At 41.7% G+C, this 118828-nt stretch overlaps 3 protein-coding genes, 1 long non-coding RNA gene, 1 other non-coding gene and 1 pseudogene across 13 annotated transcripts; 3 read left to right on the top strand and 3 right to left on the bottom strand.

Moving 5' to 3' along the window:
• Positions 1-4522: 4522 nt before the first annotated feature.
• ST13 (ST13 Hsp70 interacting protein) lies at positions 4523-38602 on the bottom strand. 2 transcript variants are annotated; one of them, XM_003905590.4, is made up of 12 exons: positions 38133-38602; positions 31290-31347; positions 28739-28814; positions 24587-24657; positions 20009-20075; positions 15929-16013; positions 15688-15798; positions 12358-12460; positions 10636-10752; positions 9427-9475; positions 7000-7133; positions 4523-6577 (listed from the first exon to the last, which is right to left on the bottom strand). In XM_003905590.4, the coding sequence occupies exons 1-12, from the start codon at positions 38240-38242 to the stop codon at positions 6449-6451; spliced, it is 1110 nt and encodes a 369-aa protein (XP_003905639.1). In that variant the 5' UTR covers positions 38243-38602; the 3' UTR covers positions 4523-6448. The 2 variants fall into 2 exon arrangements, with proteins under 2 accessions (XP_003905639.1, XP_009215639.1); XM_009217375.3 differs by lacking the exon at positions 9427-9475 and having other exon boundaries at positions 38133-38384.
• Positions 32489-33077, top strand: LOC101024720 (annotated as a pseudogene). Its single transcript, XR_652876.3, has one exon. The product of XR_652876.3 is annotated as an interferon-induced transmembrane protein 3 pseudogene (transcript).
• A 47-nt stretch (positions 38603-38649) lies between the features above and the next one.
• XPNPEP3 (X-prolyl aminopeptidase 3) lies at positions 38650-109249 on the top strand. Of its 7 annotated transcripts, XM_003905594.3 has the most exons (11): positions 38767-38913; positions 50850-50966; positions 51899-51990; positions 65866-66273; positions 70374-70576; positions 91499-91561; positions 93043-93156; positions 96257-96342; positions 104358-104538; positions 106371-106491; positions 108941-109249. In XM_003905594.3, exons 4-11 carry the CDS (start codon positions 65922-65924, stop codon positions 109105-109107), a joined length of 1287 nt encoding a protein of 428 aa, XP_003905643.1. In that variant the 5' UTR covers positions 38767-38913; positions 50850-50966; positions 51899-51990; positions 65866-65921; the 3' UTR covers positions 109108-109249. The 7 variants fall into 7 exon arrangements, with proteins under 7 accessions (XP_009215637.1, XP_003905642.1, XP_009215636.1 ...); XM_003905593.5 differs by lacking the exon at positions 51899-51990 and having other exon boundaries at positions 38754-38913; XM_031656264.1 differs by lacking the exons at positions 38767-38913; positions 51899-51990 and adding an exon at positions 42301-42323.
• Positions 42915-44164, bottom strand: DNAJB7 (DnaJ heat shock protein family (Hsp40) member B7). Its single transcript, XM_009217374.3, has one exon. It carries the CDS (start codon positions 43953-43955, stop codon positions 43026-43028), a length of 930 nt encoding a protein of 309 aa, XP_009215638.1. The 5' UTR covers positions 43956-44164; the 3' UTR covers positions 42915-43025.
• LOC103888384 lies at positions 49122-59818 on the bottom strand. Its single transcript, XR_652875.4, has 2 exons — positions 59445-59818; positions 49122-49270 (listed from the first exon to the last, which is right to left on the bottom strand). It is a non-coding gene; the product is annotated as an uncharacterized LOC103888384 (long non-coding RNA).
• LOC116270842 lies at positions 99358-99461 on the top strand. The gene has a single exon (XR_004179151.1). It is a non-coding gene; the product is annotated as a U6 spliceosomal RNA (small nuclear RNA).
• Positions 109250-118828: the final 9579 nt, after the last annotated feature.

Genomic DNA, 118828 nt, shown 5'->3' with positions numbered 1-118828 from the left:
AAGTTTAACTCGGCCGTTTTCACAAAATTTGCAGAAGATACTGCTTCCAGGAAAATTCCCATCACGCCATAGAATCATGACGTGAACGTGCAGGACCAAAAGTGAAGCGAAGATGATTTTGGGCTGGGCGCAGCGGCTCAGGCCTGTAATCCTAGCACTTTGGGAGGTTGTGGCGGGCAGATCACTTGAGGTCAGAAGTTTGAGACCAGTCTGGCCCATATGGCAAAACCTTGTCTCTATTAAATATAGAAAAAATTAGCCGGACATGGTGGCACGTGCCTTGTAGAAATTACAAAGTAGAAACTGCAGCTACTAGGGAGGCTGAGGCAGGCGAATCGCTTGAACCCAGGAGGCAAAGGTTGCAGTGAGCCAAGACTGCGCCACTGCACTCCAGCCTGGGACAGAGCAAGACTCCTAAAAAAAAAAAAAAAAAAAAAAAAAGAGGGATTTTGGCACGGGAACGTAGACAGAAACTGGTTGGTTGTAAAACTTGAGAACTCAGTTCTCACTGACTCCTGATCAAATTGGGAGCTTGCTGTCAAGAATATACTAGATTATGCATCATAGTTATGAAAACATTAATACTTCGTTTTGACGTTTTTATATCTTAGCTACCAAACACAGTTTGATCAGTTTTTTTTTTTTTTTTTTTTAAACCTGAGACAGGGTTTCCCGTCTTGAACTCCTGGGCTCAAGTGATCCACCTGCCTCAGCCACCCAAAGTGCTGGTATTACAGGCATGAGCCACTGTACTGGGCCTTGCAACTTTTTGTTGTTGTTGAGATGGGAGTTTCACTCTTGTGGCCCAGGAAGGAGTGCAATGGCGCAATCTCGGCTCACTGCAACCACCACCTCCGGGGTTGAAGTGATTTTCCTACCTCAGCCTCCCGAGTAGCCAGGATTATAGGCACGCGCTACCACACCCAGCTAATTTTTGTATTTTTAGTAGAGACGGGGTTTCATCATGTTGGTCAGGATGGTCTCAATTTCTTGACCTCGTGATCCGCCCGCCTCGGCCTCCCAAAGTGCTGGGATTACAGGTATGAGCCACCACCCCCGGCCTGATCAACTAAAGACTGACATACTGAGAACAGTACAGTCACTTTTTTTTTTTTTTTTTTTTTGAGACAGAGTATCGCTCTGTCGCCCACGCTGGAGTGCAGTGACGCGACCTCGACTCACCTTAGCCTCCATCTCCCGGGTTCAAGTGATTCTCCTGCCTCCACCTCCCAAGTAGCTGGGACTACAGGTGCACGCCCCCATACCTGGCTCATTTTTGTATTTTTAGTAGAGAAAGGGTTTCACCATGTTGGCCAGGCTGGTCTCGAACTCCTGACCTCAGGTGATCCACGCATCTTGGCCTCCCGTAGTGCTGGAATTACAGGTATGAGCCACTGCACCCAGCCAGTGTCATTTTCACATAATCAGAGTATGCACTGAAAAATGTAGACATTGCATAGCTACATCAGTTATTAAATGGAACTATGAAGTTGTGACGTTTGAGGCATAATTTTATTCATATATATGTTTTTTTTTTTTTTTGAGACAGTTTCGCTCTTGTCGCCCAGGCTGGAGTGCAGTGGCGCAACTTCAGCTCACTGCAACCTCTGCCTCCCAAGTAGCTGGGACTATAGGCATGCACCACCACCCCCAGCTAATTTTTGTATTTTTTTGTAGAGACGGGGTTTCACCATGTTGGCCAGGCTGGTCTCGAACTCCTGACCTCAAGTGATCCGCCCTGCCTTGGCCTCCCAAAGTGTTGGGATTACAGGCATGAGCCACTGTGCCCAGCTGAGACATAATTTTAAAAAATTGTAACTTAGTTGAGCACAGTGGCTCACGTCTGTAATCCCAGTACTTTGGGAGGCCAAGGCAGGAGGATTATTTGAAACCAGGAGTTCCAGACTAGCCTAGACAACAAAGTTAAGACCCCATTGCTGTTAAAAACAAAAACAGATGGTCATGGTGGTGCATGCCTGCAGTCACATTTACTTGGGAGGCTGAGGTAGGAGGATTGCTTGAGCCCAGGTCAGGGCTGTAGTGAGCTGTGATTCCATCACAGCACTCCGGTGTGGGTGACAGAGAAAGATTCTGTTTCAAAAAACCTAAGGAATTTTTGGCTGCTTTTTTCATTCTAAACAAATATCCACTTGTGTGTCCAATTTGTTGTTCATAATTATTCTTTTCCTTAAAGAGGGTCCTGTGAATTATATAAGCATCATATCCCTTGACACTACATAAAGTATATAAAAAATTTAGGGCCATTCTGTATACACCCATGCTATGAGAATTAAAGGAACCTAGCTAGTACTTGCCATTTCATGTATGTTGCTTTTACACTGGCTTAAGTATGGTCAGGTTACTTACCCTGCAATCTAAAAATGTCCCAGTGATGTGTGTGAGTGAACTACTTAATTATGTATGAGTCCTAGATTTTCAGAGCACCATAGACATTTCTATTAGTTCTACTTACCTCCTGGCTTCTTAGAGCCGTAATTTTAAAATCAGGATTTCACCAAACATAATTTTTAGTTTACTGCTAAACAACTTTATAGAAAACCATACACTTCCACTTCCACCAGCACTATACAAAAGGTCTCACGGAAAAACTGCCAACTTGACGGGCATACTATTTACATTTGCTTTTTAAAGCTCAACAGTTATTCACTGTTGTTGCCTATTTACCTTAGGCTATTTTCCTCCCCAAACTGCATGAGCTCTATTAAGTACATTATATACTGGTTGTAAATACTGGCACATAATGACCTTTTTAGAATTACTGTGCTATAATTCTTTTATTTATTCTTGCCCTTATTTGGGGGCTTGTCATGTACTTCAATTATGCTGTGTCCCTTACTATTAGGAAGAAACCCCCTGGATGTACACATCAGCACATCAAGCGTGTGACATTCCTTATTTAACCAACCTTATTCAAATGTACATTTTAGTTGTTTTCAGTTCCTTAAACAATTCTGCAAGAATCAACCTTGTACACAGGCAGCACAGTATAGAGTTTGGGAGGAAGCCCTTTGAAGCCACAAACATCTGTATTCAAGAATTTCAGCTTTACAAATAATCAGCCGTGTTATCCTTGGCAATTTACTTATTAAGTGCTTCAGTTTCCTTATCTATAAAATTGTAAAGGGGTGCTAACAGTATCTACCCTTATGGTCATTATCAGAATTGATCCAATACTTGCAAACGGGTAACAGACTTACCTGTGCCTACTCAAGTGCATTCACTTTAGTCATGAGCAAATCTCTGAAATTGTTTCTCCTTTATCTTATCATACTAGTATTTCCTAGTATGGTAGACTGTTAGGTGTCACCCCAAGTCTTTCCTGTTTCCACTATAAGTTTTTTCTTGAGCACGTGACCACACAGTTATGGATGACAAACTGGCTTTCGCTGCAGCTAAACATAGCCTCAACACACAAACTGACCAATGGGATATTAGAAGTAATAAAATGTTAACTTCATATATTAGCTTCAGTATCTCAGCATGTTTCCCAGACTCCCCTTCTCCTATTTCCTCAATTGGAGGATGAGCACCAGAGCAAGCAACTTTGGACCTAGAAATGGAAGCTACCTTCTATGTATGGCAGAATGCCTGCCTCTGAACAGCTACTCAAAATAAAGTACCTGTTTTTTAGGGTTTCTTGTTTGCAGCACTTAATAGTCTGCAGCCTAATATACCTAGTAAATAACTTGAGTACCAGAGACATAAATAGAACATATGCTACAAAAAGGCAGGGGCGGGGGGTGGGGGAATCAATATCTAGTTTTTGTTTTTTGAGGCAGTGTTTTATGATCTCAGCTCACTGCAACCTCCGCCTCCCAGGTTCAAGTGATTCTCCTGCCTCAGCCTCCCAAGTAGCTGGGATTACAGGTGCCCAACACCATGACTGGCTAAATTTTGTGGGTTTTTTTTTTGAGACAGAGTCTTGCTATGTCACCCAGGCTGGAGTGCAGTGGCACAATCTCGGCTCACTGCAAGCTCTGCTTCCTGGGTTCATGCCCTTCTCCTGCCTCAGCCTCCCAAGTAGCTGGGACTACGGGCGCCCACCACCACGCCTGGCTAGTTTTTTTTTGTATTTTTTAGTAGAGACAGGGTTTCACCATATTGGCCAGGATGGTCTTGATCTCTTGACCTCGTGATCTGCCCACCTTGGCCTCCCAAAGTGCTGGGATTACAGGAGTGAGCCACCACACCCAGCAATTTTTGTATTTTTTAGTAGAGACAGGATTTCGCCATGTTGGCCAGGCTGGTCTCAAACTCCTGATCTAACTGCCTCGGCCTCCCAAAGTGTTGGTATTACAGGCGTGAGCCACTGCACCTGCCCAATATCCAGCTTGAAACCGTATTTTTTAACATAGCTAGAAACATAACTATATTTTTAAGCAGAAAAAAACTTCCTTCTGATAGCATCATTAGTACAAGAAAACATTTCTAGTTTAGAATATTGAGTTGAAAATTAAGAATGTATATTATCGAATTTAAAAATCTAAAAGCACAGGACACATTTTCAGAAGAGGAATTTTACTTTTACCCACTTATGGTAATATTTGCAATATTAGAATATAATTAGGTTAAATAAATCAAATAAGGAATCCAGAAGAAACTGTTCTTGAGTTAAGCCAAGTACGCACTGGCAATTTTGAGAAAGGAGAACTCTACACGTTAAGAAAAAGAACACACAACCTCAAATGCAAGTTTATATGGTGAGTGTTTTTAAAGGATTTAAGCAGCATGCTCCATCAGCATAATAGCTTTTTCTCATTTATGTAACAGATGCATTTCTGTCTGCTTGTGTACAGCAAAGGGTTAGAACCTGAATAAACTTATTTATGATTTTAGAAATGTACTCCATAGAATTTACTTCACTGCTCCTACCACTGATTCTTCAAATAAGCAAAATACAGAAGGTCTTATCCCTTGAAAATGTTTTTAAACACTAGCACTTTAAATTGAAACACTGGTAGAAACGTAGCAATGTCAGGTACAATGCCTATACTTAGTCTTATTTAAAATAAGAATTGAATGCACAACAGAAAATTTATCATTTTCTTTATCATCGGAGGGGAGGGAAAGAAAGCAAGCAGAGGTGGGGGTATGGTTACACTATTTAAGAGCTGAATACAAAGACAATGAGTCTTTCATAGTCTCAACAACTCCACAATGAATAACTGTGGATTATCTCATTTATAATTCACATTGGATCAAAAAAATTGGTTCCCCTCTGTGTATATCAATTTAATTCAAACCATATTATCTTCAGAATATAAAGATGAATACTACAAGATAAACTCTAACTGCAATAAGTATTTTCTAAGTAGAAGACCAAACACCAAAGGGAATCCCTCTTTCCAATGTCTTCTGATATGGCAAGATTTTGCCAGAACGGAAGTCTAACACTTACATAAGCATTCTCTTGGCCAAGTAAGAAACTATAGTTGTTGTGGGTATTACCCTACAATTACCATATGTATTACATATTAAATTAAACTCAGCATTAAATATGCTTGTATAATTATGCTGTTAATGATGATAGCAGTGATGATGCTGGTGGAAAAAGCCTGTCTTTAGCCCAAGAAAAGTAAGGGAGAAAAACATAACAAGCAGAAAACAAACACAGAGTTGGGCAATTTTTGACTAGGAAAGAGAATTTTAAGCGTAGAAATATAAAAAGAAAAGTACTCCCTTATTTCCCTTATGTGGAAATAATATGAAACACTTATTAGATATACTGGACAAGAAGAGAACTCCAACTCTACTGCAGCATTACAAAAAAAATCATCCCTTCACCACAGTGTAAGATTTAAGGGCAACCTGCCCAAGGATGCATGTTATATAAAACACAGCAAGATTGCTGCTGCCCTGCTAAGTACTTCCAATCCCTACCCAGGTCCTACTGAAATACGGGTGGTCCCAATTAGTTTTATTGAAATAAATCTTTAAAGAAAAAGATAAAGCATTTAAAAAGACAAGTAAAAATGCATCAGGAACCACATATCCAACACAAATTTTATCCTCAAATGAGTTATGTTTGCCTCGCACTAGTAACTTTTATTTCACTCAAATTAGAGCAATAATCTTCCATACATATCTTCCCTGCCCAATTCAAAGAAAAAAAATCCAAAATGATTAGTAAAGAAAAATATAAGAATTAACAGACCCTTTAAATTTGTTTTAAATATTTTGAATATTTAAAAAGTGTTTAAAGTTTGTAATTCCTAGTAGGAAAACATTATCTGAATGAATACCCTAATGGCAAACCACTGTAAAATGCTTCAGCTGAATTTGGGGGAGAGGGGTAGGGATTATCTTCAAAGCACCCCAGCTCTCTTGATGAGAAGGTCAGAGGTACACTGGTTTGTATTATTGCGACATCCATAAGGTGATCTAGGTTGCTTTTCCTTCAGCAAGGGCTTTATTTATCAGAAGGGCATTACGCTTGACCTCCAAATTTGGCTGACAATTTACTGATGAGATTCATAACCTTTGGGTTGCTCTGGTATTTTGACATATTTGCTGGGTTCTGAGCCACATCCTGGAAGGCCACCATAACTTCTGGATCCTGAAAATAAAGGGTTTGTTAGTATTTAAAAAGTATCCTACTGGGTCAATAAGTTTATTATCCTAAATTCCATCTCTTATTTAGACCTATAATTTGGTCATAGTTAAATGGCATTTAGACAAGTGCTTGAAGTATCAAAATCAAGCTGAATTATGTCATTTGAACTATATGATGAAAAAAGCACAATTGTGATACAAAGAAAAGGACAACTGGATATAACTGCCAATCATTACTAAGTATTTCCTAGTTTTAAAAATTTACTCACTCTGCATAAAGAACATAAATGTTACTCCTGCATAATTAGCTATTTGATAACTGTGATAAATAAAAAATAGCTACAAGAGTAACCTTTGTCTCCACACAGAATTATGAAATAATTGCCTTAATGATACAAAGTCCAAAGTTCTTCTTCCAAGTCTTACCTGCATGGCTGCAAGAACCTCTGGATCACTAAGAATTTCATTGAGTCCAGGCATTCCAGCCATTCCAGGCATGGCCCCTCCCATTCCAGGCATTCCTCCGGGAAAACTACCAGGCATTCCCCCAGGAAAGCCACCTGTAATAAAAAATGAATAGACACTAATCATACTCCCAAATATTCTGTCACAGTACTTCATCCAAAAAAGCACAGGTTCAACGAATAAGGGTGCCACTAAGCACAAAGTAGTCTGAAGAGTCGGGAAATTCTAATCAGACTGACACAAGACACAAGTTATAGCTTCTAATTATCTCTTAAAAAACAAGGCTGTAAATTCCACTTTGCTACCTCCTGGATCAGCATTTTTCTAGTAATAACAGTTTTTTATTTTTGTTTGTCTTAAGACAGAGTCCTGTTCTGTCACCCAGGCTAGAGTGCACTGGTGCCATCTTGGCTGACTGCAACCTCTGCCTCCCGGGTTTAAGCAATTCTCCTGCCTCAGTCTCCCAAGTAGATGAGACTACAGGCACGCACCACTACATCTAAGTTTTTTATTTTTAGTAGAGACGGGGTTTCATCACGTTGGCCGGGCCACTCTCGAACTCCTGACCCCAGGTGATCTGCCTGCTTCAACTTCCCAAAGTGCTGGGATTACCAGTGTGAGCCACCGTGCTCAGCAACTGTTTTCTAGTAATAATACTGTTAAAAAAAAGACTAATTTCACCTTAAAAACAAAGAGTCATCTAACAGTTCCTTAGATTATAGTCATTTTGATCATCTTTCAACTTTCCATTCTTGAATATTTGTCTGTTTCAATTTAAAATTGATTCATATGAGTTTAGGTTTTTGTTTCAATTATACTCATCTAGCACAGATCTTCCTTCAGTTAAGGACTACTTTAAAGGCTTGTTTATCTGTTGATTTTTCATTTCCATCTCCAATAAAATAAAAATTATCTGAAAGTTAAACTGGAAACCTGCATTTTTAACAAGAAATCCTGGTGCTTCTTTACAGAGAATAATGCTCCAGCAAAAAGGATTTTATCCTCCCAGTATAATTTGTTAGATTATAAACCCAAATAATCTACTCTGTTCTTCAATATCACAAACCTGTATGTCTACTGGAGATACTCTAAAATTATAATTAATAATATAGAGAAAGATAACAATGTATTCTACAAAGGGTCACTGTAAGTAAAGCCGTTTTAAAGAAGGAAACACATGATAAAGTCATTTCTACCTGCCTCAACAGTAATTAAAACATGGCCATTAATAACTAACAACCACAGATGAAGAAATCTAAGGGGACCATAAAACAACTTCTAGCTTCTCTTGCTGTCCCTACTTACCCCAATGCTTTGAAAAATTAGTGCCTACCCATAACACAATTACTGACCCAAGGCTTGTCAATCTAAATAAAATGTACATAACAGAAAATTATCTCTAGTACTAGCCCAACATTAGCAGTCACTTTCTAAAACAAAGGTATCTGACAATAAGATTATTTATATTTTAAACAGGAAGCAAACTATGAGCTAAATTTAATTTCTTGCTTTTTCTTCAAACATCAGGTCATCCTCAGTATTTGTTCTAGGTTTGAATTCTGTTGCTGTGCACTAGATTTTCTAGTCTCAGATCATGCAGCTAAGTTCTAACCAGTGACATTTAAGCATAAACAGCCTCTAAAAACTTTCCTTAAGAGAAAGCTAGTTACCGTCGAACAACTGGAGACAGCTGTTTAAAAAACAAAAAATTAAGTCTTGTCCTAGTCTTTATATAAATTCCACACTGTCGTAATCAGGAAGTACTCAATAAATCTTCTGCGTGCCTTTTCCATCTCTTCTATCTCCGTGTTAGTCCTGTCCTCTGGTATTCAAAGATTTGCCTCACTAGCAATTTCTGATCACATTTGAAAGAAAAAGAAAATATGCTATTTTTACACTGGACTCAAAACATCATTTTTATGCCTAATAATTCCATCATTTCTTTTACCTAAGTTCTTCATGAATATCACTGTATAAGAGAACAAAATTGGCCGGGCGCGGTGGCTCAAGCCTGTAATCCCAGCACTTTGGGAGGCCGAGACGGGCGGATCACGAGGTCAGGAGATCGAGACCATTCTGGCTAACACGGTGAAACCCCGTCTCTATTAAGAAATACAAAAAACTAGCCGGGCGAGGTGGCAGGCGCCTGTAGTCCCAGCTACTCGGGAGGCTGAGGCCGGAGAATGGCGTGAACCCGGGAGGCGGAGCTTGCAGTGAGCTGAGATCCGGCCACTGCACGCCAGCCTGCGCAACGGAGCGAGACTCCGTCTCAAAAAAAAAAAAAAAAAAAGAGAACAAAATTAGAACATCACGTTATAATAAATATTGAGTATTATATTAGAATATCACTGTATAATAGAACAAATTTCAACTTTTCTTTAAATATACCTGGAAAAGAGCCATACTGAGCTCCTGACTGTCGTCTGGCTTCTTCCTCCTTTGACACAAAAGGAAATAAATTATATAATAAAAGAAGAAATAAGTGCTGTCCATTCAACTTGTCCATGCAAGACCATGAAAAAATTGTGAAATAACCTAGTAGATGGCAATACTGAACTAAAGGATATACCCCATACCCCCTTCCAACATTTTTTCCAACTGGATTCTCAGTGGGCATTATTCTCTGTAATAATTTCAGGTGTTTTACTTCTACTCTGGAAACAAACCTGGAAAACAATTTACAGTATTAATATGAAAACTCTAAATTCATCCTGGTTTTAAAACACCTACAGGGAAGGACGTGGCTAGATTACCAAGACTACCATGACTTTTGTTTCCTAGGTACATCTTTTCCATACTCTCCCTATATAATACAAATGTAGATTTACTGATTTGTTTTTGCTGCTTTTTAAAAGAGAAAATGAACGAAAAATAAATTTCCCTCACATGTAGTTGTAAAATTATCAAGGAGATATATTGCTTTTAAATATCAAGGAAATAAATTACTTTTAAAAATTATAAACTATAACCTTAAAATCAAGTATTGATGCTTAATATTAAATGGACAAAAAATTAGAATGTAATGAGTTATATAATACGGCCTTACGTTCCTTCATTCAACGTTAGAAATAAGTAGATGAATTATTGCTATTTTTTAAAGAGACAGCATCACACGATGTTGCCCAGGCTAGTCTCGAACTCCTGGGCTCAAGTGAACCTCCCACCTCAGCCTCCCAAACAGCTGGGACTACAGGCACTTGCCACCTTACCCTGCTAGAATCAATTGTAAATAGCAACGCATCCACTGTTGGAAGAGAGGAGGAATCATAAACTGAATTAATCTGGCCAAGCATCCTCAAAAGATCAAACAATAATACTGCCACGTTTCAATTACCTGACCTGGAAAAACTCCTGATTTTATAAAAACACAAACAAGAATATAAAATGGTGAAATAAAAGCTCACTGAAGAATTTAAGACTAAAAAATGCCCCCAAAATTAGACACAGTGAAAGGAGACTCCTTATACATAATATCATTACTCTACAGAACTGTAGCCAGCATTAAATAAAAGAGCCAGCAATTAGAATTTTAGTGTCCTAAAACCTCTATATAATTTGCTGTATTTTCCTTTCATGGCTTTGCTATAGGAAATTTACCCTCTGGGCTCTCTCATGCTCTTCTCGAGCCTTTTTAACTCGTTCTATTCTTTCTTTGATCTCTCGCTCTTCACGTTTTCGCTCATACTTTCTCCGATGTTCCGCAATTTTCTGTGCCTAGAAAAAAAGAGCCATAGCAAAATAAGCCTGCTCCAAAAGCTGAATAACATCAACACAAATATTTTTTGTGGAGAGATGTTTAATTCAACATGCAGTTCAGAAAAATGACAGATTTGTCTTGTAGAAAAAGACCTAACACAAGCTCAGGCTTTAACAAAACCAACCTCAACTGCAGGAGGCACTGTAAAACAGAGTAAAGGGGCCTGGGATTTGAAGTTAGAAATGTTACAATCTCAAACAATTAAGCTCAAAGATTAACAAATAGGTTTCTAAGTGCATGACAATTCTTGCCTGCTAGTTTCTACCAGATACAGTGTTTAGGTTTCAGAAGGACAGCTGAGATCAGTGGAAAGAGTATCATTACGGATGTCAACCCTGGGAAGGCAAAGACTGGGAACACATACACCAAGTATATGTCACAGTATATTTAAGTTTCTGTATCCATAAAATAGGAAAGGAAGAAATATTTAGTCTTATCAAATTGCTATAGGGATTAAGAGGGGAAAATGTAAATATGTGTACCAGACACTAGTTAGTAGTATCAAATAAATGCTCTGGATCTGTTATTTCCTCAGAGAATAAAGTAAATTTAAGAGATTCATATTCAACTGTCACTTTAGCTTGTTTATACTTTGCTGACAAAGTTACAACTTTGCCCTATTTTAAGAAGAAAACAGAAAACCAAATGAATTCTCTGGCAGTAAATAATTAAATTCAATACAATTTCCACTATCTTAAAATCTCAGAGTAAATTCCTGACAGTTGAACTTCCCATAGAATGAAAGATTTACCATGTAAACACATTAATATCATCTTAACCAACAATTTCAGAGAAAAATCATCCTTAAAAGCTGGAATGTTCTACCTTTGGGATTCAATATTATTATTTTTTTAAAGATTGAAAATTCTTTGTTTTATTAAGACAGCTTCGCTCTGTCACCCAGGCTGGAGTGCAGTGGCGTGATCTTGGCTCACTGCAACCTTCCACCTCCCAGGTTCAAGTGATTCTCCTGCCTCAGCCTCCCAAGTAGCTGGGACTACAGGCGCGTGCCACCACACCCGGCTAATTTTTTGTGTTTAGGAGACACAGGGTTTCACTATGTTGGCCAGGCTGGTCTTGAACTTCTGACCTCATGATCCACCCGCCTTGGCCTCCCAAAGTGTTGGGATTACAGGCGTGAGGCACTGCGCCCGGCCGGAAGACTGAAACTTCTTAACTTCCACAAGGCCTTCTTGCTTTATAAAGTGGCTGTATACACCTATGATATCTAAGGACACATCAGATTCAATCTTGGGTAATGCTAATTATAGATTTTCTATTCGTTTCCTTGTTGTAAACCTGATACCCTCTTTTCTAATTTTCTGGTTATAATTCCACTGCAAGCTCCCAAAGTAACAGAGTTTGCTCTAATAATGCATGAGAAATGAAAGCATGAAAACCTAATGAGATCTCCAGAGTTGAGCACAAACTTCAGCAATTACAGATTATATCTTCCAATAGTTTCTTTGCCTATTTTTCAGATGAATTACAGCTGTCAGGGGCTAAGCACTTGAGCGATGGAGTATTAAACTAATGACTTTCCTTTCTCTACTTTAACATACCCTAGGTTGAACTTCTTTCAGCATTGCACTAGCATCTTCATCATAATCCAATTTACAGGCAAGGGCAAGATCATGGGCTGCTTCTTCCCAGTGGCCTAGAAGTCTGAAACAGATTTACACTCATTTTAGGAGCCTTTTATACATATTCACCTATGTGGCATGGTATCCTTTTTTCCTTAAAAAAAAAAAAAGATTGTTCTAAAACAGGCTTAAGTTAAATATTAACTATAAACTTTCACCAACCAATTCAATTACTATATCCCACTTTAGTTAACTCTATAAAAACATTTAAATTTCCTCTATTTAAAGCTGATCTCCTACTAAAAGCTAAAAAACAAAATTTTTCTTAATTCAGAGTATCATAAAATTTTCTAAAAAGTATATAGAGCAGTAACTTTCAACTCACCCAAACCAGGACTAACATAATGTGTTAGCTTTTAGCTACCTTCTATGTAAGACAGAAGAGAAAATAATACACGTGTACAGGCTTTATGAAAAACACAGAACAGGTAAGCCAGAAACTAAAGATTGGTGGGGGTAGGTGAGAATGGGGTAGAGGAGACAGCAATGGAAATTGACAATTCTCTGGGTATACCTTTTAACTCAGGTGCAACTCTTCAAACATTTAAATACTTTACATACTCAAAAAATAAAATCAGAAAAATGGAAATAAAGCAAATCCTAAACCTCAATACAAATAAGCTGTGTGGCTGGGTGCGGTGGCTCATGTCTGTAATCCCAGCACTTTGGGAAGCTGAGGCGGACAGATCGCGAGGTCAGGAGATCAAGACCATCCTGGCTAACATGGTGAAACCTTGTCTCTACTAAAAATACAAAAAATTAGCCAGCCGTGGTGGCAGACACCTGTAGTCCTCGCTACTCGGAAGGCTGAGGCAGGAGAATGGCATGAACCCGGGAGGCGGAGCTTGCAGTAAGCCAAGATCACACCACTGCACTCTATCCTGGGTGACAGAGGAAGACTCCATCTCAAAAAAAAAAAAAAAAAAAAAGAAATAAGCTATGGCTAGGCGCAATGGCTCATGCCTGTTATCCTAGCACTCTGGGAGGCTGAGGCTGGTGAATCATCTGAGGTCAGGAGTTCAAGACCAGCCTGGCCAACGTGGCAAAACCCCATCTCCAAAATAAAAAATTTGCCAGACATGGGAGTGCACACCTGTAATCCCAGCTACTAGCGAGGCTGAGGCAGGAGAACCGCTTGAGCCCGGGGCGGGGTGAAGGGGGTGCAGTGAGCCGAGATTGCACCACTTTACTCCAGCCTGGGTGAAAGAGCAAAACTCCTCAAAACAAAAAACAAAAAACTGTGTATTTTATTTTATTTTATTTTTTTTTAATTTTTTTTTTTGAGACGGAGTTTCGCTCTGTCACCCAGGCTGGAGTGCAGTGGCCAGATCTCAGCTCACTACAAGCTCCGCCTCCCGGGTTCACGCCATTCTCCTGCCTCAGCCTCCCAAGTAGCTGGGACTACAGGCGCCCGCCACCTCGCCCGGCTAGTTTTTGTATTTTTTAGTAGAGACGGGGTTTCACCGTGTTCGCCAGGATGGTCTCGATCTCCTGACCTCGTGATCCGCCCGTCTGGGCCTCCCAAAGTGCTGGGATTACAGGCTTGAGCCACTGCGCCCGGCCTAAAACTGTGTATTTTATTAACAACATAAGCTACACAGAAAAAACAAACTCAAGTAACTTTTCATACCGTTATCTTGACTGTGTATTTCAAGTGGGATATATATTCTAAGAATAAGAACATCCTTGGGTCATGCCTGTAATCCCAATGCTTTGGGAGGGAAAGGAGGGCAGATCACTTGAGGCCAGGAGTTTGAGAATATCCTGGCCAATGGGCTAAACCCCCTTTCTACCAAAAATACAAAACATTAGCTGGGCATGGTGGGGCACGACTGTGTAATCCCAGCTACTCAGGAGGCTGGCTGAGGCAGGAGAATCACTTGAACCTGGGAGGCGAAAGTTGCAGTGAGCCAAGATCGCACCACTGCACTCTAGCCTGGGTGACAGAGTGAGACTCTGTCTAAAAACAAAAGACAAAGCAAAACAAAAACTTCCAAAAAAACCTTCAAACTTTACTTAGGGCGTATACTGTTTCTAAGGTATTATAATTCTGAAACAGTTTTATGTATATCATAGCACCGTAGTAAGTAAATGTAAAACTAGGACAAAAATTTTTACCACGTTAAGTGTCAAAAATACAAACTAAAAGGTAAAACAAAACATTTAATGTTAAATTTTAATAGAAAATATCAGTATAAACTCATAATTTCAAGCATTTTTTCCTTAAATTCATGGTTTTTAAAATGTCTTTTTCTAGCTGTTCACTGAAATGACAGTACATACCAGAAGCAATGAACACGCATAGTGATCAAATCTTAGTTTCCACTATAATGAACCATGATTTCCCACAGAAATGGCTTATTTTCAGTCTGAGACAACCAAAGCACAAGATGAGCCAACGCTGTCTTGTATTAGAAGGGAAAGAAATACTTGGACTAATGGGATTTCAAAAGGGATCAACAGCAATGCATGCGCTTTTCCTGTGTTGACACAGCATTAATAAATTTTATTTCAACTTTTAATGTTTATCTTTAATGCGTCATAAAATCCACTAGAGCTACTCTGAGTTAGCTAATACAGTTGTCCTAAACATATCCGTCTTTACTTCTATCCACATTTGAGGTATAAGACCTTTCAACCCATGTAACATGTGAAAGTCACTGAACGCTTCATCCCCAAGATACAAATATTCGTAAGTTTTGCTGCAAGGTATAATTACTAATCTGGGTTAAATTCACCTCTTTATGCCCCCCCTCCTTTTCCTAATTTTTCAGGTGGCCTAGCAGTGACTGAAGTAGTTTCAGGCTGGCATACTCCTTCTTCTATAATACATTGGTAATTCAATGCTAACTTACAGAGTCTGAAAGTAAGAGAAAATTTGTAAGGACACTGATAAAAGATCATTCTTTCTTTTCCTGGAATTAATTTTAAGGAAAAATCCTTACCTTATATTTGGCCATATGTAGTCAAAAACTGGTAAAAGTAGCTTCATTTGAATGAAAAAAATGAAAAGAATTTTTATTTTATTTCTTCCTTCCTATATTCTCACTTCCTTTTTAAAAAAATTTCCTTTTTTTCTTTTGCCTTTTAAGTAGCTGTCTACAAGCTATCTCATTTCTTGACACTAAGTACATACTAATTTGAAAATTAAGTCATTAGGAACTTCTGTATTTTTGTTTAAACAAAGCATCTTAAAACATCAGATTTAAATGTAAAGAGTTCTGAAAATAATTAAATTCAATTATTTACCTGTGTGCTTTCCCTCGCCACTTGTAAGGCTGAGCTGAATCAGGATTTATCTCAATGGCTCTGTCACAGTCTCGGATAGCAGCATTTGGCTTCTGTAATTTGACGAAGACACTGAAAAATAAGTGTTATTAAAAAGTATTCATTTCAGTAAAACTTTTGGGATCAACACAGAAGCAACTCTATTTAAACAAATGTGCAGAAATTATTTGCCAGGGGATGCTTTTCTGTTTAGAGTTCTCACCTGGCCCTCTTGGCATACAAAATGGCCAAGCGAGGATTCAGCTTGATGGCATCTGTGAATAAGTCAATGGCTTTCTGGAGTTCACCTAAAGTGAAACAAAAGTTATCGAAATATTGAGAGGATAAAAATATTAATAAAAAGTTTTTATCTCTTATCCAGTTAAGTCTTCTACATTTTTCTTTTAATCAAGTAAAAATAAAAAAGACACCTAAGTTATACAAAAACTGGCTCTTGAAAGCAAATCTTAGCATATCTATACTGTAACTCATGAGGTAAGACAATTTCTGGGTACATAAGCCCCTAACTAACAATAGAATAGCACATTCTTAGTATGACTCATATTCATTATGTTTAAGAAAACAGTAGCCGGGCACGGTGGTTCACGCCTGTAATCCCAGCACTTCGGTAGGCCAAAGTGGGCGGATCGCGAGGTCCAGAAATTGAGACCACCCTGGCTAACACAGTGAAACCCCGTCTCTACTTAAAAATACAAAAAATTAGCTGGGCGTGTGGGTGGGTGCCTGTAGTGCCAGCTACTCGGGAGGCTGAGGCAGGAGAACTGCGTGAACCTGGGAGGCGGAGCTTGCAGTGAGCCGAGATTGCGCCACTGCACTTCAGCCTGGGCGACAGAGCGTGACTCCATCTCAAAATATAATAATAATAAAAATAAAATAAAATAAAGTAAAAAGATAAAATCAATTTAAAAGATAAATTAATTTTATTCCATTGATTTTCTTTTATCCATTAAATTAAAAAGATAAAATTAAGTTTAGGAAAAGGAACCCATGCTAACTTCACAGGGCTGATTTTAAAAGAAAACAACAATATGCTCATTATTTGAATTCAAAGAAATGGTATAAAAGTTCAAGAAAACTAGAATTCATAAAAGACTATAACCTATAATTCATTGTGTCCTATTCTCATAGTTTCTTTACTAATCCCTTAAGTAATATAACACATAAAACACCCTATAGAATCAGAACAGTTCTTTGCACAAAGTCTAAATCTTGGGGAAGCAAGACAAATACAGAATTTTTTTTTTTTAAAGAGACAGGGTCTGTCACACAGGCTAGAGTACAGTGGCAAGATCACAGCTTATAGACTGAAGTGATCATCCCACCTCAGCTCCTGAGTAGCTGCGAATACAGGCCCACACCAGTAAACCTGGCTAATTAAAAAATTTTTTTAGAGACTGGGCCTCACTGTGTCACCTAGGCTGCTCTCGATACTCCTGGACTCCAGTGATCCCCTCTGCCGGCTCAGCCTTCTGAGTAGCTGGGAGTACCACTGTGCCAGGCCGAACACAGAAATTTTAAAATAAATGTCACAATTCACTATGAAAGATACTTAGCCAGTTAGCAAATGAGTAAACGACTTGAAAGGAACTCACGAAAACAACACAGAAAAATGCTCAGTCTTATTAATTACTATCACAGGTATCTATTATAGGTAATTACACATGGATGTCTAATAAGCAACTCAGACCTACCATGTTCAAAACCTAAATTTTTTTATGACAGGGTCTTGGCCGGGCGCAGTGGCTGACGCCTGTAACCTCAGCACTTTGGGAGGCCGAGGCAGGTGGATCACATGAGGTCGGGGGGTTCAAGACCAGTCTGACCAACATGGAGAAATCCCTCTGACCAAAAAGGAGAAACCCCATCTCTATTAAAAATACAAAATTAGCCATGCATGGTGGCGCATGCCTGTAATCCCAGCTACTTGGGAGGCTGAGGCAGGAGAACTGCTTGAACCCGAGAGGCGGAGGTTGCGGTGAGCCAAGGTTGCGCCATTGCACTCCATCCAGTCTGGGCAACAAGAACGAAACTCCATATCAAAAAAAAAAAGTCTTGCTCTGTCACCCAGGTTGGAGTGCAGTGGCACAATCACAGCTCACTGCACCCTCAACTTCCTGGGCTCAAAGGATCCTCCCAGCCTCAAGGGAACCTCCATCTCAGCCTGTCAAGTAGCTTGGATTACAGAAACATGCTACCACATCCAACTAATTCTTTGTGTTTTTTTAAGAGATGGAGTCTCACTGTGTTGAACAGGCTGATCTTAGACTCCTGGACTCAAGAGATCCTTTTCACTTTGGCCCCTCGAAGTGTTGGGATTATAAGTGTGAACCATAACGCTCAGCCAAAACTGAAAAACTGAATTCCTATTTCCCACCCCATTTCCAAATCTATTCCCAATCTGAATCTTCCCAACTAAATAAATGGCTCCTCCATACATTTGGTTCAGGAGTTGGTAAACGTTTTCTGCAAAGGGCCAAATGAGAATTATTTTAATCTCTGCAGACCATACAATCTGTCATAACTACTCAGTGATGCTGTTGTAGTGGGAAAGCAGCCACAGTTAAGTGCCAGACCTGGGATTCAAAGCATAGCACTCTGGCTCCAAACTCCAGGTTTTAACTACATTCTCCAAACAAAACTGCCTTCACCAACCCTTGGTGGGGCTTGGATTCACAATCCCTGCTTTAGAATACTAATCTTTTATCCTTTAGAATATACTAGAAAATTGCATAAATTCTAAAATCAGAACTAGATTAAATTTACAAAGGCACATGAACAGAGAGTTCAGAAAAAAACAAGAAAACAAAAACATGATTAGGTGATAGCCTCATTTTCCTTTTGTTATATATTACCGAGACGGTAAATTTTAAAATGGGCTGGGCACAATGCCTCACATCTGTAATCCTAGCACTTTTGGAGGCTGAGCTGGGAGGCCTGCTTGAGGCCAGGAGTTCAAGACGAGCCTGGACAACAGGGTGAAACCCTATCTCTACCAAAAAAAAAGATAATAATTAGCCAGGCATGGTGGCATGCACCTGTATTCCCAGCTACTCAGGAGGATTGCTTGAGCCTAGGAAACTTGAGGTTGCAGTGAGCCATGACCATGCCACTGCACTCCAGCCTGAGTGGCAGAGTGAGACTCTGTCTCTTAAAACTTAGGTGGTATGGAAATCAGCAAAACTTTCGTGTGAAGAAAAGGAATGGTATAGAAGAGCAATGGCTGGGAACAACTGATAGGTATAAATTAAAGGTTGAAATATGTGAAGAAAAGCTTTCCAGAAAAACAGTATAGCACAAGTAAAAAAACATTCTAGAACAGTAAAGTCTGACTGGAGAAAACAAGGCTGGAGAAGTAAAATAAGGGGTCTGAGTCTGGCACGTCTCTACTAAAAAAGCAAAAAAAAAAAATTAGCCAGGCGTGGTGGCAGACACCTGTAGTCCCAGCTGAGATGGCCTCACTGCACTCCAGCCTGGGTGACAGAGCAAGACTCTGTCTCAAAAAAAAAAAAGAGGCCAGGCACAGTGCCTCATGCCTGTTATCCCAGCACTTTGGGAGGCTAAAGCGGGCACATCACCAGGTCAGGAGTTTGAGACCAGACTGGCCAGCACGGTGAAACCCCATCTCTAATAAAAATACAAAAAATTAGTTGGGCATGGTGGCACATGCTTGTAATCCCAGCTACTTGGGAGGCTGAGGCAGAAGGATTGCTTGAACCCGGGAGGCAGAGGTTGCAGTGAGCTGAGATCGCGCCACTGCATTCCAGCCTGGGTGACAGAGCGAGAATCCGTCTCAAAAACAAAACAAAACAAAAACAAAAAAACAAAACCGAATACTATCAGCACTTTCTCACTCTGAGGGGATTTTCTGAAGAGAATCTAACATGCTCTGACTAGGAATAAGATTGTTATGCCTATGAACATCATCATCTGTCAAGGGTATTAGCATGTAAAAAGTTAAGGGTCACTGTTCTAATACTACTATTTTTTTTTTCTTTAAACTCTTTCACCCCTTTAAAGCCTCTTCTCAGTAGAAAAACACCATAATAGGGTCAGGAAATCAGAGGCACTGAATCAAATCAGAATCTGTCCTTGCAGAGAGAAGGTAATACATACTGAGTGATTTCAGCCTCTTTATCAATGAGGAAGGAGTGACTGGATAATAGGACACTATCTTCTCCAGTACAGGACAGGTACATGTAACTTCTCTTCTACTTTACCACGATTTAAGTTACTGCAATAAATATTCTGACTACCATAGAAATGTAGCAAAAAGATTACTCACCATCATTAAGAGCTTCAATAGCAGCCACTTTTTTATCATTTGCCTGATCCATCATCTCCTCTGTTATCTAGGAAGAAAATAAAAGTCCTCTTAGAATTGGTAGAGAGAGAGAGAAGGAAGCAATTTGTACTTTCTTAGGGATGAGGTGCAGTCACAATACCCATTTTCATTCATTCTTCTCTAGTCTCCAGAGAACAGAGAGACAATTATGATAACTCATTAGTGAGAAACTACATATGAGTTTTAACCTTTTATACAAAACAAATTTTACTCCTACACTCTGCCCGAGATATAACCTTTGCTTAACCTTCCCGCCCAACCAAAGCATACCATCTCCTTCCCAGCTATCCATAAACATTAAACCCAATCTCCTCACAGAGATAACTAACTCCTTTTAGGTTTGAATTCTCAAAAGAGAAAGGTCTCATTCCTTTGTTCCCACAAACAACTACTGAGCACCTATACTATATAGATAGACCAAACACTGTACAAGATGCTGACAGTATAAAGATTAGTTAAGAACAACATGTGCATCTAGGCAACAGAGGGAGATCCCATCTCTCCAAAAAAAAAAAAAAGAAAAAAAACCAAGCTGGGCATGGTGGCACATGCATCTGGTCCCAGCTACTCAGGAGGTTGACTTAGGAGGATCACTTGAGCTCAGGAAGTCAAGGCTGTAGTGAGTTGTGATTGTGTCACTGCACTCCAGCCTGGGTGACACAGAGCAAGACCATGTCTCACCCTACCCCTGCAAAAAAAAAAAAAACAACAACAACAAAGACTTACAGCAAACGTCCTCCTAAAATGGAAAGCTCAGGAGATCTTTAACCACAGGAAAAAAATACAACTCATGCCTGTAATCTCAGCACCCTGGGAGGCCGAGGCAGGTGGATCCCTTGAGCCCAGGAATTCAAGACCAACCTGGGCAACATGGCAAAACCTCGTCTCTACAAAAAATAAACAAAAAATAAATATTAAATATAAAAATTATTTTTTCTTTATTTAAAGACAGGGTCTACCTCTGTCACCCAAGCTCCAGTGCAGTGGTGCAATCACGGCTCACTGCAACCTCCATCTCCTGGGCTCAGCCTCCCCTCACATGTAGCTGGAACTACAGGCTCGCACCTAGCTAAATGTTTTGCATTTTTTTTATAGAGACAGGTTTTCGTCATGCTGCCCAGGCTGGTCTGGAACTCTTGGACTCAAGTCATTTGCCTGCCTCAACCTCCCAAAGTGCTGGAATTAGAAGCATGAGCTGCCACTCCTGGCTGCAATTTTATTTTGAAGGTAATGCAGGACATAGGATACAAAGTCTATATTCAGAGGAAAAGAATGTATGTGGTCTAACCAGACACTTTCCAAAATAAATCTGAAACTCCAAATGCCAACACTGGCAAGCATAATGGTATAAACCTGTCCTACAGAAACGGACAGTTGAGTAGTGAGATTAAAAGAACTTCCCCTAAAAATTCAGAGCCACCGGCCAGCCTTTCATCTGGAATTCATCCAACTACCAAAGTAACTGGAACAAACAAAAAAAACACCATGCTGAGAATTTCAAGGGGGCCTTGAGTTGGTAGCACCAATTCAGTGACTTGATGGAAGCCATCACCTTCTTAACTAGGCCTCAAAAATTTTCTACAGGTTAAGTTCCAAAGAACACATTTTCAAAATATCACACACAACACACATCATAAAGTAAACAAGGTACCTTAATGAACAAGAGCCATGAATAACAGAGTAAGACCAGCAAAGAGTTCAACAAGGAATTTAATGTGTTTAATAAAATTCTGAAAATGAGTAATGAGCAAAAGACTTCTAAATAACCAAGTAGACTTCGAAAAGATTTGAAGTACCAAAATGAAGAACACAAGCACTCCAATTCAAACATCAATGGAACAGAGAAAGTACAGACTGCTTTTCAGCAGACAGTGATAAAGAAATGAAACTTAATAATGAAAAAGTCTAACATAACCAGGGATTCAGAATTAAGAGCATAAAGTAAACAGGAAGGAGGCAATATTTGAATGAAATAACAGCTGAAGATATTCTAGAGCTAAAGAAAGTTAACCCTAGAATTTGATGCTCAATGAATCCCAAGCAGGATAAATAAAAAATTATAAACCTAGATACATCATGAAAGAAGCAATACCATCAATAAACGTAGTATTTAACCTTTAAAGTTTCCTTTGACAAATGGTGACAGAAAGTACTTACATTTGTTCTTAACAAAAATGCACAAGACTTAGGTCTGGTGCAGCGACTCATACCTGTAATCCCAGCACTTTGGAAGGCCAGGAGTTTGAGACTTTGTCTCTACTAAAAATTTTAAAAATAAAAATAAAAAACTAGCTGGGCATGGTGGTGCATGACTATAGTCCCAGCTGGTCAGGAGGCTGAGGCAGGAGGATCACTTGAGCCCAGGGGGTCAAGGGTGCAGTGAGCTATGATTGTACCACTACACTCCAGCCTGGATGGAAGAGTGAGACCCTGTCTCAAAAAAAAAAAAAAAAAAAAAAAAGCACAAGACTTACGGGGAACATGTTAGTAAGTTATTAAAACATTTTAAAAACACCTAAAAATTAGGCAGATAACATTATTTATGGATACTTTATCTCAATGGTGAGGAGATATATCTTTTCCTGAACTTGATTTAGATTTAAGACAATTCTAACAAAGGGGAAAAAAAACAATGGAACGGGGAGACTTGATCAACCTATTTCTAAAATTTACTTGGAAAAACAAAAAGAACAGCTAAAAGACTAAAAAGTTTTGGGGATCCTTGTTCTACAAAATAACAAGACAGTATCAAACGATGTGGCATTAGTGAACAGAAAAAAAATAGACAAGCAGAACAACAGAGTCCTCAGACAGACCCACAATATTCGGAAACGGTGTATTTCAGTACTGGCGGGACCGGCAGACTAAAGGTGAAAGGTGAGTGTATAAAGTGTTCAGAAAAGAAAAAACAATGCACTACAGTGATTATAACCATAAAGTAATAAAGCAGAAAATATCTGCATTAAAAGATGCTATTTTTGAAACAACATGAAGATGAGCGAAGATGAGTCACAAACTAGTAGAAAATATATGCAGGTCGGGCGCGGTGGCTCAAGCCTGTAATCCCAGCACTTTGGGAGGCCGAGACGGGCGGATCACGAGGTCAGGAGATCGAGACCATCCTGGTTAATACGCTGAAACCCCGTCTCTACTAAAAAGTACAAAAAACTAGCCGGGCGAGGTGGCGGGCGCCTGTAGTCCCAGCTACTTGGGAGGCTGAGGCAGGAGAATGGCGTGAACCCGGGAGGCGGAGCTTGCAGTGAGCTGAGATCCGGCCACTGCACTCCAGCCTGGGCGACAGAGCGAGACTCCGTCTCAAAAAAAAAAAAAAAAAAGAAAATATATGCAGCACCAGCAACAAATTATTAGCATCCAGAATATTGAAACGAAATACAAAGTAGTAAGAAAAAGATTCAGCAAAAAGAGGAAAAAGAGTTTAAACAGGACTTCGCAAATGCCGGTGAATGGCCAATAAACATTTAAATATGCTTGGCCTCAGTACGAATCAGAAAAATGCAATTTTTCTTTCTTTTTTTTTTTTAAAAAAAATACAGAGTTTTGCTCTGTCACCTAGGCTGAAGTGGAGGGGTGCGATCTCGGCTCACTGCAATCTTTGCCTCCTGGGTTCAAGTGATTCTCCTGCCTCAGCCTCCCGAGTAGCTGGGATTACAGGCATGCACCACCACGCCCGGCTAATTTTTGTATTATTAGTAGAGACGGGGCTTCACCATGTTGGCCAGGCTGGTCTCAAACTCCTAACCTCAGATATCCACCCAGCTCAGTCTCCCAAAGTGCTGGGATTACAGGTGTGAGTCACCGTGTCTGGCCAGGAAAATGCAAACTAAAAGCCAAAAAAAGATACCATTTCCCACAATACTGGCAAAGATGAAATTTGATAATATCAAGTTTTGAGGATAAAAACCAATCTTTTAAAACTATTACTATATTAGAGTTTCTCAACTGTTTTATCAGACACCAAGGAGCCTTTTTAGACATCTTTTCCTCATTTCCACATCCCAATTCTAATACCACAGATACACTACATATTAATATTCTATGAGTCTTTGGAGGACCACTAACCATTATAATACGTAGAATTTTTTTTCAAGCCCTCCTCCCAAGAACCAATTTTTACTCCCTTGAGGGCCCGTTATGACAAAACCATTTTGGAATACAATTTGGCATTAGATATTCCATTAAGAGCAACTCCACTAGTAAATGTGTATTTTAAGTGAATTCTAGTAGATATGTATTTTAAGTGAATTCTGCGTTACAGTGCAAGCAAGCAGTCACACCAGACGCAAACTTAAAAAACAGATAAAACAGAAAGTAACAGTATTTATTTTCACAAGTATCTTAAGTAGTAAAATACAATGCTTGCCTAAATGCCTGAAGTCAGAGAAAGATTTACTACGCACGTTTCCTGGAAGAATCGTGTCATAAAATAATTTCAACAAGAGGACCTTTCACGTTTCTTAGAATAAGCAGGAAAGCAGGAAATCAAGTCACCGAACTTACCTCTACATTTTCATCTCCCATTTCTTGAGGAGAATCAGTGTCTGGTTCAATCACACCTTCTTTATCAATTTCTGCCAAAGTTGAGAAAATGACAATAATACCTGCACTGTGCAATATAGTAGCCACTCCCAAGATTATTAAAAACTGATGTACTATGTCTAGTACAATTAATTGAATATTTTGTTTTAATTAATTTTGATTTAAATATTGATGCATTTTAAAATATGTTCCCATTAAACATTTCATTGCTTTGGTAAGACTACAAGTACGTTAGGCCGGGCGCGGTGGCTCACGCCTGTAATCCCTGCACTTTGGGAGGCCGAGGCGGGCGGATCACGAGGTCAGGAGATCGAGACCATCCTGGCTAACACGGTGAAACCCCGTCTCTACTAAAACACAAAAAAAAAATTAGCCGGGTGCGGTGGCGGGCGCCTGTAGACCCAGCTACTTGGGAGGCTGAGGCAGGAGAATGGCGCGGACCCGGGAGGCGGAGCTTGCAGTGAGCCGAGATCGCGCCACTGCACTCCAGCCTGGGAGACAAAGAGAAAACACCGCCTCAAAAACAAAAAAAAAAAAAAAAAAAAAAAAAAAAAAAGACTACAAGTACGTTAACTCTCACATCATGTAAGATATTTATCATCAGGTTGTAGGGGGGTTGTTGGCACGTGCAGTTTCTAGTATTACACATAAATACACCACTGATTTAGTCTTTGTATATAAATACAGCATCAATTTAGTCATTATCAACAAACTGATTTAGTTCAAATAATTTTCTTCTACACACTGATGTACTATACGTTTTTCAAAAACACTTTATGTAGGTAACACAAGCTACAGTGATACTTTAATGTAAATCAAAATATTTTAATATAATCATCTTCATTACTTTCCTTTTTTAAAATTAAAATATTTTGGGGGGCACAGGATCTTACTATGTTGTCCAAGAAATGCTCCCACCTCAGCCTCCCAAAGCACTAGGATTCCAGGCACGAGCCACTGTAGCTGGTCCCTAATTACTTTCATTTTTAAAAGTAGCAGGCCGGGCGCGGTGGCTCAAGCCTGTAATCCCAGCACTTTGGGAGGCCGAGACGGGCGGATCACGAGGTCAAGAGATCGAGACCATCCTGGCTAACCCGGTGAAACCCCGTCTCTGCTAAAAAAAAAATACAAAAAAAACTAGCCGGGCAAGGTGGCGGGCGCCTGTAGTCCCAGCTACTCCGGAGGCTGAGGTAGGAGAATGGCGTAAACCCGGGAGGTGGAGCTTGCAGTGAGCTGAGATCCGGCCACTGCACTCCAGCCTGGGCAACAGAGTGAGACTCCGTCTCAAAAAAAAAAAAAAAAAAAAAGTAGCATGGACAAATTTTAATTTTAAAATAAAGGCTTACTGCTGATGCAGCATCAAGTACCAAGGCTAGATTTAAAAACATATTTAGTTTCCATATATACAGTAGTGACCAAGGCTAGTATTTACAACCAAAACAGTAAAGATTGAAAAACAGTATCTTGCAAGTTTCATGTTAAATGACAACTGTAATTTGTTGCAAGAGGAAAACATGAGTTTTATATATTTATATATATACACACATACCATTTAAAAATATTTGCAAATAGTTAATTTGCTAAGAAGTTTCCTTAGTTAAAAAAAAAAAAGGACTTAAAATCACCCACCTAAAATCAGAATTAGTGTCCACCAACAAAACTTCTGCGCATGACTGACAAACTATATTGTATATATATAGTATACAACGTGATGTTTTAACATACAGGCATATCTCTCTCTTTTTAAGATGGAGTTTCGCTTTTGTTGCCCAGGTTGGATGGAGTGCAGTGGCACAATCTTGGTTGACCGCAACCTCTGCCTCCCAGGTTCAAGCGATTCTTCTGCCTCAGTCTCCCAAGCAGCTGGGATTACAGGCATGTGCCACCACGCCCGGCTAATTTTGTATTTTTAGTAGAGATGGGGTTTCTCCATGTTGGTCAGGCTGGTCTCGAACTCCCGACCTCAGGTGGTCCACTCGCCTCAGTCTCCCGAAGTGCTGGGATTACAGGTGTGAGCTACCGCCTGGCCTCAGGCATACCTCATTTTATTGTGTTTCACTTTACTGCACCCCACATAATGAAATGATTCTCACCCCATCATATTAATAACCTATGCATCTCACATATTTATTTATTTTTGGTTAGAAAACTGAAGATATAGTATCCTAACAAATTTCAAGTATACAGTATTATAGTCATGCTGTATACTGGATCTCTGGAATTCATTCAGATTATAGCTGGAAGTTTATGCCCTTTAACAGGGTAAAAAAAATTTAATCAATTTTTAACAGGAACTAAGCTTGTCTAACGGTCAAAGTTTGATTTGTACACAAAAAGGAAAACACTTTTGGGTGGAGATTTGGTTAAAAACTTTATTGTAGTTTTAGAAACTGCTAGAAACTAAGACTAAAAAGGCATTTTATAAAAAGTAAAAGATCTTCAATTTAGCATTCGAACAACTGCCAATACAATATAAGACCTCTAATGATATCAAAGATCATTTGATTCATGTCAGGTGTGGTGGCTCACGCCTGTAATCCCAGAACTCTGGGAGGCCAACGTGGGCAGATCACCTGAGGTCAGGAGTTTAAGACCAGCCTGCCCAACATGGTGAAACCCTGTCTCTCCTGAAAACACAAAAAAATTAGCCAGACATGGTGGCACACACCTATAGTCCCAGCTACTCGGGAGGCTGAGGCAGGAGAATCGCTTGAACCCAGGAGGGAGGGGTTGCAGTGAGCTGAAATTATGCCACCACACTCCAGCCTGGGTGGCAGACCAAGACTCAGTCTCAAAAAAAAAAAAAAAAAAAAAAAAAGTTTGAAACATTTCAAGTACTTTTCTTTAGGTTCTGTGATATAAGAGATTTCTCAATTGATAAACTGGGGAATACTTACACCCCAAAGGACTTTCAAATTCATGAAGAAATTTTGTCAACTTGTGGCAAAAAAACAACCAAACTCATAGCACAGATAACAATTCCTCTAAATACGAACCAGTTTTATCAACATAGTTGTAAGTACTAAACGAATACTATTTTTTGGTACTCAATTCAGTTACGGGAAAACTTTTGGCTGGGCGTCGTGGCTCACATCTGTAATCCCAACACTTTGGGAAGCCAAGGCAGGTGGATCACCTGAGATCAGGAATTCAAGACCAGCCTGATCGACACGGCGAAACCGTCTCTACCAAAAAAAAAAAAAAAATCAGCCGTGCCTGGTGGCAAACGCCTGTAGTCCCAGCTATCAGGGCACCTGAGGCATGAGAATTGATTGAACCTGGGAGGTGGAGGCTGCAGTGACCTGAGATCATGCCACTGCACTCCAGCCTCGGCGACACAGTGAGACTCTATCTCAAAAACAGAAAAAAAAAAAAAAAAAAAAAAGATAACTTTTAAAGTATGCTTAGAACAACTTTAATACGTAACCCAACTTTTTCTAATACAAACATTACGAAGTCTGATTTATTATCAGTGAAAATGTAAAATCTGAATTGAGGGATACCACATGTGTAAAATACCCTTTGGAGTTTGAATGCTATTAAAAAAAGGAAAATAATTTATTAACAATATATTGAGGCAAGGCACAGTGGCTCACACCTGCAATCCCAGCACTGTGGGAGGCCGAGGTGAGTGGATCACGAGGTCAGGAGTTCAAGGCCACCCTGGCACACATGGTGAAAGCCTGTCTTTACTAAAATTACAAACATTAGCCGGGCATGGTAGCACGTGCCTGTAATCCCAGTTACACGGGAGGCTGAAGCAGGAGAACTGCTTAAACCCGGGAGGCGGAGGTTGCAGTGAGCCGAGATTGTGCCATTGCACAACAGCCTAGGTGACAAGAGCAAGACTCTGTCTCCAAAAAAAGAAAACACCCCCCCCCCACCAAAAAATATTGATTACACATGTCAATATTTCAACCAATATGACATTAATATCTGAATTTATTTCATCTGTTTCCTTTTACTTTCTAAAATGTGACTATTAGAACATTCTAAGTTTCATATGTGCCATTATATTTCTATTACACAGTGCTGATTTAAGTCACTTTAATAAAAATCAACAAAGGATCACATCATAAGTTTTCAAATACAAACCAACTACCATCTCCTCACCTAGATCACTTTCCTCACTTGATGGTTCGTCTGCCTTTAAGTCTTCCTCCACCTTCTTACTATCAGGTTTTTCTTCCTAGCAAAGGGAAGGCAAACAGTATCAGTATTTAATAACATACCCAATATTTACACTAATTTCTACAAATCTATGTATAAGCTGTTCAAATATGGCCAGGCATGGTGGTTCATGCCTGGAATTCCAGCACTTTGGGAGGCTGGGTTGGGTGGATCATTTGAGGTTAGGAGTTCAAGACCAGCCTGGCCAACATGGTCAAACCGTCTCTACTAAAAATACAAATCAGCTAGACGTGGTGGTGCACGCCTGTAATCCCAGCCACTTGGGAGGCTGAGGCAAGACAATCACTTGAACCTGGGAGGCAGAGGTTGCAGTGAGCCAAGATCATGCCACTGCACTCCAGCCTGGGGACAGAGCAAGACTTTGTCTCAAAAACAAAAAAACTGTTCAAAATAAAGTTTGAACATTGACAATGAACAGTTTAGAGATTATAAATAGCCTCATGTCCACTCACATTATGTTTTATTGTCAAAATTTAGTAAAAATCTTTACAAGGGTTTTTGAGTTTTGGAACTGCAAATAAGAACCTGTGGAACTATAATAATAAACAATGAAAATTCAAAGAATTTAAAAGTGCACATGACATTATAGAAAGCAACATTTTCTTCCCATCCTATAAGTAGTCAGTGTGGTTTCTTGTATATCCCATTCTAGGATAGTCTCTCTGTACAAGAAACAACTCTATCCTTTGCCTTTTGCATTTAACAATGCTGTGTATCTTGTGAATTATATACCATTATCAGCCTATCTTTATCTATTCACTCAACCATATATCATTAACCAGTTTTTTAGGTTGCTTCCCTGTTATTTAAAAAATTAGAACCAAGGCCGGGTGTGGTGGCTCATGCCTGTAATCCCAGCACTTTGGGAGGCTGCGGTGGGCAGATCACAAGGTCAGGAGATGGAGACCCTCCTGGCTAACATGGTGAAACTCCGTCTCTACTAAAAACACAAAAAAATTAGCTGGGTGTGGTGGTGGGCACCTGTAGTCCCAGCTACTCAGGAGGCTGAGGCAGGAGAATGGCATGAACCCGGGAGGCGGAGCTTGCAGTGAGCCGAGATTGCACCACCGCACTCCAGCCTGGGCGATAAGAGCGAGACTCCGTCTCAACCAAAAAAATTAAAAATTAAAAAAAAAAAATTAGAACCAAAGACCTACCTTGTCACAAAATATTTGTTGAGTCCCTATAAAATGTGCAAAGTCCAGGTGCTCTAGAATATATTGAAAAGACCAGTCCTAATTCTAATTTAGAATGTTTTTCTTACAAAAAATCTTCAGCTGACACATAGATTAAATATAATTTTGCCTTCACATGCATTTGCCAAATGGCAAAATACCTATGGCTCAGAAAATACCACTCTGATAAATGACTCTTTTAAAAAAAAAGTAACTACTTTTTGGGCTGTTGCTTACCTTTTCTCATTCTCCTTCTTAACAGACATAACTTCTACTTTAAGATCCAAATAGATATCAATGTTTAAGTTTCTAAATAATAAAACAGCTAATTTTCTTATCAATTTAAGACAGCTAATCAGAAAATTTGCAAAAAAAAAAAAAAAAAAAAAAAGCCTTTTAGATATGAAGGCAGAAGAGAGAAATAAAAAATTATGAAGAAAGCATTCTTGGCCAGGTGCGGTGACTCACACCTTAGTCCCAGCACTTTGGGAGGCTGAGGCAGATGGATTACTTGAGGTCAGGAGTTCCAGACCAGTCTGGCCAACACGGCAAAACCCCCATTTCTACTAAAAATAGAAAAATTAGCCGGCCATCGTGGCATGCACCTATAATCCCAGATACTCGGGAGGCTGAGACAGGAGAATCGCTTGAACCCCAGTAGGCTGATGTTGCAGTGAGCCGAGAGTGTACCACTGCACTTGGACTTGGGACACAGTGAGACTTCGTCTCAAAAAAGAAAAAACAAACAAAACAAAAGAAAACGTTCTTAAACATGTATTTTCCCCTTCATCTGTCTCTCAACTTCAGCTACCGGTAGCCTTCTCCTAATCTTACACATCCTTTAAGCAAATATGCCAACCTAACACCATGACTCACATTCAGAAATATTACTCAGGTAGTAGAGCAAAAAAATTAAATTCCTGAACTGGGATACTTCTTCATTTACTCTGCAAATAATAAATAAAGTACTTACAATGTATATGACACACTGTAAGGCAATGATGAAGACTACGGATGCATACCATCACGGAACTTACCACTTACAGGCCATACATGTAACTTTTATTGTCATGCATTCTAAAACAGTGAACATCCAACCCTAAATTCTCAGTTCTAAATCAGAATCCAGTGAATTCGGTCTACAAAGTTTATAAAGACAAAGAGGTCTTAAAAGATCTTATTTCCAAGTGATCTTGGGGAAATCAGGAGTGATAATTGGAGAGCAGCAGCTTAAAAACAACCCCTAAGAAACCTTATAGTACTTTATCACAAAACATACAAATGAAATTAAAACTTACCTTGGTATTTTCTTCTGATTTAGCTTTCTGAGTAGCAGGTGGTACTTTACCCCCCATGCTTGAAGAAGAGGAGAAAAAAGAAATTTGTTTAGAAAATTAAAATTCACTATCATGCAACCTATTTATACCTAAAAAATAAAGTTAGACATTTAGACGACTGCCTTTTCAAAATTTAAAAGTAAACTCTCAATTGATCTGAATCTGTGGTATTATTACGGTCAAATATTTTCCAGGTTAAAATTTTATTTATTTTTAGGCTACTGGCTAATCCACCCCTTTCTTTGCCTCAGTAAGTCTAATAAACATAATTTATAGCTTCTCTGTGCCTCTTTCCAGAGGAAAAGAGGCAGATATGTCAACATGGAATGACAAAATCATTTGTACAAGCTGGTAACTTAAAATTCAACTCAGTAGGTATATTTGAATCCAAAATTTGAAACTTGAAATAAGAGTAGTTCAATTAAATTTAAATATGCAGTTTATGAAATAATTATGCAGTCATGATATAATAATTCAAAATGTTTATTTCCTGTGACTGAGACCTACGAGGACTTTTCTTGCTTATATTTGCATGCCCATTACATTATACATTTTCTTCTTATACACCCCTCCCGACCTCATCCATTAATACTTCCTCCTGGCCCCACAAACTCTTCTTTTCCAAATAGTCCAGGGCAACACAATTCATTAGAAGTAAATAACTAGAAGAGGAAGAAAAAAGATACAAAGTGGCCAGGCACAGCAGCTCACGCCTGTAATCCCAGCACTTTGGGAGGCTGAGGTGGGCAGATCACCTGAGGTGGGTAGTTCGAGACCAGCCTGACCAGCATGGAGAAACCCCGTCTCTACAAAATTAGCCAGGCGTGGTGGCACATGCCTGTAATCCCAGCTACTCGGGAAGCTGAGGCAAGAGAATTGCTTGAACCTGGGAGGCAGAGGTTGCAGTGAGCCAAGATCGCACCATTACATTTCAGCCTGGGCAACAAGAGTGAAACTCCGTCTCAAAAAACAAACAAACAAACAAAAAACACAAAGAATTAGCATTACATGCTCCAATTTGGTGCAGACACTATAGCATATAGGCTACCTGCGACATTCCAGTTACTAAAATGGTTGATAGATTTGAGAACACTTCACAACAGTTGGAAGCAACACAGACATTATTAAAATTTGCCTTAAAAACAAAGAAAAAACACTAACCCGACCACCGCTGGCCTTCGCAGGACACCATGAACCACACAGTCCAAACCTTCTTCTCTCCTGTCAACAGCGGCCAGCCCCACAACTATGAGATGCTCAAGGAGGAGCACGAGGTGGCTGTACTGGGGGCGCCCCACAACCCTGCTCCCCTGACGTCCACCATGATCCACATCCGCAGTGAGACCTCCGTGCCCGACCACGTCGTCTGGTCCCTGTTCAACACCCTCTTCATGAACCCCTGCTGCCTGGGCTTCACAGCATTCGCCTACTCCGTGAAGTCTAGGGACAGGAAGATGGTTGGCAACCTGACTGGGGCCCAGGCCTATGCCTCCACCGCCAAGTGCCTGAACATCTGGGCCCTGATTTTGGGCATCCTCATGACCATTCTGCTCATCGTCATCCCAGTATTGATCTTCCAAGCCTACTGATAGATCAGGAGACATCATTCAGGCCAGGAGCTCTGCCCATAACCTGTATCCCACGTGCTCCACCTTCCATTCCTCACCCTGCCCCTGGAGCCAACTCCTGTATCAGCCCTTTATCCTCACACACTTTTTTACCATGGCATTCAATAAAGTGTACATGTTTAAAAAAAAAAAAAACAAAGAAAAAAGTCATTAACTATGTAAAACAAGGGATACATTAACTTTGAAAACAGAAAGGGTTGATTCCTTTTTTTTTTTTTTTTTTGAGATGGAGTCTTGCTCTGTCACCCAGGCTGGAGTGCAGTGGTGTGATCTTGGCTCACTGCAACCTCTACCTTCTGGTTTCAAGTGATTCTCCAGCCTCAGCCTCCCGAGTAGCTGGGATTACAGGTGCATGCCACCACACCTGGCTAATATTTTGTTTTAGTAGAGACGGGGTTTAACCATGTTAGCCAGAATGGTGTCGATCTCCTGACCTTGTGATCTGCCCGCCTCGGCCACCCAAAGTGCCGGGATTACAGGCGTGAGCCACCAGGCCCGGCCTGATTCTTTGTTAACTAGAGTTGTCATATCTACATTTACATTCATTTCAATTGGGTGGAATTTGTGGTCATAAGGGTATGTGCAGGTTGAATTTAAATGAGTATCAGTTTTCCGAAATTCTTTTATCAATTCACACTTTTATCAGCAACCCATGAGAATTCCAACTGTTCCGCCCCTTGGCCAACACTTAGCTATTGTCCATCTTTTTTTTTAGCCATTCTGATAGGTGTCTACTGGTATCTCATTGCAGTTGAGTCCCTTTTCATGTATTTACTGCTCATTTGAAAAGACTTTTTTGTAAAGTTCAACTCTCATCCAGCTTTCTAAAAGACTGTCTTTATTTATTTGAAGGTGTCGTTTGTATATTCTGCATATGAACCCCTTGTCAGCTTTATGTGTTGCAAATATTTTCTCCTACCATGCAGCTTGCCTTTTCACTCTTTTAGTATCATCTGAGGATCCCAATATAAAGCAAAAGTATAAATGCAAAGTAGCAAATGGAACGAAAACAAACAGAATTTGGAATTTTCAAACAAAATGTGCCTACTTTTTCCATCATGCTTAATATGATAGAAAAAAATGTTACTCAGTACCCTTAATATGGAATAGCTCCCAAGTCAACAATAAAGATTATATGATCCAAAACATCCTAATCTGCAGTTCAGCAAAGTAAAATGATTTAATGATAAGGAACAGGCATACAGACACCACAAAATTCTTTTCTATGGAGATACTACTTTGCGAAAGAGCACGGTAATCACCAGTCCTTTGTAGTTAAATTTTAACGAAGACGCAAGGTTTCTTACACTATGTTCTTCCTAAGTTTCAAAATGCAGTGTCAGGAATGTATTCAGGGTGACATCCAGACATAGTATAACTTACGGTACACCAACTTGGGGAAGTGATATTCCTGCCAAAAAATGTATTAAGCTAAATCCAATACTCAGGGAAGGCCAGACAACCCCAAATTTAGAGAAAGTCTACAAAATAACTTGACTATAATATTCAAACTGTCAAGATCATGAAACTGAAGGAAAGACTGAGGAACTGTATCAGAATGGAGACTAGGTGACATGGCAACTAATGCAACACATAAATCTGAGGATTAGATAGCATGCATGCATCAGTATTAGTTTCCTAAGTTTAATATCTGTACTGTAAAGACTTTGTTTGTAGGAAATACACACTCAATGGTGTTGGGGCATGTTGGCAGCTTACTTTCAACTAGTTCAGAAAAAATTTCTTTGTACCATACCTGCAATTTTTCTCTGAGCTAGAAATTGTTGCAAAAAAATAAAAACTTAAAAAAAAAAAAAGAGGATTTACTCATAAGCTAGATTTAGTTTCTCACATCCTAAATTCTAGTTAACTAATGGAAGAAAACACCATCTGGGAGGTACGAAATTTCAATTAATGCTTCCAAGCCTCAGAACAAGCTACTTTCTGGCCAAGAACTGCCACTTGGACTTTGTCACTACAGGCTTTTATGTTACACAATCAAGTAAGACCAGTGTAGAGACCTTTCTCACATAGTACCACACAAAACTTCATTCACAATTCTCTTAATTTGATAACCTTCTAATCTGCTTTGTGCTATGGTTATTTATACACATGTACAAAAAAATTGGTTGCTACACTCTAAATCCTATATTGAGGGTAGAAATGCATTCTGTTCATTTCCTTTACAGTATTTAGAAAAGCCATGTGCCATGTACTGTGCTACCGAGTAGAATACAAAGACACTCTCTTTGATCTTAATTACCATTAAGTAAAGCCATGAAAGCACATACAAGATACTAAATTGTTAAACGGGAGAAAATAGAGTGGGAGAATGCTTCTGTCTCTAAAATGGGGAAAACAAAAACATCTCAAAACACAGTTCTTGAAAAGAACAGTCTCCTGGATCCTCACTGACTAGTTCAGACTTTTAGTACTTCTCTTTGTGCAATTTAAAAGGTTGTTAGGCCAGGCGCGGTGGCTCAAGCCTGTAATCCCAGACTTTGGGAGGCCGAGACGGGTGGATCACGAGGTCAGGAGATCGAGACCATCCTGGCTAACACGGTGAAACCCCGTCTCTACTAAAAAAAATACAAAAAACTAGCCAGGAGAGGTGGCGGGCGCCTGTAGTCCCAGCTACTCGGGAGGCTGAGGCAGGAGAATGGCGGGAACCCGGGGAGGCGGAGCTTGCAGTGAGCTGAGATCTGGCCACTGCACTCCAGCCTGGGCGACAGAGCGAGACTCCGTCTCAAAAAAAAAAAAAGGTTGTTAAACTAATAAATCCTTATATCAAATAAAACTAAGCTATAAACAATGCTAGCAATTACAGCAAATAGGCAAATGTACTGTTCTTCAACAGCTAAGCCTGTGAGAAACTGAGATGCTTTCAACTTGAGTAACCCTAACAGTAGGATCAGGCCTAGGAATACGTCTGGACCTAGAAGTCTCGGTATTCAGCCCCATCAGCCATAATCTTGAACTGCAGATTGATGAAAGCAGAGAGAGAAACGGATACAAACTCAAAGGCCTCAAGAGTTTATAAAAATCTTAGTTTAAATACAGAAATAAAGAGAAAAAGCTTCTATATTAAATATCTCAATTTAAGTTCAGAATAAAGTCCCAACGTATGCCATGATGCTTCACCCCATACTTAAGCCGACTCAGGATGCCACAAGAATGTAAGTGGAATCAGAAAGAAAAACTGGAATTATCTATGTTAAAATAAAGCATACGACGATTTGTTGTTTTTTTTTTTGGGGGGGGGGTGGGGAGGAGATAGTGCCTGACAAATATTTTGCAGACCTTCAACTGGAATTCTCTATATAGGCACAATCACTCCAACATAAGTCAGGAGGACACTGTTCTTACGCGTTAATTTTTCCTTCTGTGTCTCCTCTTCCTCACTAGTAAGAATGGAACAAAAACATTGTATCCACTTAAAGTGCAGTCAGCTCTTGGAGCTAGCTATTTCTTCCTGTGATACTTGTTTACTTTACCTGGAATTTTAGAAAGAATTTATTAACTGCAGGTTCTTTCCTATAATTAGGATAAAAGCATACAAATATCTTAAAGGCTTTTGGATCATCAAGCTGTTCAATAGAGAAAACGACTAAAATCTAGCCCTCAATTCCTAATCCTGACATTTCCCGGTTGAGGAGTTTGCAAAATAGACTTCTTACCAATAGTCATAGTTACTATTAACATAATAATATTAAATGGTCTCAGAATTTCACATATAAGTAAGTCTTTCAGTAGTTAAGACAATTGGTGGGGAGTTGAAGATTGAAAAATTACTTAAGAGGAAAAAAATATACAACGTTGACAGATTGCAACGAGTTTTTTCCTTAGAACCAGCCTGTTAATATTCTTTGAGCTATTTGGTAATCATGAGCTCATCTTCCCATATAAAAATATCAGGCTGGGTGAAGTGGCTGCCGCCTGTAATACCACCACTTTGGGAGGCAGGGGAGTCCTTTGAGGCCAGGAATTCAAGACAAGCCTGGGCAACTTAACGTGACCCCCACCTCTAAAAAAAAATTAAATTAGCCAAGTATGGTGGCTCGATCCTGCACTGCTAGCCACCTGGGAGGCTGAGGCAGGAGGATCGTCTGTGCGCAGGAATCAGAGGCAGTGATCCCGCCACTGTATGCGGCCTGGATGATACAGCCAAACCCTGTCTCTAAAAGAGAAAAATCACTAAATAGATAATGTTCACAATAGCACCTCTTAGGAGTCGCAATGGTCTGCATAGTTGCTATTTATCCCTGTTTAGTGCAATTTGTATGTCATCTTTTCAGTTATCCACTAGTAGTAACTTTTTAAAAAGTCATCTTAAGGAAGACTTCCTTCTCACTTTTTCTCTCTTCGGGGCTATTTCAATACGTAAAGTGCTAATTACTATTATATAGTAAATATCAAAACGAACTTTTGTATTTATTCGTCTGTATCCCTAAATAGTACTTATACTGTTTCCTAGCACCAGGCACAATGCCTTGGCAATTAGCTCCTTGCACGTAGCGAAGTACTCTACAGTTAAAGACAAGAATACATCCTGGAAACACGCCAGGACTTAAAACATTATTTTTCTCAGAAGTGTTTGGAGTGATAACACGCCAAGTAACGGAGGTATAAAAAGTGATTCTCAAGATAATTAATCCTACGCAGCTAAAAACGCTGTAAGGTAAAGACAATCATTTTTACAGCTATCATTTTTATTCTAACTTACTAAATAATTTTGTAACTTTTAACTTATTAGTGTTATATTATTATAACACAATGTAAAGGGATAGTGCGTAAAGGAACCGCTATATACCAATGAGACCTGAGCAGGGCACACGAGACTGAAAGAAAAAACCACCCCACGCAAAAGCTAAGTCTTGCAGTTCTCACTCCTCGCGTCTCCAGTGTCGACGTATCCGCAGTCCTGTTTTTTTATTTCGCCCAAGATACACCCCTGGCAACCTCAGGGTGCGAGGAACCCGGTCTGCCTCCGACTCCCCGCAGCTCCTGTACTACCCAGGGCTCGCGATCCTCCATGACCCATCGAAATCGCCTCCCTTTCCCGGGCAAAGAAGGGGCTGCGACCCCGCCTCGCCCGCCGGCCGGAGCCAGCTCCCGCCCGGCTCCCCCTGGGGCCATGCTTCTCCCCGCCCCCAACGGTCCTCAGGCCCGGTCTCACCTCTCCACCCACTCTCTCAGGAAGCGCATTTCCTCGGTGTGCAGAACGCTCGGATCCTGCTTACACATTTTCACAAAGGCCCGAAGCTCGTTCACTTTGCGGGGGTCCATGGTAGAGAGGTGGTGTGCGAAGCTGGGGGACTACGGCCCTGTTCCAGGCCCAGGCGCTGGCTCGGCGTGACCGCGCAGAAGGGGGCGGCTGCCGCGAGGCAGAACAGACCAGAACCTCCCCGGCCGCTGGCTCCTCCCACCCAACGGTCTCGTGACCCCGGGTCCTCCGCCTGCTCATTCCTACTCTCTCTGCGCTGCTCCTGCGCGCTCCCTAGAACCTTCTAGAAGCGTGGCTGTTCGTGCTGTTGCCTGCCTCCCTGCGCATGCATTCTCATATTCTTAACTAGGAACCAGCTCCCTGGATGGGCCAACCCCAGAAATGGGCGCCTTCAAGAAGGCGGCAGATATCCCCTCCAGGGAGCAACGTCCGAGAACACACTGTGTGGCTGCGCGCACCCAGTAGAACTCAACACCCCGACCTAAAAAAGGGTGTGGCACCGGAGAGGCGGTCCCACGTCGGGGCATGACGTCACACCCTGCGCCGCCGCGCAAGGAAGGCCCGGGAGCGACGCCTGCCGGAAGCGGGGGGGGCTGGCCCGGTTTCCTGGCGACGCGGCGCTGCAGGCGGTTACCCTCTTTCTCTTCCCGACGCGTGAGTTAGGCCGTCATGCCTTGGCTGCTCTCAGCCCCCAAGCTGGTTCCCGCTGTAGCAAACATCCGCAGTTTCTCAGGTTAGACTCTCCTCCCACGGTCTCCTCCCATGGTGTCCCCTGGAGGGACCCAAGTTGGTCTCAGGCGATCCCTGTTTCGGCCGACCCTTCTCCTGGTGGGGCCTCCGCTCCCCAACCCTCTGTGCTCTCCGCGGATTTCTTCTATACCGGCTGCTCCTGGAAAGGGGTGGTCCCAGTGTGTTCTCTACCGTTCAGGTATTCTGTGAAGCCGAAATGACTGCAGAGAAAAAAGTGTGCCATCCCCCAGAGGGGCTGTCTTCCAAGTTACTCGGACTCCGAAGTTGTGGCAATTATCACAAATAAGTGATATAAGTGACAAAGTGTCTCACATCAAGTAGCTCTTGTTTCTGTTAGGCATGAGAGCTTGCTCCAGAATAAACACGAAGCGTGTCTTAGTAACACAGATTATTTAAGCAGCTCTTCTTAGGAAAGGTAACTGTTTGGAAATACTCCTGGGGCATTCTGTGTCTGAAAGTCCTGTTTGCAAAGACAAGACGAAGGATTAAGGAGAATAATTTTTTGTAGGGTGTCCTCTATTGCGAGCAATTAATCTGATGAACATAAAGCTTAATCAGTGAAAACTGAATCACCTTCCTTGCAGGCGGATCTGCCATTGGATTGTATTTCAGTTTTTTGGGCCAATATATAAACAGCGTGTGAACCAGCACGTATGGTATTTGACATCAAAGCTATGTCTTGGCATATGTTCATGTTGATATACTTGAATTCATTCAAAATGGAATGTTAATTACATTGACTTCTTACTATAAAAAATAAAAAGTTACTGTCCAGTGCACAGAACTTGTTCTTCAGTTCTCATAGTAAAGCTACAGAAAGACGTAAGTTTCCGTGGGATTAGGTGAAAAGAAAGATGTGCAATTTTTCAGTCTTTTTTTGAGACAGGCCCTCATTCTGTCGCTCAGACTGGAGTGCAGTGGCAATCTCTACTCATTTGCATCCTCTTGCCTCCTGGGGTCAAGCAATTCTCGTGCCTCAGCCTCCGGAGGTAACTGGGATTATAGGCACGTGCCACCACGCCCGGCTAATTTTCGTAATTGTAGTAGAGACCAGGTTTTGCCATGTTGGCCAAGTGGATCTCGAACTCCTGGCCTCAAGCGATCCACCCTCCTCTCTGAGCCACCGCGCCCGGCCTGGAATTTGCTTTTATTTGAAAGGCTGTCACCAACATGACTAAAAGCCGTACTACCAGAAGGAACGCTTGTAAAGGCACAGAACTCTGAAAAGGAATGGCCAACACTAAGCATTGCATTCATGTAGTATGGCTGGAGTGCAGTGGCCGGATCTCAGCTCACTGCAAGTTCCGCCTCCCGGGTTTACGCCATTCTCCTGCCTCAGCCTCCCAAGTAGCTGGCACTACAGGCGCCCCCCACCTCGCCCGGCTAGTTTTTTTGTTGTTTTTGTTTTTTTTTTTTAAGTAGACACGGGGTTTCACTGTGTTAGCCAGGATGGTCTCGATCTCCTGACCTCGTGATCCACCCGTCTCGGCCTCCCAAAGTCTGGGATTACAGGCTTGAGCCACCGCGCCCGGCCTTTTCTTTTTTTCTTTTTTTTTTTTTTTTTTAAAAAGACAGAGTCTGACTCTTGCCCAGGCCCGAGTGCAATGGCGCGATCTCTTGGCTCACTGCAACCTCTACCTCCGGAGTTCAAGCGATTCTCCTGCCTCAGCCTCCCGAGTAGCTGGGATTACAGGTGCCCGCCACCATGCCTGGCTAATTTATGTATTTTTAGTAGAGACAGGATTTCACCATGTTGGCCAGACTAGTCTTAAACTCCTGACCTCGGATTATCCGCCGGCCTCGGCCTCCCAAAGTGCTAGGATTACAGGCGTGAGCCACCGCACCCAGCTTAGGAAAAGCTTTTTTGAAATATGTTCTTAGACAAAATAGTAGGCATTACACGAAAATTAATCTGTGATCAAATACTTTTGGGGAATGCTGCATTTCATAATGTACATAATAGTTTAAATCTTTTTTTGGAGATGGGGTCTCGCCATGTTGACCAGGGTAAACTTGAACTCCTAGGATCAAGTGATCCTCCCACCTCAGCCTCTCAGAGTGTTGAGATTTTAAGCGTGAGCCACTGCACCCAGCCCTTAATAGTCTAGGTTTCTAAGAGATGTGTTCAGCAGTAATTTGCAAAATGTGTAAAAATGTATTTGACCATGGACCCCTTTTCTGTGATGAGTCTTGAACTGGTATCCCTGGAACAGATTTTGGAAAAAGTTGAGCTAGAGCGTAAGATGGGCGCAAGGAGCTGATAGGAAATCAAGTTGGGAAAAAGCTGGTGGCTGGCTCATGGAGGGCCTTGTATATTATGTTACGAAACAATTAGCTTTTTCCTTTAGATGGTGGGAAAACTTTGAGGAATTTTAAGCTATTGAGTAAGATGATTAAATCTAAATTTTTGGTTTTCTGTTAAGAGTGAAGAAATGGACTACAGGGCATGTCATTACATTCTTAAATTTTCTGAGACACTGATTTTTGCTTTAGTTTTTGGAAAATTGCAATTTTTTTCAACTTTACTACCACATACATGATAACAGATAAACTTTACTAAATATCACATCTTATATAAGAAGCATTTAAAATACCCTGGGCTTTTATTATTTTATTTTCTGAAAATAAACTTTTTATATGAATTGTCCCCAGTCTCTTCTGTAGAATAAATAACCTTTCCTTCTCCCATCTGCCCACTAAAAATCAAATACCGATACAAAACACAAGCTCTTGACTATAACTGTCTTTTAAAAATAGCAGATATTATCATTTTTTTCCAATTTTGTATTTGTATTTGGCCAAAGGTGAATAAGTTTTAGTGCTGCTAGACGTAACTCAAACGATTTGCTCGATATCTGGTGTATTTGTAACCCATCTGTTTTTCTCCCAACATGACTAAATTAAAATGGCTATACGTGGTATTTCAATGTAACGTATTTGTAGATTTTGTGTACAAACTCTGAACAAAAATAGAAAGTTTCCTATCTGGAGTGATTCAGTGATGGCCTACCATACAGACTGCTCTGAATTCAGGGTAAGACTGGCCTTAAAAAAAGAGTGGTAAAATATACTACATAAAATTTACAATGTTACCCATTTTTAAATTTTTTAAATTTTTTATTGTTTTTCTTTAGAGACAGGGTCACACTCTGTCAGCTGGAGTGCAATGGCAATATCATAGCTCCCTACAATCTCAAACTCCTGGGCTCAAGCAATCCTCCCACCTCAGCCTCCTGAGTAGCTAGGACTATAGGCACGTACTACCACACCCAGCTAAAGTTTTTAAAAATTTTTTTCACAGAGGACAGGTCTCTTTATGTTACCCAGACTGTCATGAAATTCTGACCTCAAGCAACCCTCCTTCCTGGGCCTCCCAAGATGCTGGGATTACAGGTGTGAGCCACTGCACCCAACTAAGTTTATTTTTAACTTAAAATATTTTATACTTTAATTTTTAATTTGTAGTACCTTTAAGTTATGCATCAAATGCTGTACCTCCATTGGAAAAAAGTCATTTCATGAATAATTATATAGTCTGAACCTGTGTGTCTTAATACCTTCTTGTCTCCTAATGTTATGCATGTTTCAGAAATGTGTATAGTGGTTTTAATTAGAGAAAAGAAATAAAATAGGCTATACACTCTACTAAAGAAAAATTCTGAAGTAAAAAACTCTTTGCAGTTTTCCAAATTCCTTTTTTTTAAGACAGGGTCTCACTTTGTCGCCCAGGCTGGAGTGCAGTGGCGTGATCTCAGTACACTGCAACCTATGTCTCCTAGGCTCAAGCAGTCCTACCAGCTTCCTGAGTAGCTGGGACTACAAGTTGCGTGCCACCACATTTGGCTAATTTGTAAATTTTTTGTAGAGACAAGATCTCACTCTATTACCCAGGCAAATTCTTAATAGCACCAACTGTCACAACAAACTCATCCTTTTCTGACATACCCAATCCAAACAACTACTAACCAAATGTCCACAATCCTGTTAAGAGTGTTGAAAAGCTCTTAGTATAGTATTAAACAAGTGTTATCTACAAAATTTGTGATTAACCAAAACACACACAATTGTCTTCAAATGTTATGTTGAAGAGTCAATTTAACAATTCCTTTTGGTAGACTTCTTTCGCACCTCTTTACGCTTCTTTTTTTTCTTCTTACCACCCTCTTTGACTCCTGCTGAGAAAGTAGGTGGATCCCGGTTGCTGGTAACCCAAGATATACCTCCCTCATCATTGTCCACAAAAGTACGTTGAGATACATGTTTGGAGCTGTGAGACTTTGGTGAATAGTTGTTCAATGACTGTCTTCTCCAGCTGCATTCTTCTGCAAAGCCCTCTTCATCGGCCACACTATTTACAAGAAAAAATGTCAACTCTCCATTATCTTCAGCTTCTCTTTCTTGATCACTTTCAATAATTTTCTTTGTATTAATATTTCTGCCATTAACAATTTTGTCTGAAGTTGTAATAGATATGTAGTTGTCCATTCCACTGTCATCAAAAGCCAGGGAAGAGAACGAAGTAAGGCCTTCATGCCCCAGTGAACCCTGTGATGTATATCCTGTATCATATGAAGAAAATTTCTCAAAAATTGGATATTCACTGGAGGTAGAGAAAAAGGATCCTGCGTCTCTGTTTCTGTTTCCATAGGAGCTTTTTGGATGATTTAACAGGTCCTCAAGCGAGTCTTCAAAGAAGTGAAAAGAAAATGGGTCCCTTTCATGAAAAATTTCTTTAAAAACATCATCTGGCTTATGGAATGTGAAGCCATACTGACATTCATCATCAAAATGACTTCCACCTCCATTTAATCCTTCTTTGCCATATTTATCGTAAATGTCCCGTTTTTCATCATTTGATAATACCTCGTATGCCTCAGCTACTTCTTTGAATTTTCTCTCTGCTTCTTCTTTATTTTCTGGATTTTTATCAGGGTGCCATTTAAGTGCCACTTTATGATAAGCTTTTTTAATGTCCTCAGGTGAAGCATATCTTTGCACTCCTAGAACTTCATAGTAATCCACCATGTTTTAACAGATAATTGGAAGTGGGTGTGCTGGGTATTGAGAACCGTGGTTTCCTTAGCTCAGGCTCTGCTGGTGGTGGTGATAGAGGTAGTGACTGCAAATAGGTACATCTTTATATTAAAGACAATGTTATTACCATGCGCTAGGAGATGAGGATACTGATTATGTGGCAAGCAGAGTTACAAATATGTCAGAGAGGGCTGCATTATGGTGTCATTCTGGGGTCAGTGTAGGGACTGGGCCGTCCAGATAGAGCTAGTCCAGAGTCATACCAGACCATCCTGAATCCTCTGGACTGTTTCCCCTATATATTTCCCTGGAAGCTTCAGGCAGTGCCTCATAAGCCAATGGAACCTGTTGCTAATAGACACACCATATCCCTTGCATAGTATGACCTCTAGATTACTGGGCCTTAATTACTTCCCACCTCTTCCACGCTTTGATTTAGGAAAATGAAGTAGTGACTTATGTGTGAAAAAAGTACTCAAACAGTTGACATATTTATTTCAGTCAAGAGACAGTTCAGTGGGAGATAAAACCAAGTAACTTAGTTACAATATAACAAGAGTTACCATGAGAGGAAGTACTGGATGCTAAACAATTATATGAGAGACAGCTCAGGCTGGGGTTGTCAATGAAACCCTTTTGGAGGAAGTAGCCTGGTAAGTTAACTTTCTGCATGCCAGTGGTAAGTCATTTTGAGATTATAGTATTTTGTCCACCCAAGGTTTACTGCTATACAACATGTAATTAAAGATTTGGAAAGTTGCGTGTTTATGTATTCACTATATAATTATTGAATGTCTACTTTGTGCCAGGCACCGTTTTAGCCACTGGTGATAACAGTATTGAACAAAAGACACCAGTTTTCCTGGTGCTTGCATTATAATAGAATACAAATAATAGAACAAATAAAATAGTTCGAGATAATGTGATATGTGCTCCAAAAAAAATAAAGAACAATGTGCTGGGGGAGAGCGCTACTTTAGATTGGGTTTAGAAGGCCTCTGAGGAGAAGCCTCAGAAGATTATTGCTGAGACCTATGTGAGAGTCAGCCACATAGTGATCTAATATGGTAGCCACTGGCCATGTCGGTGGACGTTTTGGTTGTTGCCAGTTGGGACTGTTGCACTGAAAGCTAGCGCTTGATTTCGAGTACAGTGGGAAGCCTTTGTGGGGATGGGGAATATGCAAGTTTAATGATGTGATTTACTTTTGTAATGGATCAGTGGTTGCTATTTGGAAATTCAGTCATGTATGGGAAAGTAGAATTCAAGAGCCCAGGTAGAAACAGACCAAAGGTGGTTTGCTTTGGGGATAAATTACCAGTAGTCTAGACCCAAATTTAAAGAACTTATATTCTATACCTGGCTCATTTTATTGTCTCTGAAAATTCCCTATAATGATCTTTGTTTTTCCTCCTCTATGTTGTGTTTATTTTATTTTCCATCACATTTATAACCCCTCACTTAAATGATAGTATAATGAAATCTAAAACTGCAGTGTATGTTTCTAGTCTTTCAAGACCATTTGTCAGGTCTGAATATTTTTTTGCTTTGCGTTAATTTTTTTATATACTTGTTTTTGAGAGGTATTGTGCAATGCTTAAAACTCCATTTAAATTCTCTCCAGTATATGTACTTACATGTACTTATGTGTGGCATACCCATGATTATAATTTGCCTGCCATTGGAAATAGTAACTAATAATGTTGAACATTTTTGGGTACCCTCTGAGTCACACTGCAGCAAGTGCTCATTTCACTGACACAGCATTATAGCAAAATAAGTATTTTATGCCCATACGAAAACAGACGTTCTGAGAGATAGAGTAATTTGTCTAAGGCTACGTAGCTTGTTAGTGAAAAACGTGATTTTTAAACTTGAGTCTGATTCCAGGTTCTCCTCATTCCACTCTACTGCATTTCTCAGACCAGGACTTAAAGAGTTTAGGTTGTAGGCATTCCACAAACAGATATTAAGAACCTACTGTTACTGGAAAGGGGTCCCAATCCAGACCCCAAGAGATGGTTCTTGGATCTCGTGCAAGAGAGAATTTCAGTGGAATCCACAGAGTAAAATTAAAGCAAGTTTATTAAGAAAGTAAAGGAATAAAGAATGGCTATTCCATAGGCAGAGCAGCCCCAAGGGCTGCTGGTTGCCCATTTTTATGGTTATTTCTTGATTATATCCTAAACAGAAAGTGGATTATTCATGCTTCCCCATTTTAGACCATATAGGGTAATTTCCTGACGTTGCCATGGCATCTGTAAACTCTTAGGGTGCTGGTGGGAGTGTAGCAGTGAGGACAATCAGAGGTTACTGTCATTGTCATCTTAGTTTTAAGGGGTTTTGGCCAGCTTTTTTTTCTTTTTTTTTTTTTTAATATTTTTATTACTAAGAATATCACAGGTAAAGTTCACAGGAAGGTGACAGTCTAGGAGAAGATGTTTGCAATGTCTAAATTTGACGGGCTTATTTTAATTTTTAATTTTTTGTTATTATTATTATTATTATTATTATTATTTGAGGCGGAGTTTCACTCTTACGGCCCAGGCTGGAGTGCAATGGTGGGATCTTGGCTCACCACAACCTCTACCTCTTGGGTTCAAGCCATTCTCCTGCCTCAGCCTCCTGAGTAGCTGGTACAGGCATGCACCACCTTGTTTTTAGACAGAGTCTCGCTCTGTCTCCCAGGCTGGAGTGCAGTGGCGCGATCTCCGCCCACTGCAAGCTCCGTCGCCTCCCGGGTTCACGCCATTCTCCTGCCTCAGCCTCCCGAGAAGCTGGGACTACAGGCGCCCGCCACCACGCCTGGCTAATTTTTTTGTATTTTTAGTAGAGACAGGGTTTCACCATGTTCGCCAGGATGGTCTCAATCTCCTGACCTCGTGATCCGCCCACCTCAGCCTCCCAAAGTGCTGGGATTACAGGCATGAGCCACCATGCCCGGCCTAATTTTGTATTTTTAGTAGAGAGGGAATTTCTCCATGTTGGTCAGGCTGATCTCGAACTCCTGACCTCAGGTGACCCGCCTGCCTCAGCCTCCCAAAGTTCTGGGATTACAGGCATGAGCCACTGCGCCCAGCCGGCCAGCTTCTTTACTATAACTTACCTGTTTTATTAGCAAGGTTTTTATGTCCTGCATTTTGTGCTGACCTCCTATTTCATTCTGTGATTAAGACTGCCTTAACTTAAACTGGGAATGTAGCCTAGCAGGTCTTAGCCTTATTTTACCAGACCCCTACTGAAGATGGAGTTGCTCTGGTTCGAACACCTCTGACACAATGATACAGAGAGAAGGTAGAAAATAGGAAATTCTGCTCTTAAGAAATTCATGCCGGCTGGGCGCGGTGGCTCAAGCCTGTAATCCCAGCACTTTGGGAGGCCGAGACGGGTGGGATCACGAGGTCAGGAGATTCAGACCATCTGGCTAACACGGTGAAACCCCGCCTCTACTAAAAAAAAAAAATACAAAGTCCAGCTGCCAGGCGAGGTGGCAGCCTCTGTAGTCCCAGCTACTCGGGAGGCTGAGGCAGGAGAATGCTGAACCCGGGAGGCGGAGCTTGTGAAAGAGCTGAGATCTGGCCACTGCATTCCAGGGGCCTGGGCGACAGAGCAAGACTCTGTCTCAAAAAAAAAAAAAAAAAAAAGAAATTCATATAGTTTGAAAAAACTAATTTCAATGGAGTATAAAGTTATAAGATCTAGCACCTCTGTTTCTGTCTTCGCTGCATTCCTACTTTGATGATCCTTTGCCTCCCAGCCATCTGCTGTGCCATTTTCTCTGCTTCTTCACAACAAAACTTATCCAGAGTATTGTCTCAGTGTCTTTGCTTTCTTACATCATATTCCCTCCTTGGCACGCTCCAATCTGTCTTCTGTCCTCTTTACTCTGCTAAAATCGCCAGGGTCTCCAGTGACTTTGATGTTACCATATCTAGTGGTCGTCCTTTTGGCTTCCTTATATTTTGCAGCACTTGCCACAGTGTGAGCCCTCCCCACCTTTTTTTTTTTTTTTGAGATGGAGTTTCACACTCGTTGCCCAGGCTGGAGTGCAATGGTGTGATCTCGGCTCACCACAACCTTCACCTCCCAGGTTCAAGCCATTCTCCTGCCTCAGCCTCCCAAGTAGCTGGGATTACAGGCATGCATCACCGTGCCCGGCTGATTTTGTATTTTTAGTAGAGATTTAGTAGAGATTTAGTAGAGATTTAGTAGGGTTTCTCTATGTTGGTCAGGCTGGTCTCGAACTCGCGACCTCAGGTGATCCATCCACTTCGGCCTCCCAAAGTTCTGGGATTACAAACGTGAGCCAGCGCGCCTGGCCTGGCCCTCCCCACTTCTGAAAACACTTGTTTGTTTAACTTCCTAAATACCACACTCTTTTTTTGTGGGGGGTAGGGGGTGGCGGGTAGAGACACAGTTTAGCCATGTTGGCTAGGCTGGTCCCGAACTCCTGGCCTCAAGTGATCTGCCTGCCTCGGCCTCCCAGCGTGCCGGGATTACAAGCGTGAGCCACCGCACCCGGCCCTAAATACCACATTCTTCTTATTTTCCTTCTTTCTCCTGTGTTCCTTCTCACACTTAAAATATTACAGTGCCAGGCTTTGTTCAGTTTCCCTGGGTAATCCCCATTCCCAGGGCTTTAGATGCTATCTGTGTGCTTATGACACCTTAATTTATATATCTAGCCTGGCACTTTTCTCCCTGAAATTAAGATTGCTCATTTGACCTCTCCATTAAATTTATTTCCAATAAATATCTCAGGCTTTCCTGTTTCACGTAATGGTACAACCATTTATTCACTTGTTGAAGTCAAAAATCAAGAATTATTCTTAATTCCTCTTTTTTATTACTTATGTCCAAGTAGAAGCCAGACTCATTGACTTTTCACTTCAAAATACATTCCAAATCAAGTCACTGGGAAAATAAAGTCAAGTAACAAGTTATCTCCTTTTCCAAAGATTGTTCATAGTAGACTGGCAAACTAATTAGCAATTATGTGAAGTGTAGTAGGTATTAAAATAGAAACCATAGGAACATTGGCAAAGACATCTGAAACAGAAGCAGTAGGTGTGAGAAGAGTAAGAGAAGTCTCCTGCATAAGTGCTATTTGAGCTGATTTTTTTAAGAATTTGTGTAATCATATAAGCAGGCGGTATCCTCTTTAAAAGAACTGTATTTTTTCATGCAAATGCTATTATGATACAGAATGATTTAGCCGGAATTCTTCAAGTAGCTTAGTGTGGCTGCAATTATGTTTTTTGAGGATTAGATCAGGTGAGGGAGCAGGATCCAAATCACGAAGTTTCCTAAGCAAAAGAGTTTGAAACTTATTAATGAACTGGATATTTTTGAAATAGAACTTAACACACTAGCTTTGCTACTAATTACATGACTTTGGGCAAAAGATATTTAATGTAAGTAAAAAGCTATTGAGACCTTTTTAAAAAATGTACTGGGAATAAACATCTCAATTTATGTCTCCTGTTAAAGTGTCACTTGTTTGCTTTGAATTTATTAAAGTTAAGCTCCCTCTGCTTGAGAGTGGTCCAAAATAGAAGGATATGCTAGGATTATTTCATATGAGCATTGAAAAAGGAATCAGTTAACTTTTTATATTCTGAAATTTCACTCCCGAATGAGATTACAGAAGATACTATGTGTGCATGAGTATGTGTGCACAAGCGTGCATGTGGAGAAGGTGCAAGAGGAGAGAGAGAAATCACGAGAGAACTCACCAGTGCAGCAGCAGCCTACTCCACCAGCGGGTTAGTGCTGCTGGAGGGAGATGAAAAGATTAGGAAGATAAGAGAGCTTTGAAGGCTTTGCATTCTAAATTAAGGAATTAGATTTTTAACTGTCACGTGAAGTAGGCATTATCATCATTGTTTTACAAACACAGAATCAGACTCAGAGAAGTAATCTGGACAAGGTTACACAGTTAGTACCAGAGAAACTGAGATTCAAACTCAGGTTTATTTGACTTTGTAATCTTTGCTTTTATCCCTCCCCCGTGCTGCTCACTAGGTCCTCTCTGTTTGATCTCAACGATCAATACTGTACAATCTCTTTGTGAACACACAATTTCTGTAAGGACTACGAATTATGAATAATAATATATGTATTTGGGAGAGAGGAGTCTTAAAAGTTAATTCCAATTAAGTTTGTAGAGGATTGTTTAGAAAAAGCATAGTTTCTTCTAAAAAGATTAAAAAAAAAGAAAAATCATAGTTTCTAAGATGATTACAAAGAAAATGGTGTGGGTTTCCAGCCTGGGCAACATAGTGAGACCTCATCTCTACCAAAAATAAAAAAAATTAACCAGGCTTGGTGGCACATACTTGTAGTCCCAGCTACTAGGGAGGCTGAGCCACTGACTCCAGCCTGGGCGACAGAGTGAGACTCTGTCTTAAAAATAAGTAAATGAAGGGCCGGGCGCGGTGGCTCAAGCCTGTAATCCCAGCACTTTGGGAGGCCGAGACGGGCGGATCACGAGTTCAGGAGATCGAGACCATCCTGGCTAACACGGTGAAACCCCGTCTCTACTAAAATACAAAAAAAAATTAGCCGGGCGAGGTGGCGGGCGCCTGTACTCCCAGCTACTCGGGAGGCTGAGGCAGGAGAATGGCGTGAACCCGGGAGGCGGGGCTTGCAGTGAGCTGAGATCCGGCCACTGCACTGCAGCCTGGGCAACAGAGCCAGACTCCGTCTCAAAAAAAAAAAAAAAAAAAAAAAAATAAGTAAATGAATATTGAAGGAGAGAAGGAAGGAAATACTAGTTGGCATTTTTCTAAAGCATCCAAACTGCTGGAGATGGATAAGTGTATGTACACCATGAAGACTTCTTAGATCTATTGTTTCATTTCGCCCTCTCTATTCTTCATTCAGGATGTATGTTGTGTTCACAGCGAAGGTACTCCCTTCATCCTGTCCCAGAAAGGAGGATTCCAAACCGATACTTAGGCCAGCCCAGCCCCTTTACACACCCACACCTCCTCAGACCAGGTAAGGCCTTTTAACTATGCTGTCTCCCCATTTAGGTTTTGTCTACAGCAATGCTATTGAATAGAACTTCTTGCAGTAAGCTCTGGATCTGTGCTGTTCCGTAAGGTAGCCACCAACCTCACATGACCATTGTACACTAATAAGGTTGCTAGTACAGCTGAGGAACTGAACATTTTATTTTATTTTATTTTAATTAATTTAAATTTAAATTTAACTACCTGTGGGTACTGGTGCTTTATTGACAGTACTAGTCTAGAACAAGGTTTAAATATGATAAACCTTATAATTCAGAATAATTAATGAAAGGTATGCATTTCAGGATGTTTTTAAAGCAAAGTTCTATTTCTAAGTTTTTAGAACTGTATACTATTGTGAATTACTGTGTTAAAGACATTTTAGAAAACATGTTTTTTCTTGAAATTATCAAATACTTACTTTAAAATTTTAACCTATTTCTATATAGATAAAGCAAGATTTCCAGATTTGTTTGTCACAGATTTGAGAGGTAGTATCCGAGTTGATAAAGGTGATGCAAAAAATTGTTAAAGGTTTGTTTTACTAATTTTTTTTTCTGCTATAAGATCCCAGCGTTGCTGCCAGAAGATGTCTTATAACTACTGCTCAAATTTAGACCTAAAGGTTTTTTGTTTTGATTTCTTAAAGGGCACTTAAGGGGTGAACTGTGACTAATGAATATCTCAAAGAGATAGGTAGGGTAAAAGCAAACACGTTGTAGAAAAAGCAATCAGGTTTTCAAGGAAAATTAATTGTTCTTTCTGCCATAAGAAATTAAATCCGTCTTTGCCATATAAACATATATATTACTAATGTGAATTTGCCTTTAGAAATATGTTCCTTTTCACTGTCTCCACTCAGTGAATGATATCAGTATGTTTCTCAGTGAGGGCTTCCTTTTGCTGATTTTTCATCAGACTCGAATTCCTGCTGGGAAGTCGGCTGAAACTAAGGAAATGCAGCTCACCACTGAAACCCACAAGAAATCAGAGTTTTTCAAAGCTGTAAGGTAAGCTTAATAGCAACCCAGTTGGTATTAATTTTAGTATTTACCCTATCAACCTACCTGTAGCCTCGAGGTTTTTTTTTAGTAGAATTGATAGTTTTACCAGCTTTGAAAATTACTGATTTCTTGTGGTGAGATATTTTTACATGGTAAGCTACATTTTCCAGGCCTTAAACCTAGTAATTATATTGTCAAGATAATGGTCTCTGTATCTAGACTTTTTTGCTCTATACCTTAAGTGCATATTAAGTATAAGTGAATATAAATAAATATGCACATGTGTATGTTCATATACATACGTATGTGAATATCTGGGGGAAAAGGGATGTCTGTCCTAATTTTACTCTCCTAGACATGGGATTTTGGACATTGGGGTAAGTGAGAAGGGATGGAAGTGGAATTTTAAAACAGAATTATTAGGATTTTAGACTTCAAACTATCAGGTATGCCATTAGGTACCGATTTTTCTGCAGACAAAAGTATCAAACGAATTAATCATTTGTCTTTCTCCTTCCAGAGATGGAAAACTTGTGGAAGTGTTAAAATGATCGTAGGGTGAAGAAGAGTAAATTTTTAAGAAAAATTAAAAGGGGCCGGGCGCAGTGGCTCACACCTGTAATCCCAGCACTTTGGGAGGCCAAGGTGCGTGGATCACCTGAGGTCAGGAGTTTGAGACCAGCCTGACCAATATGGTGAAATCCCATCTCTACTAAAAATACAAAAAAAAAAAAAAAATTAGCCAGGTGTGGTGGCATATGCCTGTAATCTCAGCTACTGGGGTGGCTGAGGCAGGAGAATCACTTGAATCCAGGAGGCGGAGGTTGCAGTGAGCCAAAATTGCGCCACTGCACTCCAGCTTGCGGGGCAGAGGGAGACTCTGTCTCAAAAATAAAAATAAAAAAAGAAAAAAGAAAAAAAATTAAAAGGCATATAATACTTACTTTAAAAGTCTCTTGTAGGCCAGATACAGTGGCTCATGCCTGTAATCCCAACACTTTGGAAAGACAAGGTGAGAGGATCACTTGAGGTTAGGAGTTCGAGACGAGCACAGGCAACATAGCAAGACCCTGTCTCTATAAGAAATAAAACAATTAGTGCTCTTGCCTGTAGTCCCAGCTACTCGGGGGACTCGGGTGGGAGGATTGCGTGAGCCCAGGAGGTCAAGGATGCAGTGAGCTGTGATCATGCCTCAGCACTCCATCTTGGGTGACAGAGTGAGACCGTGTCTCTCAAAAAAAAGTCTCTTACGCAGTTGGTTTGTTAGTTTAGGATATAAAATTATGTCATGTGCTACTTGGTTTCTCCAAAGGTTTCATGTTTTGCATATTTCCCTAATACATGGCAGTATGTACTTAATACTTTTGGGAAACATCTCAGTGCCTTTCCTAATTATTATGCAAGTTCTGTGCATACAGAAAAAGAGAATACAGGTAAGCATAGATTTTTTTTTAAATTACTGATAATCCCACAACTCAGAGAAAGACACTGTTGAGAAAATTTTGGTATATGTTTCTTTATAGTCTTATTTCTTATATAGGTGTGTGTGTAAGTGTACATGTATACACACTCTTTGTATATTGCTCTATTATTTCCTTGAATTCTTAAAAGTGAAATTACTGAGGCCGGGCGTGATGGCTCACACCTGTAATCCCAGCACTTTGGGGGGCTGAGGCAGGTGGATCATGAGGTCAGGAGTTCGAGACCAGCCTGGCCAACATAGTGAAACCCCATCTCTACTAAAAATATAAAAATTAGCTGGGCTTGGTGGTGCCTGCCTGTAGTCCCAGCTACTCGGGAGGCTGAGGCAGGAGAATCACTTGAACCCAGGAGGCAGAGGTTGCAGTGAGCTGAGATCACGCCATTGCACTCCAGATTGGGCAACCGCGTGAGTCTTCCTCTCAAAAAAAAAAAAAAAAAAAAGGCTGGGCGCGGTGGCTCAAGCCTGTAATCCCAGCACTTTGGGAGGCCGAGGCGGGCGGATCACGAGGTCAGGAGATCGAGACCATCCTGGCTAACACGGTGAAACCCCGTCTCTGCTAAAAATACAAAAAAACTAGCCGGGCGAGGTGGCGGGCGCCTGTAGTCCCAGCTACTCGGAGGCTGAGGCGGGAGAATGGCCTGAACCCAGGAGGCGGAGCTTGCAGTGAGCCGAGATCGCGCCACCGCACTCCAGCCTGGGCGACAGAGCGAGACTCCGTCTCAAAAAAAAAAAAAAAAAATGTAATTACTGGGCCAGTTCCTCTGAATTATTGGGAGCTATTTTTCCTAGATTTTTCTTTGCCATACCTACCTATCCAAGTTTCCTGAAGAATCAATAGCTTGGAAAATATTTAGCAGGATGATACGTGAAATAAATTCTATTCTGGCTGTGCTACTGCCAGATTCTAGTGATTTTCAAAACTTGTCATTTCCTTAAATCTGAGCATTGTAGACCATTTCTGCTTTTTATGACAGTGCCATCTCTGTGCTAAGGACTGTATTTGTAGGGATGGAAAATGTTGGTCAGTCTCTTTGATTAGTACTGTGTCTCACACTTGACACTCAGACATGAAAATGATTCCATGTGGGAAGGCAAGTGGCATTCTGAACTGTGAGTCTACTTTTTTTTTTTTTGAGACGGAGTTTCATCCTTGTCGCCCAGGCTGGAGTGCAACGACACAATCTCTGCTCACTGCAACCTCCGCCTCCCGGGTTGAAGCAGTTCTCCTCCCTCAGCCTCCCAAGTACTAGGATTACAGGCGCCTGCTACCACACCCGGTAATTTTTGTGTTTTTAGTAGAAATGGAGTTTTACCATGTTGGCCAGGCTAGTCTCGAACTCTTGACCTCAGGTGATCTGCCCGCCTCAGCCTCCCAAAGTGCTGGGATTACAGGTGTGAGCCACTGCGCCCAACGAGTCTACTTTTTATATTATCTGTACAGAAAAGATAGTTCCATGGTTCCCTGATTATTGTCAAAGGAGTAATGTTGTCATTATGCAGAACAGCAAGACATTCATCTCAAAGAAACACTGAAACATATCAGAGAATGAATGGGAAGAATCAGTGGGATACCTAATGAGGCATTATTTCTAAAATTTTTACATTCTTAAACAAAATTAGTTTTAGAATATGTGGTATAGTTTGGAGTGCTAGATTTAAAAAGGGCTACTCAGGGAGTTGGGCTTGTCAGAATAACTTGTCTAACATATGTAGAACCACTTCATGGTGTTTTTTTTTTTTTTTTCTTTTTTGAGACAGAGTCTCGCTCTGTTGCCCAGGCTGGAGTGCAGTGGCGTGATCCAACTCACTGCAACCTCCACCTCCCAGATTGAAGCAATTCTCCTGCCTCAGCCTCCCGAGTAGCTGGGACTACACGTGTGCACCACCACGCCTGGCTGATTTTTGTATTTTTAGTAGAGACAGGGTTTCACCATATTGGTCAGGCTGGTCTTGAACTCCTGACCTCATGATCCACTCGCCTTGGCCTCTCAAAGTGCTGGGATTACATGTGTGAGCCACCAAGCCCGCCCCACTTCTTGGTTTTCAACTACAGCAGCGAACAGATTTTTGGGGAAATAATCATAATGCAACTATGTGGCATAAAATTTAAGACAATGCTTTCACCATTTACCTTTTCATCTCTATCGTCAACTATAATGGCAGAAGCCAGGTGTGGTGGCTCACGCCTATAATCCCAGCACTTTGGGAGGCCTGGGCAACGTAGTGAGACCTTATCTCTACAAAAAAGTAAGCAAAATTAGCTGAGTGTGGTGGCACATGCCTGTAGTGCTAGCTACGCCGATAATCCTAGCACTTTGGGAAGCTGAGGTAGGAGGATTGCTTGAGCCTAGGAAGTCAAGGCTGCAGTCAGCCGAGATTGTGCCACTCCACTCCAGCCTAGGCAACAGAGCAAGACCCTGTCTCAAAAATAAAATAAAATAGAAATAAAAATTAAAAAATGTATATAATGGCAGAGATGATACAGTTACAGTGAATATAATATTTAAAATGATGAAAAGATTGATTCTAGAATGGGTTATAGATAATTATTCCCAAATCTTTTTCCCTTAAGAGTTTCAAAATCAGCTGCCCATCTTTCAGTGATGGTTTAATTGTAGCTGTCTCTTGAGCAAGGGATGCATTTTATTTTTAAAGCTTGTTAAATATGGTTGATTTTAATAATATCTAAAAGACAAAGATACTATTTTGGTGGTGGTAAGATTTTTATACTATTTAAAAGATTAAAATGATGCTTGATAACAAGTTTGGGGAGTCAGGAAGAAAAATAAAAAATAAATAAAATGATGCTTGAGACCAGGAGGTCAAGGCCGTAATGAGCCACGATTGCACCACTGCACTCCAGTATAAATAAAAAATAAAATAAATAAAATGATGCTTGAGCCCAGGAGATCAAGGCTGTGGTGAGCCATGATTTCGCCACTGCACTCTAGCCTGGGTGACAGAGTATTACCCTATCTCAGAAGAATTTAAAAAGTAAAATGTATAAAGAAATAACAGAAATTGGAAGTAGTTTGGACCTGCCTAGACTGTTGGGTAAGCTTTTTCAAAATATACATACACGCTAGGACTCTAAAGAGCTGTTGAATGATAATCTCAAAGGGAGGGCTTAGAACATGTGTTTTTGTTTTTGTTTTTTTGAGACAGGGTCTCACTCTGTCTCCAAGGTTGGAGTACAGTGCCGAGATCACAGCTCACTGGAATCTTGACCTCGGGGGGTTAAGCAATCTTCTGCTTCAGCCTCCTGAATAACTAGGACTACAGGCATGCACCACCATGCCCAACTGCCCAACTAATTTTTGTATTATAGAGATAGGTTCTCACTACGTTGCCCAGGCTGGTCTTGAACTCCTAGACTCAAGCAATTCTACCACCTTGGCCCTCTCAAAGTGCTGAAATTATAGGCATGAGCCACCATACTCAGCCTTTGGAACATGTGTTTTGAAGAGCTCCCTAGGCGTTTCTCACATATACCACTAACCTAGTGGGTATTCATTTAGCTAGGTGCATGAGATGCCTGATGACTTAAGGGGACAAGCCAGATCTGTGGCCATTGGCCATGTTTTGAAACACAGAATGTGCCTTCCCCATGCCTCTATAGTCTTATCCCCAGTCACTCAGTCCTTAAGTTCATTCATATCTTTATCATCATCACCACCATCAAATGAGTGATGACATTACATTTATCTAACCATTTCGAAACACTTTTTAAATAGATTATACCTGATAGAATAGTAGACTGAAAGTTTTGTATCCTACAGGTTTTAAATTTAAGTTGAAGGTCTACTTTTTCTATAAGTATTTCACCATGAAGCCCACCTGTTTTTATAAAGTAATATATTTTCTTTTCTCACCCCAATGTACCTATGTAATTTTGTTTTTGTTTTTGTTTTGTTTTTAAGATGGGGTCTTGCTCTGTCTCCCAGGCTGAACTGCAGTGGCACAATCATACCTCACTGCAGTCTCGACCTCCCAGGCGATCCTCCCGCCTCAGTGTCCCAAGTAGCTAGGACTACAGGCATAAGCCACCATGCCTGGCTAATTTTTTAAATTTTTGTAGAGATGGGATCTCACTGTATTGCCCAGACTTACTTATATAATTTTTTTAAATCACCGTATTCATAGTGATTATTTGTTTTCCTCTTGTCTTCATCTCCTGATTCAGTTTTAATACAGAGTAAATAATGTAGTCACTATGTAAATAAATTTATAGATGAATAAACCTGTTTTTTACTTACACATCTAGTACATATTGACAGACCATTTCAGGATGCCATTATACCAATAATCTATAAACTGTCATCTAGTGAAGAATTATAGAGGATTTCTCTGTTTGTTTGTTTTTAAGCCCAATAGAAAATCTTGAAATATAATAAAGTTTTCATGTAGTGTAAATAGTAGAAAATTAAAAATAAACAACTTTGGCTGGGCATGGTGGCTCACACCTATAATCCCAGCACTTTGGGAGGCCAAGGTGGGCCAATTGCTTGAGGCGTGGAGTTTGACAACAGCCTGGCCAACATAGCGAAACTCCATCTCTACTTAAAAAAAAAAAAAAAAAAAATTAGCTGGGCATGGTGGCACATGCCTGTAATCCCAGCTACTCGGGAGACTGAGGCACAAGAATCACTTGAACCCAGGAGGCAGAGGTTGCAGTGAGCTAAGATCGCACCACTTTGCTCCTGCCTGGGCAACAGAGCAGACTCTGTCTCAAATAAATAAATAAATAAATGACATTTGTATTTCTCTTTTTTACCTTTGTGTGTAGTCCTCATTAACACTGAGAAACCCTCTGAGGTAAAGATTAGCAAGAATCAGCCCTAGACAAGAATCAGGAGCTACCTAAAGAAATGAATAATAATGAAAAGTTTCTGAATGGTCAATGGAGACGCATTCCTAACATGTGAAAAAGCCAAAGACTTCCAGGTCTTCTATTTTGATCTCATTTGTTGTCATAATAGTGGTTGTCCATGTAAATTTTACTCTTCTAAGGTCCTGCCTGGCTTTGGATTACCAGGATGACAACCAGTTCAAGTGTAAATTTTTTATTTTGATAATAATTATAGCTAATACTTATGTAGTGCTAAATGTTATGTTTTAAGTGTTTTATTAACTTACATAATCCACCTGACAACTTTGTGAAGTCAGTGCTATTGTTATTTCCATTTTACATGAGGAGACTGAGGCACAGAGAAGTTTGGTAGCTCTTTCCAAGTCACTCAGTGAATTGCTAAGCCAGGATTCCAACTCACAAAAGCCTAACTCAGAATCCACACTTTCAACCACAAAACAGTGCATAATACCTATGCCAAAAAATACTATCTGGGAATATTTTTTAAAGTATTTTCTCATTACATTTTTTATAAGAAGACATCCAACTGAGAGAAGTCTTAGTATAAAAGTTACTTTGTTTGGAGAGTAGTATACTTTTTTAAATAAGGTAAAATTTATATGCAGCAAATTTCACAGATCTTACATATGCAGTTCAGTGAGCTTTAACAAAGGTAACCTAGAGCTCAGTCAAAATATAGAACATTTCCATCGTCCTGGAAAGTTCCCTCATGCTCCTCCAGTCAGTCTCCACCTTCATAGGCAGCCACTCTTTTGGTTTCTGTCATCATAGACTGTTTTGCCTTTTCTTGACTTCATGTAAGTGGAATCATACAGAATCATAATATGTATGTATGTAGCCTTTCTGTTTGTTTAGTTTTGCTCGATATATGCAAATCTATTTAGAGTATTTTTTATTTGGTCATTGCATTTTTTCTGAGAGGCCTATTTTACATTATAAAGGAAACACTAGCTTTTTCTTTCTCCCCATTCTCCAACTGCAAAGTGATAGTTTATTAATTACTTCCTTATATGCTGTGAAAACTACCTAATATTAAGCAGACTTCTTTTCAAAATCAGACCATGTTAAAATTCTAATCTAGTTAGTTTCAGGAAATAAAATACATACCTAGATTGTAGCAAAGACCTGTATCATTTCATCCATTTTCAGTCTTTGTTATATCTTCCTTTCTGGGTGTTTTGTGTAGCTGGTAAAATATGAAGAACATTACTGCTTTTCTCTTCAAGAGGCACGATCCTAAGGGTCCTGGAAGAGCTTTCCTTCTTGGCTGCAGAATCTCAGAACTGATAGTGAGACTTTGCAGAGTCCAGCTTCCAATATCTAGGCTTTTGATTGGCTCAATAAACTTGTTAGAAGAGCCTTTCCATCTTAAGTGGTTCCACGTCATAAAATGCTGACTTTGTTTTTTAATTCTTTACAATTCTACAAAGTTGCCAGAGGATCTATTCAGGTATAGTTTTATCAGAAGAAATCCAGGCCAGATTGACTATAAAGTTGAGTTCTGTGATCAAAGGCCATAACACCTTCCAAGTTTACTCCCAGGGTTTAAAGGTCATTGCTTTAACACATTTTTTTTTTTCCTTCAAATGAAAAGGTTTCCTTTTTTTTTTTTTTTTTTGAGGCGGAGTTTCACTCTTGTTGCCCAGGCTGGAGTGCAATGGCACGATCTCGGCTCACCGCAACCTCCACCTCCCAGGTTCAAGCAATTCTCCTGCCTCAGCCTCCCTAGTAGCTGGGATTATAGGCATGTGCCACCAGGCCCAGCTAATTTTGTATTTTTAGTAGAGACAGGGTTTCTCCATGTTGGTCAGGCTGGTCTCGAACTCCCGACCTCAGGCGATCCACCCGCCTCGGCCTCCCAAAATGCTGGGATTACAGGCGTGAGCCACTGCGCCCGGCTTAAGGTTTCTTTTTCCTTGAGTAAATTTTTTGTTTCTGGGTACAGTGGCCCACACCTGTAATCCAGGCACTTTGGGAGGCCGAGGCCAGTGGATCACCTGAGGTCAGGGGTTCAAGACCAACCTTACCAACATGGTGAAACCCCGTCTCTACTAGAAATACAAAATTAGCCCGGCGTGGTGGCGCATTCCTGTAATCCCAGCTAGAGTTTGGGAGGCTGGGGCAGGAGAATCGCTTGAATCCGGGAGGCAGAGGTTGCAGTGAGCAGAGATTGTGCCATTGCACTCCAGCCTGGGCAATAAGGGTGAAGCTCTATCTCAAAAAAAAAAAAAAAAAAAGAAAATTGTTGTGATGGAGAGTGCTTTGTCATGTTGAGATTTTAGAAGTTTAGAAGCATTTACTTAATGATCACTCAGTAGTGTTGATAAGTAATAGGTTTGGGAAAATATAGCCAGTGTTTTAAATATTTCTCATGTAGTCAATTGTATGAAATTGGATTCAGCAAACATAGGAATGCTTTGAAGGGTATGAAAGACGGTTTTTTTTGATCCTGCTTTGATTTCCAAATAATTTTCTTGTTTCAGAAGTAACTTCCTGATATGCGTTAATATATACTGTTATTAATGAAAATGAGAGATAACATATAAAGTTATTAAAATTATGAATTTTCTTCTGAAATTTAAAAAAAAAAATTGATTTTTAAATTTCTTTTTTTTTTTTTTTTTTTTTTTGAGACAGAGTCTTGCTCTGTCGCCCAGGCTGGAGTGCAGTGGCCGGATCTCAGCTCACTGCAAGCTCCGCCTCCCGGGTTCCCGCCATTCTCCTGCCTCAGCCTCCCGAGTAGCTGGGACTACAGGCACCCACCACCTCGCCCGGCTAGTTTTTTTTTTTTGTATTTTTTAGTAGAGACGGGGTTTCACCGTGTTCGCCAGGATGGTCTCGATCTCCTGACCTCGTGATCCGCCCGTCTCGGCCTCCCAAAGTGCTGGGGTTACAGGCTTGAGCCACCATGCCCGGCCTCTTTCTTGTTTTTTAGAGACTGAGTCTCACTCTGTCGCCCAGGCTGAAGTGTAGTGGGGTGATCTCAGCTCACTGCAACCTCTGCCTCCTGGGTTCAAGCGATTCTCCTGCCTCAGCCTCCCAAGTAGCTGGGACTACAGGTGTGCGCCACCATACCTGGCTAATTTTTTGTATTTTTAGTAGTGACAGAGTTTCATCGTGTTGGCCAGACTGGCCTCGAACTCCTGACCTCAGGTGATCTGCCTGCCTCGGCCTCTCAAGGTGCTAGGATTATAGGCATGAGCCACCTCACCCAGCTGATTTTTAAATTTCTTTTTATTTTATGGATTATAGCTGTGAAATAACCAAAAGCAAAGTTCAGGAAAGGAAGAAAATAAAAAGATGAAAAAAAGGAAAGGTCAGATAATTCACCGATTATAACCAGCCTCTGCTTTTGTAAGAATATTTACTACTTGAGTAAATTAGGAAATTTTCAATGTTAAGTAACAGTGGCAGACTTAACAGGAATAATTATCAAGGAGATAAATAGCTCTAGTACAAAGTTCAGTATTCTGAGAATCCTAGGAGACTGTTAGCCAGCTCAATCTTGAAAGAAAAAAATGTGATATGAGCTCTTCTTGGCCCCATTTTGTTGCTTCAGCTGCTTCACATTGGCCCATAAGACCTTCACTTATCTCTCTCTCTTATTTCTTGCCAACTTCATCAACAAAAACATAAGTGTAGATGTCTGAAAAGTTAAATAAAAATATTTTATTAATGGAATACAAGTTACAGAATTTGCTGGCGAGATAAACTATATATAGGTAAAACAGTTAGATCCTGGGCCATGGGACATGGGTCACACCTGTAATTCCAGCACTTTGGAAGGCCAAGGCAGGCAGATTGCTTGAGGTCAGGAGTTCGAGACCAGCCTGGGCAACGTGGTGAAACACCGTCTCTACTAAAAATACAAAAATTAGGCCAGGCACGGTGGCTCATGCCTGTAATCCCAACACTTTAGGAGGCTGAGGCTGGTGGATCATTTGAGGTCAGGAGTTTGAAACCAGCCTGGCCAACATGGTGAAACTTCGTCTTTACTGAAAATACAAAAATTAGCTGGGCCATGTGGTGCACACCTGTAATACTAGCTATTCAAGAGGCTAAGGCAGGAGAATCACTTGAACTGGGAAGTTAAAGGGTGCAGTGAGGTGAGATCGCACCACTGCACTCCAGCCTGCATGACAGAGCAAGACTTTCTCAAAAAATAAAAATAGTAGCAATAAATAAATAAAAATACAAAGATAGGCCTGGTGGCTCACGCCTGTAATCCCAGCTATTCGGGTAGCTGAGGCACCAAAATCACTTGAACCCATGTGGTAGAGTTTCAGTGAGCCAGGATCGTGCCACTCCTCTCCTTCCTGGGTGACAGAGCAGGACTCTGTCTTCAAAAAAAAAAAATTAGATCTAAGGTAATCATATACTGAACATGAGTACTAAGGAAATTCAAAGATCTTTGACCAAGCCGTTTTTCTCTTGGGACTATCCCCATAGTAATTAAAGCACCAGTACATGGGACATGAAAGTACTAAGATGTTAAGTACAAAGATATTTATTATAGCAGCAAAAAACTGAAAGCATTTTGAATTCCTATAGTAGAGAAATGGCTGAATAAGTTATGGTCTATTTACCCCAAGAAATGTCATGGAGGCATCAAGAAGAATGAATTGAAGCGATACCAAATGACTTGAAGGGAAAGAATTCCATGACATATTGTTCTGTTGGAAAAGGAAGATACCAAAAAGAGTGTGTAGTGTCCCATTTTGTAAAACACTAGTGATCCAAAAAGCCCCAAATGCACGTATGTATGATTATGTGAGTGTTGAGAAACTCAGAAAAGATAGATACTAGATTACAAACCTGGGCAAGGTGTTGATGTGAGTAGGAGGAGAGAATAGGAGTAAGGAGCCAGTGAAGGGAAAAACATTTATTGAAATAATTCAGTATTACATTTATATACAGCTATACAGTGTGTGTATTTAAGGAACTGAAATCGTTACCTTTTTAAAATTAAGAGGGGGCCGGGTGCAGTGGCTTACACCTATAACCCCAGCACTTTGGGAGGCCGAGGCAGGCGGATCACTTGAGGTCAAGAATTCGAGACCAGCCTGGCCAACATAGTGAAACCCTGTCTCTACTAAAAATACAAAAATTAGCCCTGTGTGGTGGTGCACGCCTGTAGTCCCAGCTACTCAGGAGGCTGAGGCAGGAGAATTACTTGAACCAGGGAGGCAGAGGTTGCAGTGAGCCAAGATCATGCCATTGTACTCCATCCTGGGTGACAGAGCAAGACCTGTCTGAAAAAAAAAAAAAAAAATTAACTGGGTGTGGTGGCATACACCTGTAATCCCAGCTACTCAGGCTGAGGTGGGAGAATTGCTTAAGCTCAGGAGGCAGACATTGCCTTGAGCTGAGATGCCACCACTGCACTCCAGCCTGGGTGACAGAGTGAGACCCTGTTTAAAAAAAAATTTTTTTAAGGGATAAATCAACATTACTTGGGCTAATCAAGAAAACTTTTTGAATGAGAAAAGTCTGAAAACAAACATGTATTAAGCCAAGATTTTGGAGTGGAGTTAGTGTGGAGGAAGAAGAAATTTTAGAAAGAAGACACATTGTAAGCAAGGTAATAGGGAAAGAACAGATTTTTTACTTATATAGGAAGTAAGGAATTAATTGCAGAATAATTGGGGGAATGATAAAAAGAAAAAAACAAGTTGGCCGGGCGTGCTGGCTCACGCCTGTAATCTCAGCACTTTGGGAAGCCAAGACAGGTGGATCACTAGGTCAGGAGTTCAAGACTAGCCTGGCCAATATGGTGAAACCCCATCTCTGCTAAAAATACAAAAAAAAATTAGCCGGGCGCGGTGGTAGGTGCCTCTAATCCTAGCTATTCAGGAGGCTGAGGCAGGAGAATCGCTTGAACCTGGGCAGTAGAGGTTGCATTGAGCCAACATCAAGCCACTGCCCTCCAGCCTTGGTGACAGAGTGAGACTGTCTCAAAAAAAAAAAAGGCCGGGAATGGTGGCTCACGCCTGTAATCCCAGCACTTTAGGAGGCCGAGGCAGGCAGATCATGAGGTCAGGAGATCGAAACTATCCTAACACGGTGAAACCCCGTCTCTACTAAAAATACAAAAAATTAGCCAGGCATAGTGGCAGGCACCTGTAGTCCCAGCTACTCGGGAGGCTGAGGCAGGAGAATGGCGTGAACCCAGGAGGCGGAGCTTACAATAAGCCAAGATCGCACCACTGCACTTCAGCCTGGGAGACAGCGAGACTCCGTCTCAAAAAAAAAAACAAAAAAACAATTGGCCAAGTCAGCAAAGGCCCTATATTGTATAGTTTCATTATATAAAATCTCTGCAATAGGCAAATCCATAGAGATAGATAATAGGTTAGGAGTTGCCAAGGGCTGGGGGATTGTGAGAAAATGGGGAGTGACTGCTTATGAACATGGAGGTTTTTTTTTTTTATTGAAATGTTTTAAAATGCATTGTGATGGTTGCACAATTCTGTGACTATACCAAAAACTCTTGAATTATATACTTTCATTTTATTATTATTGTTATTTTTATTTTTATTTTTTGAGATGCAGTCTTGCTCTGTCACCTAGGCTGGAGTGCAGTGGCGGGGTCTTGGCTCACTGCAACCTTCACCTCCTGGGTTCAAGCGATCTCCTGCCTCAGCCTCCTGAGTAGCTGGGATTACAGGCATGCACTACCACACCTGGCTAATTTTTTTTTTTTTTTTTTTTTTTTTTTTTTGAGACAGAGTCTCGCTGTCTGCAAACTCTGCCTCCCGGGTTTACGCCATTCTCCTGCCTCAGCCTCCTGAGTAGCTGGGACTACAGGCGCCCGCCACCACACTCAACTAATTTTTTTTGTATTTTTGGTAGAGACGGGGTTTCACCATGTTGACCAGGATGGTCTCGATCTCCTGACCTCGTGATCTGCCCGTCTTGGCCTCCCAAAGTGCTGGGATTACAGGCGTGAGCCACTGCGCCCGGCCAATTTTTGTGTTTTTTTAGTAGAGATGAGGTTTCACCATATTGGCCAGGCTGGTCTCGAACTCCTGACCTCAGGTGATCTTCCCGCTTTGGCCTCCCAAAGTGCTGGGATTTCAGGCGTGAGCCACCTCAGCTACTCAGGAGGCTGAGGTGGGAGAATTGCTTGAGCCTGAGAGGCAGAGGTTTCAGTGAGCTGAGATCATGCCACTGCACTCTAGCCTGGGCAACAAGAGCGAAACTCTGTCTCAAAAAAAAAAAAAAAAAAAATTATATTCATTGAATATAACTGAGTGAGTAAAAGAATGAGCCAAAGACCTGGAAGAGATCTAAGGGGTCCATGATTCCAGATTTCAGGCGGGGCCACATTCAACTATCATTTCTTCCAAGTTTTTGCAGTGGGATAGAAATTTGAAACCTGGGTTATCTCCTTAATTCTCCATGTGCTGGGAGGAGATTTGGCATAAGTTGAACAATTGGACTTGAGTATCTCCATCTAATATCAAACTACCTTAAGTACTTTGGCATTGCAGAAATGTAAAGCATCCCTTTTATTTGTCATTTCTAGGGGAGGTAACTCCAGGACTATCTCAGGTGGAATATGCACTTCGCAGACACAAACTAATGTCTCTGATCCAGAAGGAAGCTCAAGGGCACAGCGGGACAGACCAGACGGTGGTTGTGCTCTCCAACCCTACATACTACATGAGCAACGATATTCCCTATATTTTCCACCAGGACAACAATTTCCTGTACCTGTGTGGATTCCAAGAGCCTGATAGCATTCTTGTCCTTCAAAGCCTCCCTGGCAAACAGTTACCATCACACAAAGCCATTCTTTTTGTGCCTCGGCGAGATCCCAGTCGAGAACTTTGGGATGGTCCACGATCTGGCACTGATGGAGCAATAGCTCTAACTGGAGTGGACGAAGCCTATACGCTAGAAGAATTTCAACATCTTCTACCAAAAATGAAAGGTAACAAATGGGAGCAGAAGTCACATTACAAACCAGATTAGGATTAAGACCTTTCTTGCCTGTTTAGACAAGTCTTTAATTTCATTATCGTAGCACCACCGTGAAAAGACCATGAGCACCATGAAAGAAATGTAAAGCCTTTTCCAGAAGATTGAGCTTCTTTAAAGATTTCATTTATGCCTGCTGCATTGGCTCACACTTGTAATCCCAGCACTTTGGGAGGCTGAGGCAGACAGGTTCCTTGAGGCCAGGAGTTCAAGACCAACCTGGCCAACATGGCAAAACCCCGTCTCTACTAAAAATACATAAATTAGCCAGGCATAGTGGCGTGCGCCTGTAATCCCAGCTACTCAGGTGGCTCAGGCAGGAGAATCACTTGAGCCCGGGAGGTGGAGGTTGCAGTGAGCCGAGATCATGCCACTGCATTCCAGCCTGGGCAACCAAGCAAGATTGTCTTTAAAAAAAAAAAAAGATTTCATTTATTCATTTGCAGGAGGTTACAGTGAACCAGTGAGCCAAGATCCCACCACTGCTCTCCAGCCTAGGCGACAGAGCAAGACTCCATCTCAAAAAAATAAATAAATAAAATAAAAGTATATAATTCAGGAGTTTTTGGTATAGTCACGGAATTGTGCAACCATCACCACAATGAATTTTAGAACATTTCATGGAAAAAAAAAACTCCATGTTCACTGGATTATTCATTAATGGAGACTGTTACTTATCCTAGTTTGAAATCTCAGAGAGATAATTTTCTTTTAAAGCAAAGGATAAGCCAGACACAGTGGTGTGCATCTGTAGTCCAGCTACTTGAGAGGCTGAGGTAGAAGGATCACTTGAGGCCAGGAGTTCGGGTCCAGACTGCACAACGTAGTGAGGCCCCATCTCCAAAAAATAAATTAGGGACAGGATGGGCATGGATCACTCTTCAAGATTACTGACCAGTCTTGATATTTGACTACTACTTCTTATCTTAGTGCTCTTGCCAACTCTTCTAAAAGAGGTACTGTTCTCCAAGAACGATCCGTGCGTCACAGCATCAGAATCACTTGGTAATGCATATTAAAATTTAAAATGCATAATACGTAATAGAAATTAAAATCTCAGGTCTCCACGTCCTAGCTACTGAATCAGAATCTACATTTTAACAAGATCCTGTGTGGTTCATATACAGTTGAGTTCTTTTTTTTTTTTGGCAGGGTCTCACTGTCACCCAGGTTGGGATGTAGGTATAGTGGCACACTCATGGCTCACTGCAACCTCGAACCCCAAAGCTCAAGCAGTCTTCCTGCCTCAACCTCCAGAATACTGGGATTACCTGGGTACACCACCACGTTTGGCTCATTTTTTTATTTTTTGTAGAGATGGAGTTTCACTTTGTTGCCTAGGCTGGTTTTGAACTCCTGGCCTCAAATGAGCCTCCCACCTCAGCCTCCTGAAGTGCTGGGATTACAGGTGTGAGGCACCGTGCCCGGCCACAGTTGAGTTCTTGTCCCTTGAAGAAATTACCTTCTCTACAGTTATTCTGGTGAAATTTTAATCATTCTGAATGTTTTGAGATTTTCCTTCTGGGAATTTTTTCAGAACCTACACCACATTATAAACTATCTTTAGTAATTCTCATAAAACTTTAGCTCTGGGAGCATTTTATTTTTTGAAGTATCTTATTTGGAAAATAAGATAGATGATCAAGTTTAAAAATACTGATTTCAGGCCAAGATAATGTATAATTGTAAAGTTTTTGTTTGATTTTTCTCATATGGCTTATAAATCATTTCTGAAGTTAGTTTCTAAAAGAAAATTCCAAAAATGTTTTTCACAATCATGAAATATATTAGACTGTTTCCGTTAAAGCCTCTTTTGGGAGAAAATACTCATTTGAATAAGTTCTAACATCTGATTAAATTCTTTTTATTTATAGAAATATTTTCCATTTTATAGATAATTAGCCTGTTCAATTCATTGAATGTTCTTATGTCTTCAAAATCCAAAATAAATATGGGGCATAGAATCATTTTCTTTGTAGCTTTTTTATTTCTTACATTAGTTGCTAGTTGTCTATTCTACTGTCTAAATTTTATTAACTCACTATAGTTACAATCTCATGTAAAATCAGTTTCTCAAAAGTACTTCTCGGTCACCATTCCTTTTTTTTTTTTTTTTTTTTTTTGAGACAGAGTTTTACTCTTGCCCAGGGTGGAGTGCAATGGCGCGATCTCGGCGCACTGCAACTCCTGCCTCCCAGATTCAAGCAATTCTCCTGCTTCAGCCTCCCGTGTAGCTGGGATTACAGGCACACACCACCATGCCCGGCTAATTTTTGGTTTTTTTAAGTAGAGACAAGGTTTCACCATGTTAGTCAGGCTGGTCTCGAACTCCTGACCTCAGGCGATCCACCCCTGCTCAGCCTCCCAGGATATTATAGGCGTGAGCCACCGCGCCTGGCTGAAATCATTTATTTAAAGGTTTTAAAACCTTTAAAAAGGTGAGCTATGATTTCATACACTTTGTATAGGTAGTAGAGATTGTTTTACTTTTTAAAAATTACAACAATTGGCCGGATGCGGTGGCTCACGCCTGTAATCCCAGCACTTTGGGGGGCCAAGGCAGGCGGGTTGCCTGAGATCAGGAGTTTGAGACCAGTCTGGCCAACATGGTGAAACCCCGTCTCTACTAAAAATATGAAAAAATTAGCTGGGCATGGTGGCGTGCGCCTGTAATCCCAGCTACTCGGGAGGTTGAGGCGAGGGAATTGCTTGAACCAGGAAGGTGGAGGTTGCAGTGAGCTGAGATCTCGCCACCGTACTCCAGCCTGGGCGACAGAGCAAGACTCGGTCTCAAAAAAAAAAATTACGCAACAATTAAATTTCTATCTATCATAAGTAGGAAAGTGTTTCCCATGTGGTATATATTTAGAACCATTTGTATTTTAAAAATGAAAATATGTAGGACATAGAATTACTAGTGCATATCCAATCGAAGTTTTCTGGATTTTTTTCCCTTCTACTTTCCCCAAAGTACTTTTTAGTCATATAAAATATACAGACCTTCTCACTTGGATTGTTAGGAATACTGTTCATAGCTTACTGTTAGAAAAAAAGAACAAATGTAGATCTGGTATTAAGTACAAATCGTTTTTATAATGAACATTTATATCGTATATCTTAGGCAAATATAGACCATTTCCTTAGGTCTCTAGCGTTGAAAGCTGAACTGTGATTGTTTACAAAGAGAATGTATAGCAGATGCAAAGGGAGAAGTGAGGAAATATCAACTGTAGTGTTTCCATAGCAATGAATAATTGCTCCAGAGTGGAAGGAGAACCCTTTCCTCTAGTTCTGAGATCATTATGTGAAAGGATGGGACACTTTACCCATAAAGTCATAATCTGAGTATGTTTATGTTTTTCTGTCCTTCTGTGTGCAATTATTCAACAGGTGCCTCTAGCTCAGTAAGTGGTGGTGAAGAACAGTTGTTTTAATTGTTTAATTTAATAATGAAGGCCAGGCACGGTGACTCACGCCTGTAATCCCAGCACTTTGGGAGGCTAAGGTGGGTGGATCACAAAGTCAGGAGTTTGAGACCAGCCTGGCCAATATGGTTAAACCTCATCTCTACTGAAAATACAAAAATTAGCCAGGCGTGGTGGTGGGCGCACATAGTCCCAGCTACTTGGGAGGCTGAGGCAGAAGAATCGCTTGAACCTGGGAGATGGAGGTTGCAGTGAGCCGAGATCATGCCACTGCTTTCCAGCCTGGGTGACAGAACGAGACTCTGTCTCAAAAATAGAGAGAGAGAAAGAGAGAAAATCAAAGCTTGAATAAAGCTTTAGTCCCAGGTATTGTCCTTTATAAAGAACACTGAAGTTTAGGGGCAGAAAAGCTGGATATTCCGTCTTAGAATGTCTTGCCATTTCCAGGGAATTACCTTTTTAGTGATTACCTTTATTGCTTCAGTCCTGAGAGTCTTACTCTCAACACTTTAGAGTTCCACATTACAGGTTTTGTAGTTTTGACTCTTGTTGAAGTTGTTATGACAGTTGATATTTCTTGTTGCTGGTAGTTTTGTTTTAAATTTATTTTTTGGCTTCTCATTCTAAGCGGAGACAAACATGGTTTGGTATGACTGGATGAGGCCCTCGCATGCACAGCTTCACTCTGACTATATGCAGCCCTTGACTGAGGCCAAAGCCAGGAGCAAGAACAAGGTTCAGGGTGTTCAGCAGCTGATACAGCGCCTCCGGCTGATCAAATCTCCTGCAGAAATTGAACGAATGCAGATTGCTGGGAAGCTGACATCACAGGTATGATTCCTACTGAAAAAGTTTTTTCCAGATTGGAAAAATCATAAGCTCTTAAGGTTCAGTAAGCACCTTGAGGCCATATACCCAATGCAGCAGTCTCCTCACCGCAGATGGGCATCTGGCTTCTGCTCCAGTGTGTAGTGAACATACCTAGAGACTTGCTTAATACCTTGCAAGACAAAGTAAATCTGCTTTCTGTGAAGGTGGTTCTTTTACCCATCAATCTTAATTATTTCTCCTTAGAACGACAGAAATTTATACTATTTCCTTTCCTTATAGTTACACTAATAGCGTCAGTTAAACAGTTTGCTTCTAAGAAAGACTCAGGACCCAAAGTGACAGTGCTTACAGATCTGCAGTTTATTATAGGAAAAGGGTGAAAAATAATCATAGTATGAAAGTAAGGATATCTGTCACAGCCAATGGCTATCTCAAAGCAAAGAGTCGAGAGAAACCAGGTGCAGGCTTCAATGGTCCTCCCTAGGTAAGGGCCAGGCAGGATGTATCTCTCTCTTACAGATTAGGAATCACCAGTGTTGTCATACTCTGCTCAGGCTGCCATTACAAAATATCACAGTCTGCATGGCTTAAACAAGAGAAATTGATTGTCTCATAATTTTGCAGTCTGGAAGTCCGAGATCAAGGTGCCATCATGGTCCATTTCTGGTGAGGGCTCTCCTGGCTTACAGAAGGCCGCTTTCTTGCTGCGTCCTTACATGACAATGAAAGAGAGCCTTCTTGTATGGCCATAGTCCTGTCAAATTAGAGCCCCACCCTTAATTACCTCCTAAAGACACAGAGAGTAGAGCTTAAACACATTAATTCTGGGGGAAACACAATTCAGTCCATGGCACATGCAGCAGAATACCTGAGAATCAGAGACCCCAAAATGGAATCTCAGCTAGGGATTTTTGGTTTTTTTGGTCACATAATCATATTCCTGCTATATAACAGTAAAGCCCCCCAGAGGTTTCACAGAGACCAAGTGTAAACCATAGATCTCATTGGCTACCCCAAAACTCCTTATTTCATTTATTCTCTCCAAGGTGTTGGCCATTGACTTAATGTAAAAAAATTTTTTACTGTGGTGAAATATGCATAATATAAAATACATCATTGTGACCTTTTTTTTTTTTTTTTTTTTTTTTTTGAGACAGAGTCCCGCTCTGTCGCCCAGGCTGGAGTGCAGTGGCCGGATCTCAGCTCACTGCAAGCTCCACCTCCCGGGTTTACGCCATTCTCCTGCCTCAGTCTCCTGAGTAGCTGGGACTATAGGCACCTGTCACCTTGCCGAGCTAGGTTTTTTTTGTATTTTTTAGTAGAGACGCGGTTTCACCATATTAGCCAGGATGGTCTCGATCTCCTGACCTCGCGATCTGCCCGTCTTGGCCTCCCAAAGTGCTGGAATTACAGGCTTGAGTCACCGCGCCCGGCCATTGTGACCATTTTTAAGTTGCAATTCAGTGACATGAAGGATATTCACATTGTTGTGCCCACTTTTCCCGCCTTTTTCCATCATTCCAAATAGAAACTGTACATAAATCATAACTTCCCATTCTCCCTCCTCCAGCCCCCAGTAACCTCTCCTTTCTCTATGAATCTGCCTATTCTAGCTACTGCATAGAAATGGAATCATACAACATTTGGCTTTTTGTGACTGGCTTATTTCACTTAGCATAATGTTTTGAAGGTTCTTCCGTTAGAATTTCATTCTTTTTTTTTTTTTTAGATGCCCAGACTAGAGTGCAGTAGCATGATCACAGCTCACTGCAGTCTCGACCTCCTGGGTTCAAGTGATCTTCCCACCGTAGCCTCCCAAGTAGCTAGGACCATGGGCGCATGCCACCATGCCTGCTAATTTTTTAAAATTTTTTATAGAGACAGGGTTTATCAGTGTTGTCCAGGCTAGTCTCGAACTCCTGAGCTCAAGCAATCCGCCCACCTTGACCTCCCAAAGTGCTGGGATTACAGGTGTGAGCTGCCATGCCCAGCTTCATTATTTTTAAAGACTGAATAATATTCCATTGTATGCATATGCCATATTTTATTTGTCCATTCATCCTTTGATAAACATTTGGTTTCCTTCTACGTTTTTTTTTTTTTTACTATTGTGAATAACGTTGCTGTGAATATAAGTGTACAAATATCTTGTGTTCAAGTCTCTTTCAATTCTATTTGGTATATACACACAACTGGAGTTGCTAGATCAAATGATAATTTTATGTTTAATATCTTGAGCACCACCATACTGTTATCCATAGTGGCTGCACCATTTCACATTCCCACTAGCAACACACCAAGGGTTCCAATTTCTCCACTCTACACCAACATTTGTTCTGTTTTTGTGGTAATAGCCAATCCTAATGGGTGTGAAGTGGTATCTTATCGTGGTTTGGATTTGTATTTCCCTAATAATTAGTGGTATTGGGCATCTTTTTATGTGCTTCCTGCCTTCCTAATGGTTTTGTTTTGTTTTTTGTTGTTTTTTCCTTTCTTTTTGAGACAGTGTCTCGCTGTCACTCAGGTTGGAGTGCATGGTGAGATCATAGTTTACTGCAGCCTTGAATTCCTGGACTTAAGGGAGACTCTTGCCTCAGCCTCCTGAGTAGCTTGGATTACAGGCACATACCACCATGCCTGGCTAATTTTTTAGGTTTTTGTAGAGATGGGTTCTCACTATATTACCCAGGCTGGTATTGAACTCCTGGCCTCAAGAGATCTTCCGTCCTCAGCCTCCCAAAACACTAAGATCACAGGCATGAGCCACCATGCCCAGCTTCCTCTTAACAATTTCAATCAGTATATTTCCTGCCACACCTTGACCAAGGAAGGAACTTTAGCAAAATAGCTCTGGCTAATTCTAAGCCCAGAATTAGCAGAACAGTTCACTCTGCCCCCATAACCAATATTAACTCTATTTTTTGATAAAACAGTAATCCTGAGTTGACAACAGTTAACTTCACTTCTCAATATCATATAGATAAAATATATAGACAAGCAGGGCACAGTGGCTCACCCCTATAATCTCAGCACTAAGGCCAAGGTGGGAGGATCACGTGAGGCAGCAAGGAGTTAGAGACCAGCCTGGCAACATGGCAAGACCTCACCTCTACAAAAAAAACTATATTTTAATTAGCCAGGCATTGTGGCATACGCCTGTAGTCCTAGTTACTCTGGAGGCTGAGGCAGAAGGATCACTTTAGACCAAGAGTTTAAGGTTGCAGTGAAGTATTATCACATCACTGCACTCCAACCTGGGTGACAAAGCAAATTCTGTCTCTAAAAAAATGCATACATAGAATCCAAACATTTACAATGATCAGTGAAGGGTTGGTACTGATTTAAAGAGACAGCTGAATTATCCAATTATACTTTCTTTTTTTTTTTTGAGACGGAGTCTCGCTCTGTTGCTCGGGCTGGAGTGCAGTGGCCAGATCTCAGCTCACTGCAAGCTCCGCCTCCCGGGTTCCCGCCATTCTCCTGCCTCAGCCTCCCGAGTAGCTGGGACTACAGGCGCCTGCCGCCTCGCCCAGCTAGTTTTTTGTATTTTTTTAGTAGAGACGGGGTTTCACCATGTTAGCCAGGATGGTCTCAATCTCCTGACCTCGTGATCCGCCCGTCTCAGCCTCCCAAAGTGCTGGGATTACAGGCTTGAGCCACCGCGCCCGGCCCAATTATACTTTCTTGTGTTTTTGTATGAACTGTACAGTCCTTTGGACTCCCTGATCCACGGTTTTCTGCACTTTATGGTATATATCTGAGTTATTAGAAATAATAATCTATCATTAATCAAGTCTAAATATTCATCAAACCAATTCTCCTCCATAGGGATAACATCCCAACAGGACTTTAATTCAGTCTCTCAATATATTTGATCATCATCATCAGTATTATACTAAATTTTATAAGCTCCTAAAATACAATTTTACCTGACCCCATCTTACATCATGTAGCAGTACCATTGAAGCGAGAAGTCAGACAAAATTTAGCTGCTAAAGGCTTACATTAAAATAAAAATTAAGGCCAGGTGTGATGGCTCACACCTGTAATCCCAGCACTTTGGGAGAATGAGGCAGGAGAATCACTTATGCTCAGGAGTTCAAGACTAGCCTGGGCAACAGGGAGAGACCCCATCTCTACAAAAGATTTTTTAAAATAGCCAGGTGTTGTGGTCCCAGCTGCTTGGGAGGCTGAGGAAGGAGGATCACTTGAGCTGGGGCAGTTGAAGCTGCAGTGAGATTTGATCGTGCCACTGCACTCCAGCCTGGGCAACAGAGTGAGACCCCATCTCAAAAAAGAATAATAAAAATTAAAAAAATAAAATTAACAAATAAGACAGCTGGATGCAGTGGCTCACGCCTATACTCCCAACACTTTGGGAGGCCAAAGCGGGCAGATCACTTAAGCCCAGGAGTCCAAGACCAGCCAGGGCAACATGGTAAAACCCTGTCTCTGCAAAATACAAAAAAATTAGCTGGGCATGGTGGTATGCACCTATAGTCCCAGCTCCTCAGGAGGCTGAAATGGGAGGATCACATGAGCCCAGGGAGGTCAAGGCTGCAGTGAGCTGAGATTGCACCACTGCACTCCAGCCTGGGTGACAGAGTGAGACCCTGTCTCAATAAAGAAATAAATAAAAGAAGACAAAATCATGGTGTAATTATTTTGTCCCTCCCTGTGCAATTTACCTCTTCTTATATACCATATATTATTTCTCATAGGAGTCTAGATCAGAGACCATATCTCTGCTATTTCAAGATTCAAAACATCTTGAAAACAGCCAGATTTTCTTCTCGAAAAGTTACATGATTTAGCCAGATGTGGAGACTCATACTTGTAATCCCAGCACTTCGGGAGGCCAAGATGGGTGGATCACTTGAGCTCAGGAGTTTGAAACCAACCTCAGCCTCATAGTAAGACCCCATTTCTACAAAAAAAAATGTTTTAATTAGCTGGATGTGGTGGCACATGCCTGTAGTCCCAAGTACTTGGGAGGCTGACATGGAAAGATCACTTGAGCCCAGGAAGTCAAGGCTGCAGTAAGCCATGATCATGCCACTGGTTACATGGTTTAGCTGGGCACAGTGGCTCACGCCTGTAATCCCAGCACTTTGGGAGGCTGAGGCTGGCAGATCATGAGGTCAGGAGATCAAGACCAGCCTGGCTAAGACGGTGAAACCCCGTCTCCACTAAAAATACAAAAAAATTAGCCGACTGTGGTGACGGGCACCTGTAGTCCTAGCTACTTGGGAGGCTGAGGCAGGAGAATCGCTTGAACCCGGGAGGCAGAGGTTGCAGTGAGCAGAGATAGCGCCACTGCACTCCATCCTGGGTGACAGAGTGAGACTTCGTCTCAAAAGAAACAAGAGAAGAGAAGAGAAGACATGACACGACCCTAGTCCTGTTTAAAGTTTGTCCAGGATCCACAAACTGCACTACAGGAAAAGAATGCTTGGCACTCAGTTGCATTGTTGGAGCTGTTAAAAAGCACCTCAACCGGTTGCATCCTTTAGTTAGAATTTCCATAGACCAGAGGGTCCAAGTCTCCCATGCATGCACAACATGGGGTTCTGCCATGGGAATGAATCACTGGCAGTCGTGCTTGGTATCCCTTGGACTCCATTTAAATTAAGGTATCTATAATGCAGCTTGTGTTCACATGCAAGCTTATTCCTGTTGTTGGGTTGGTTTGGGCATGTTGTCATCATGCATGCTGTAAATTGTTAAGACCCATTTTGATAGCACTGTCTGTCATTTCAGCTTGCCACTTTTTTTCTTACTCCTGAAATAGGATGTCTTCAAGGCGCCCTATTGGCATTGGCAAATCTATTTCTTTGTCTTTTTTTTTTTTTTTTTTTGAGATGGAATCTCGCTCCGTCACCAGGCTGGAGAGCAGTGGCGCGATCTCGGCTCACTGCATCCTCCGCTTCCTGGGTTCAAGCAATTCTCCTGCCTCAGCTTCCCAAGTAGCTGGGACTACAGGCATGCACTACCATGCCCAGCTAATGTTTTTGTATTTTTAGTAGAGACAGGGTTTCGCCATGTTGGCCAGGATGGTCTCAATCTCTTGACCTTGTGATCCACTCGCCTTGGCCTCCCAAAGTGCTGGGATTACAGGTGTGAGCCACCATGGCCGGCCAGCAAATTATTTTATCAGTATGTCTTTCCTCATTAAAAACAAATCCACCTGCCAGTTGCTCCTAGCCTGGCTCCTAATTCCACTAAGGCTCTTATTTTGAGTATGGGAACATAACATGTTGTCACCATTAAATATTAGTACAACTAATATTTGTACAACTGTTTCATTTGTACAACTGCTTTACTACAGCTAGGAAATAAATTTGAGACCCCAAAATATTGAGTCCCCCAGGCTTAGGTCATATGAGTGGTAGTCACATCTAAATAGAGTCGTTTGAATATGCTTTCCAGAATCATCCGCATTGAGTTTTGAATTCTCAGAAATGTAGGCCCACCAGGTTATACCTTGTTATTTCTTTTTGTTACTGAGCCAAGTATCCCAATTTTCTCTCTACCTCCTTATGCCTATTCACCCACAATAACAATGCAAATAGCTATTTTTACAGATATTATAATAGATGGAACATGGCATGAGATAGCATTCTATCATATTCTGGTAGCTTTGTAAAACCTTTATCGTCTCAATTAATGGTTATATGTGCTAACTGAGATGATTATTCATTGATTTTCAAATTTAACTCGCTAAATATTCTCACAGGTTGCTTTCCTAACACAGATCCTTTATAATAGATACATCCGGCCAGCTGCTCATGCCTGTAATCCCAGCACTTTGAGAGGCCGAGGCAGGCGGATCACCTGAGGTTGGGAGTTCGAGACCAGCCTGACTGATACGGAGAAACCCAGTCTCTACTAAAAATACAAAATTAGGCCGGGCGCGGTGGCTCAAGCCTGTAATCCCAGCACTTTGGGAGGCCGAGACGGGCGGATCACGAGGTCAGGAGATCGAGACCATCCTGGCTAACACGGTGAAACCCCGTCTCTACTAAAATACAAAAAAAATTAGCCAGGCGAGGTGGTGGGTGCCTGTAGTCCCAGCTACTCGGGAGGCTGAGGCAGGAGAATGGTGTGAACCCGGGAGGCAGGGCTTGCAGTGAGCTGAGATCCGGCCACTGCACTCCAGCCTGGGCAACAGAGCCAGACTCTGTCTCAAAAACAAAACAAAACAAAAATAAAAACAAAATTAGCCAGGCGTGTTGGTACATCCCTATAATCCCAGCTACTCAGGAGGCTGAGGCAGGAGAATCACCTGAATCCAGAAGGTGGAGGTTGCAGTCAGCAGAGATAGCACCATTGCACTCCAGCCTGGGCAATAAGAGTGAAACTCCAACTCAAAAAAAAAAAAAAAAAAGATGTATCCTGTGAAACAGGAATCAAGATGTAGCCTTATTTGTATTATTCCACATAGTCATGGATAGCTGTACCATTTCTTTTTGTTTTTTGTTTTTTGTGTTTTGAGATGGAGTTTCGCTCTTGTTGCCCTGGCTGGAGTGCAATGGCATAATCTCAGCTCCCCACAACCTCCGCTTCCCAGGTTCAGGTGATTCTCCTGCCTCTGCCTCCCAGGTAGCTGGTATTATAGGCATGTGCCACTACGCCTGGCTAATTTTGTATTTTTAGTAGAGATGGGGTTTCTCCATATTGGTCAGGCTGATCTAGAACTCGCAACCTCAGGTAATCCGCCTGTGTGGCCTCCCAAAGTTTTGGGATTACAGGTGTGAGCCACCACATCCAGCAGCTGTTCCATTTCTTCATCCATTTTGAGGACATATGTCACTCCTGGAAGTGTGCTTGTTAGGTTGGCTATTGCCCAGCTCTCTTTTTGGCTCTTCAGAAGAGGAGGAGAACACTGGACATGGTGGTGATGCCAGTAGTCCCAACTACCCGGGAGGCTGAGGCAGGAGGATCACTTGAGGTCAGGAGTTAGAAGCTGTAGTAGACTGTGATACAGGTGCTGCTATGATAGTGCCTGTGAGTAGCCACTGCACTCACAGGCAGCACAGCAAGACTCTATTTCTTAAAAAGGAGGGGATTTCATAAGTTCTTCACCCCAAGGGGTATCTGAGTTAAAGCAAAGAGAGAATATTATTCTCTTGCTTTAAGCATCTCTTGAGGCACCAGAAGCATCTATCGAGCTTCTGTACACTCATTTATTGACTTCCTTCCCCTTAGCAACAACCTTGCCTTTCTTAATCATTTTTAAATTTTTTTATTTATATATAAAGTGTACAACATATTTTGATATACATATGCGTAATACAGTGGTTACTGCAGTCAAGAAAATGCATTTATTATTAATTTGAATGCAAACCTTTCCTGCTGAAGGAAACTTCCTCGGTCAGCTATTGAGGTAGTCCAATCATAGGGAGATAAATTGGATAAATACAGAAAATGGCACTATACTGTTGGCAGCTAGGACAATTTTTATGAATAGTTTAAGCTTCAGTGGAGCCCACTGGTATATGTCATTTTTCAGTGCATCACTGGCTGACTTGAGTTCCTCCACCCATTTCATAGACTTGGTTGCCATTTCAAGAGATCAAGTTAGGCCATCAACTGTTGGTTCCAATCACCTTAAAATTCTGGCATAGAGTTTCTTTGGTATCAGCATGCCCTACTTTGATTTTTCCCTCAGAATTTTCATAGAGATTTCCAAAGAGCAGCTCCTCACATGGAGGGCTCTTTTATTGTCCAGTTATTTGTGACCCACTTGTTAGACCAATTCCAAGTCCATTAGTGACAGCCCAAAAATCAATATTTACCCAAATAATAGGGCTTTTGTGTCCAGTTCTTCTATCGGGACTATGATTGTAGCCTGTAATTCAGCCCTGTTGACCAACTTGTACTTAACTTTTTCCATAGGATTTTACTTTCTGCTGGACTCTGAACATCTACTTTTCATACAGAATTGCCCTCAGTTCTAGAACAGTCATCTGTGAACCAGTCCAGTTGCCTGGCGTTCATGGGCAAATAATAGAAAGGAGGGATCCTAGGGGGAAAAGACTACTTGCTCATGAATCTGATGATTCTTTCACATAGATCCCCTGGTAGCATGCTGCATATAGTGTATTCCAAAGAACACAGCTTCTTTGGACATTGTCCATCTTATTGAAATGCATTTCTTTTTTTTTTTTTTCCCCAATAGAGATTACTACTTTTCTTTTCTTTTCTTTTTTTTTTTTTTTTGAGACAAAGTTTTGATCTGTCGCCCAGGCTGGAGTGCAGTGGCGCAGTCTCGACTCACTGCAACCTCTGCTTCCCGGTTTCAAGTGATTCTCCTGCCTCAGCCTCCTGAGTAGCTGGGATTACAGACGCCCACCACCACGCCCGGCTTATTTTTGTATTTTTAGTAGAGACGGGGTTTCACCATGTTGCCCAGGCTAGTCTTGAACTCCTGACCTTAGGTGATCCAACCACCTCTGCCTCCCAAAGTACTGGGATTACAGGCATGAGCCACCATGCCCGGCCCAGACTTTTTTAAATTAAAAAATTTATAACTTTTAAAAAAAATTGAATTACAGACTTGAACCCTGGACTCTCAGATTAAAAATCTGATGCTCGAGCAACTGAGCTATGCAGACTTCTAACCAGACTTTTTATCCCTTTCACAGCAGCATCCCCACATCCCATGAGTTAATTCTGTCATTCGTAAATGCTTCATTAAGAGGCCCAGAGAGTATTGTACACTGTCTTACTCTGTCCAGTAGACGTAAAAGAGTTTCTTCTCCACCTCCAGGGCATTTTACTCACACATTTGTGAAAGGTCTTGTGTTCCCTGCCAGGAGTTGGGGTTATGAGATCCTGGCCTGCATATCAATATTCTTCATTTATTACTATGCTGGTATTAAAACACAGCATTTTGACATCTGATGTTAGAGACTCATTGGAACCTTTCTCTTTCTGAACTTCCTTTTAACTCAGATAATAAACATATCTGCCTTGGGATTTTTATAGTCTGAGGAGTTTAATGACAGGCAGTTGTGGATCCCAAACCTTCCTGTAAAATTCTATCAGGGTTGGCCTTTGTCAATTTTTGTATCATTATTTTTGGAGAAACAGGGTTTCACCATGTTGGCCATGAGGTCCTGAGCTTGAGCACTCTGCCCACCTGGGCCTCCCAAAGTGCTGGGATTACAGGCATGAGCCACCACGCCTGGCCTTTATGTGTTTTTTATTTAATTGTGGTGAGATGCATATAAAATTTTATCATTTTAGGCCGAGCACGGTGGCGCATGCCTGTAATTCCAGCACTCTGGGAGGCTGAGGCAGGCAAATCACTTGAGGCCAGGAGTTTGAGACCAGCCTGGGCAACAAGGCAAAACCCCGTTTCTACTAAAAATACAAAAAATTAGCCGGGTGTGGTGACACATGCCTGTAATCCCAGCAACTTGGGAGGTGGAAGTTGCAGTGAGCTGAGATCATGCTATTGCACTCCAGACTAGGCAACAGAGTGAGACTCTCAAAAAAAAAAAAAAAAAATTTACCATTTTAGCCATTTTTAAATGCATGTCTTAAAAATGGCTAAAAATGGAAATTCAGTGACATTAGGTATATTCATACTGTGTGTGACCATTACTACTATCTTTTTTCAGACTTTTTTATCATCCCAAATAGAAATTTACTCAATAAATAATAACTTCCCATTCTCCCCTCCTCCCAGCCCCTGGTAACTTTTACTTTTTCTGTGACTCTGCCTATTCTAGCTACTTTATATAAGTAGAAGCATACGGTATTTGTCTTTTTGTGACTGGCTTACTTCACTTAGTAAAATGTTTTCAGAGTTCATCTATTTTGTAGCATTTATCACAATGACATTCCTCTGTGGCTGAATGCTATTCCATTGTATGTATAGACGTTTCCTTCATCTTTTCATCTGTCTTTGGACACTTGGGTTGTTTCCATCTTTTGGGCTATGATGACTAATGCTGGTATGTACCTGGGTTTACAAATAATTGTTCAGGTCCCTGCTTTCAGTTCTTTGGGGTATATACCCAGAAGTAGAATTGTTAGATCTGTGGTGATTCTGTGTTTAATTTTTTTTTTCTTTTTTTGAGACAGAGTCTCCATTTGTTCCCAGGCTGGAGTGCAGCAGCACCATCTTAGCTCACTGCAACCTCCATCTCCTGGGCCCATGTGATCTTCCCACCTCAGCCTCCTGATTATATGTTTAATTTTTTGAGAAACCACCATCCAGTTTTCCACAGCACATGGACCACTTTACATTTCTACCAGCAATGTACAGGGGTTCTGGTTTTTCTACATTCTTGCCAATCAATGCTTGTTATTTTCTGCCTTTTGAGTACTAGCCACCTTAACGGGTATGAAATGACATCTCATAGTTTCTTTTTGCATTTCCTTAACATGTTGAGGATATTTTCCTGTGTTTATTGGTCATTTGTATATCTTATTTGGAGAAATACCAGTTCAGTTCCTTTGCCCATTTTTTAAATCGGGCTGGGTATTTTTGTTGTTGAGTTGTAGGAATTCCTTATATGTTTTTGATATTAATTCCTAATCCGATATATAGTTTGCAAATATTCTCCCATTATGAGGGTTGGCTTTTTACTATTGATGGCATTCTTTAATGCTCAAGATTTTTTAATTTTTATAAAGTCCAGTTTGTTTTTTTGTTGTTGTTAACTGTGCTTTTGGTGTCATATCCAAGAAAATATTACCAAACCCAGTGTCATAAAGATATTCCCCTGTGTTTTCTTCTAAGAGTTTTATAGTTTTTTGTTTAGGTCTTTGACCCATTTTGAGTTAATATTTATATATGGTGTAAACTAAGGGTCTAACCTTATTCTTTTTCATGCCCCCTTTCTTTCTTGATTTTATTTCTTTTGTAAAGTCCTAAACTTACTATCTTTTTATTATCCAGGAAGTTGGGATAAAAGATCTTAAACTGCCTTTTTACATCTTCCTGAGGTCTAACAGCAAAGTCACATATGAAGTTCATGCTGGTGGATGCCTTTTATCACAGTATCGGTCATAACCTGGGTGAGGGGTAGCCCATAATGGAGTTCATTTCTGTCCTCATACAACCAGAACCATACTGTCTGCATCCACAGCATTTCTGCAGCTTCAGGAGGCACTGACTGTATGACAAGGGAGGGGCAGGACAGTTGCCCATATCTAGATAACATATGATAGGCCCCTCCCTTCATCCATTTTAATAAACTAGGGGTTTCCCTGTGAACCATTCTCTCTCACTCAGCAGTATTCAGAATGAGAGATACTGTTCTTTGATCTAAAATTCTCAGGAACCATTTTTAACAAGAGTTCCTCAAGGTATTGCATGTAGTAATCTAGAAAATGGCTCATTTTCTTCACTGAATAGCCCCTTATATCCGTGTTTTTTTACCCATCGCTGTGCTCAAATTATTTTAGCTGTGGTTGGTCTCAGTTGACTCATCAAAAAAAAAAAAAAAAAAATGATAGTAGGACAGTTTCTTTGGGTTGGAGCTCCATCTGTTGATCAAAAAGAGAAGCTGATCTAAAAGAGATTCTGAGCTTACTTTCAGCCAGCACTGAAGGCACTAACCAAACTACTGAATATTTAGACCTACCAGCAATTCAGAATTCCCTCCGAATCCATTTTGCTAGCTCATGAAGTTCAGGGTCTATCATTTCCACACTCCATGATTTCAAACATGTACCATAGCAAACCAAGGATGAATTTTTTAAAAAATGAGTCAGTTGTGCTGGGACAGCTGGATATCCACATGCAAAAGAATGAAGTTGTGACTGGGCACGGTGGCTCACACCTGTAATCCCAGCGCTTTGGGAGGCCAGGGTGGGCAGATACGAGGTCAAGAGATAAGACCATCCTGGCCAACATGGTGAAACCTCATCTCTACTAAAAATACAAAAATTAGCTGGACGTGGTGGCGGGCACCTGTAATCCCAGCTACTTGGGAGGCTGAGGCAGGAGAATTGCTTGAACCTGGGAGGTGGAAGTTGCAGTGAGCCAAGATCATGCTACTGCACTCCAGTTTGGTGACAGAGCGAGACTCTGTCTCAAAAAAAAAAAAAAAAAAAAAAAAAGGAATGAAGTTGTACCCCTACTTCATACGTTATCTAAAAATTAATTAGCCAAGTGTGGTGGCATATGCCTGTAATCCTGAGTACTTGGGAGGCAGAGTCTCCCTTTGTTCCCAGGCTGCCGTGTGGCAATAGGAGAATCACTTGAACCCAGACCAGGAGGCGGAGATTGCAGTGAGCCAAGATTACACCACTGCATTCCAGCCTGGGCAATAGGGCAAGACTCTTTCTCACAAATTAAGTAAATAAATAAATAAAATGGATCAGTGACCTAAACTTAAGAGCTAAAATTATAAAACTATTAGGGAAAAACATAAGGGTGAATCTTCCTGACCTTGGATTTGCCAAAGGATTCTTTTTTTTTTTTTTTTTTTTTTTTTTGAGACGGAGTCTCGCTCTGTCGCCCAGGCTGGAGTGCAGTGGCTCGATCTCGGCTCACTGCAAGCTCCGCCTCCCGGGTTCACGCCATTCTCCTGCCTCAGCCTCCCGAGTAGCTGGGACTACAGGCGCCCACAACCGCGCCCGGCTAATTTTTTGTATTTTTAGTAGAGATGGGGTTTCACGGTGGTCTCGATCTCCTGACCTTGTGATCCGCCCGCCTTGGCCTCCCAAAGTGCTGGGATTACAGGCGTGAGCCACCGCGCCCGGCCTGGATTCTTAAGTATGATACCAAAAGTACAGGCACCAAAAGAAAAAGTAGATAAATTAGAATTTATCAATGTTTAAAACTTCTGTACGTCAAAGGACACTTTTCTCACACTGAGAAACAGCCTTAGAGGAAAAAAAAGGCCAGGCGCGGTGACCCACGCCTGTAATCCCAGTACTTTGGGAGGCTGAGGTGGGCAGATCATCTGAGGTCAGGAGTTCCAGACCAGCCTGGCCAACATAGTGAAACCCTGTCTCTACTAAAAATACAGAAAATTAGCCAGGTATGGTGGTGGATGCCTGTAATCCCAGCTACTTGGGAGGCTGAGACAGGAGAATTTCTTGAACCTGGGAGGCGGAGGTTGCAGTGAGCCAAGATCACACCACTACCCTCCAGCCTGGGCAACAGAGCAATACTCTGTCTCAAAAACAAAGTAATTAATTAAACAATTTAATTTAAAAATAAATGAAAAGGCTGAGCGCGGTGGCTCACGCCTGTAATCCCAACACTTTGGGAGGCCAAGGTGGGCGGATCTCTTGAGCCCAGGAGTTTGAGACCAGCCTGAGCAACATGGAAAAACCCCATCTCTATGAAAAATACAAAAATAAGTTAGTTGGGTATGGTGGTATGCTCCTGTAGTTTCAGCTACTCACAAGACTGAGGCGGGAGGATCACTGGAGCCTGGGAGGCAGAGGCTTCAGTGAGCCGAGATCGCAGCACTGCACTTCAGCTTGGGTAACGGAGTGAGACCCTGTCTCAAAACAAAATAATTTTTAAAAATAATAAAAAACAAAGGGACTGGGCATGGTGGCTCATACCTGTAATCTTTGCACTTTGGGAGGCCAAGGCGGGGAGATCATTTGAACTCAGGAGTTCAAGAGCAGCCTGGGCAACATAGTGAGACCTCCTCTCTTTTTATTAAAAAAAAAAGAATTTAAAAAACTTTTAAAAAATTGTTTAAAAGGACACTATCAAGAAAGTGAAAAAATGGAATGAGAGAAAATATTTGCAAATCATGTATCTGATAAGGTTCTACTAGTATCTAGAATATTTAAAGAACTTTTTGGTCAGGCGTGGTGGCTCAAGCCTGTAATCCCAGCACATTGGGAGGCCGAGACGGGCGGATCACGAGGTCAGGAGATCAAGACCATCCTGGCTAACACGTGAAACCCCATCTCTACTAAAACATACAAAAAACTAGCAGAGCAAGTTGGCGGGCCCCTGTAGTCCCAGCTACACAGGAGGCTGAGGCAGGAGAATGGCGTAAACACGGGAGGCGGAGCTTGCAGTGAGCTGAGATCCGGCCACTGCACTCCAGCCTGGGCAACAGAGCGAGACTCCGTCTCAAAAAAAAAAAAACAAAAAAAAAAAAACTTTTTTTTTTGAGATGGAGTTTTACTCTTGTCACCCAAGCTGGTGTGCAATGGCCTGATCTTGGCCCACCACAACCTCTGCCTCCCAGGTTCAAGCAATCCTCTTGCCTCAGCCTCCCAAGTAGCTGCGAATACAGGCGTCCGCCACCACGCCTAGCTAATTTTTATATATTTAGTAGAGATGGGGTTTCTCCATGTTGGTCAGGCTGGTCTCGAACTCCCGACCTCAGGTGATCCACCCTCCCCCCGGCCTCAGCCTCCCAAAGTGCTGGGATTACAGGCATGAGCCACCGTGCCCAGCCTATTTAAGGAACTCTTACAGTTCAACAACAGGCCAGGTACAGTGGCTCATGCCTATAGGCCCAGCTACTTGAGAGGCAGAGCTACTCGTGCTACCACGCCTGGCTAATTTTTGTATTTTTTGTAAATACTGAATTTCACCATGTTGCTGAGGCTGGTTTCGAACTGCTAGACTCAAGCAATCCACCCAAACAAAGTGCTGGGACTACAGGCGTGAGCCACTGTGCCCGCCTGTGTGACTCCATTTATGTGAAATATCCAGAACAGGTAAACCCGTAGAGACAAAAAGCAGGGAATAGGGTGAGAGGAGAACAGAAATTAACTGCTTAATAGGTAAGGGATTTTCTTTTCTGATGATGAAAATGTTTTGGACCTAGAGAGAGGTGGTGGTTGTAAAACATTGTGAATGTACTAAATGTCACTAGGTTGCTCACTTTATTGGTTAATTTATATGATGTGAATTGTATCTCAGTAAAAAAATCAAGAATGAATTAGTTGTCTTCTAAACATTCCTTTCTTTTCCTTACTATGTTTTGGTTTTGGTTTTGTTTTGTTTTGAGACAGAGTCTCTCTCTGTCACCCAGGCTGAAGTGCAGTGGCGCAATCTCTGCTCACTGCAACCTCTGCCTCCAGGGTTCAAGCGATTCTCCTGCCTCAGCCTCCCAAGAAGCTGGGATTGCAGGCGCCTACCACCACCCCTGGCTAATTTTTGTATTTTTAGCAAAGATGGGGTTTCACCATGTTGGTCAGGCTGGTTTCAAACTCCTGACCTCATGATCCACCTGCCTCTGCCTCCCAAAGTGTTGGGATTACAGGTGTGAGCCACTGCGCCTGGCCAACATTCCTACTTCTAAGTGGCAGTTAGAGTTCAATTGTTAAAGAAGACCCAGAGACAGTGCTTACAAATACACAGTCATTACAGGAAAAAGGTTTCATAGAGCAACTGCATTAAAGTTAAAGATACGTATCACAGCCTGTGGCTGTCTCACAGCAAGGAGTCTGGAGAAGACAGGTGCAGGCTCCTGTTTTTCTCCCTAGGTAAGGGCTTGGTGGTTGTCTCACAGACCAGGAACCAGTGATGAATGCCCAGAACACCTCAGAACCCAAGAGCCTAAAATGGAATCTCACTTAGGATTTTTGATTTTGGTCACATAGGCATATCCCTGCTATGTAATAGTAAAGCCCTCTGGCGAGCTCATGGAGACCCAGTACAAAGCATTGATCTGTTATCAAGTACTGACAAGCTGATACAAACTGCTCTGAAACTCCCCGCAACACTGTTTATCAGTATGCTTCAGGCCTTGGCCCGAATCAGTGTCATACAGAACTTTAGCAAAACAGTTCAGGCTAATTTCAGACCTGCTAGAATTAAGCCTCATAGCATAATAGCACACAAACATTTGAGGCCTGCTTCTCTATATTCTACCTTTAGTCTTCCAAAGTTAAACATTCTTGTTTTCCTTAACCATTCCTTTTATTTATTTAAGATGGAGTCTTACTCTGTAGCCCAGGCTGGAGTGCAGTGGCGCAATCTAGGTTCACTACAACCTCCGCCTCCCGGGTTCAAGCAATTCTCTGCCTCAGCCTCCCAAGTAGCTGGAATTACAGGTGCCCGCCACCACGCCTGGCTAATTTTTTTTTTTTTTTTTTTTTTTTTTTTGAGACGGAGTCTTGCTCTGTCGCCCAGGCTGGAGTGCAGTGGCCGGATCTCAGCTCACTGCAAGCTCCGCCTCCCGGGTTCACGCCATTCTCCTGCCTCAGCCTCCCGAGTAGCTGGGACTACAGGCGTCCGCCACATCGCCCGGCTAGTTTTTTGTTATTTTTTAGTAGAGACGGGGTTTCACCATGTTAGCCAGGATGGTCTCGATCTCCTGACCTCGTGATCCACCCGTCTCGGCCTCCCAAAGTGCTGGGATTACAGGCTTGAGCCACCGCGCCCGGCCAATTTTTGTATTTTTAGTAGAGACAGAGTTTCACCATTTTGGCCAGGCAGGTCTGGAACTCCTCACCTCATTATCCACCTGCCTCAGCCTCCCAAAGTGCTGGAATTACAGGTATGAGCCACTGCGCTCGGCCTCAAATCACTGATTTTTAAAATAAGGAAGCTAACAAACGATCCATGGGACAATATTAAGGGCTGCCTCTCCCCATCTCTCTCTCTGTCACTCACACACACACACACCTTTCATGAAATGGTTTGTGAAATGCTTTTTCTCTCTACTCTCCCTTCTCCATTAGCTTTACAGTGTTCGTTTGTGATGTGTTCTGATTATGAGATGCAGGGTGAAATGCAAAGAAAGCCCATTTTACATTTTTTAACAGTCAAAATACATTCAGGTAGCACTTAGTGAAGTAAGAGTGTTAAATCTTTATTGGGAGTGCGGACTACGTTGTGACAAGACAATCCTAAGAAGTGCCAATCATACAGTCTAACTCTTGATCTTTACTGGAAGGACATCAAGCATATAGTAAGGGTAGGTAGCATTTGAACTGCGTGTCATGTGTACCTGGAATGCTCTGTAAAGAAATTGACTCATAGGAGGCACATTCATTACAAAAAGAAGTAAAGCAATATTAGGCATTTGATCACCTAGGAAGGAAGAGGAACTTTTCTATCCTGTTGAGTCTGCGTAACAGTTTGAAAGAGTCACAACTGTCCTGGCACAATGGTGTGCACCTATAGTCCCAGCTACTCAGGAGACTGAAGCAGAAGGATCGCTTGAGCCCAGGAGTTCAAGGCAGTAGTGCACCATGATTGTGCCTATGAATAACCACTGCCCCTCCAGTGTGGGCAACATACCAAGACACCATCTCTTAAAAAAAATTTTTTTTAAGCCATAACATCAACAATTATCTATGCCAGGCAATTAGGGTTAAAAGCAAAATTAATAAAAAGACAAATCCCTCTTTTGAGTGAGTGAAGCCACTAGGACTGCCATATTTTTTAGGTTTCATGCTAAAAATATAGTGCTGAATAAGTTATTTGTCAACATTTGTGATTGTGTGTGCAAGTGTCCTTTAATTTATTTTTTTATTTTTTTATTTTTTTTGAGACGGAGTCTTGCTGTGGCACCCAGGCTGGAGTGCAGTGTTGCAATCTCACCTCACTGCCACCTCCACTCTCTGGGTACAAGTGATTCTCCTACCTCAGCCTCCTGAGCAGCTGGGATTACAGGTGCCCACCACTATGCCCAGCTAATTTTTTGTATTTTTAGTGGAGACAGCAGGGTTTCGCCATGTTGGCCAAGCTGGTCTCAAACTCCTGCCAAAGTGATCTACGTGCCTCAGCCTCCCAAAGTGCTGGGATTACAGGTGTGAGCCAGCACACCCAGTTGTTTAATTTTTTTTTTTTGAAATGGAGTCTCGCTCTGTCACCCAGGCTGGAGTGCAGTGGCATGATCTTGGCTTACTGCAACCTCCACCTCCCAGGTTCAAGCGATTCTCCTGCCTCAGCCTCCCAAGTAACTAGGACTACAGGTGCCCGCCACCACGCGCAGCTAATTTTTTTGTATTTTAGTAGAGACCGTGTTTCACTATGTTAGCCAGGATCATCTCAATCTCCCGACCTTGTGATCTGCCGCCTGGGCCTCCCAAAGTGCTGGGATCACAGGCATGAGCCACCACACCGGGCCCCTTTAATTGATTTTAATTGCTCATTATCCAGCAGATATTTACTGAGTACCAACTATGTGCCAGGCACTGCTCTAGGTTCCGAGGATACATTAGTGAGCACAATAGACTATCCACGCTCACTCTCCATAGTTACATTCTGGCGGAGGAGAGACAGTAAACAAACGACATGAAGTCATCTGGAATTAAATGCTATGAAGAAAAACAAAGCAGTGAAGGGGGATGAAATGTGATGGAAGGTGCTAATTTAGATGGGATAGTCAGGAAGGGCCTCTATGAGGAGGAAACATTTGAGGAAAGATTTGAATCTAGAGGGAGCAAGCCATGCAAATATTCCCACCATTGCCCCACTTGCTTTTACTCTATTGGGCATTTTGGCAATGCCATTACCTCATACTAAGAAATGTTTTCATGTTTTCTTTTTTTTAGATAGAGTCTTGCACTGTGGCCCGGGCTGGAGTGCAGTGGCACGATCTTGGCTCACTGCAACCTCTGCCTCCTGGTTCACGTGATTCTCCTGTCCCAGCCTCCTGAGTAGCTGGGATTACAGGCGCACACCACCACATCCAGCTGATTTTTTGTATTTTTAGTAGAGATGGGGTTTCCCTATGTTGGACAGACTGGATTCAAACTCTTGACCTCAGTGATCTGCCCGCCTCAGCCTCCCAAAGTGCTGGGATTACGGGCGTGAGCCATCAGTCCGGCCTGTTTGTTTGTTTGTTTGTTTGTTTGTTTTCTTTAGAGAGATAGTGTCTCACTATATTGTCCAGGCCGGTCTTGAGCTCCTGAGCTCAAGTGATCCTCTCACCTCAGCGTCCTAAAGTGCTGGGTTACAGGTGTGAGCCACCCTAGGAGGCTGAAAAAATTAAAAATTACAAAAAATTTAAAAATTAGCTGGGCATGGTGGCGTGCACCTGTAGTCCCAGCTACTTAGGAGGCTAAAGTGGGAGGATCACTTGAGTACAGGAGTTTGAGGCTGCAGTGAGTTCTGATCACTCCATTGCACTCTAACCTGCGGGATGGAGTGAGACTCTTGTCTCAAAAAAAAAAAAAAATAATGCACACGCATATGGTGTGGTTATCACAGAGAATTAATAAAAGTACTTATACTATAGGCCAGTGGTTTTCAGTGGGGGAGCAGTTTTGTCCCCTGGGGAGCATTTTGGTAATGTCCTGTTGTCACAATTGGGAATGCTTCTGGCATCCTACATAGAACAGGACAGCTCTCCCACGAGGAATTATCTGGCCCCAAATGTCAGTAGTATGGAGGTTGGGAAACCTTGATGTAGACTAGACCATTCAATCCATAATTTCATACATGGTGCTATTGAGGCATTTTGTTACGTAAATAACAAATGTATATCTTAGTATGTGCTGCTATTAGAAAGTACCTGAGATTGGATAATTTATAAGCAATAGAAATGTATTTCCTCAAAGTTCTGGAGGCTGGGAAGTCCAAGGTCAAGGTGCCAGCAGATTCAGTGTCTGGTGAAGGGACATTCCTGATAGATGACACCCTCTAGGTATCCTTATATGGCAGAAGGGACAGAAAACCAAGAGGGGCCAAACTCACTCCCCCAAGCCCTTTTATAAGGTCACTAATCCCATCTATGAGGGCAGAGCCCTCATGATTTAATCACTACCCAAAAGGCCCCACTTCTTACTATCACCCCAATGGGGATTAAATTGCAACGTGAATTTTGGAGGGGACACATTCACATCAAAGCAAAATATTTTCCTTTCAGAAATCTATATTATTATCCCCAGTAAGTCACAACTTCAGGTTGACAAAATTGTGGGGAAAGGTGCTTTTCATTTGAGCTCCAGTATTTTGAATGTTCAAGTAAGCAACATAGAATGAGATCATGTTCTTTTCATCCTCCTTTCTCTTTGCAGGCTTTCATAGAAACCATGTTTGCCAGTAAAGCCCCTGTGGAAGAAGGCTTTCTTTATGCTAAGGTGAGATTTAGATGGTTAGCTTCACCGTCTTGTTGGAGGTGAATATAATAAAGTAATTTGATTTGCAGAAATGGTAGTGCAATTTGCTTTCATGATAGTGATGACCAGCATGTCATTGGAGAGGATTTGTTTCTGAAATATCACTGGTCATTTTTAAGTCTAAAATATACTGTGTTACAATTAAAGGAAGAAAATTGCAAAGTAGAACAGATGATGATGAAGGGAAAATTTAGCAATGCGAGGTGACAAAAGTAATACTGTTTAGGTCAATGTCAAAAAGAGGCTGAGGGCTGGGCGTGGAGCTCATGCCTATAATGCCAGCACTATGGGAGGCCAAGGCAAGTGAATCACTTGAGGCCAGGAGTTCGAGACCAGCCTGGCCAACATGGCAAAACCCCATCTCTACTAAAAATACAAAAACTAGCTGGGTGTGGTAACGTATGTCTATAATCCCAGCTAGTCAGGTGGCTGAGATATGAGAATCACTTAAACCGGGGAGGCACAGGTTGCAGTGAGCCAAGATCATGCCACTGCACTCCAGCCTGGGCAACAGAGCAAGACTGTCTCAAAAAAAAAAAAAAAAAAAAAAAAGTTGAGGACAGGCGTGGTGGCACATGCCTGTAAAATTTGGGAGGCTGAGATGGGAGGATCACTTGAGTCCAGGAGTTCGAGACCAGCCTGGGCAACATAATGACACCTCATCTCTACAAAAAATTTTTAAAAATTAGTTGGGCATGGTAACACACCTATAGTCCAGTTACTCTGGAGGCTGAGGTGGGTGGATGACTTGAGCCTGGAAGATTCAGGCTGTAGTGAACTATGATTGCCCCACTGCACTCCAGCCTGGGTGACAGAGCAATACCATGTCTCAAAAAAAAATAGAGGTTGAGAAAGTGCTGTAGATAGTAGCAGATACTCATCAACCTCCAGCTCCATCCTGTATCCTAGAACGTAGTGAAATTAGTAGGACTGCAATTTTCCTAGCATCCATTTTCACTTTTCCAGAGCATTTAGATTCGTAGCTATTTGAAAGATTGGAATTAGTACTTTAGAGCTGTTGTTAAAAATGTAAGTCATATTTCAGTGTTTAGCTAAATAAGAATAAACAAATGGTAACCTTACATGATTGTATTTCAAGGCTCAGCCTTCATCATAGTTTTCTGTCTTCTGGACTTAATTTGAAAATTATAAGAGATTTAGAGAACACTAAAGCAAAAAGAACAGATTTAATAATAGGGTTGAAATAACAGGATTTATGGGAATAAAAGAGTATACTTAACATAGATTATAGTACCTGGGGTGAGAATAAAAGAGATGGACTGAAATTACAGCATAAAAGGTTTGGTTAGGTATGATGAATAGTTTTCCAGTAATGACTTAAGATAAGTACTGGTATGGAGGTATGGGCTGTTGAAGAGAGCCTGGGCTGGGGCAGCCCTACAGAAACCCTTTGAGTCATACCTTGCTGTTGTTTTTCACAGTTTGAATTTGAATGCCGGGCTCGTGGTGCAGACATCTTAGCCTATCCACCTGTGGTGGCTGGTGGTAATCGGTCAAACACTTTGCACTATGTGAAGAATAATCAACTCATCAAGGTATGTGAAATGCCCTCAGTGCTACTCCCACTAGGTCCAGATACCCTAGTAGAAAACCTGCTAACCTCATGGTCCCCTAACCTTCAGCTTTCACAAATTAGCTGACATTTTAAAAATATTTTATTGCTTATAAATGGTTTTACAGACATTATCTCATTTTATCCTTAAATTAGCTCTGTTAGAAAGGAGCAAATATTAACATGACTTTTTAATAGATGAGGAAAATGAACTTTAAAAAATAAAACAACATAGGCCAGGTGTGGCTCAGGCCTGTAATCCTAGTACTTTGAGAGGCCAAGGCAAGTGAATCACTTGAGGTCAGGAGTTCGAGACCAGCCTGGCCAAGATGGTAAAACACGTCTCTACTAAAACTACAAAAATTAGCCAGGCGTGGTGGCACGTGCTTGTAATCCCAGCTACTCTGGAGGCTGAGGCAGGAGAATTGCTTGAGCCCGGGAGGCATAAGTTGTAGTGAGCTGAGATCACACCACTGTACTCCAGCGCTCCAGCCTGGGCTGCGGAGCAAGACTCTGTCTCTAAATAAATAAATAAATATTTAAATATTTAAAAACCTAAAACAACATATTAGTGCAGAGCCAAGTATTCTACTCTAAAGCCTCTGCTCTTTTCACTATAACTCTCATTCTCTAAGGACTTGCAGCAACAACAGTGAGCCAAGCGGATTTTCTGGGCAGAAAGACTTTAAGAAATCGCTATTAGCTGTGAGGGAACATATCTTCTATGATTTTATTCCCATGTGACTCTACAAGTGAAGGAATTGTGTATTCCTTTACTAAGTCCATTTCTTTACTGATTTAGTATTCAATAAATCCAAAAGAAAAAAATATAGGAAACATGTAAATTATACAGCATAATTTAAAAAAACAAAAACAAAAATGAATACCCATGAACCAGGCAGTCAATTTTAGAGCTAGAACAGTAGCAATACAGCACACCTACCCTTATGCTGTCCCATCCCACTTCCTCAAAGGTAACTGGTTGCCTAAATTTTGTTTTTCCCTTGACTTTTAAGAAATAGTTGTATTACATACATAGGACTCCCCAAACAGTATTAATTAGCTACTGCTTGTTTATAAACTCTGTACAAATTGTATACTGTATATGTAGTTTGGAGGGATTTTTTTTAACTCATAAATATCATAGGTTGGGTGAGGTGGCTAACATCTGTAATCCCAGCACTTTGGGAGGTCAAGGCGGGCAGATCCCTTGAACGCAGGAGTTCAAGACTGGCCTGGGCAACATAGTGAAACCCTCTCTCTACAAAAAAATGCAAAAATGAACCAGGCATGATGGCACATGCCTATAGTCCCAGTTACTTGGGAGGCTAAGGTGAGAAGGATCATCTGAGCCTGGGGAGTTCAAGGTTGCAGTGAGCTGTGATCACACCTCTGCACTCCAGCCTGGGCAACAGAGCAAGACCCTGTCTTCAAAAAAAAAAATAAAATATAGGCCAGACACAGTGGCTTATGCCTGTAATCCCAGTACTTTGGGAGGCTAAGGCAGGTAGATCACTTGAAGCCAGGAGTTCATGACCATCCTGGCCAACATGGTGAAACCCTGTCTCTACTAAAAATACAAAAATTAGCTGGGCGTGGTGGCGCATGCCTATAGTCCCAGCTACTCGGGAGGCTGAGGCAGGAGAATCTCTTGAACCTGGGAGGCAGAGATTGCAGTGAGCTGAGGTTGCACCACTACACTCCAGCTCTGGGCAATAGAGCAGGACTCCATCTCAAAAAAAAAAGTCAACATTTCATAAAATACATTTTATCCAGGATTTAGTTGTTTATTAGCAGAAATTTATTCAATCTTTTACCAAAAACGAAAAATCACATCCATTATTTTAAGTTGCCATTACTGTATGTTATCATTTACTCATTATTCTACTGTTTGTCAAATGTTGTACTTACTTAGATATGAATAATATATACTCTGTCTTCACGGGCATAGAGAGATAATTTCAGCATAACATGACAATTAGAAAGTTAGAGATATACTTAAAGTTTTCTTCTTTCCCCACATGTATTATGATGGAGAGCAGAAGGGGAGTGGGGCCTGACGCGGTGGCTCATGCCTGTATTCCAGCACTTCGGGAGGCTGAGGCGGGCGGATCATGAGGTCAAGAGATCGATACCATCCTGGCCAACAGAGTTAGCCAGGCATGGTGGCGTGCGCCTGTAGTCCCAGCTACTTGGAAGACTGAGGCAGGAGAATCGCTTGAACCCAGGAGGCGGAGGTTGCAGTGAGCTGAGATCACACCACTGCACTCCAGCCTGGGCGACAGAGCAAGACTCTGTCTCGAAAAAAAAAAAAGGAATTGATATTCCAAGGTTAAATGTTTAAGGGTGGCTGTGTTTGAATAAGGCCCGGCATACCAACGTATATAGGATTGGTTTTTTCTTTTTTCATATACCAACAAAGCAAAAGCATATGGGGGTTTTTTTCTTTAAAAAATCGATAATAGTGATATTTATGATGTGCTAATGTTTATACCTAGTAATTCAATCCCAAGGAATCTGGTTCCAAAGCCTATACACTTAAACACTATGCATTGCCAACTTTCTTGAGGCAGTGTGAATTCATCTGAAAGGTTTTGTTTTATTTTCACATGCCCCCTGTTTCAAACATCTGAAAAGTTTAGATGCTGTGTAGATAAATAGAAGAAACCAGCAATTAGTGTCCTTCAAATTAGAGCTTTAAAAAAAAAAATGGACCAAGTGCGATGGCTCACGCCTGTAATCCCTGCACTTTGGGAGGCCAAGGTGGGCAGATCACCTGAGGTCGGAAGTTCTAGACCATCCTGACCAACATGGAGAAATCCAATCTCTACTAAAAATACAAAATAGCCAGGTGTGGTGGCAAGCACCTATAATCCCAGCTGCTCAGAGGCTGAGGCAGGAGAATCGCTTGCACCTGGGAAGTGGAGGTTGTGGTGAGCCAAGATCACGCCATTGCACTCCAACCTGGGCAACAAGAGTGAAACTCCGTCTCAAAAAAAAAAAGGCATACTTTGGATTAGGATTACTAGAAACAACTTATAATCATGAGCTTGTCCACTTTAACCTGTCTTACTTTGTTCCAGGATGGGGAAATGGTGCTTCTGGATGGAGGTTGTGAGTCTTCCTGCTATGTGAGTGACATCACACGTACCTGGCCAGTCAATGGCAGGTAGGGTTTCTACAGAGTAACATACCCCACTGCTTCTTAGGAGTATGAGTTGGAATATGGCTATATTTGGAATGAATGACTAAAGAAATACTATAGGTCCATTCCTGGTCAAGTTAGGTTGCAAAGCTCCTCATTATTTTCTAAGACTGTTGTGTTAGCCAGGTAAAAGTCCATTTTTACAAAACTATAATGGGCCAGGCGTGGTGGCTCATACCTGTAATCCCAGCACTTCGGGAGGCTGAGGCAGGCAGATCACCTGAGATCAGGAGTTCAAGACCAGCCTGACCAAAATGGTGAAACCCTGTCTCTACTAAAAATGCAAAAATTAGCCTGGGCATGGTACTCGGGAGGCTGAGGCAGGAGAATCACTTGAACCCAAGGGATAGAAGTTGCAGTGAGCCAAGATTGGACTACTGCCCTCCAGCCTGGGTGACAGAGTGAGATTCCATCTCAAAAAAAAAAAAAAAAAAAGAAAAACTGGCCAGGCACAGTGGCTCATGCTTGTAATCCCAGCACTTTGGGAGACCGAGGCAGGCAGATCATAAGGTCCAGAGATCGAGACCATCCTGGCTAACACGGTAAAACCCCCGTCTCTACTAAAAATACAAAAAATTAGCCGGGCATGGTGGTGGGCGACTGTAGTCCCAGCTACTCGGGAGGCTGAGGCAGGAGAATGGCGTGAACCCGGGAGGCCGAGCTTGCAGTGAGCTGAAATCGCACCACTGCACTCCAGCCTGGGCGACAGAGCAAGACTCTGTCTCAAAAAAAAAGAAAAACTATAATGGATAGATTTGATGAATAGGGCTTTTTGCCTGTGGACATTGCCCAGTGCACATAGCTTGGGCAGCAGAAAGCCACAGCCTTATTGATTTAAGATATCAAAGGACAGATTTAGGTGCTGGCAGAATAGCCAGAAAGATGAAGGAAAATCCTTGACGAGAAGGGCTCGCAGAAACTGTAAGCCCCAAAATCTCCATACAGAATATTTAAAAATCCTTGGCTGATCACTAAACTATGTGTTCTGAGGAGGCCTCACGAGGCTCAGCAAAATACCAGCAGCTAGAAGCAGAATAAACTGAGAAGATATTTTAGTTGCTTCCCAGTGAAAACAGAGTTTGTAGTTTGAATCTATCCAAGTTAACAAAATTGCTAGACGTGAGAAGAAACAGGTAATTGTGACCTGTATTCAAGAAAATCTGATGACGAAATAATCCCGGCCAGGTACAGTGGCTCACGCCTGTAATTCTAGCACTTTGGGAGGCCGAGGCAGGTGGATCACTTGAAGTGAGGAGTTCAAGACCACCTGGCCAACACGTGAAACTCTGTCTCTACTAAAAATACAAAAATTAGCTGGGCGTGGTGGCGGGCGCCTATAATCCCAGCTACTCAGGAGTCTGAGGCAGGAAGATCTCTTGAACCGGGAAGGGGAAGGTTGCAGTGAGCTGAGATTGCACCACTGCACTCCAGCTTGGGCGACAGAGCGAAACTCCATCTTAAGAAAAAGGAAAAAAAAAAAAAAGAGAGAGAAATGATCTTAATGTTCAATTAGCAGAAGGACTCTAAAGTAGCTGTTACAGATATCTTAAAGGAAGATGTAGACATAATGAGCGAACAGATGGAGAATCTCAATGAGAAATAGAAACTAAAAAGAACCAGGGATTCTGGGAAGACGGCAGCAGCAGGATAGTTTTTCAAACTTTTCGAATTGTCACATAAACATAGAGCAACTAGCTAACAAAACCAAACACCAAGTAATATTTGTTACCTCAGAATAATTACCTCCTAATTCACAAACATTCAGTCTGTAACTGCACAATTAGCAAAATCTAGACTGATAAACTACATCAAGCAGCCTGGATTCTTTAACAAATACATTACAAGGAAATGAAAAGAGGTAGAGGAGGAGCCTATTAACTAAAAGAGGTTTTAGTTATATCAAATATATTACAAATGAGTGTATCAAATACATTAAAAATGAGCACAAAGAAAATTATCTTGGGGTGAGTATTTGGGTGATGAAAATATTTTTAAAAACACAAAGGACAGCCAGGCGAGGTGCCTCATGTAATCCCAGCACTTTGGGAGACAAGACAGGAGGATCACTTGAGCTCAGGAGTTCAAGACCAACATGGGCAACATAGTGAAACCCGGTCTTTACAAAAAATACAAAAAAATTAGCCAGGCATGGTGGCACGTGCCTGTAGTCCCAGCTACTCGGGAGGCTGAGGTGGGAGGATTGCTTGAGCCCAGGAGACAGAGGTTGCAGTGAGCCAAGATTGCACCATTGCAGTCCAGCCTGGGTGACAGAACCAGACCCTGTCGCAAAAAAAATGAAAAAACCCCACAATGACCAAGCATAGTGGCATGCACCTATAGTCTCAGCTACTCAGGAAGCTGAGGCAGGAGGATCACTTGAATCCAAGGGTTCTAAGCTGCAGTCCACTATGTTGATCAGGTGTCTGCGACAAGTCCATCATCAATATGGTATCCGCTCAGGAGCAGGGAACTACCACGTTACCTAAGGAGGGCTGAACTGGCCCAGATCAGAAACAGAGCAGGTCACAACTCTTGTACTGATCAGTAGTGGGAACAAGCTTGTGAATAGCCAGTACACTCCAGCCTGAGCAAAAGAGCAAGACCTCATCTGTAAAAAGAAAAATTTTTTTTAAAATTAAAATTAAAAAAAAAAAAATGCAAGGAAAAGGGAGTGACTGCTAACAGATACAAGATTTGGGAGGAGATGGTAATGAAAATTTTCTGGAATTAGTAGTAGTGATGGTTGTACAACATTGTGAATATACTTAAAACCACTGAATTGTACACTTTTTTAAGTGAAGGAATTTTATGATAAATGAATTATATCTCAATAAAAATTATAAATTCGGTCAGGATTGTGGTTCATCCTGTAATCCCAGCACTTTGGGAGGCCAAGGCTAGCAGATGACTTGAGCCCAGGAGTTCCAGACCAGCCTGGGCAACATGGCAAAACCCCATCTCTACAAAAAAACGTTAAAAGTGCTTCCTTCAGCAGCACATATACTAAAATTGGAACAATACAGAGATTAGCGTGGCCCCTATGCAAGGATGACATGCAAATTTGTGAAGCATTTCATATATAATCATGAAAGAAAAAAATTAGCTGGGTATGGTAGCATGGGCCTGTACTCCCAGCTACTAGAGAGACTAAAGTGGGAGGATCACCTGAGCCCGGAGGTCAAGGCTGCAGTGAGCTGTGACTGCACTACTGCACTCCAGCCTAGGCAACAGAGTGAGACCCTGTCTTTAAAAAAAAAAAAAAAAAATTTAAATTCATGTGTAAATAATAGTACACACAAATAAAAAATCACAATTAACTGACTACAAACTGATACGGCTAGCGTGGTGGCTCACACCTGTAATCCCAGTGTTTTGGGAGGCTGAGGCAGGAGGATCACTTGAGGCCAGGAGTTCAAAACCAGCCTGGGCAACACAGCAAGACCTCTATATCTACAAAAAATACAAAAAATTGGCCAACTATGGTGGCGCACACCTGTAATCCCAGCTACTTAGGAGGCTGAGGTGGCAAAATCACTTGACCCCTGAAATTTTTGGTTACAGTGAACTATGATCACGTCACTGCACTCTAGCCTAGGTAACAGAGCAAGGCTCTTATCTCCAAAATAAAAAAGGCTAGGCACGGTGGCTAACACCTTAATCCCAGCACTTTGGGAGGCCAAGGCAGGTGGATAACCTGAGGTCAGGAGTTTGAGACCAGCCTAGCCAACATGGTGAAACCCTGTCTCTACTAAAAATAACAACAACAAAAAAAAAAATCAGCCAGTCGTGGTGGCAGGCGCCTGCAGTCCCAGCTACTTGGGTGGCTGAGGCAGGAGAATCACTTGAACCCGGGAGGTGGAGGTTGCAGTGAGCCAAGATCACACCACTGTACTCCAGCCTGGGCAGCAGAGCAAGACTCCATCTCAAAAAAAAAAGTTAGGATGAGGGTTACTTATTGGTAAGATTGTAATTATTCTGGGACCTAAAGAAAGGTCTTCTGGGATAGTCTGCCAAGTTTTTCTTTTTTTATTTTTATTTTTTTGTCTGACTGGTATTCACCTTATAATAATTTCTTTTTTTTTTTCTTTTTTCTTTTCTTTTTTTTTTTTTTTTTTTTTGACGGAGTCTCGCTCCGTTGCCCAGGCTGGAGTGCAGTGGCACAATCTTGGCTCACTGCAACCTCCAGCTTCCGGGTTCATGCAATTCTCCTGCCTCAGCCTCCCAAGCAGCTGGGCTACAGGCGGGTGCTACCACGCCCAGCTAATTTTTGTATTTCTAATAGAGCCACCGAATAATTTCTTAAGGTTTATGTTTGATTGATTTGTTTGACTTTCTATATCTGTGTTTTGTTTTACAATAAAAAAATTTTTAATTTTTAAATGACAATTTTAAAGCCAAAAAGTACATTAACTGAAATAGGAAATTCACTGGGTGGACTTAACTGTAGATGGGAGGCTGCAGAAGTTTGCAAACTTGAAGATAAACAGAAAGTATCCAGCTGGGGCCGGGGGCGGTGGCTCACTCCTGTAATCGCAGCACTTTGGGAGGCTGAGGCAGGCAGATCACAAGGTCAGGAGATCGAGACCATCCTGGCTAACACGGTGAAACCCCGTCTCTACTAAAAATATAAAAACAATTAGCCAGGCGTGGTGGTGGGTGCCTGTAGTCCCAGCTACTTGGGAGGCTGAGGTAGGAGAATGGCGTGAACCCGGGAGGCAGAGCTTGCAGTGAGTGGAGATCGCACCACTGTACTCCAGCCTGGGCAACAGAGCAAGACTCCATCTCAAAAAAAACAAGAAAAAAGAAATTATCCAGCTGGAAGAATAGAACTACATTGTAAAAAGGCCAGGTGCAGTGGCTCACACCTGTAATCCCAGCACTTTGGGAGGCCCAGGCGAGTGGATCACTTGAGGTCATGAGTTCGAGACCAGTCTAACCAACATGGTGAAACCCCATCCATACTAAAATAACAAAAATTAGCTGGGCATGGTGGCAGGTGCCTGTAATCTCAGCTACTTGGGAGGCTGAGGCAGAGAGCGATCCTCCCATCTCAACCTCCCAAGTAGCTGGGATTATAGGCACATGCCACCATGCCTGGCTAATATTTTGTTTTTTTATAGAGGCAGGGTTTTGCTATGTTGCCCAGGCTGGTCTGCAACTCCTTGGCTCAAACAATCCTCTTGCCTTGACCTGCCAAAACACTGGAATTACAGGGATGAGCCACTATGCCCAGCCAAATTCTAGGTATTTAAGAGAAATGAAAACATTTCTCAACAAAAAGAGTTGCACAAGGACATTCATAACAGCATTTATTCACAATAGCATAACAACCAAAATGTCCCATCAACAGGAGAATGAATATGCAAATTGTGGTCTGTTCATACAATGGAATACCACTCAGTAATAAAAAAGAACATTTTAATTACTGATTGAATGTTTTTTGTTATTGATTGAAGCAACACCATGGATGTACTGCATAGACATCATTCTACCCTCACTGAGCATAGATTATTGCATTCCAGGCTGGAGTGCAGTGGTACACAGAGCATAGATTATGCTCAGTGAAGGAAGCCAGACACAAAATAGTATATATTATATGATTCCATTTATATGATGTTCTAGATTAGGCAAACTAAGGTCAAAATAATCACAACAGCATTTGCCTCGGAAAGTAGGGATATTGATTAGAAATGGACATGGTGACTCACGCCTGTAATCCTAGGACTTTGGGAGGCCAAGGTGGGTGGATCACCTGACATCAGGAGTTCAAGACCAGCCTGGCCAACATGGCAAAATCCCATCTCTACTCAAAATACAAAAATTAGCCAGGCATGGTGGCAGGCGCCTATAATCCCAGCTACTTGGGAGGCTGAGACAGGAGAATCGCTTGAACCCGGTAGGGGCAGAAGTTGCAGTGAGCCGAGGTCACAGCACTTTAGCCTGGGCAAAAGAGGGAAATTCCATCTCAAAAAAGGAAAAAAAGAAATGAACATGAGGAAGCTTTCGGGGGAGATGGAAATGCTCTGTATAAGGCTTGAGTCCAAAATCTATAGGGCAGACTTCAGTCCAAACTCAGGCAGGATTTATATTATAGTCTTGAGGCAGAATTCCTTCTCCAGTATACCAAAGCAGTTGTGGCATTTGTGTTTATGTATTGTGGATGACCTTTTGGTTTGTGTTTCAGCCAGCCAGGCAACCAAACTGTTAGAACTTTTCTGACCCCTTCAGCTACAACATTGAATCCAGAATCTCTGATTAGTGGACCCATATCAGCAAAGTTGCCTGATGCAACTATGTTCCTTCTACCATTATCCCACACCATAAATATTCATTCCACCCATATTCCCAGATTTTTGTCTGTCAGAAATTGGAAACCTCGTGCAGTTCTTTTTTTTTTTTTTTTTTTTTTGAGATAAAGTTTCACTCTTGTTGCCCAGGTGGGAGTGCAATGATGCAATCTCGGCTCAATGCAACCTCTGCTTCCCAGGTTCAAGCAATTCTCTTGCCTCAGCTTCTGGAGAAGCTGGGATTACAGGCATGCGCCACCACGCCCAGCTAATTGTGTATTTTTAGTAGAGATGGGGTTTCTCCATGTTGGTCAGGCTGGTCTCGAACTTCTGACCTCAGGTGATCCATCGACCTTGGCCTCCCAAAGTGTTGGGATTACAGGCGTGAGCCACCATGCCCGGCCCCCATACGGTTCTTTTTGGAGTGGAGTGGACCTCCTCGTGGGTCACACTTGCTACCTAACTTGGAGCCTGCTGGGACTTGAGGACTGCTCGGACTAGAAGAACCAAGGCAACTACCTCAAGGGACATACCTACAGGTTTTCAGGAAAACAGGGTTAGCCTTCTCAGACAGGTGTGGAAGGGCCGCTTCTGCTGGCAATGAAGACTCAGAAGAATTTAGGAGTTCATTGTCCTCAGCTTCAATAGGTTTGGTACATGCATCTGTCAAAATTGTACCATTCAAATGTATGCATTTTAGTGTATATAAAGACACTTTGGGAGGCCAAGGCAGGAGGATCGTTTGAGCTGAAGAGTTCCAGACCAACCTGGGCAACATAGTGAGAACTTGTCTCTTAAAAAAAAAAAAAAAAAACTGTTACAGAAATAATTATTTAGTAATACTGTGGTGGGGTGGGGTATGGGTACATTATGCTATGGGTTCCTTATGCTATTATATTTAACCATTCTTCTATTAGAGGACATTTAGAGTTTATCTAATAATTTACAATTATAAAATTACATTCATTTTATATTACATTCATTTATATATTCAAATTATACATAATTTACAACAATAAAATTACATTTCGTACATTCAGCTTTTTTGAATTTCAAATATTTTCTTCAGATATATTAGAGTAGAATTATAAGCTCTAGTTATATGGGCATCTTTAAGGCCTTGATGTAATTGGCTGTATTAGTTTACACTCCTATCAACAGTATGTGAGAATACATATCATATATTATTCCAGGTCACTTTTTTATCTCATAATTGCTAAAGAAACTGTTATTCTAAAGACACTTAAGTGCTAGTATGTTACCAGTAGCCCAGATGTTGACTAGTTTATCCCATGGTATCTGCTTCACCTGTCAGAAGTGGGTCTCTAGGCTTTCCTGCCTTTTTTTTAATGGTAGTCTGTGCTGTAAGGGATTAGACAGGATCAAGGCTGAGCCTCGTCTGCCCACTGACTGCACTCGTGGCTGGGTGTGCTGCTTTTGGCCCTACTTCATGTCTCTCCTGACCATTTGAGGAAGAGACTGCGTTGCTGCTCCAGCTTGAAGGATTGTTGCCCTTCCTGCTGAGCACCTAGGACATGATTGAGCTCCTGGCCATATTGATAGATTGGTACTTATTAAACATCAACAGTGCCCCAGCAGCAGCATCTTGGGGTTTTTCTAATCAAACTTAGTAGCAAACTTCTTAGAGATCAGATTATCTAAGTTCAGATTATTTGGTTTTCCCATCCCTAGGTTCACTGCACCTCAGGCAGAACTCTATGAAGCTGTTCTAGAGATCCAGAGAGATTGTTTGGCCCTCTGCTTCCCTGGGACAAGCTTGGAGAACATCTACAGCATGATGCTGACCCTGATAGGACAGAAGCTTAAAGACTTGGGAATCATGAAGAACATTAAGGAAAATAATATCTTCAAGGTATTTCACTTCTTTTGACCCCAGTTCTCAAGAACACCTAGCATGCTGCTAGGCTTTTACCGTATATAAAGCTAATTTGATTTAGAAATGGGACAGATGCAGTGATTCATGCCTGTAATCTCAGTAGTTTAGGAGGCTGAGGCAGGAGGATCGCTTGAAGCCAGCCTGGGCAATATAGCGAGACCCATCTATATGTATATACATATAGATATGTATACACACACATATATATACATACACACATAGATATATATACACACATACACACACGGGGTTTTTTAAGTAAAAAGAAAAGATTTAGAAATCATCTTTGTGATCTATAAGAGGGATTTAGCTTTAACATAGATTAAAACAAAGGAAGTCAGTATTTATTTCTTCCAGAAGATGGCAGCACATTCTGATTCATTACATGCTGCATAACTAGCTCAGTATTCAGAAAACGTAAAATGAAGTCTGGTGTAGACAGGGTGAAAAAGGAAACAAGAAATGAGGAGAAGCCTGGGAAATATAGCAAGACCCTGTCTCTACAAAAAATTTAAAAGTTAGCCAGGTGTGGTGGCACACATCTCGAGTCCCAGCTACTTGGGAGGTTGAGGTGGGAGGATCACTTGACTCCAGGAGTTCAAGGCTGCAGTGAACTATGATCGCACCACTGCATTCCAACCTGGGCCACAGAACAAGGCCCTATGTCCAAAAAAAAAAAAAGAGAGAGAGAGAGATTAACTTTTAATCCCTTTATGGGTTATTCTGTAGGTCAAAGGAGAAGGTATTTGTTTAAGTGACATTTTTGAGACTTCAGCAATATTCCCAAAGGCCATGTCATTAGTGAATTTTTTTCTGCATCCAAAATGTGATGATGTTCAGTAAAAATGTAAAACCTCAGCTTTAAAATTAAGATGCTAGATGCCCAAGTCAGATAGACCATTAGGCATCTCCTACCTACAAGTTAAGGCTTCTAGGACTTCTATTATCAATAGAAACGAAGCTATAAATTGCCTGTTGCTCGGGCCAACAAATCTTTAACTAACTGATGGAAATACCCAAGCTGTCTGGGCACAGTGGCTCACACCTGTAATCCCAGCACTTTGGGAGGCTGAGGCAGACAGATCACATGAGGTCAGGAGTTCGAGACCAGCCTGGCCAACATGGTGAAACCCTGTCTCTACTAAAAATACAAAAATTTGCCAGGCATGGTGATACAAGTCTATAATCCCAGCTATTGGGGAGGCTGAGGCAGGAGAATCGCTTGAACCCAGGAGACCAAGTTTGCAGTGAGCCAAGATCACACCACTGTACTCCAACCTAGACAACAGAGCAGGACTCCATCTCAAAGAAGAAGAAATACCCAAGCTGGTACGTGCCCAAAAGTATGCCTTCTCCACAAGTTGCTGTGAGATATTTAGGGTCTCCAGAGTGGATTCCTGAGAGGGATGTGTGAAGGAACATTGGAAAGAGAACTGTGGTAATAGTCATCCTCTTTCCCAAAAAAAGAGATTTTTTTTCTCTCTTTTATTTTTACCTTTCCTATGGTACTGAAGAAAACAGACTTTCATTTGCCACAGTCATTAGTTGGATTACCCAAGTCAGCATGTAGGTAGTATATTAAATAGTGGGAATGGAAGTGTGGATTGATGAGAATGCCATTGGCAGAATTGCATATAAGAGGTTGCAGTTTTTCAGGTGCCTTTTAAGTATTAGCCCAAGGAGGAATTAAACTGAAGTGGCAGAACCATGGGGGAGATAATAACACATATCTCACTGATTTATACTTGCCCAGCATTCCCCGTTAGAGGTCATTGCTCTGATGATACTGTGATAATTATCTTTTCCAGGCTGCTCGAAAATACTGCCCTCATCATGTTGGCCACTACCTCGGGATGGATGTCCATGACACTCCAGACATGCCCCGTTCTCTCCCTCTGCAGCCTGGGATGGTAATCACAATTGAGCCAGGTAAGGAGTTATAATACTACTATGAGGTAAACGTTCGTTTGTTTTTGAGATGGAGTTTTGCTCTTTCGCCCAGGCTGGAGTGAAGTGGTGTGATCTTCACTCACTGCAACCTCCGCCCCCCAGGTTCAGCGATTCTCCTGCCTCAGCCTCCTGAGTATCTGGGATTACAGGTATCCGCCACCACACCTGGCTGATTTTTATATTTTTAGTAGAGACGGGGTTTCGCCATGTTGGCCAGGCTGGTCTCGAACTCCTGACCTCAGGTGATCCACCCATCTCGGTCTCCCAAAGTGCTAGAATTACAGGCCTGAGCCACCATGCCCAGCCACATTGTTTGTTTTTAGCTCAACCAACGTAATTAAGTTAGAAGAGACAAGAAAAAAAGTCTCTCCAGTGTGGAAGATAATTTTATTTTAGATTTATCTTTCGTATTCTTATTTAACATCACACAATTTGTTCAATTTGACTCCTCCAATAAACAACTGATGGAGAATACTTCCTATATATAGATATATAGAAATGAATAGATATTAAGACATGAATCTTTTTTAATCCTGCCTTTCCCAGGGCCAGTTTGTACTGGTCTCCCATTTAGTAGCTGGGGGCTGCTCAAGCTTCCAGAGCCCCCGGTGCTTTCGTGCAGAGAGACAGGCAGACACACTATGCTCTCAGTTTCAACACCTCTGCAAGCTGCATTGAACTACCCAGCACCATCCCACTCATTAGTACCCAACGCCTTCCTCGTAAGCTTCAGAGAAAGCTCACAGTCGGATACATTACCTAACTTGAATGGTCCTGGGTGTTGAGCAGGATTCTGAAGAGGAGCAGTGGCCACAGTGGTGTGTGAAGATTGATGTTGTCAGAGTTGATGGTTAAATACTGATGCTGGTTTTGTTTTGAAAACAGATCTAAATTTTAGATTTCAAGTATTGTAATCTCTATATAAATTATGGCTGTGAAATGTCTTTTATGCCACCCTTTGAACCTAGTCATACATTGCTATCTGTGGCCATAGCTATATAGTTTGGTTCAATCTGGTTGGTACATGAGCGCTTCCTTAACTGTGCTCCATTTTCCTTTGCTGATCTTTTTCTGTTTTTTTTTTTTTTTTTTGAGACAGAGTCTTGCTCTGTGCCCCAGGCTGGAGTGCAGTAGCGCGATCTCGGCTCACTGCAAGCTCGGCCCCCGCCCCCCCCCGTTTCACGCCATTCTCCTGCCTCAGCCTCCCGAGTAGCTGGGACTACAGGCGCCCGCCACCTCGCCCGGCTAATTTTCTTGTATTTTTAGTAGAGACGGGGTTTCACCGTGTTAGCCAGGATGGTCTCGATCTCCTGACCTCGTGATCCGCCCGTCTCGGCCTCCCAAAGTGCTGGGATTACAGGCTTGAGCCACCGCCCCCGGCCCTTTTTCTGTTTTTTAATCGTAGAGCAGGATCTGTGCGGATAGTGGAGGAAGTTTACAACTTGTTTAATATAAAAAGCCCTGGTGTGTGTCTAACTTCATGATTAGAAAGGGTACCTGGGGTTCCTACATTTTTCCAAATGTACATTAAAGTCTTTCAGTTTCTCTTTTACTTTATATTATACACATCAGATATATATATATATATATATTTTTTTTTTTTTTTTTTTTTTTTTTGAGACGGAGTCTCGCTGCGTCACCCAGGCTGGAATGCAGGGGCGCGATCTCGGCTCACTGCAAGCTCCGCCTCCCGGGTTTACGCCATTCTCCTGCCTCAGCCTCCGAGTAGCTTGGACTACAGGCGCCCGCCACCACGCCCGGCTAATTTTTTGTATTTTTAGTAGAGACGGGGTTTCACCATGTTAGCCAGGATGGTCTCGATCTCCTGACCTCGTGATCCACCCGCCTCGGCCTCCCAAAGTGCTGGGATTACAGGCTTGAGCCACCGCGCCCGGCCACATCAGATATATTTAAACCTTATAATGACTATTTCTGCAGCTTCCAGTTGTCAAGGCTAATAATCTCTAAATGTTTCTTTTCATACAGTTTAAATATATTTTGTCTTTATTTTTGCAAAGTGCTCTTTTTCCAGGGGACTCTTAGGCAGGGGAAGAAAGCACTTATATAATCTGCTTGTACCCCACATATATTGACGTACTTTTAAATTAAGTAACTTTACTGGCCTGCTTGAGCCACTGGAATATGACAGAATCATGATCAGCATTGCCATAGTTGTATTGAGCTTGTAGTCCAATATAAAGATAACCACAATCATAATTTTAGTAATGATACCAACATGTGTTGACCATTATATGCCAGGCACTTTGACATGTATTATCTCATCTAATATTCACAGCTTTACTAGGTAGGTACCATAAAGATCCAGTATTACAGAGGAAGGAATTTTAACCCAGAGGTTAACTTACTTGCCCCAAACCACCCAGTTACTGTCATTCCTGAACAGCATGTTCTTCTTTCTACTTCACAGGCATTTATATTCCAGAGGATGACAGAGATGCCCCAGAGAAGTTTCGGGGTCTTGGTGTACGAATTGAGGATGATGTAGTGGTGACTCAGGACTCACCTCTCATCCTTTCTGCAGATTGTCCCAAAGAGATGAATGACATTGAACAGATATGCAGCCGGGCTTCTTGACCTTCACTGTGGCCCACATGCACCTCAGGTTCCAGATGGGTGTATGCTGGCAGCCCTGCACGTGTGCTTTCTGAGTGTCTCTGTGTATGCAGTAATATATGTGTTCCATTTGGGAGCATAGCAGCTGTGTGAATGTATGTAATCGTGTGTGTGGGGTTTTTTTGTTTTAAGCAGTTAGAAGTCTGGAAAAATGAATTTTTGAATAGTATGTTACTGCAGCTTTAGTAACATTAATTCTATAGAATTAATGACCAGAGCAATTTTAATTTTTAAACATAAAGGTCTTAGTTACATATATCCATGCATTCCAGTTAACACATTTAAACATACAGAAATTTCACCACTTCTTTCAAGTCCTTCCCTTTCTATACTTTTGCTGAGATCCACCCAATATCATAAGAAGTTTGTGTGATCCCTGTATTTTTAGGTAATTACCAAGGTCTCTGCCTATGCGAAAATTCATCTGTTGGTGATTGTGGGTGGCCAATACATACCTTCTGTAACTCCTCCCTACCTATTCTAGATCCTGCATATCTACTGGAGCCATATGAGCCCTCAGGGGCACTGGTGTCCTGCAGTCTTACTAGTCAGCCACAGTCCAGGTTCCAGCAACACTAGCTACCTACCAAACAAAACACTTTTGAGCTTTTCTTCCCATTTGGTTGCCTGGGACCTGGAAAGTGTTTAGATTCTAGATAAAGAAGGAAATGAAAGAGAAAGAAAATTGTATATGTTTATACTAAAGATCCAAACATCAGGTCTGGGCACAGTGACTCAACGCCTGTAATCCCAGCACTTTGGGAGGTTGAGGCAGGTGGATCACTTGAGACCAGGAGTTCCAGACCAGCCTGGCCAACATGGTGAAACCCCGTCTCTACTAAAAATACAAAATGAGCTGGGTGTGGTGATACATGCCTGTAATCCCGGCTATTTGGGAGGCTGCGGCATGAGAATTGCTTGAACCTGGGAGCTGGGGATTGCAGTGAGCTGAACTCATGCGACTGCCCTCCAGCCTGGGTGACTGAGCGAGACTCTTCCTCAAAAAAAAAAAAAAAAAAAAATCCTGACATCCTGCCATCTTTTCTCTTCGATTTAAAGATGATTTCTTAATGACGGCTTCAAAAATTAATAAAAAGAAAAGAAAAAAATGATTTATTTCCCAGACATCCCTGCTCCCTCTATAGATTCTTGATACACTGACCCTCACGGGTTAGCCTTGTAGCTGTTGTGCTACGCAGAAGCAGATCCTCTACTTACTTACCCTGTCAGAGTCACAGTAGTGGCACCCAGTTTTCAGAGAAGTACCCCTGTTATTCTGTGATTTCCTCTAGTGCTAATAGAAACAAAATACGGAATCTACCAAATACCCATAAATATCCTATGATTCTTATCTTTCTCTGATATTAGCATTGGGAGTGCAGTGGTAAAGAGTCATATTTCGGCCGGGCGCGGTGGCTCAAGCCTGTAATCCCAGCACTTTGGGAGGCCGAGACGGGCGGATCACGAGGTCAGGAGATCGAGACCATCCTGGCTAACACGGTGAAACCCCGTCTCTACTAAAATACAAAAAAAATTAGCCAGGCGAGGTGGCGGGCACCTGTACTCCCAGCTACTCGGGAGGCTGAGGCAGGAGAATGGCGTGAACCCGGGAGGCGGGGCTTGCAGTGAGCTGAGATCCGGCCACTGCACTCCAGCCTGGGCAACAGAGCCAGACTTCGTCTCAAAAAAAAAAAAAAAAGAGTCATATTTCTTTTTTTTTTTTTTTTTTGGAGACGAAGTCTTGCTCTGTCACCTGGGCTGGAGTGCAGTGGCGCGATCTCGGCTCACTACAACCTCCACCACCCAGGTTCAGGCAATTCTCCTGCCTCAGCCTACCGAGTAACTGGGACTACAGGCGCACACCACCACGCCCAGCTAATTTTTTGTATTTTAATTTTTTGTATTTTAGTAGAGACAGGGTTTCACCCTGTTGCCCAGGCTGGTCTCAAACTCCTGAGCTCAGGCAATCCGCCCACCTTAGCCTCCCAAAGTGCTAGGATTACAGGCATGAGCCACCACACCTGGCGTAAGAGTCATATTTCTTTAAAAACAAACATTGGATACAATTATACAACAAGTCAATTTGCAAGGTGAACAGGGCTAGATTACCACAGATAGCTTATTTAGGAGCTTCTGTGATAGAGGGAAGCTTTAAGAACCAGTATGTTCACCTCTTTTAAACCTGGATATGAGCTCAAGATGTATAAAGCATGCCAATTGTTAGAACACAAATTTGAGGGTTTCTTAAAAAAAAAATTTGTATTAGGGAAGCACAAGCTAGGGGATTAACAATCTCTGCAGTGCTGGAAGTTTGCCTATCTTATCAGGGAAACCCAGGGTACACAGTGAAAAGCAGACAGGCAGTGACTTCCTCAAGAGACAGATAATGTGAAAACAAAAGTGATACAAATCGTATCCTGACAGTGCTAGCCCAGGAATGCCTGGCTTTGCGCACCTTATCTAAGCAGCTCTCAGCATGGAGGCTGCACAGCTGGAGTCTCCATCCCCCATACCCACCCTCCCACCTCCCTCCAACTTCTCAATCCAGCACTACTTTTTAAAAGAAGGGGAGGGAAACAACTCCACAACTCTGGCTTCTCACTTCCCAGGCTCTGTGCCACCAGCAGCCCTTTCCTTGGATTGTGTTTCCTTTGTTCATTTATAATCCAGGAATAAGGAATTTCCTTTTCTTCTTGTATCATTTTCTTTTTTCTTTTCTTTTTTTTTTTTTTTTTTTTTGAGATGGAGTCTCGCACTGTCACCCAGGCTGGTGTGCAATGGCAAGATCTCAGCTCACTGCAACCTCCGCCTCCCAGGTTCAAGCGATTCTCCTGCCTCAGCCTCTCGAGTAGCTAGGATTACAGGCGTCTGCCACCACACCCGGCTATTTTTTTGTATTTTAAGTGGAGACGAGGTTTCACGATGTTGGCCAGGCTGGTCTTGAACTCCTGACCTCATGATCCACCCGCCTCGGCCTCCCTAAGTGCTGGGATTACAGACGTGAGCCACCGTGCCTCCTGCATCATTGTCTCTGGTCTAAACTTTTCTAGCTAAAAGCCTAGGTGGCTTGTATGTATGGCAGCATGCTTGGACATGAAACAGACTTCTGGTTAGATTCCAGTCAAGTTCTATAGATGTTACTGGTAGGCAGAAAGACTGTTGTGGAATTCTTCTGGTGACTTTTAGTCCCTGACCCAGGTATATTGTCCTTTGAGTCCCAGATTAACTAACTATAGCAGCTAAGCATTTGAATCAGACTTCTCATAGCAATATTATGGGCTGTCTGATATATTCAGGATTTATTGAGCAGATAATTATGCACAGTGCTGTGTGTGATCTTTTTCATTCTCAGCCTTGCCACAGACATACCCCACATTTCCCTTTAGTTATTTTTTTTATACAAAGAATGCTATTAATTGTTATTTGATATCAAATAATTTTATTTTTCTAATGTCAGGAAATGACCCATTCCACTTAAGTCAGTTTTCCAAATAATTAAAAAATACTTCAGAAATAAAATGTTTCCAAATATTTCCTAAAATTCTTAAAATTTAGATTAAAGTTTGCTGATCTCTTACATTTAATAAAGCTGGGACTTGAAGACTTACCATAGTTTTCAACTGCCTTACAAGTTCATAAACTGGTAAGGGTACAAAGTGAATAAGATAAATTCAGAGTTTTAAGGTAAGGGCTTTATATTAGCTTTTTTTTTTTTAAAGGTTGTTTTGTTTTGTTTTGTTTTTGTTTTTGTTTTTGAGACAGAGTCTCACTCTGTCACCCAGGCTGGAGTGCAGTGGCGCCATCTCGGCTCACTGCAACCTCCGACTCCCTGGTTCAAGCAGTTCTCCTGCCTCAGCCTCCCGAGTAGCTGGGATTACAGACACGCGTCACCATGCCCGGCTAATTTTTGTATTTTTAGTAGAGACAGGGTTTCACCATATTGACCACGATGGTCTTGATCTCCTGACCTTGTAATCTGCCCACCTTGGCCTCCCAAAGTGCTGGGATTACAGGCGTGAGCCACCATGCCCAGCTGAGCCTTTAGTTCTAAGTAAATAATATCTATACCAGTCACTCCTATTAAAAATCTTTAAAAAAATTACTCAAATGTTACCACTGGAATTTTTCTCCCTGAATTGAAGGTACATGGTTAGATCATTAGCAATACCCTCTAAATGAAGGAAACATATCTGGATATCCAGTGTCATATACTTTTATGTATTTATTTCAGGAATTACTATTTTGTCTCCATAATTAGGAAACAGACTGTGTTCTTTATTTGAAACACAACAGTATAAATACTGGAGTAAAGTTGGGTGCAGTGGATCACGGCTGTAATCCCAGCACTTGAGCCCAGGAGTTTGAGACCAGCCTAGGCAACACAGAGGGGCCTTGTCTCAGCAAAAAAACTTAAAGTTAGCCGGGTGTGGTGGTGTGCACCTATAGTCCCAGCTACTCAGGAGGCTGAGGTGGGAGGACCACTTGAGCACAGGAGGTCAAGGCTGCAGTGAGCCATGATTGTGCCACTCCATGCCACCCTGGGCAACAGAACAAGACCCTGTCTCAATAAAAGAGAAGAGAAAAACTGGAGTGAGAACTCTCCTCCTCTCATAATCATAGTATCCACGTTAGGAAAATGCTTCTGAGAGTAACTTAAAGTACTCTGTGTGCATCTTCTTTCAAAACCTTGCTTTTTTCTCAGTTTTTGTAAGGTGAGAAAGGGAAAAACCTTCACCATAGAAGTACTGTCTTAATTGAGATTAAGATCCAAATAAAACATGTTAAACCTCCATATAAAGACATTGCAACTCATTAAAACAGAAAAATGTACCTTTGTTATGTCTTTCCAAATATCCATACCCACATCCTGTTCAGCTTTGTTAATAATACAAAGATCACAAATGTGAAGCACAAATGCTGCTTCTCCCCCTCCTGTTCCCATGTCAGAGATGGAGAAGAAAGCACAGTGAGCTGTTCACCAGTCCAGCAGTGACCTTGGAGTCCTTTGTAACAGTGTTTCCAATAACTGCTGCCAATAAAACAGTTAGAATTTGAGTTAGAACCTATCTGCTGTCCCTCAACTAGTGTCTGATAGCCGGGAATGTAATTCGTTTGTGTGTCTATTAGAAAATTAGCAGCACTTTGGGAGGCCGAGGCGGGCGAATCTCGAGGTCAGGAGATTGAAACCATCCTGGTTAACCTGGTGAAACCCCGTCTCTACTAAAAATACAAAAAATTAGCTGGGCATGGTGGCGGGTGCCTGTAGTCCCAGCTACTTGGGAGGCTGAGGCAGGAGAATGGCGTGAACCCAGGAGGTGGAGCTTGCAGTGAGCCGAGATAGCGCCACTGCACTCCAGCCTGGGCGACAGAGCAAGACTCTGTCTCAAAAAAAAAGGAAAAGAAAAGAAAATTAGGCAGGCCCCACAGACAGTAGCAGCATGAAGGAACCTGCTTAGAAGAGGTTTTTATGGTGTGATTGTGGTTTTTTTTTTTAATTGTTGTTTCCTGAAGTAGAATCCATAGCCCAAAACAAGTTTTAAGCCTGAGAAAATATAATTTGAGGTGTTTTTTATGCTCCTAATGAAAAGATGAATGAATGCATCATTACACCTTAACAGTAGAGCAGAATTTCACTGTTACAGACCGCATGGGTCCTCCTGCTTGTGCTGCTGTTCTCTGCCTGTGTGTCACTGAGTTCGAGCATCATTATGGTTTGAATCAGAGGACCCACTGGGATTAAGGCTTCTTGGAGTTGCTGTGCAAGAATCTGAGGAAACTTCAATCTTTACTAGCATTTCTTAATGCTTTCCTTGACTTTTGTGCAATTATATAAGTTCAATTTAGACAAAATGCTGTTACTTTTTAAGGCATTACTATTCACTGAAAATAGATACGTCATTCCCCATCAAGGGAAAAGCATTTGTAACTGTCATTTAAAAAAAAAAAAAACTATAAAACAATATAGAGGTGTATGGTGTGTGTCTGTTACTTTAGAATCTAGAGTTTACAGTCTGTTTAGTGTAAACATGAGACCATCTGGTTTTACAAAATATTTTACAAAGTATTCATTAGCTGCTGTCTCAAAATCATGATAGCAAACTTGAAATGATTTTATCAGTCTTATAGAGGAAGAATCTGATGGATTTGATCCAGCCTGTTAAACTGGTTGACACAAAAGTGACTGAAAGGTCTCCAGAAAGTCCCCATAGTACTCAAGACTGTAAACTATAGCCATGCACATTTTATGAAGGATGGATTTTGTGGGGAAATAGGATCAAGTTGCAAAATTAGTAATATTTGAACTTTGTCAACCATATAATGAATCGTAAGTGTAGCCATCTTGGGCTCAAGCGACTCTCCCACCTTAGCCTCCCAAGTAGCCGGGACTACAGCTGCCTGCCACCACGCCTGGCTAATTTTTGTATTTTTAGTAGAGATAGGGTGGCATGAATTTTTGTTCATGCCAAATTGGCATGAACCAGCCATTTTTGTTTTGTTTTGTGTTTTTGAGACAGAGTCTTGCTCTGTCGCCCAGGGTAGAGTGCAGTGGTGTGACCTCAGCTCACTTCAACCTCTGCTTCCCAGGTTCCAGCAATTCTCTTGCCTCAGTCTCCTGAGTAGCTGGGATTACAGGTACACATCTCCACACCCAGCGAATTTTTGTATGTTAGTAGAGATGGGGTTTCACCATGTTGGCCAGGCTGGTCTTCAACTCCTGACCTCAAGTGATCTGCCTGCCTTGGCCTCCCAAAGTGCTAAGATTACAGGCGTGAGTCACCGCATCCATCCTAAATGTTATATGTCCCAAAAAAATAATTTTTAAAATGATAATGAAAGATTTGAGCTTTCTGGGAACCTCTGAGTTTTTTGCTATCAGGCTGAAACACCTATACACTATACCTGATCCAGACTTTTTAGCGACAATGTCTTCAGATTCTTCTTACACAAGTAGGTGATAAAAAACTTAAAATCAGCCAGGCACGGTGGCTCATTCCTTTAACCCCAGCACTTTGGGAAGCCAAGGCAGGAGGATTGCTTGAGTCCAGGATATTAAGACCAGCATGGGCAACATGGTGAAACCCTGTCTCTACTAAAAATAGAAAAATTAGCCAAGCATGGTAGTGTAACACCTATAGTCCCAGCTGCTAGGGAGGCTGAGGTGGGAGGATTTATTGAGCCTGTGAGGTTGAGGCTGCAGTGAACCAAGATCATGCCACTACACACCAGCCTGGGAGTCAGAGCTAGACCCTATCTCAAAAAAGAAGAAAAAGTTGTCCAGGCGCGGTGGCTCACGCCTGTAATCGCAGCACTTTGGGAGGCCAAGGCGGGCAGATCACCTGAGGTCAGGAGTTTGAGACCAGCCTGGCTAACATGGTGAAACCCCGTTTCCACTAAAAATACAAAAGATTAGCCGGGTGGTGTGCACCTGTAATCCCAGCTACTTGGGAGGCTGAAGCAGGAGAATCTCTTGAACCTGGGAGGCAGAGGTTGCAGTGAGCCAAGATCGCGCCATTGCACTCCAGTTTGGGCAATAAGAGCGAAACTCCATCTCAAGAAAAAAAAAAAAAATAGGTTAAACCAGTTTTAGGACCGTTCAAAAATTTACCATCAGGCACAGTAGTGGTTGTAGTCCCAGGTACTTGGGAAGCTGAGACAGCAGAATTGCCTGAGACAGACACATTCCCTGTAGTCCCAGGTACTTGGGAAGCTGAGACAGCAGAATCGCTTGAACCCAGAAGTTTGAGTCCAGCCTAAGCAACATAGCAAGACCCCCAATCTGAAAAGAAAAAATACATTACCATTGAACTGATGAAATGGATAAAATATGGTATATCCATACATTAAGATATTCAGCCATAAAAAGGAATAGGTAGGCCGGGCGCGGTAGCTCACGCCTGTAATCCCAGCACTTTGGGAGGCCGAGGCAGGCAGATCACGAGGTCAGGAGTTTGAGACCAGCCTGGACAACAAGGTGAAACCCCATCTCTACTAAAAATACAATCAGCCAGGCATGGTGGTGCAAGCCTGTAGTCCCAGCTACTCAGGAGACTTAAGGCAGGAGAATCGCTTGAACCCGGGAGGCGGAGGTGGCGATGAGCTGAGATCGTGCCACTGCACTCCAGCCTGGGCAACAGTGCGAGACTCCGTCTCAGAAAAGAAAAAAAAAAAAGGAATAGTTAATGCTACTACATGAATAAATCTTGAAAACATTATGCTAAGGGAAAGAAGCCAGACACAAAAAGAGGGCTGTCGCAGGAGTCTATTTAAATGAAATGTCCAGAAGAGGCAAATCCATACAGACAAAAAGTAGGCTAGTGATTACAAGGTGCTTGAGGGCAGGGGAAATGGAGAGTGGCTGCTAACAGGTACAGAGTTTTGTGGGGTTTGGGGTTTGGCTTTTGTTTGGGTTGTTTTGTGTTTTGTTTTTGTTTTTGTTTCTAGACAGGGTCTCACTCCAGTTGCCCAGACTGGAATGCAGTGGTGTGATCTCGGCTCACTGCAGCCTCGACTTCCCAGGCTCAGGTGATTCTCCCACCTCAGCCCCCCAAGTAGCTGGAACTACAGACATAAGCCACCACGCCTGACTAAATTTTTTTGTGCTTTTTGTAGAGACAGGGTTTCATCATACTGCCCAGGCGTGGTCTCAAACTCCTGGGCCCAAGCAGTCCTTCCCCATCAGCCTTCCAAAGTGCTGAGATTACAGGTGTGAGCCACTGCACATGGCCCAGAGTTTATTTTTTAGGTGATGAAAATGTAGAACTCAATAGTGGTGATAGATGTCTAACTCTGTGAAAACCATTAAATTGTTCACTTTATGTTAAATAAATCTTTAAAAAAATAATTTATGCCGGGTGCAGTGGCCCATGCATGTAATCTCAGAAACTCAGGAGGCTGAGGTAGGAGGATCACTTGAGCCCAGGGGTTTGAGGCTGCATTGAGCTATGATTATGCCACTGTACTCCAGCCTGGGTGACAGAGCAAGACTCCATTTCTTAAAAACTGAAAAAATAATTATTACCATTGAAGTAAAATTTAAAGAATCTAAGCCTGGGCAACATGGCAAAACCTCATCTCTACTAAAAATACCAAAAATTAGCCAGGCGTGATGGCATGTGCCTGTAGTCCCAGCTACTGAGAAGGCTGAGGTGGGAGAATTGCCTGAGCCCAGGAGGTCAAGGCTGCAGTGATCACACCACTGTACTGCAGCCTGGCCAAGTGGAGTGAGACCCTATCTCGACGACAACAACAAAAAAGAATCTAGCAATTCTTCCTTTAACTAACAAATGTGAATTTTTTTTTCTTTCTTTTTTTTTGGGGGACGAGTCTTGCTTTGTCGCCCAGACTGGAGTACAGTGATCTCAGCTCACTGCAGCCTCCACCACCCAGGTTCAAGCGGTTCTGTGATTCTCCTGCCTCAGCCTCCCAAGCAGCTGGGACTACAGGTGTGCACCACCACATCTGGCTAATTTTTGTATTTTTTCAGTAGAGACCGGGCTTCACCACATTGGCCAGGCTGGTCTCAAACTCCTGACCTCTGGTGATCCACCTGCCTCAGCCTCCCAAAGCACTGGGATTATAGGCGTGAGCCACCATGGCTGACCAACAAACATAAAATTTCTTATAATGTGAATGGATTTCTAATCCAGTTGAAATATTTTATATCAAATATTTCAAAATAATG

The sequence above is a fragment of the Papio anubis genome, chromosome 16 (genome assembly GCF_008728515.1).
Source record: "Papio anubis isolate 15944 chromosome 16, Panubis1.0, whole genome shotgun sequence".
Taxonomy (NCBI): domain Eukaryota; kingdom Metazoa; phylum Chordata; class Mammalia; order Primates; family Cercopithecidae; genus Papio; species Papio anubis.
This window is presented reverse-complemented; position numbering and strand designations above follow the sequence as displayed.

Bases quoted from the DNA above. Each gene is read 5' to 3' on its own strand.
- ST13 (XM_003905590.4), bottom strand. From the start codon at position 38,242: ATGGACCCCCGCAAAGTGAACGAGCTTCGGGCCTTTGTGAAAATGTGT. The intron at 28,815-31,289 runs GTAAGTTTTAAT...TCCCTTTGCTAG, and splicing joins AATCAGAAGAAAATACCAAG to GAAGAAAAACCTGATAGTAA. The intron at 16,014-20,008 runs GTGAGTAATCTT...GTTTCACTTTAG, and splicing joins TATTGAAGCTCTTAATGATG to GTGAACTCCAGAAAGCCATT.
- DNAJB7 (XM_009217374.3), bottom strand. From the start codon at position 43,955: ATGGTGGATTACTATGAAGTTCTAGGAGTGCAAAGATATGCTTCACCT.
- XPNPEP3 (XM_009217369.4), top strand. From the start codon at position 49,600: ATGAGATTACAGAAGATACTATGTGTGCATGAGTATGTGTGCACAAGC. The intron at 70,577-91,498 runs GTATGATTCCTA...TTCTCTTTGCAG, and splicing joins CTGGGAAGCTGACATCACAG to GCTTTCATAGAAACCATGTT. The intron at 96,343-104,357 runs GTAGGGTTTCTA...TCCCATCCCTAG, and splicing joins ACCTGGCCAGTCAATGGCAG to GTTCACTGCACCTCAGGCAG.